The following is a 129,635-nucleotide window of genomic DNA, read 5'->3' as shown; positions in this document are numbered from 1 at the left end:
AAAATTTTTCTGAAAGATAATGATTTTATAAAACGCAGCATTCTCTCCCCTTAAATTCCCAGTAATCGGCAATTTTCTCAGCTCTTGAGTCAGTTCAGAACACGAGAACCTCGTGCAACAACTGCAGGTTCCCAATTTTCGTCTGCTTTTCGCTGTGTCACCTACTCCGTCCGAAACGGGGCAGGAAATGTCCCTTTCGACTTTCAAACCTGCTGGGTCCTGTGACCTTGAAATTCAGCCCCCTGTCCTTGGTCCATCAAATTGCCATTGGCAAGGTAAAAACAAGCATTTATTGCCACTTCCGTCGTATCCCACAGTCTTATTGGCGTGGTTTTCTTTATTTCTTTCTCTTTTCCTTTTGGATTTTCGTGGATTTCGTAGACGCATGTTGTACGAAAGACAGCCAGAGTGAGGTGCGTTCCTGGTGAATTAGTAATTGAATTCCGATTCTTTTCTGTTTTAACGCGCAGTTTTTATCTACGTCATACTTATAGGAAACAGATCTTGAACAAAATTGAATGCAAAAGAAAATTAAGTTTACCCAAACTAGGTAAGTCGCAGTGCTCCCTTTTCAAGTTTTCTTGATAATACGAGCAATGTTATGTGTTAATGTGTTTTTCCATTTAAAAACTAATTTTAGATTCTAAGTCAGCGGCGAAAAAAGAAATTCTACACATTTCGTGTGTTTGAGGATGAAAAAAATAATTATTGATTTTTTTTTTCATTTTAACTCTATATTTTTGGCATGGTTCATTTCAGATTCATTTTATGTTTTGATAAAAATTTTATTTGAACTTTTAGATTACTTTTAATATCTCTCTCCTTTCTGAGTAACAAATTACGTAGATTTTTTACTGATATTTTCCCCCCAACATTTAAGCATGATCATGGAACATATTAAATGCCCAAAAAAAAAAAAAAAAATCGTGTTTGAAGATAAAATAAATGAATAAATAAAACTTGAAGTTGTTGTATCAAACTTTTTACGGTGTCAAAATATTATAGAAAAATTAAATTGAAAATTACTTGAATATTTTACTGTGATCAGTTTATGAAATTACAAGTTCGGCCATATTAACACATGTAATAAGTAATTTATTAGAAATTATTACTTTTAAATCTTACTGAATTGTGATTCTATGATCCCAAAAGAAAAACAGTTAGTTTTTAATTGACGAAAAAAATCTTATTCGATGTTTTTCTATAAAACATATTTGTATTTACATCATTGGAATACATTTTCTGATTGTTATTCACTGGCTTTGTACTAAGGAGTTATTTAATTAGCATCTATGTATCCATCTTTAGTAAATTGTGAAGGTAGCATTAAACGTAACAAAAAACAGGCATGTGCATTTAACTATAAATTACTAGGTGAAAATTACCGCTATTTACTGCGTTACAAGCAAAGAAACGAAAAAGGTGAATACGAGGTAAATGTTTTTGAGCTTTTCTTTTATATATTGCCTTTTTTTTTCAAACACTTATTTTCTTCAAGCTAAAGATATTTACTATTTCTTGCAATAGAGTGTTTTGCTGACATCGTATTGAAGAAAAAAAATCATTACCTGCGTCGTAAAATATGATATGTATTGTTGTTAAAATTAACGACAAGTTGTTAAAATAAAATTACACAGATGCTTAATTTAATTCATTAGGTATACATTCCATTAATCGGCATGTAAAAGATCCCTTAGGTCGTTTGACTGTTAAAACTCTTGACAAAATTAAATTCCTTTTGCAGTTTCGCATCGAAGAGAGCTCAGGTGTCTCCATCTGGTGGAAACTGGGCATCAAATTTTCCTGTGACATTCACATCCGCGCCTTAATGGTGGCATATGAATGACTGGATGCCATATCGTTGGTTCGCACTTGTTCCGCAAAAGGCTAAAGCCTCTAACACAGCCCCGTTAGAAAGAAAAAAATAATGATAAAAAACGGCAATACGCCTTTTCCGATATTCAAAATTTTTTCGAACAGCTTTCACCCTTTGAGGAATAGCGACTTCACTTGAGAACACCATTTATTTCTTGCTTCTCTTTTTTTTTTCAGCTAACTGAAATCACTGTGTCAGTTGGCTGAAGAAAGAATATATATATATATATAAAATGGTTGCAACAAAGGAAGCCTCCGTCCCTCAAAGAGTTAATAGTTTGTTCAAGCTTTTAATTGATGATTAGGAATGATAATTAGAAAACGAATAAGATTATGGAAATATCATTCTATTATGTAAATAAATAAAAACTAATTCAAGCTTTTTAAATGAAACCTTGTTAATATTTTCGTTGAGAGAGTTGTGGGATTTTGCCTGAAATGTTGTTCAAATCGGACAGGGTTACGTTATGTAACATTCATATAGTTATACATTCGACTCCATAGATATAGATTTATTTGTCCTCATATAAATAATGCCGATGATCGAGTAACTCGCGTGTTTCAATAATGAATTCGCACCACGGCATGATATGTAATTCGATAATATGTTTTGGTAATGTTTAACATGCAAGGAAAGGCTTTATTGTGACAAGCTGAACTCGATCCGGTAACTTGAACAGTTTTACTGGTAAGACTGTGTCATATCAGAGGAATGAAGAAACGAAAACAATGAACGCTATCTACTGGAGTTTAGGGTTAATCCACCGGTGTTAGAGTCTATTAGTTAATTTCAACTATTAGTTAATTTCAACTATCAAAATATCACCAAACAGGCAATTGCTTCGTTCAAATGAAGAAGAGTTGAAACAATTTTCACCCGTCATGCCTTGACGGGTGACTTTCTAGTTTTCAAATAAAATGGCATAAGTACAAATGTACATATTTTGTTGAAATATATTACAACGCTTTAATATTTTATTAAATTATCGCATGCATTTTCCAAGTAATTTCTAGAACAGTTTTCGTTTTCCGTTTTTCTTTTATTGTGCCCTTTTTATTAATAGAAAATATTATATCACTTATTTTCAGGAGGACAGAGGTTCACCCATATTTGGAAACTTTGTATGTGATAACTTTCAGTTTAATGTTAATTTACAAACTGACAATAATTAATTTACCACTTAACATAAACTTTTTGTTAATTAATTTTAACTAATGACTCTATTAATTTCAATTAATTTTAGTTAATTATCATATTTTAATGATCAGTTTTAATTGGATTTATCTTAGTCTTGTGTAATTATCAGCTACTAATTCTGCTTTAGCAAGCCTCCTCTTTTGAAGTTCGTGCAACCTTGAACCCCCCCCCCTTAACAAAGTTCTAGCTACGTGCCTGCAAGGGTTTTTAAAGAGGAGTTAAATCTCTCCCCTCCCCCCTCCCACTGCGTCACCCTATCTTTGTATTTTGCTATTGTATTCCCACTTTACTTGAAAATGCTTCAGAATGTAGCTTAATTTATTCGCCGCAAAACTTTTTAAATGCTGATGTGAAATTAAACAATTATTTGGCATCACCTGCCATGAGAATTAGAAACCCTTCGTATGCCCTGCTTTTTATTAACAGCAGAAAAAGGCTAAATCAAGATTCTAAGCACGAAAACTATGTTAGGACGAAATTTACAGCCTTCGTACTAATTATCAATTTCCTTTTTTTTTTTTTTTTTTTTATGGCAATTCATTTATGTTATAAATTTCATTGCAGTGATGATGATACACAGGAACCATTTGATATTCGCTTCAACTATGATAGTGCTAGAATCATGAATGAAGATTATCTTCTTGTGCCGCTTGTAGAAATGCGGTCAAGTGAACAAATTGTGCGAAGTATGCGCACCACATTAAATAATTTTCGAGCAAGACTAGACCCAAATGAAAATCTTTAACTGAGTAACAAGTCGAGCCTGCATTTGCTATTCTGAATTCTGTTTAAATTCAAGTAGGCGATGAGACTAAATTTGAGGACTTTTTTGAAGAACTTGTTTTTTACTGTGAATTTGAACTACACTCTGTTAGAAATGTTTTAAATGAAACCACAACTCTACCTGAAGCAAATTTTAATGACATGAAAAGACTATTATAATGAAAGTGAGGCATCTTCCTCAAGAGGAGCGGTTCTTCTCCTGCGGCGCCCCACCTGTCGTCAGCCGAGAAATTTTCGTTTGCCAAAGAGTCGGACTATTCTGCGACTTCCGGATACGGAGATTGACTTTCACAATGACTTACAAACAAAGATACGCATCTCCTTTTGGCTCTCTTCCCTCCTTCTCTAGCCAGAAAGGAGTCGACTCTTCAACGATTTCTTCAAGAACAACTTCGACCTGGATCGTCTGCGGCAACGGATAACTCCAAGGATACATCATGCCTTGAACGATGGATTTTAAATGAAGATCAGCGTCTCCTTTTGGCTCTCTTGTCTCCTTCTCTAGCCAGAAAGGAGTCAGCGCTTCAGTGATTTCTTCCAAGAACAACTGCAGCCTGGATCGTCTGCGTCCCCCAGATAACTCACAGATTCTATCTCGCCTTGAACGATAGATTTTAAATGAAGATCAGCATCTCCTTTTGGCTCTCTTGCCTCCTTCTCTAGCCAGAAAGGAGTCAGCGCTTCAGTGATTTCTTCCAAGAACAACTTCAGCCTGGATCGTCTGCGGCCCCCAGATAACTCATAGTTTCTATCTTGCCTTGAACGATGGATTTTAAATGAAGATCAGCATCTCCTTTTGGCTCTCTTGCCTCCTTCTCTAGCTAGAAAGGAGTCAGCGCTTCAGTGATTTCTTCCAAGAACAACTTCAGCCTGGATCGTCTGCAACACCCAGATCACATACAGATTCCAGATTGCTATCACCGATGGACTATAAATGAAGATCCGCATCTCCTTTTGGCTATCTTGCCTCCTTCTCTAGCCAGGAAGGAATCAGCGTTTCATCTATTTTCCAAACACATCTGCAAATTAGATCGTCTGTGACCCCAAGATCACAATACTGCTTGCGTCTTCATCACAAGACGTCCGTTGCTTTTCGGGGAACTTGCCTGTTTGTTTCCGTTAATTAAAGACTGACAAGAGAAACACTGCTAAAAGTCTGAGCGCTGCCTGGAAAGCGCATTTTTCTTTACATTACACAGAAATAATTTTCAAATAGCAACATTAGTGATAGATTTTTTTGTATTTTTCAATAATAAAATAAAGTTTTTTTTAAACATTCTCTGTAGTTTTAATTTCTTTTTTAATTCTTAATACGTATAGAGCAGTTATTAGTTTTCATGTATTACAAGTGGTTATCTTCAAATGATAAACTAAGCAGCCGAATTACAATTTATACAGACAGCCTTAACCAGAGATTGAATCCTGCTGTTCGGTTATCGAATGCTTCGATCGACAAATGGGGTGCCTGACTGGTACTTTCCTAAACTGGTCAAAATAGCAGTTCAACATGCGGCGAACACTGCTTTTAAAATTGAGAATTAAATTCTGCTACAGGTGCTACATAATTAATGGGACGCATACACTAAGCATCATGAGAAACAGCACGGTAAAATCTAAATAGAAATAGTTTTTTAAAAAAGATAATATTATGAGATTAATACTACAAGTAGGTAACTATATTTCTACAACCCACGTTGATTGGAAGCAAAAACCGAACTACTCGTTACAGCATACAGAGACTGCAGTTTTGCCCTTGTTTGGGCTCGTCAGTTTTAGAGCAACCGTAGCAAAGCTGAAAGGCAAAAATTCTCAAAATGAAGCTGATTACATGCTGTTGTTCACTAGCAAATTATGAGATTTATTTATTTAATAATTAAATTTTCTTTAGTCTTTTTTAAAAGAAAATTAGAGACAAAAGAAATGTATTTCCACAGTAATTTTGTCTTAATAATCCCACTCTTTGTAACAAATGCTTTAACAATTTAAACTGAGGCTTAACTATCTCCAGGGCTCTATTTATTCGGTAAACCACAGCTGTGGTAGGTAAGGTGGACCCTGTTGTGTAATGAAGCGATTTATACGCGAACCGTATTGAAGAAATAGAATGTGTAACAAGAACAAGGCTTTTTGAAAGATTCTTGTTCTGAAACTAGTGAGAAGAAAATTGATAAAACCTTAGGAGCTAAAAAAATCTTTTAGGTGCCAGACAAGATGATTTATCAGAGTTTGAAGGGTAACTCAGTGTGTAACATGGCTTCTGAAAGATTCTTGTTCTTGAAAACTAGTAAGAAGAAAATTGACAAAACCTTAGGAACTAGGAAAACACTTTAGGTGCCAGACAAAATTATTTATCAGAGTTTGAAGGGTGATTCAGTGTGTAAATATGGCTTCTGAAAGATTCGTGTTCTGACAAACAAGTGAGAAGGGAATTGATAAAACCTAAGAGAAATATTTAAGCGCCAAACCAAATTATTTATCAGAGTTTGAAGGCTGAAGGGAAATTCAGTGTGTAACTTAACTTCTGAAAGATTCTTGTTCTGAAAAACTAGTGAGAAGAAAGCTGACCTGGCGTCTGAGATTCATTTGTCGTCCCCAGATTTTACATGGCAGAAAATGAACTCCGCCAAAACAAATTTTAAAATGTTGTTTTAAGTAAGTTTAAGTAAGGTTAATGTAAGGTTAAAGTAAGGCGTTTTAAGTAAGGTTAAAGTTGAAGAAAAAGTATTTTCTTCCCTCTCTCTTTGTGGGATTTTTTGCCTGGTACATTCAATACCCATTTGTGCCTTCATTTTCAATTTCTTTCACGACAGAATGCTTGCAATGACGACCATGAAAAATTAAGAATTCATATAAAATGACCAAACTATCACGTCCCCCCTCCCCCCAGTGATTCTGGAAAATTGTGACGAGGGACACGAGACAGGACAGTTTTTGACAAGAGGTAGGGACGGGGCGGGGGTAACAAGAAGTGTGACATCATACATTTTTTAATAATAATACATTCTTTTGAAAAGCGTGACGTGAAAAAGAAGAGAGGAAAGGGTAAAGTGAAGTGTGACACTTTGGGAAAAAGGACGGAAAGAGGATAAAAAAGGATGAAAAACAAAGTGTGACATCATTTATGGACAGCCCCAAATGTATAGCTCCCATGACAAAAAATTCTGTCCTCTGTCTAAGTTCCTCGAAACCGAAAAACACATGCACGCAATATTTCTTTAACTTGTACATCGCAACAGTGTTCTATTTTGCGGATGGGTGATGTAGTGGTTAGGCGTTGACTTCTATGTCCAAAGGAGCGGGTTCAAATCCAACACCAGTCGACGGATTTTCGAGATGCAGAAATCGTCAGCATCCCTGTCGCATGTTTATGCGGCATATTAAAGATCATTTGATTATTCGATTAGCCTTGAATACTTTTGTCGAAATTAATTCCTATGGCAACTTTACATTGAAGAGATCCAGTTGCCTCCCTCTAGTGGAAATACTGGGTGTCAAAACACCGTGGCAATTAATAGGTATCCACCAAGAGAGGAGTCAAAATCCCATTGGCGCCTGTATCGGCGATGTCACTGGCCATTCTTTCATGTCACAACAGGCCATACGAAAGAATTGATGCCAGTACGGATTTTTTTCCTTCATTTATTTCTCTTTTCTTCTCTGAGAGGTGCTCTGAACCCCAACAAATAGTTTGACCTTAAGCTAACGGTTGAGTACCACCACTACACCCTCACAGTCGTCCCTCCTGGTTCCCGAGATGTTTTGTGTTTTTATAAGGTTTGAACAGGGGCCCCCCAAAAAAAGTGCTTTGTTTGTAGGGCCTCCCCACCCCTAATGTCTTAATCTGGTCCTGAGGAATCTTAAGAAACGCAATAGGTCCCCAAATGGTAAGGAAACAATACACAGCCCCATTAAAAAAATAGTTGTTCCACTTCTCTCTCTTTTTTGTAATTGTTGATAAGTGTAATAAGGGGTCTTGACACTCCGCCCCAAAAACAACCAATGATAGCCAAAAAACAAAAACTGCGTTGTGAGAACGTGCGCGTTACATTTCAAGAAATTACCGGAGTAAGGTATGAGACTTCTCTTTATGACGGAATATTATACTTATGAACCCCCTTCCGATTTATATGGTCATATTTAAAAAATGACCATTTTCAAAATCAAAAGTTGGATCCGCCCTTGTGATTGATAATTTATTTTGATTCAAACAATGAACATTGAATGGCGGAAAATAATTCTTGAATGATGTTAATTTTTTTTTTAATGATTTGCCGTGAATGCAAAGCTACGTAAATGAATTAAATATTTCTTAAAAATAGTGCTTGTATAATTTTCAATGCGAAATATTGAAGTGTTACTCCAACTTACAGCTGTTCTCTAAAACGATTTCTTTTCCATCTGCGCGCTGATTCAGGGGCGCATTGCCATGTGGAGCGCGATAAGAAGTATTTGCCGGTAGTTACTTTCTTTCAGGAAAAGATAGCCTGCGAAAGTAATAGGCTACTGCTGGTAAAACTTTTTAATATAATTACACTAATTCCTGGCTGTAGGTAAAGTTATTTTAATGAACCATGGATTTAATAAATATTTTAGAAAAGACAGTTTCTCCAGGTAAATAAGATTTCATTTTATATTTTGAAGTTTATAGGCTTAGGTATTAGTGTCCGTTAGTTAGGCCTAACTTTTTAATAATTTTGATTTTAATGGTACATTTTAAAGCTTTATTTCAGTGTTTGTTTAGAATTTAAAATTATCTTGTACTTCTAATTTATGCGTAACGCATAGTGTATGACAAATTTCATTCTGATCGCAAATGTCAAGAATGTTGAAGCTTCGTGGCGGGAAATTAAATCCCAATTTAAGATTTTGTTTGTGCGTAGGGGGATTTAAAAACCGATTTTGTTCGTGATTTTTAAATTTATCTTTCTAAACATTGTCCCTGTTAAATTATTCTCTTCTAATATGAAGGCGACCAAATTGCGCAATTCAAGCTATTGAGACAATCATTTGCGAGTTTTAAATTTATTAATTAATTTGATAAAATAACTAGTTCGCTTCCCAAAAATATTGACTTTAACAGGTTGATGTTTTATTCTAGACCGTCAAGCCATTTATCCGCTTCGTGTAATGTGCTTAAATTGCTTGTGATTTAAGTGTTTTTTTAATTACTTCACTGTAAAACAAGCCATTCATTTAGTGATCATGTCAGTGTTAGTTAAAATGCTCGATACTTAGTTACTTCATTTTGCTGTTGACTGTTTGATCCACGAATTAAATGCCTGTTTGTGTATTGATAGCTACTAATAAGTAGTATATTCGTAGAAAATCGATGACGATTGAATTGGATTAGTCTATTTTCGATCTTGTCAATGTCAATTTATCTTTTAAAAACATGATTGTAATAAAAAGTAACAACGTAATGATGTGGAAATTGTATGCATACTATATTTCTAGTTTGAATCTTTACCGTCAGTTAATAACAGTAATATTTTTCTTAGCATAAATTTTGGATATTTCGATGCTGTGTCAACATTGTTATATTATAACTCGCATCAGTTGAAGATTTTAAATTCAGGGGTCTGTCCAGGATTTTTCACAGGGTCCGTTTTTTGTGAAAAATCAAATCATTTTGTGAAAAATCAAATAATTTCGCAAAAAAAAATTTTTTTTGTTAAAACGAAATTTTAGAATTTAGAGATCGCACAAACTACATCAATTAAAATTAAAGTTGAGTGCTTTACTCTTCTATGTTGAGAAAATCATTCTGGAGTGTTTTTCTGATATTTGGCGGGGGGGGGGGGGGCATCGCTCTCTCAAGTATCAATATTTATCTACCATTCTACATTATGTTAAATTATACTAGAAATATTTCTGTACAGTATTTAAAGTAATTGTAACAAAAAAATAAACAAAATAAATTTCAGAATAGGGTTCAGCATTTAACTTTTTGACCCAAGACTCTTAAAAAACACAGAATTTCGATTAAAACTTATAAATTCCATGATTTTAACAAAAATAAAAAGATATTTTAATTGTTTACCTCTTAACAAAGCGTAATAAACATCAAAAATTCGTAAAATCGGATTCCCGTAGCGGATGCAAAGATATTTTTGATAAAATTATTTTAAAACTGCATTTTAGAGTCCTATGATAAACATTTCATTAATATCTGTGTTGACACAAAAAATAATAATAATAATAAAATAAACCATCGATTCATCATTTTAATTTTTGACTTATAACAGAAAATGGAATTTTGCTTTAAAAACTTGAAATGAGAGTTCCAACAGAAATAAAGAGACTTTTCATTTATTTCCATCCTAATTAAGGGAAGTTAGCTTGAAAAAGAACAAAATATGATTCTCATATTGGACGTTAAAAGATTGCATTTTTCAAAATGTAGACAAAAAAAGCGATAATTAAAAGTTTATTTAAAGTTATTCATCCTTGTTAGCATCAAAAAATAAAAACCCATAAAATTTTCTCCAAAATAACAAGCATCACACCACATTGCACCTTAAACCTTAAAAGCAAATATTGACAAGCTGGTGAAACGAGAATATTTTCTAATCAAGTCATTATAAAGGTTCAACGCCAGATGCTAAGTGGTGATAATTTTGAAGTTGTTAACTCTATCTGAGAAGGTCATATTTTTTCCCCACCCTTACTATCCCTTTGCAGTTCTAAGTTCATTTCGCAGATATATATTATTATTGTTTATTAAGTCATGAGTGGGGAGAAAAGTGCTTACCAATGCCTTTTTAGAAAAGTTTACAACAACACCACTGCTAATTAGCTGTGATAAAACAAAAAACCATTATATTTATTTGATAGTAGCAATCATTTAACCCTTGCAGGAGCATCGCAAGAGTGCTGATCCCTCTAATTTGACTTCAAAAAAGGCTCCAAAAATTATCGGTTTATACACAGAAATAGGCGTTATTTTGCTTTCAGATTTGTTCTTTCAATAAACAATTTGTGAAGGGTCCGTTTTGTTTGATCGTTTTGTTTGACCATTTTGTTTGATCAGATTTTGTGAAAGGTCCGTTTTGTTTGATCGGATTTTGTGAAAGGTCCGTTTTGTTTGATCGGGATTTTGTGAAAGGTCCGTTTTGGTTAATCGGATTTTTGTAAAGGGTCCGTTAACGGACCCAAATATCCTCTGGCCAGACCCCTGAAATTGTATGTGATTTCCAATTTTTAGAAAGAAATATATTGTAAAATGTGTCAGACGTGGGATAAGTTCAAATATACAAGCCTACCTAAGACTGAGATATTCTAGTTTTAGGTACCTTAAAGAATTTGAGCCAGTAGTGGAAGTTTGACACTTCGTTCTATGAAAATTGTTTTAATGCCTAAAGAATTCAAGTTGTAGTGTTGTAATCAAGAGGGGATGGCATCCACTCCTACATGAACATTCCTTCATATTGGTTTTGATTACTGATTTGGTAGCTAAGGTTCAATTTAATCCAAATTTTATTTGAGCTGAAAATAAAGTGTTTTGTTGCAAAGTATGCCTGATAACTTTTTATGCAACTAAAACTGATTGATATTAAAACAATGTCAAAATGAAATTCTTATTTACAAAAATAATTTTAAGACTAGTGCATGACATCTGTTCACATTTCCTAATGTTCGCATCTGTAGAAAACTTTAAGACAATGTCATAACAGCCGTTCAAATCCTGTAATGGTTTGTTTGTTTGGAAGATAATATTTTTTCTTTTTCAATTCTAACATTTTTGAAAAATATGTTTGCTCTAATTGAAAAATCTGTTATCGATTGCAAGTCAGCAATCAAGTTGTCTTATCACACTTGTTTTACTTTGTATTATTTCTTTTATTTATAGATAAAACAGAGTTAGAAGCAGCACAGAACTATTTAGAGCAAGCTGCTCAGAATAACCTAGTAAGTTAATTTTCTTTATTTTTATGAAGTTTTGTTTAAATTGTTTGCTTTCAAACTAGCAATTTTTCCAACGTTAATCATTTATAGTGAAATCTTTGGTATTTTTTTCGGGGGGAGGGGGATGTATTTAGATGGGGGGCTTTTTAGATATTTGTATGTTATCGCTTTTGTGGATCTTGGGAGTTTAGTAGGACTCGACCAATGCATCGGCGCCGATGGTTCAACAATTTAGCCATCGGCATCGGCGGCCGATGCTGACTTGCAGGAAACATCGGCCCATCGGCCTTAAAAATCATCGAAAAGCCGATGGAATTGGCCGATGTTTTCGAAAAAAGAAGACCTTTGATGTTTTACTTCTTAATACAAAGTAAAGGGAGTTATTTTTTTCATATAAAATTATTTACTTAAATTTCAGTATGACTCTCGATTTTAGTCCCCTTTGAAAGAGTTTTTAATACTGCATTCAGGTACCAAACAAGTTTATTGCTTTGTTTCTTGCAGCTGGATGTACGTATGTATCTCTCATAAGTCATAACTCAAAAATGCTAAGCTGTAGAAGGATAAATTTTCGCATGTGGGTTGTGTGCGTACGTTCCAGTTGTGCACTTCCCTTTTTGTTTTCGATCGGGTATTCTGAAAAGCCTCTTTACTCATTTTTTGTGGCTATTACGGTCGGACCTCCATATATTGAGGTAGCAAATTGCCGGAAAAAAATTCGATATATAGAAATTTCGATATATAGAGACAATCTTATTTTATCATAAAAATATCCTAAAACATTAAAATTAAAACTAATTTTCGTGCATGAAACCCAACTTCTAATTTAAATGAGCATCGGATTAAATGAAAGTTAATAATTAAAAATTTAACAGAAATTACATTTTTGCTCCTTCATTCTTCAGAAATTCAACTTGAACCGCCACATTAGGGGATTTTCGTGTTAACAATGTAATCGAGAGAAAAGTAAAAAATCAATCTACTTAACTTGAATGATTTTTACTGAAGCTAAAAATACTAGGAATGATAATCAACAGATAATAGGGATAACTTGAAACTGATTTTACAATATTACTGGTTACAACTAAGATTTGAAATAAACTCGAGGGAATGTAAGAACTCCAGAACGAAACAACGACCCTATCTACACAGCCCTGAATCCCCTATTCCTTATGAGTTTGGTAGCAACCTTTAGTGATCATAATTTTCTCCGCTAACCTTCATTTTTCATGAGACAAACAGTCTAAAGTGGAAAAAAACCTACGAATGTCTCGAAAAATATTTTGATATATAGAGACTTTTTCGATATATAGAAACAATTTTTCTATGTAATGAACATAGAAATTTGCTGGGATTTCGATATATAGAAAATTTCGATATGTGGAAGTTTGATATATGGAGGTCCGACTGTAATTACTTATTTCAATGCAAAACTAATATAGCGTCTCAGACTGATGATCATTTGGTGATATATTGCCGAATTGGAGACTATGGAAACAAATATGAGATGGCAAAACCGGTTTTTGTATCATTTTTTTAGATTCCCGTTGAGCCGACAGTAATTTTTAATTTTTCGATATTTGTAATATGAATCACAGTAATGCAGTCTTTTCTGTATCGCTTCGGCGGTGTTACAAGTTTGAGGTCCGTCGAAATACATTATGGGGCCCTATTTCTCTATCACACAAGTTGTAAAACATTTATCATAAGCAGTTTTGTAACTCCTACGGTGCCCCTATGGTTATGGGGCCTCTCGCGCAATTGCAACATTTGCTATATTTTAAATCTGCCACTGCACGTCAAAACAAACTCGGGTGCAAGTTTTGAAAGGGTTTTTCCGTTTAATGTTTATGATTATTTTGGACTCTATTTTTTACGACTATTTTTTGAATTTCCGAGAACACTTGCGTGCTCCTTCTCCTACTCCCTCAATTTCTGAAATTAAACTCTAGTTGTACTTCTGAGTTGTTTAAAACTAACACCATTCATAAAATTAGAGATTTTTTAAAAAAAACTTTATCTATTGTTTAGAAGGAATTTAGAGCATTAATGTAAAGAAATTGATTAAAGACGTTTTGAATGGTGACATAATTCGGAAATCGAAGGGACTTTTAAATTTTTTCTTCGGAAGTGCTGAAATAGATTCAGAAACTCTTCCGAGGCGTTGGTTTTAGCGGTTCTTTACTAAAAAATTTAGGCCGAGGTTGGGGCCAAAGTGTGAATTACTCCAAAACCAAAGAGAGACCCCCCCCCCTCCCTAACCCTCTCTCGAGGTTTCAAGCATTTCTTAAATATTTAGCAATTATTTATTTTAGTCAAATGTCATTTTGCATATTTCTCATACTTGTTTCACCTATATTTCGTAATGCGCCATCTTTTTTGCATCATTAATAGCGATCGATTGTTTTTTGTTGTAAGTAACTATTTTTATGTATTTATATAAAATCAATGAATAAGTTATTTTCGTTTTTTATAGAAAAGTTTCAAGGATTTTCTTTCATGCAATTTTTTAAATTTCAGAAAATTATTGTTAAATTGAAAAATTTAATTTGAACTTATTTGTAAAGCTTCATAAAAGATTAAACAATCAAATTGTTCAATATTATGTGTGCAAACATCAGATCAAGTAGTATATGTATTCAGTTATTAACTTGGTGTAAATATTGAGTTTGTTTATTGTAGCTGCGTTAAAACGCAGCCTGCGTTTTAAAAACATCGCTCTTTTCATGGCTATTTTTTTCAGAAAAATTTGTCACTGTTATGGCTTTTATGAAAAATGCAAACTTTTCTATTCATAAATTTTATATAAGTATAAAAATGTTCCTATTATGATTTAATATTGTAATTTATCTGTTACCTTCTTTGTTTAATTTGATGATAAAAAATGTCTTTGTGCAATCTTTCCACTTCAATTGCGTAATTTGTTGACGGTTTCAGTTTTATTCTTATTTTTTTTTAATGATTAAACAACATAATTTAATATTTTTTAACTACCTTTAATGTACCTAAATCCATACATTAGTGCAATATTACTGAAATCTTAGTAAATATTCAATTAAAAAACAAACAAATCAATTGGTTATCAAACAATCTCTTTGTTTTTCTTCCTTTTTTGTTGTTCTTTCTTTTTCATCATACAGCAGTAAAAAAGGAGAAGCATAGCTACACCCTATAAAGATTGTACGTAGTACAATCCAAAAGTTCGGGGACAAGCTGTATAAAACCTTACCCAGAATAGTTCACATTACCGAAGCACATCCGCCTTCAAAAGGTTACCTTGAGGGACTATGTACTTCTGCCAGTGTTCATATAACTTTTGGAAGCACTCCTGGAAGCCATTTTTCGATGAGTCTTCTATAATGCAGCTTTATCTTCTCCTAACGGAAGAAAGCGGCGTCCATGCAAATGTTTTTTTGCTGGGAACAGGTAAAAGTCACACGGAGCTGAGTCCGACGAAACGTTATGTTATTTGTTTATCATATCAGAATATTGACCAATCAAACCGTGCATCCTCAACATGAAAGTCGCCTTCTTCCCCATGATGAAATTAAAGCAGCAGCGCAAGAGTCCTTACAGGAGGTTGCGAAAAGTGTCTTTCAGGAATGCTTCTAAAAGCAATACGAACCTTGGCAGAAGTGCATAGTCGTTCGAGGTGACTATTTTGTAGATAGATGTGCTTCGGTAATGTGAACTATTCAGGGTAAGGTTTTATACAACTTGTCCTCGAACTTTTAGATCATACTACGTGCGTATGAGTTTTCAACTTACCATTTCATAACATTTTTGAGTGACGCAAGTTTTTGCGCTCAAAGACATCATAAAAGAATTTGCCATAATTAACTGAGGAGGCGTTCAAAATGGATATTTCGGTCATCTATATATTCTTAGGTACATATGCAATATGCATGTACAGATGTGCCGAAAAATCTTGTGAAGATTAAATTGGGTGATCGTAAAATAGAAATTTAGGTCAAAATCTGATTTTTCTTTTGTGATTACAATTCCTTATTTGTAGAAAGGAAGTAAAGTGAAATGAATCAAAGATCCTTTAAATCCCTGATAATTTTATCAATTTATTTCTGTTTGATTTTTTTTTTTGGCCATCAGCAATCGGCCATTTGGAGGAAAACTATCGGCATCCTTGAACAATCGGCCCATCGGCCAAAAAATGCCATCGGTCGAGCCCTAGAGTTTAGTATATTTATATTACTATAATGTAATATAATTATTTATATTTAGATATCATAAATAATAGAAAATATTTTAAAGAACCACTTTTTTGACAGTATACGTATGGTTAAAATGAAATGATCGTACAGTCGACCATAGGTATATAATAATCCCTTGGTCATAGCAAACCTTTCATACGGTTCAAGCACTTTTAAAAAAAATCTTGAAAAACGTCTAAAATCTAGTTTTTGAATTTTATGAATATTTTTAACACATTTCAAGAACTTGCAAAAAATTATCCCATAGTATTTTCGAGGAGTTTCTCGATTTTATTAGTATAAATTTTTTTATTATTATTTAACAATGTCAAATATGGTGCATTGAAAAAATTCACTAACTTAAGACTTCCCTTAGCTGAATTTCCTCCATTAAATAACTCATTTAACAAACTTCTGGTAACTTGCCAACATCGAACTTGGACCATGACGATCAGCACTGTTATTTGCTGAATCTGCAGCTTCAAATGTCAGTGCACTTGAATTGCATGTAAAAGTGTCCCTCTTCTCCCCCCTCCCCACAAGAGCAAGGGCACACCCCTCAAAAAAAAGAAAAATACCCCTTAAAACACTCCCCCCCCCTCTAAAAATTTCAATGCCGCATTCTGCATCATGACCTTTCCTAGGTGGGCATCCCTAATGGCATGTGGCTAAAAGAGATGTACAAAAATCATTGCCTGTATAAAACTAACAAGCATTTTAAAAATATTTCATCATATATTTCCTTACAGTGCCATCACAAAGTTTTGAAATTAATCTGGCTCAAGCTTTAGACCTTAAAATCTCGGTTAAAACTTTTAGAAGAACAAGGGTTACTTCATATGCATTCTCATACTTCGTATATACATGAAAACTCTGGTCTCACCTCAAGCTTCCTGCATGATCTTTTGTTGAAATTGCTACTGGAAAAACTTAAAGTAGATATAATATATGCAGGGATGAAAACTCTGTACAAAATTGTACCAATTTTCAATGGCTGATACATTCTGATGCAGAAAGGCCAGATTCTCATTTTTTGCACCAAAAATGATTTTTTTTTTTTTGTCATTGAAAGCCACAAACAGCTAATAATTGGAGAAGGAAAAGAATTCGTCATATTTTCATACTTGCCGAAAATTGTTGCCTGTCATGCTTTTAAGTTTCAATCTTTTTGCATCCTTAAGTTCTTGCTTTAAAAGGTAGATTACTTTACAAGAATCATAATTCAATGAAGAATAAGAACTTAGAAGATTCTATAGCAGCCAAGTTGATAATATTGCTTCAACTGTTGGAAGTTTCAGTAAGATCTCTTGAATGTACAGTTGGCTCTCTATTTAACGACTTTCAAGGAACTACAAATTATTGTCCTTAAGAAGAAGGCATCCTTAAATAGAATAGTTTTAAAACTACAGTAGAGCATCCGGGACCGTGAAAAGTCGTCTTTAAATAGAGAAAATTGTGAAATACAGCGTTGTTAAACAGAGCCAACGGTAATTCAGATTTGTGGGAGTTAATAGATGATATATAACCAGCAGCCTAGTAAAATTTAAAAAAAAAAAAAATGTGCAGCAAATAAAATGTTTAGTAATCCAATTTGCTTTCAATCATGTATCCGTGAAAGTAAGATGACATTTTTCATTAATTTATCTACAGATTTTGAAGATAACCATTGTTTAATATTGTTATTAATAAAAAATTATTGGATGATGTATGTATGCACAGCTGCAAATGTATCTGTCCACAGTATGTGTGTCTACATCATTCAGCTAATGTAAATGATCACATGCCAAAATGCATTTGTACTTAATGGGGAATACAATAGGAAAATGATCTGTGATGAAACCCAACTGCAATTAGTTACTAGCTAGAAAATGTCAACAAAAAAAACACTAATTATAGAAAGGAAACTCTTAATTTTTACAAAAACCTGATTGTAATATCTAATGTTATTTAATATAAGGTGTCCAAGTCGATAAGTGCGATATGGTGATTTCATTGTTTAAAATCAGTGCTTTAATCTTAAGAATCTGCTTGATAAAACTAATCGTAATTTTTTAAACCATCGATCTACCTTTAAATATTTTAATCGCAATACAAACTTTATCTGTATCATTTTTGTAGTAAATGGAACTAAATAAAAAGGCGAGATATGCAAAAAAAAAAAGACTTTTTTAAGATCTATCCTAGTGTATATCTTTTCATACTTAAAAACATTCATGTCTTTAGTTATGAACTGATAATTAAAGTGTTCTTTACTTTGCAGCCTGAGTTTCTCAAGTCGCTTTCAGATGTTCTTCAACATGCAAGCAACACTCCTGTGGCCCGTATGGCTGCTGGTTTGCAGCTTAAAAATGCTCTTACTTCAAAGGATGCTAACATTCGGCTCAAATATCAAGAAAGATGGTTGCAATTCCCACTTGATATTCGAAGTTACATAAAGCAAAGTGTGAGTTAACTTATTTCTTGACCCAAGTTCATATTCTATTCAACTTGAGATGTTATAAAATATTAGAAAAAATTTAATTACTAATTAGTAGGTTTAAATTTTTTTAAAAAAAAAAATTTATTTGATATTTAATTTTTATGCGAGCAGTTCTCAAAAGGTGGGAACAAAAAGTTTGAGCAATTTCAAAAATTTTCAAATTTGACATCAATTTTGCTTTTATTCTATAGCATGCATACCTAGAACACAATATATGAATCTGAAAAGACAGCAGGTATTTGTAAAAATTGTTAATTAGCAAATCAAATCAGCAGTCTGTAGGTAACAGATTTTGGACATTGTTGTCCTGTAGGTAAATCATCACAATGTAAGTTTCACCATTTTTGACAATTGTTAATCTGATTTTTAACTTTTCCAATAAAAATTTTTACCACTTTTTGAATTTTGAAATTTAATAATAAAGAGGATATTAATGAAGTATTTGAATGGCTATACATACTGCTCTTTACATATAACAGGGTGGCGACAAATCAGGGAGATCAGGGAAAAGTCAGGGAACTTTATTGATCAGGGAAATATCAGGGAATTTTGAAAAAATAATAAAAATTCAGGGAAAATTGATCAAATGAAATTTTTTTTTTTTTTTGCTTTGCTAAGTTAAACACCCTTTTTTCCTATTCATTTTCTGGCAATTATTTGTTTAAAAAAAAGTAATATTAGTGAGATGTGATTATGCACTGACACATATTTGTGCATTTTTCCCCCCTTAAGGTTAAAGTATTGAATCTTAAGTTATTAACCACAGGATGAATTTCTTAAGCTTCTGTGTCTGTAAAGTTGTTTATTTCACGTAGTTTGAATTTTTCTGCTAGGCGTTCCATGCTACGCAAAATAAACAAACCAACAGGCAAAGAGGAAGTTGCCATTAAAGACTTTGCTCCATTGCCTTTACTCATTGTCTTGAAATAGCTAGCGTACTGTAATCACGATTTCAAGATTTTTTTTTTACAATTGATACTCTAAGAGCTTAAAAGGTATTTTACTTGGCGTTTTCGATTTAATTGCTAAAATTGAATGTTAAATGAAAATCAACTTTGTTTTTTGCCATCTTATTATTCGCTGTCGCTTTAGAATATACGAAGGATTTTTTTTTTATTTTTTATATATATATATATATATATATATATATATATATATATATATATATATATATATATATATATATATATATATACATATTTTCAGAATTTAAAATTCTTTCATTTTAAAACCAAGTTATATACTATACAATTTGAAATCAATTATTGTTTTTTTACATTTCAATGTTTGTTAAAAAAGATTTTTTTTCCGACTAATAATGAAATCATTTGAAATTGAGTTGTGTACATAAGTAAATATTTTTACTATTTTTAATAGTTAAAATGCTGTATTCCTTCGTTAAAACCTAAGTTATTGATTAAAGAATAGCTCAATATGACTGGTTGTTGAAAGGTTCCAATTTGTTTTACATAAATATGTCTATTATTTATGTAAGTAAAACTGCATTACTTCTATACTTTCAAAATTACTTGTTATTCTCGCAGCAACAATTATGCTGCTTAAAAATTCAGTACACTTTTCTAGTTTTATGATGATTAGGTATTTCTTTACGAGTGGTTTTAATAATTTCTTAGAATTCTTATGTTTACAGGATACTGGAAGTGAAGCATTTGTTTTAGATTTCCTATAATATTTCTTGGTAGATACAGGGTTCGTACGGGTCATGGAAATCCTGGAAAGTCATGGAAAAAAAATAAGCAAATTTCAGACCTGGAAAAGTCATGGAAAATTGAAATTTTCATTGAAAGTCATGGAAATTTATTTCAAGTCATGGAAAAATGTCCTGGACAAAGAGAAAGTAACAGTAACTAAAAGAGCATTAGAAATCTGAAGTGATTTAACACTGTAGCGCATAAATGCTATTAAAAGTGGAAAACTGAACGATCCCAAAATCATATCTGAATTTTAAAATCTCATTGCCTCCACTTCTGTCGCAGCCGCTTGCCTTTTTTTGAGATGTGATTTTTCTGCTTGGACATCACTGATTTCGAATAAATTATTATTTTCAACACTTCTTATGTTTCATATTCTGTAGTAGCGAACTTGCACGTACTTGGTTTTGCCACGCCCACTCAAAAAAGGCAATTTTATTGCATCCGAGTTAGGTTCCATCACTTGTAAGAACTTTATTATTAAATTTATCAGAGTTGATCTTAATTTATTGAACATTTTAGAAAATAAAGATCTTTAGTCAGGCGATAGAATATAGAAAAAGAGTAATTCTAATACTTGAAAAGAGTAGTGCCCAACATACGGCCCGCAAAACTAATCTATGTGTAAAAAAATTATGGTGATATTATGATGAAAATTTGTGTATACAACAACATGACGAAAGGTGTATTAAAAATTAGCCAATTAAATTGAATGTATAGTGGATAGTCATAGCGTTGTGACATAACAATTATTTTTGGAATTTAAATTCCCATCAAAATATTAAATCATTAACCATCATATTTGAAACTCTGAGGCAAATAACTTACCATTTTACAACAATTTATTAAATTTTAACTTGGATATATAATTGACATGATCTTCACATTTAGTACATAATAGGAACTCATTAATAACAGATTCGAATCATTAATATCAATGCATTTCTAAATCGCGAAGTTGAGATGCGACGATCACAACTTTTTTCACTCACTAATTTCACCGTCACAAATTATGCATATTTACTCTTCTGCGTGGCGGAGTAGAAGTAATCAGTAATTTTATCACGAAAACAGTCTGTAGATAAAAAAATGATGAATATTTCTTTTAGTTCCTATGAACTACGAAGCACACACTTCCTGATGATTCGGCTGAATGCGTTGGGATTTTTGTTGAACAAGGCGCGAGATATTTTTCATTTTTTCTTCATTTGGTTGAGTTCAACAAAAACGAAATAGGTGTTTCCTTTCCTATTACACAATGTAGTTCAGTTGCAATTTTTCTTCCAAATGAGCCGGAATGCAGAACAAATGAGCATGGAGTCCATGTTGAAGCCGGTAAATTTCAGGATGAGGAGGAATGCGATTGGAGATGACAATATATTACATAATGCAGTTCTTGGTTACGATAAATTTCTTGGGTAAATTTCATTTGTGATTAAACACTGTTACCGTAATATTTTATAGTATCACAGTATATTTTTTTCTTTTTCTCCTATGTCGGCTCCAGCCATTTTTGCACAATTTTAGGGAAGGACGCTTTCTTGAGAGCAACTTGAATGTAAAAAGTTCAACCGCCAACTGAACAGATAAATCAGCTCAGCAAACAAAATGGCAAGGTGACGCTACAGCTCAAATTATCCAATCGGATATCACGCCTACGCTCAATGTCAGGAATCTAACTTGTTCTGGAATTTCTGAACGTATTAATTTATATGCATTTGAAAATGTGCAAATAAGTAAACAAAACAAGTATACTTTTAAATAAGAAGATTGAAAAAACCATTCAGTAATGAATCAAAAAAGATCTGGTTTAGAAACTTAAGGAACTAAACTATGCGACTTTTGTTTAAAGAACCAAAATACTGTCGAGTTACGTAGATGATTAAATGTTCTGTTGACACTAAAAGGCAACTTTTGAAGCAAATGTATTGAAACTTAGTGATGACTCACTCATTCAACCTTTGTCGCATTCAATATCATTCTGCCTGTTTATAAAAAAAAAGTTACATATTTAAGCATCATGTTCGTTTCACTTTATTTTTACGTTACTTAAATTTATATGATGAAGACAAATAAGAATAGTTTAGTTTTTTAATTGTACACTTATATTTTTTTCCATTACAAGTAAGTGCTTCAATGAGGCTGTGGCATTCATGTAGATGTTTTGTTAATGCTCATTTCCAAAAATTAGTAAGTTTGAGATTGAATAGTGCTATTCTTTTCGTATAGCAAGGTCATGAAAACTTTCATTGAAGTCATGAAAAAGTCTTGGAAAAGTCATGGAATTCTTTCATCCAAATAGAGTATGAACCCTGTAGATAATTTAATATACTATTTTTACTAAAAAAAAAAGCTTTTTTTCAAAATATATTTTTTTAATTAACAGCTTAAAATGTTTTAAACACTGCATTTTATTTAATATGCAATGGTTTTCAGGTAGGGTAAAGGAAGAAAACCATTATCCATGGTAACGTAAATCAGGGAAATTCAGTGAACTTAATCAGGGAAAAGTCAGGGAACTTTTTTTCGCCGTTCCTGTCGCCACCCTGTATAATAAAGTTTTGGAATAATTTTTAAGAAGTTGATGAAAGGTAAAAAAAAGCTTCATGGAAATAACTATACAAACTTGTAGCTTCTTTTATTAAATAATATTTGTATTTCTCTGGATTATTAACTTTCATTTCTGCAGATATTTTCCAAACTTAGAATGTACTTCTAATATAAATACAACACAAATTCCATAAAAGAACTTAATTAAATTGTTTAAAGCACTTTTTCAAAACATGTTAATTCAAAAGGCTTACTATCTCTCAAATCTCAAGATAGAATGAAAATTACCAAGTGATATTTGTTTACAAATCAACTGCAGACGATTTTTTTTAACTCTAAAAAATTAAAAATAAAAAAATTGCTAGCGCAGGTGATAAAGTCGCCAAAACTGGTGCAGCTGACGATAAACTACATTTGTCAAACTGGAATTCCCCTCTGGTAACTTTTAGCTTATCGTATACTGTGTTGTCGCCAATGGAGGTTTGCTTGGCGATTTTAGTGCAAAATGACTTTTGTTACGAACATAACCAGCCATGTTTCTACTGTAATTTATGTATTGTTCAATGTGTAACATATTAATTATTCAAAATACCAATGGATTAAAGAAGATAGCATTATAATAACCTTTTTTATTGAGATTAGAAGACAGTGGATCATCAAAAATTATGAATAAACGGACAGAATTATCGGCGTGAAGATTGTAATGCCATTTGGACATCTCACATGTATGTTTAAGAAAAATCATTTTTCTTCTAAGATACTGCATAAAAGCTTATGAAAACACTTTTAAACAATTAAAAATTGTTTCTGAGGATCGATAAATACCTTTAAAACGAAAACATCATATACTTAGTTCTCAAATAATAGCATTGTAAAGATCGTGACTTTTGGACATACATCAAATTTCAAACTTACGTTTTTTTAAAATTGTTTACAAAGTAAATAATCTATCTTTACTTTTATTATTTGTGTAAAATATTAACAAAAAATTATTCTGTGTAAGGTTCATACTTTTTTTTGAAACGTTTGGAAATAATTAAAAAAAAAATTTTTTTTAATGGTACATTTGTTCAGTTAACGTTTTGGTATGTCCAAAATTGTGCCTTTTAGCAAAGAAAATATTTTTTTAAGGGCATTTGAAGAGCATTTTTTCCATAATTTATGTCAATTCTTGTCTCTATACAGTATTATAGTTTAACTCAAAAATTTGAGGTAATTAAAATGAAAGTTATTTGGTGGTGAAGCTTCAAAGTTGAGGTCTGTGTTTGCTCCCACCTTTTGAGAACTGCCCATGCATAAAATTCAGCAGGAGTACCTTAATGTTGGTTTCTGAACAGCTTCAATTTTGCAAAGTATGCTGAGAATCTTCGGCACTACTTACTGCTGAGCCAGTTTAAATTAGCAAAAGAGATATATTTGATCTCTTCGACGTCGTAAATTACATTCCTTCAAAGGAAAAGATTTTAAAATCATCGGCAAAAATGTACCTTAAATTTAAGATTTAAAAATTAACATATCAAAAAAAAAGTGCCTTAATTCACTTTGTCTCGAATCAGGCATGAAGCTTAAATTGTATAACAAAAGAAACTGAAAATTATGATGCTTCGCATAAGCAAATATGCCTTATTTAAATCATATTCATTCAAACAAGGCATTATTGGCAGGCTGCCAGCTTCTGCTTCTCTCCCAACAATAGAAATGCTGATGATTGATATTTCCACAAATTACAATCTTTGATAAATAGAAAAATTGCAAATTTTTAAATACCCGATTCGATTGTCAATTCTTGCTTTCGGGAGAAGTTCAAGTGATCATACATGTGTAGATACACTTAGATTTTAATTTCATAGAATTTTCAGCGTTATCATTCATTAAAGCTTTTCTGAAATTCATTGTTTATCTTAAATGATAATTTTCTGTCATTTAAGGGATTTCTGACTGCAAAAACCTTGATCAGAAATGATTTTTCATCAAATCATTCTTATTCAGGTCACATGTCTGCTTTCCGAGACTATTTTCATGAAAGCAATTTTACATGCTTAAAGACATTTTAAGGAGAATAAGAGATGTAAGCCTTTTCAGAATTGGTATTTGCAAAGCTGTCAATTTTTAAGATTTAGCTGTACATTGAAAGATTTTCGAACGTTTTGTACTGTCTTATGGCATATTTGAGATTTTTGGTTTTAATTTTATGATAAATTGCGATCGGTTGAAGTTTTCTTTTACTTCCAGCACTAATGAGTGCAACTCCTAAAAATATGACCAGATATTTCCGGAATGTTATTCGAAAGATTGTCCTAGAATCCTTAAATCAGGAAAAAGACCACACTTTGCATTTTGCTCGGTTAGCAGTACGGATATAAAGATTGCACACGGAGGAGTTAACATCAGACATATTTTTAGAAAAAAACACCAACATCTGTTAAAAGTGCTATTATTGGGACAGTTTCCCAAGAAGATAAGGATTTTGATGTAATCAATACCAAATACCTCTTCATGTTAGTTTTAGAACAAAATTTGCCGATTGCAGTTGTGGACCATGCTGGTCCATTATTCAGGAAAATTGTTTTGAACAAGTTTTTGAAAGCTGCGAAGCCAGCAACTTTTCAAAGTTCAAGTTCAAAGAAATAAAAGTTTAGTTATTTACCTTTTTTTTTTTTTTTTGCTTATTAAAGCACAGGTAAATAAAGGTAAGGATTTGAAAATATTATAATACTTTAAATTTTAATACTTTGCTTTCTAATGGTCAAAAAGCGTAGAAGTATAGCCACTGCTGTACTTCTGCACCATTGTAAGATTTTTTAAGTTCGCATGTTGGCAGCTATGTTTTTGCAATATCTTATGTTTATTGCTTGTTCTCACTTAAACTGGATTTATTTTTCTGCACTACTTTTTGTTGGAAATGATTTTTTTTTTTTTTTTCAGTGTGTGTTTAAAAATTAACACTTCTTAATTTTAGGTTCTGTCTGCACTTGGTACAGAGACAATTAGACCTAGTTCAGCTGCCCAGTGTGTAGCCTATATAGCTGTTGCAGAATTACCACGTGGTGAGTGGCCAGATCTGATTTTGGTTCTGACCCAAAATGTTACAAATGCTACAAGCACAGAAATGACAAAAGAAGCTACCTTGGAAGCAATTGGTTATATATGTCAAGATATTGTAAGTTGTAAAAATGGATTAACATTATAGTTTTAAATTTAATATTTTTGGTTACAAATTAAAATGTCTTCCCCCCCTTAGGAACCAGATGTTTTAATTTCTCAGTCAAATGATATTCTAACTGCAATTGTTCATGGTATGAGAAAAGATGAACCTAGTGATCACGTTAAACTAGCAGCTACTAATGCTTTGCTGAATTCTTTAGAATTTACTAAAGCAAATTTTGAAAAGGAATCGGAAAGACACTTTATTATGCAGGTTGTGTGTGAAGCTACGCAATCTTCCGATACTAAAGTAAGTTAAAGATTTTTGTTATATTGAAGTTATATACAGTGAAGCACCATTTATACGTTTTTGAAGGGACTATGAAAAAGCGTACAAATGAAAAAACGTGTGATAGGTATGGGTTAATGTGTATTAGACTCTACAGGGACAATTTAAAAAATGTATACAGTATACTCCCGATTATCCGTGTGCGGATTATCCGTGCATCATTTCGAAATCACACTTTTCTAAAGCTTCGATGATGTTATCGATAATATCGACAAAATCATTATCGAAGGTTTAGAATCAGTTGACGCTGAAAATATCTAATAGTGGTTTAAAAGCGACGAATGTGAATCCGGATTTCAATGTCTAACTGACGAAAATATCATTGAACTTGTTACTGAATCAAACGCAAGTGATGATACCGAAAACGAAGATGAACATGAAGATTATACAATTTCACATTCTACTGCTCTAAAATCTGCGGAACATTTATTGGATTACATAAGTGAAAGAAGTTACGATTATGGAGAAATAATTGCTGTAAGAAAAATTCGTACGGACATGCGCAACAATTTAAACAAAAAAAAAAGTATCGCTGTTTTTTTTTTTTTTTTAAGCAATAAATTTCGAAGAAAAGTTCCTGGTTTGTGTGAGTATTTAGTTTTTTCTAATTTCCCCTTAAATAGTTACCCTGCATATTCCTTGAATGATTTTTCGGATTATCCGTGTTTTTGATTATCCGTGCTACGCCGCCAGGTGATTAGCATGGATAATTGGGAGTATACTGTAATTGATAAAACCGTATAAAAGAGAAACCTATAAACGGTGCTTCACTGTATTTTCGTAATGTTTTGGAATTTCCCAACCATTAAGCTTGCATCTTCAGTCTGTGACTCCCTCCTGTAGTATGCATTATTGTGCAGAGCTGTAAGGTGTTCCTTTTTAACCATGTATTTATTCCAGGGATGAAAATCTTCCGCGGATCTGCGATTTTCCGCTTTTTGTATTTTTTTCTTTTCCAGTCTGCCGATTTTCAAGGGATCGATCGCGCTCGCGTTCTTCCCGTCAGGATTTTTGCTGACTCGCGTGTTCTTTCTAAGGTAGAAAGAAGAAAGGAACTTCGTTTCGTGACGTAGAAAGCGTCAGCGTTTATGCATTTCGAAATCCAATTGCATCCGCTTCCCTAACACTCGTTCATTTTTGTCTACTATGCCATCCTATCACTTAAACCTTTATAACTTTGTGTAGACTACTATTTTCAACCCTTCTTGTATGTATTTTATTTTTTACTGAAGACTTGTACTCTCATTGTATTGCCACGTCCATTTCACAGCTACTTTCTAGCGATAGCGCAAATCCCCCTCACCTCCCTTCTGGCCCCGACCTTCCCAACAGGATTCTTGCTGAGGCACATGTTCTTTCTTGAGTAGAAAGAAGTGCTTTTCGCTGTTGGTGAAGAGGGTGAAAGGAGTGAAGGGGGAAATGATGGAGAGTGGCGGTGTTGGGTGCAATCGTTAGACGTAGCTTTTGAAATCAGATTGCATCCGCTTCTGTAACACTTTCTCATTTGTATCTGCTATGCCATTCTACTGCTTAGACATTAATACCTTTTTGTAGACTAATACTTTCAACTCTTCTTATCCTTTATTTATTTTTTTTATGAAGACTGCCATGCCCATTCGAAAATGTTTATCCTATTCCATCCGAGTTAATTTAAGCCAAAATCATTCTTCAAATCTAGTTTTATTGCTTATCAGGCTTACCAAAGATATAGATAGCTCTTGAAGATCTTAAGAAATTCAAATTTATTTTAATTGTACTGTGCTATTTTATTATGACAGACATATAAATATAGGAAGTTAAAGATGCTTATGTTCTCAAATCATGACATAGTGGTTCAAACCTTTTTAACAATTTAAAAATAATCATTTTTATTCTAGTGCCTAAAATGACCATCAAAGCTCAAAAAGTTTTAGATTGGGTTTAGTTTTTTGATGATTTTTATAGAATATACCCAGCTGCTCCACAAAATTTCAAAATGCTCCTCAAATTGTTTCTCCAAGGTTAGCCACACTGATAATGTCATTTTGTAATTATGGTGTCCACTGATTCAGCTTGTATTAAGTGTTTAATTATATGGAAGTTTTATAGCATCAGATGTCAAATTTTAAAGTTTTAATTTCACCTGATTTGTGGGCTATGGGAAATTGAAAGTGGTAATGGAATTGATATATCTGTTAAAATCTTAAATAAATGCAAGCTTACTCTATTTATTCATTTGTTAGCATTTCTACTAGGAAAAAAAAAACATTTATCTATTAATATTTAAAAAACAGTACGGTATCAATATAATTTCGCATAATGTAAAAAATATGCACATACTCAAATTTTAAGTTTCGCAATTTTTCCTCTTTTTTGACTTCAGGCTGTTTTTATCCCTGTTATTCTAAATTTTTAAGCCTCTGAGCTAGGGTGGCCCTTATTTTTCAACTTTGTTAAAAGTTAGTTCTCCTCCCCCCTATTTTGTTCCAATGGACAAAAAAAATGATGAGTAAAATATAAGAAATGTAATTTAGTTTGGGCATTATAATTTAGTTTGCATTTTATTAACTTTGTTAGCATGCAGTGTTGTCTATAACTGCATCCTTGACGCTTAAAGTTGAGCATTTTTCCTCTTTTCTGTTCAGAATATCATTCTTGAGTTTTTGGGAGGTGGCACCCCTCAAGTATCAATATTTATTTTCCGTTCTTCATTATATTAAATTATACTAGAAATGTTATATGTATAGTTTTTAAAATAATTTTAACAAAAAAAAAATTCGGGCCGGGGTTCATCATTTAACTTTTTGACCCAAGACACTGTTCAAAAGCACAGAATTTCATTTAAAACTTATAAATTCCGTGATTTTTACAAAAATAAAAAAAAATATTTTATTTGTTTACCTCCTAACAAAGCGTACTAAATATAGAAAATTTGAAAAATCAGATTCCTATTGCGGATGCAAAGAGATTGCAATCCTCAAAGTGAAGGTATGAAAAATATAAAAACAGTGTGTAAAATAAACATTTTTGATAAAATTATTTTAGAATTGCAATTAAGTCCTATGATAAACATATCATTAATATCTGGACACAGTTAAAGTAAAAAATAAACCATTGATTCAGCATTTTAATTTTTGGCTCTTAAAAGAAAATGAAATTCCACTTTAAAAACTTGAAATAAGCGTTGTTGCGAGAATAGACTTTTCATTTATTTGCATCCATAAAGCAAAGTTAGCTTGAAAAAAGAATAAAATATGATTCTCATATCGGATGTAAAAAAAAATTTCTAAAGGGAGGCATCTTAAGAAAAAAAACGGAAAATAACAGTTGATTTGAAGTTAATTATCCTTTTCAGCATCGAAAAATCAAACCCATGTAACTTTCTCCCAAAATAAGTTAAACATCACACCACCAGACTATAAAGTGGCCACTGGCCACAAACAGTTAAATATCCATAAAGACACAAGTTTGAAGTTGGTAAAACCCTATCTGAAACAATCATATTCCCTTTCCCCAATATCCTTTGCAGTTTTAAGTTCATTTTTACAACAACACAGCTTTTTCAGAGAAGTTTACAACAACACTCAGAGAAGTTTACAACCTGGCCAGATCCCTGCTAACATCCTTATGTTTTAAGTTCAATAGATATTGCTTTAAAATAGCTATTTTATTTCTTTTTTATTTATAAATAGGTGAGAGTAGCTGCTCTTCAGTGCTTAGTAAAGATAATGTCCCTTTATTATCAGTACATGGAGACATATATGGGACCAGCACTTTTTGCTGTAAGTATATGTATTGTTTTTTATCTCTGTTTTGCTTCAGTATGAAACATTTGGGTAATGTAAATAATGCTAGCTTAATTCAAAAATTTGATTACATCAAATATTTTACTTTTCAGAATGTAGAATTATTTTGAGTAAGGATATAAATTTTCAATAAAAATTGAATTGTACATTAAGGTGGGCCAAAAATAAATTTTCAGTAAGAAATTTCTAATAGCAAAAAAGAGTTTTGTATTGGCATCCTAAATATGAGAATTTCAAAATTTAATCTTTTTCCAGCTGCGCATAAGCTTAAAGTTTAAAAAATAGGTTAAAAAGCAAATTAACACTCTTCATATGTCTTAAGTTATTCACATTCCTTTACACTTTTTAGTTTGCGCATGAGCTGTATGATTTTGTGAAATCAACCTAAAATCTACTTTTTTCAGCTTTTGATGCATATTAATGTTTCTTCATGGTCCAGTTTTTCTTTTTTTATTATAAATGTGTTCTACTTAGCTCTTTCTTGGAAATGCAATGCTATTTTATTACATTAACAACCCTGAACCCACGATAAGAAGCTGGTTGCACCTTTTCAATGGCTGGAAAAAGAACAGGGAAGTATTACCGTATTATTAATAAAGCTTTAACTGATATAAACTTTAAGTTTTAGAAAATTTCTTAAAAAGCAAGCAAAAGTATTTGATGGATACTTGTCAATATAATAGAAAAAGAAAAATGTGACCCTGATCTCACTCGCACAAAACAAAGACCTTTGTAATATTCAGTTACTATTGTTCATTAACTAGTTCTAACAGTTCTGGGGCAGTATATTTTTCAAACTGAACTGCTATTGAGATGAAACCATATTGTAATTACAACTATTGTTTATTCAGATTTTGGAAATCCTAGGTGTTATGCAAAACCAAGTCATCCCTTAAAAACTTTTTGTTTTTATTCATTGAATCAAAACTTCCGTAATGTATTTGCATGTTTTGTATTGGTTTTAGCATTATTTATGAAAATTACATTTTCTATTTGAAAATAGTGTTTCTAGCTCCAATCTTTACCATAACATTTTATATTGTTTGTTCGTAACAGTCTGGGGTGTCAGTTTTCAGTCTTTTGACTTATTTCCATCTCGAAAAAAAAATGAAAGAGTTGGCCTTAACAAGAAAGCTAAAAAGTAATAATGAGTGTTAAAGTTGGGTAAGTTGAGGTTTTTAAGTATGTTTAAAAAATTCCTAGTGATAAAAAATGAAAATTTTCTTGTTATTTCTTTCAAATCATTTGTAGAGTTTTCGTTAAAATCTTCTGTTGAACATTTTTCATAGACTTTTTTTTTAGGTTTAAAGTTCTGTGTACAATCCTTTTACTTAAAAACTAAATTTAAGACACACATCTAATTGAAATTTTTCAGTCCTTAATTTTTGCAGCTTTTACCCTTAGTAATACAGTCAAACCCCGCTATAACGAACCCTCAACGGACTGACTTGAGAGATCGCTATAACCGGGGGTTTGCTACATCCGATTTTCCAAAAAAATAGTCAAAATTCGGTAATATTTTACAATAATAAATATCATACTTGCACAATGACTTCATTAGTAGTTAGGGTAATAAAATAAAGTTTTAGAAATAACTAGTAACTATGTATATTTTACTCAATAATAAGCAAATTAAAATTTTAGCTTTTTTTTATTTATCAGTAGCATGGAAGAAAGACGTTATTTTCGGTTGAAAACTTTTAGATTTTATATACACATCATTAACTTTTTTCTCAACTACTGCAAAAGAATCCACAATATGTTTGTCAATGTTTTCAGTCGCAAAAAAAATGTTCAAAATATTTACAGCTGCTTTTGCAGCGGAAATGGACGGTCCTGGATTTGCATCTTCCGTTCCTTCATCATTGTCCGAAGAATCGTCATCCATACCTAAAGTCAAGTTCATCTTTTCGCTAACTTCTGGTACGATATCGCTGTCACTAATTTCGCCAGATGTAGCAACATCGTGATCACAAGATTCGAAATGTTCAATTTCACTTTGAGGAAATATGTGCACTCCGTGTTTTTCCAGCCACTTGGAAATGGGAAGGTTATCGTCCTCATCATTGCCTTTATCTTCATTCTGTTGCATTTTTCTAAGTCCAGCATGACGAAAACAGTTTCTGATAGTTGAGTCAGATACCATCCTCCAAGATTTTAACCAAAATAATGGCATCAAGGAGGGAAATGTCACAGTCCTTGCTGTTATCGTAACATTCTAAAATACGCAAGATTAGCTGTTTTCTGTAATGACATTTAAGGCTACGAATTACTCCCTGGTCCATCGGTTGCATTACTGAAGTAGTGTTGGGAGGGAGAAAAACTACTTTAATCCATTGTAAGTTCCTTGGTTCAACGTGTGCTGAACAATTATCTATCAGCACAACAATTTTTCTTTTCCCTTGGGACAGCTCCTTATCCCATTGTTGGAGATACTCTTGGAACAAGTCAGCAGTCATCCAAGATTTTTTGTTTGATTTATAAACTACAGGGAGTTTCTTCACGTTCTTAAAGCACCTGGGCTTATTCGATTTTCCAATAACCATCAACTTTTGTTTTTCAGAGCCAGTCATGTTAGCACAAACAAGAAGGGTTATCCTTATGTTGGAGTGTTTTCTGCCGACACATTTTTCACCTTTTAACTTAAATGTTTGATTTGGAGTCAGCTTATAAAATAAGCCCGCTTCGTCAGCGTTAAAAATATCCTTTTCGTCGTTATCTCGAAGAATGATGTCCGGCCACACATTTTGCATCCAATCCTTCATATCAGAAGAGCACAGACTTGCAGCTTCACCCACAGCTTTTCCACTCGTTATGTTGTGCCGTTTCTTGAATCTATCCAACCACCTGTTAGAACAGACAAAACCTTTTTCATTAAAATGTTCGGCAAATTCATTTGCCTTTGCCTGCAGAATGGCTCCCGTTATCAGTACATTTCTGTTCCTCTGCAGTGTGAACCACTTAAATAACGCTTCGTCTACATTTTGCCTTTCTGCTTTTCGCATTTTTTTACAGCGGTTTATGTTTCTTTCATAGGCAGAAACAATTGCACCACGGTTCTTTCAAATAGTGGCTACAGTAGATTTTGAGAGCGAAAATGTTTTGCAAAGTGAGGATTGGGTTTCTCCACTTTCTAATTTGCGAATTAATTGCACTTTTTCTTCAACAGAAAATGCTTTGCGTTTATTTCCACTGGCCATGATGATTTCTACCTAGTTCACACGATTATCCGCAGTGGAAAGGAAACTAAAAATCAGAGCAAACACATGAGTGACCAATAAGCTCGTCCTCTGACTAAAACCAGTTGAGAAAATTGAGGGAGCTTGAAAATCGCCCCCCCCCCCCCCCGGAGAAGCAGCTGCTCTTGCAAGGAACAATAAAGGAGGAATGTGGTTTGGACTGGGGATTTCCTAGAAAAAGGGGTGAACATTGTAGAAGATGGAGTTTGCTGAAAGAACAAATGCTAAAGAATTTCATTGGGGCATGTGCAAAGAACTTAAAAATTCAGACCTTTTAGGATCATTATAGCCGATTTTTTCGTGTTTCTGGATCGTTATAAGCATATGGAATTGTATTAATGACATAGGGCTTCAGTTCGGACCAATTAAATGGTTTGCTACAACCGAGGGATTGCTATATCCCGGGTTCGGTATAGAAGGGTTTGACTGTAGTATCAAATTGCCTCAAATGAATCTAACCAAGTTACTTACTCTTTTTAGATTACTATGGAAGCCATGAAAAGCGAGATTGATGAAGTTGCACTTCAAGGAATTGAATTTTGGTCCAACGTTTGTGATGAAGAAGTTGATTTAGATATCGAAGCCACTGAGGTAATTGGAGGTTTCTAACATAGCTTTGTAATACTAATCAGGGGTGATTGCATTCCTGTATTTTACAGGGTTTCCGCCAGAAAAACCTATTTTTCTATCATTTATGATAATTGAATATGAGGTTCCGAATTAGTCGCTTGTCTTTTCAATACAACCCCGGGGGTCCCATATATGGGCAAGTTACCTCAGTGACAGGAACAAGGGGCCCTTGGGGAGTGATGTCTTTTCAATATAATGAATTTGAGCGACATTAGTGAAATGCCTAACGTCCAAATCAAAAATGAATAGATTCAGCCGTGTTGGTTGGCAAGTTTTTGATAAATGGGGGTTTTAACCAGTTTTTGCTGTCATGTCAAAAACCCCTTTTTGACTGAATTGTCCAAAACCTAAATTTCTGTTTAAAGCTTGTCTGAAACTAGAATATTGCCAACAAAATTTCCTTAACGTATAATCCTTAGTTTTATAAATTTTGAGTTTATTCATTCAAGGCAGTTTTTTAACTGTTTTATATTTTAAAAATTATGTGCCATAAAAATCAAACATGATTTTGATTCAACAAGTTACTTGTCTATGAAATAAGAGCTATTATTATCAGGGTTGTTTGGTTTAAACCAAGTGGTCTGTAAAAAAAACTTTTTTTTTTTTTCCAAAATTATTTTTTTCTTTTTGGGAAAAACTTCGTTTTCCCCCAAATGTTTTCATGAATTTTACATATTATTGCAAAGAGTAAAATCTAATTGATACAAAATAACTAACAAAACTTCGTAGATAAACTACAGATTTATCTAATAAATTTAGAAACTTATATTTTTTAAGGTAATGCAAGTTTGCTAAATAGTTTTTCTTTTGTTTTTTTCTATCTTTAAATCAATGCAGCTTTCCTGATAGGTACATAAATATATAAGCGAGACCAACTAATTTTTTTTTTAATTACAAGGAGAAAAAACCCCAAGTAGCTCTTTTTTTATTTATTCAATTGTTATTAGTTTTCAGTCTTTTGCATTTCAAAATAGTCTGAAAAGCATATTCCGACTAAAACTTCATTTACTACCTAATTTGCTTGATTACTTAAGATTTAAAGATTATGTACCATTTAAGCGATGCATAGTGTATAAAAGTTTTAATTCTAAAATATTTAAATGACAGACAAAATAACAAAAGTCCAAGTACACGAAGAGTAGGCATAAAATTCGGCTTATACCTGCAAACTTTTTACATCTCCGATAGATGATGCAGTCGAGCAAGAAAAGAAAATATATAAAATTATGAAAACTGGAAATTGTAACTCGGTGCTCTTATTGAAAAAAAGAATTAATGCATAATTTTCACTTTTCAAAGAACACTTTCTATCCCAATATAATAAAAGAAGTCTAATTTGTGAATTGTTTAAGAATCAATAAACATTCATTTTTATGACAGTCTTCATTATTAAAATATGTAAAGAGTATTTTCCTACTGAGATTTTTTTATTTATTTTCTTTGATAAAAAAATATATATTCAAAATGCATTAAACCAGGATAAATAATGTCTATAACGGAAAACATAATGATTTTCTTAAAACCTACTTGTCCTGTTTCTATAATTGTTGTCACTGACACATTAGGTAAATAAATTACATGATTTGTAGCATTTTCTTTTAATCCTTAATTGAAATATGCATTGATCTTTTGGTTTTTAAAGTTCTGTAATGTACATCAGACTTGTCATTAATTTGTATGTACTGCAAATCTTTTCTATGTTTAAAAGTGTGATTTTAATTTCACTTTTATTTTATTTATGGTAGATAGCTATGATTATGAGGAAATTAATTTAAACGAATTTATTCTTGATTATTTGTAGTAGTTAATAATGTCTGAATTATCATAGTAAATTAATTTGATTATTTATACCTAGGCACATTTACGTATTGTATTTTTTATAATAGTTACAAGATTTAAAAAAAATATTCTCCTATAGAGATCTTGACGTTTCAGGAAATTCAATTACTAGATTTCACTCTTAATTATTTAATTACGAAAAAATAAAGTACAAAAATTAATATTAAACTTTCCTTAACAAATTATTGATAAAAATTTTTATGATTTTCTTAAAATAAAATTGTTTTTCCTATAAATAGTGAAAAAACCAAATAAACCCGGTGTAAACCAAAAAACAAGTTTTTTTTTTTTTTTTTTTCAAAAATCTTTTTTTTTTACGAACCCTGATTATTATTGTATGAGTTAGTCACTTTGATCCTTGCATATGGTAATAATACACTTATAACAAATTATATTGCTGTTTTTCTATGAATTTAGACATACTTGTTATGAATTTGAAGGAAACATCATTACCCGTCAGTTAACATGTGATACAGTATGAAAGTAGCAATTTTTAGTTGCATATGAATTCATAAATGTTGCCCATTATTTAATTCTTGAAGAAAAAACAGGGTTTCTACACTTTGAGAAAACTAGGACTTGGTTGGAGAGTTCATTTTGTCCTCAAAAAATTGGGGAAATGCCAGATTTTCGCAAAAATGACCTGAAAATTGTATGGAGATACATTTCTGTTTACATCGGTGCATGAAAATTGGAGAAGTGATAAGTGGTCAATAAAATGCTCTATGTAACTATTCCCCTCAGTCTAGCTCTCTGACTTTTATTTGGACCAATGAAAGTGCAGCATACTGTCTTTAGCTGCATTGCAATAACTAGATCAGTGAGCTTATATAATGCAAGTATCATAGCGCATAGTAATATTATAGCTCATTGAGCTGGATTGGGTATTAGAGTCGTCGTAGAGAGCTGTGCTGGGATTGATTTCTGCATGATTTAGTGCAGAGTTCAGAGGGTTGCTGGGAAAGGGATGTTAGTCTCTCATAGCATTGATATTGTTAATGTTTCATTCAGTGCAGGTTTTGAATTGGAAAGCATGCACCTGTTAGTGAGCATGAAGTGTTGCACTAGTGTTTCTTCCCAATAGATAACTTTGATATAAAGATTTCTGCAATTTAATAATACATTTCAATGGCCTGGATTCGACTGCATTGAATGTCTGTGCTCTTCAATTTAATGATCTTTTTCCAGTCCCTTGACAATCTTTAAATCAGGGTTATATTGTATCGGGTACACAAAGCATAAAAAGCCCTGGCATAAGAAATTATATTTGGAAGGAAGATGTGCTTATTGCAGAAAATTTATGGGCAGCAGATTTAGATAAAATTTAAAACTGCATGTGAATGAAAATGAGTTCTAAAAATTTTTCTGCTAAGAAACATTGCTCCTCCAGAACCTTATATCCCAATCAACAGGAAAAAAATTTTTAAGTTAAGAGTGAGTAAGGTATTACTAAGCAACTAGAATGTTTTTTCAATTATATTTACACTTTTCTTAGTATTATTAATTGGGGCAGCTCAAAATTGGCGATCAACATTTATTGCTCATTAAAACAAATTTCCGAAATTTTTTTTTTAAATATCGATTTTCTGTGAACAGCATTTGTGTGCTCGTCTATATTGTCTGAATGGGCAGTAACGATAATGTCTCATTTATCATATAACAGCTTTGTAGATGTTTTAGGTTTTTTCATAACATGAACTATAAAGCCAAAAATGTCAGTTTTGGGAGTCTCAAAAATGGCTTATGTTGTGTTTTGATTAGCTCCTTGTTGCTGAAAGATATTTCTTCAAGTTTTGAGGAGGCACTGAACACTGTTGGACAAAAGACAGACATAAGATGTTTTCCAGAGAATGATAAACAGATTAGTGTACTTAATTTAAATTTGGGTTCTCCAGGCCATGCTACTGCACAAGGCTTATACGAAAAATTTTATGATGGAACAATTGAACTAAAACGGCAAAATTTGTTACAAATATCTACGGATAGTTGAATTACCAACCTGAAATTTTGGCATGAATTTTGTTCTCAACTTAAAGAGCAAAGGGTTTACCCACTTGAACTTAGGTACTTATAAGAAAGAATAATCTGAAATGTTATGAATGACGAAAGTATTGCTTGCTTTAAGCATGGTTTCTTTGTTAAAAGCGAGTTATACTTCCATAGACTTAACAAAACAATTTAATGTTTTTTATCAACTTGTGAAGGGGAAAAAACTTTTCAAACTGCAACTGTAAGTTAATGTAAATTCTACTTTTGCCACTTTGGCAAAACCCTATTGTTGTAGGATGGGAAAAACTTTTTCTCCCATGGCTAAAACGCACCAACCCTATTTTCGATTTTAAATTATCAATTACGTACATTTGCTGCATTGCAGTCATTTGTTTTGTTAATTTGCTATTCATTGATTTCGTTTCTCTTGTAAATTCTTTAGGCTGCAGAGCAAGGAATGCCACCTGCCAGAACATCAAGATTTTATGCCAAAGGTGCTCTTCAATATTTAGTGCCAATTTTAATGCAGACTCTAACAAAACAGGTAAGTTTCAGAGTGGTATAAAAATTTTGATCCATTCTAGTATGATTTAATGCAATTGCATAAAATCGGTTCTTTTTGTTGGAAAAATCTTCCAAGTGTTAAAAGATAACAAACTTCAAATTTAATACCCACTTTTTTTTCTCATAATGATCCACTTGATTTAGAGAAGGAAATTTTAAAACAAAAATCTTGTTTGAAAAAGTTAAAGTGTGATCATCTTATATCTTTAAACGAGCAATTCTTGTGACTAAGTATATAAGTACATATATATATATTTCTAATCTCGGAAACGGCTCTAACGTTTTGGATGAAATTATGGATTTTATTGCAGTTTTGCATTCTAAGTTCATCTACATCAGTGTTTTTTCTGTAAAAACGTGATTTTTTACAAAAAAGTTTTTAATATAAAGTCTAAGTTAAGCCTTGAAAAAAAACGAATTGACGCATCAGGCAGAGGATTTGCAACCATAACAATAAAAATTTGTCTTTTCCCGCTTTAAAATGAACTTGCTTAGGGTTGCCAGGCTTGGCTGATATTAGCCACTTTGGCTAATTTCAATCACACTTGGCTAAAAACAGTTCAAAAGCATTATGTAAGTTGATGTAAGGGTTTTTTTTTTCAGCAAAACTATTGCTTGACCGTCTTATTTTATTTACTTATTTTCTTTTTTACACTTCAAATAGTTTTTTTTTATGTGATGCTTTTCAAGTATATTTGAAAAAGTATCGAACCTTAGAAAAGCACAAGCCGACAAAATAGTTCTTTTAAAGCCAAGCAAGGCTCGATCGTCCAGGTACTATAATTTAAGAAACAATAAGGTTGAACTCTGTTAAATAAAAAAAAAGGCAAGAATTTGAGTATGTTCGTGCTAAATATTACTCATCAATCAATTAATCCAGCATAAAGCTATGCTCAGACGGTACTACTCGCATTCTAAAAAACTTGATACTTTTTGTCCCCTTCTGATTTTATTTGAGTTTGCAACTATGCAGATGCATTAATTTTTTCTCTTGAAATATTTATATATTCAATAAGTACTCATTTATGTCTAAAATGTGAATTCATACTTGTAAATATTAAATTGGAGATGGATGTTCTCCCTAAGAATATTTTAGAGAATTTTAAATCGTTTAGTAGGCCAGTAAGTGTTAGTGAGTGCTGTAATGTATCCACTGTGTATTCTTAGTTATATTTACCCATGTTTCTATTTTAGGAAGAACATGATGATGAAGATGATTGGATTCCATGTAAAGCAGCTGGAGTATGCCTTATGTTGATGGCTGCTTGTTGCGAAGACGATATCGTCCCTCATGTTCTACCATTTGTTAAAAACAATATCAAACATGTTGATTGGCGATATAGGGATGCAGCGGTGATGGCATTTGGTTAGTTAAACAAAATTTTCCAGGTTTCAGCCCTGTTTGATTTTTAAAGACTTTTATAAATTACTTTCTTGTCATAATGCCTGCCGATTTCACTTTTTGATTTTCGAAAAACAATGAAGAATAATAGTAGTGATAAAGCTGAAGCATAGATTTGGTTGTTGGGCATTTTTAAACTTTTAAAATAGTTCAGGTTTTAAATGCCTAAGTTTCCAAAAAACAAAGCATGATTGAATGTTTTCTTTAACTGCAAACTAATGAAAACAACACAAAACGTGCTGCAAATTGTTTTTATTTTATTTTTTTATTTTAAATTTTCTTGGGAAATGACAAATTTTATTCGAAAAACTTAATTTTATCCTCATTGCCTTGGACGCAAATATGCTATAAACTTTTCAACTAAGTTCGAGTTAATGAACATTTATTATTTTACTAGTGGTACCTGCACGGTTTTGCCCGTAGTAGAAAAATTAAAAGGTCTTTCGGTTCGCCTGTATATTTACAAATGTATGGTGAATTTTCTTGCCAATTGGCTTGTACCCATGTTACGGTTCTTCGTTATGATTTCATAATTTACTCGTCCATCTTTTGATAGTTTTGTTCTTAAAATTAGAATAGAAAAGGAACCATATCGAATTTTCGAAAAATCGCTTTGAGGTGCACACCCCCATGCTACAAACTAACTTTGTGCCAAATTTCATGAAAATCAGCTGAACTGTTTAGGCGCTATGCGCGTCACAGAGATCCAGACATCCTCCGGACAGAGAGACTTTCAACTTTATTATTAGTAAAGAAAATTGTTTTCATGCTTCAAATTCAAAAAATTTTGATTTATTTTTTGGCATTAGCCGCTATCTTTGGTGATTCCCAAGAAAGAGGTACACAAGACTTTAAGTGCCTAAGTTTCCAAAAATGGAACTGGATGCTGATTGCAATGAAAATTATTAAAAATAACGAATCTCTCTTTTTTTTTTTTTTTTTTTGAAAATGCAAAATTTTAATTTCAGAATATTTTACTCTGATTTAGAAACTTATATGTTAAAAGCAGACTTTATTTCAGTTTTTTAAGGATTATTAATTATTTATAACTACTTTTATGCTACAAAATCAATCTACTTTTCTTAAATGTTTCACTTAGACGCCATATTTGGTCGTTGCATGATGGAAGTAGATGTTTATCTCAACAAACTATTGAAAGTAACATAAAATGTGCAATAAATTATAAATTTCTTTAAATATTAATTTTTTTCTAGAAATGAAAATTCATTTTAATGTAAGTATCCTTTAATATGGTAATGGCACCAGTGACAGACATGCTTAAGAGGACTGATCAGACAAATTTTCTAGCTTTCGGAAGAGAGAAAGCTGTAGCGTTTTTCTTCCCCCTCTACGTGGAGCGGCTACGTCGACCGAAATCTTCTACACAATCGGTGTTTTGTGCCTAACTTTCCTTTCCTTATGCACTGAAACTCGAAATTTTGTTAATTTTATATTCGTTATTTGTTTTCTAAATTTGATTTATTAAAATGCTTTCACATGCTACTTTTTATGCACAAGAAGGATATGCAGTAGGATCATTAACATTTCCTTTTCCTTCGAAATGCAGCATTATCAATCTGCAAATCCAAAGCATTCGCAGGATTGATAAAGGAGCATTCCAAGGTATTTTTGACATTTGTGTAGAGTCCGTAACATGACCTTTTTTGCCATAACTTTTTAATTTACCGTTTGATTTGCAAATTATTTTAATTTGAGCTGGTGTGTTGGTAGGAAAAGATCAAAATAAAATAATATGCTAATCAAACAGTAAATTAAAAAGTTATGGCAAAAAAGGCCATGTTACGGACTCTACATAAATGTCAAAAATACCTTGGAATGCCCCTAAAACAAGTTATGGATCGCGTTTGCGATTCGAATTTGCCGCTCTTGTTCATCAAATATTACCGTCCAGCACCAGGCAAATGGACGCGAAATTCCTGAGGTATGGCTAAAGTAGCCAAAATCAAACAATTATTCAAAATTTGAGGAATCTGCCAAAACAAGGCCCCCTACCTCCCTCCCAATTTTAAAGAAACTACTTTGACTTGAAATGATATTTTCGAATAAAAGCACAGCTGTTACTTTTGTATAACAGTTATATTCCAGTATTATTTTAATTTTTTACAATCTATATTCTGTAGCATTTGATCTATTTCAGCCTCTGCTTCACATTTTAAAAGTTGATTATGAAAATTAAGTTTAAGAACTTCATTGGACGCTGCGACACCATCGTTAACTTTCTATAATAGTAAGATACTAAACCAGAAGTCAGTAAATTTAATAATCAATTAAATTCATCCTGATTTATTTAAACACACTGGTATGATAAATTATAAATTCATTTGTAGAAATGTGAATCGAAATAAAAGTAACGAAAAAAGAATTATGATTATGAAAAGTTTTCTGCATTAATTTCCATATTTGTCAAGCTCTATGGGGATGACAGAATCCTTAATCACCCCCCCCCCCCTACGCCACTTATCGATACGAATTATCAGGGAACGTATTTTTCGGATTTGAAACATACTATTTTAATTCATAGGGTAAATTTTAGAATTAGCAAAGCGTTCGAAAAAATATCAGATTTGTTTCAGAAGTTTTTTAATCAAAGATTGCAGTTTTGAATCAATACTTACCTTTTTTTTTTTCAATGTCCTTTTTTTCGAGTTTGTGCATAGTAGTTGATTTATCTATGTTCTTAAAAGCAAGAGTTTTGAATAAATTTCAGGTTTTCTTTTCAGATTTTTTGTTTACGTTAAATGTTTCACGAAAAGAATACTAATGAATCGGAACAGTGTAAAATTTATACCATAAGAACAGTGGCACCGGCACAAAACCTGTGGCTCAAGGAACACATACAATCTGTGAAGTTGATACGTGTGACCCGTAGTCTTCTTTAAACTCAACAAATCGAAAAGCACGTTTAATGAGAACGTCAAAAATTGAGCTAAATATTCAGAATTGGTTTCTGATAAACTTATGCAATTAAAAAAGAGATGGATCAAGTAATGATTACATCAATTATTTGTTTTTAATTTTTATTCTTTTTTCTCATTTTCACATGTAATTTTTAAAAATGTTGAACATTTTCAAATTTTAGTTATTTTCTGAACCGCGAGAACTATTTTAATATGAGGTGTGGTCTCAAGTAGAAAAAGGTTTGGCACCACTGCCATAAGAGATTAAAAAATCATCAAAAATATTTTTAATTTCTGTATGAAGTATGAGTTTAACTTTATTTCTGGAAACACTTCTGAAAACAATTGCAAAAAAATGTCCCCTGTAGCCCAAGCTTGCTTATTATAACTCCAGTTTATTACGTTTTATCTGCAATCTTAGAAGTTTGAATTTTTAAAGATTGGAAAGTTTTGTGTATTTGCATGAAATGAAATTACATACCTTTCCTAGCATCCGTTTTATTTCTACCTACATTCGTACCATAAGATGGAAAAACGCAGAACTTCGAGGCTGTTAAGAAACCTCTCTCTAAATGTTAAAATTATGAGCTCAAACTTTACAATCATTATTTTTTACATAGGTGAAACCAAATGGGAGAGCAAAACCAATAAAATAAAAAATAATAAAAAGGCTTATTTTGGACCACTCTAATTTACCATGCTGTTTCATATAAGCTGAAAAAGTTGCCATCATAAACAGGGGCGGATACAGAAAAATCTTTTGGAGGAGGCCCGGAAAATTGAATTTCCTCCCCCCGCCTTTTCGATGTTTAACAACAGAGTTTTAATGACTTTATTTTTAATGGTTTTGCAGTCAATGAATCTACTTCTAAATATAGGAATATTATGCACTAATATATTTTGAATGTGGACGGAAAACATCTTCAACGTTTCAAGCCAATTAAATACAGGGATGAAAATCTTCCGCGATTTTCCGCTTTTTGTATTTTTTTCATTTCCCGGACGCAGAGCATTTTCCAGCGATCGATCGCGATCGCGTTCTTCCCGTCAAGATTTTTGCTGACTCACGTGTTCTTTCTAAGGTAGAAATAAGGAAGGAGCTTCCTTTTGTGAGTGGGGTGGGAAAAAGGCTCGAGAATGACATAGAAAGCGTCGGCGTTTATGCATTTCGAAATCCGATTGCATCCGCTTCCATAACACTTGCTCATTTTTGTCTACTATGCCATCCTATCACTTAAACCTTTATAACTTTTTGTGGACTATTATTTTCAACCTTCTTGTATGTATTTTGTTTTTTGCTGAAGACTTGTACGCTCATTGTTTTGCCATGCCCATTTCACAGTCACTTTCTAGCGATCGTGCAAATACCCCCTCACCTCCCTTCTGGCCACGACCTTCCCATCAGGATTCTTGGTGAGGCATGCATTATTTCTTGAGTAAAAAGAAGCAAGGAACTTTTTGCTGTGTTGGTGAAGAGGGTGAAATAGGAATGGCGGGAGAAATGCTGGAGAGTGATGATGGGTGCAATCGTTAGATGTAGCTTTTGAAATCAGATTGCATCTGCTTCTGTTACACTCTCTCATTTTTATCTGCTATGCCATACTACTGTTTAGACATTAATACCTTTTTGTTGACTAATATTTTTAACCCTTATACTTTATTTTTTATGAAGACTGCCACGCCCATTCAAATATGTTTATTCTATTCCATCCGAGTTAATTTAAGATAACATCGTTCTTCAAATCTAGTTTTAATGCTTATCATGCTTACCAAAGGTCTTAATACATTCAAATTTATTTTAATTATAATGTGCTATTTTATTATAAGACATGTAAATGTATCAAATTAAAGATGCTTATCTTCTCAAATCATGACATAGTGTTTAAAACTTTTTTATGAATTTAAAAATAATCATTTTTATGCTAGTGTTTAAAATGACCATCAAAGCTCAAAAAGTTTTAGATTGGGTTTAGTTTTTTAATGGTTTTTGTAGAATATACCCAGCTGCTCCATAAAAAGGTTAGCTACACTGATAATGTCATTTTGTAATCATGGTGTTTAATGATTCAGCTTGTATTAAGTGTTTAATTATATGGAAGTTTTATAGCATTATATGTCACATTATAAAGTTTTAATTTCACCTGATTTGTGGGCTATGGGAAAATGAAAGTGGTAAATAGAATTGAAATATCTATTAAAATCTTAAATAAATGCAAGCTTATTTTATTTATTCATTTGTTAGCACTTCTACTAGTAAAAAAAAACAAAAAACATTTATCTATTAATATTTGAAAGACAGTATAGTATTGATATAATTTCACTTAATGTAAAAAAAATATATATATATATTCAAATTTTAAGTCTCGCAATTTTTCCTCTTTTTCGACTTTGGGCTGTTTTCATCCCTGTAAATACTAAACCCAATTTAATGTCACCGAGATGCTATACAATGAGCGGTTTTAATTAGGAACATTGAGGGAAATGTTATTCAATAATCCCATCCCTCATTTGAATTTTATGAATTAATTTATATTTTAACTACGAAATATTATTTGAGTAAGAAAATCATAACTTCATAAAACATAAGTTTTATTGAAGAATTCAGAAACTATTTTTGTGTGAATTTCAAAGCAGTTGCTGATTGTTTTTAAAGTCATGACACAGTTGAGATAACATATTGTATTCTACATGCCGTTTCCATTAATAATCATGATTTTTCCAAGAAATTACCATCATGTGATTTCTATCATTTTGCATTTTTTATGAGCTGAAAAGGAAATCTATTATTTGGAAAATAGCTGCCTGGATCAAAATGACTTTTAGGTGAACCTACACATTTTTTTTTAATGTTAATTATTGATTCCATAAAAGAATTAGTAGGCGAATGGTGATAATACGTTCCCTAGAATTCGAAATCAGTGAGTTAAATGTATTCTGCCACTCTGGGCCTCTGACTCTAGTATTACTTCTTTAGCAAACAAGAATGCTTTTATTCGAAATATGCTGTGTGTGTTTTGTGTCAATAACCTATATAAAAAATGCAAAAAAGAATTCAATTAAAAATAATTAATAAAATAGTTGAATTAATTCATCCCTTTGGGGGGGGGCACCCCTAAAATCCTCTACTGATCATAAACTTATGATTTGCTTTCTGACCCGCCATAATTCTTCTAGGTAAGCATATACATATGTATTTTTTTTTAATGTTAATTACTAATTCAATGAAAAAAGACGTAATAGACAAATCGCGATAATACATAACCTTGGGTTTAAAACCATTGAGCTACATACAAATACAAAAGTGACGACCAGCAACAGGCTCTGGGCCCAGCTAGACTGGTCCTAGTCAATTTACAATCCCCAGTGAAGATCAATGGCCCTCTTAAAACTATCTATTCCCTTGCTCATTTACCATAATTTTTCCTAACATCTATGTTAGCCTGAGATTTAAATAGCTTAAAACAATGACCCCTTGTACTGTTTTCAGTGCTAAACTTTAGCCCCGTAACATCTTTCATTTTAATAAATTTAAACAACTGAATCATGTCCCCTCGGTCTCTTCTTTGCTCAAGACTGTACATTTTTAGCCTTCTAAGCCTGGAATCATAGTCTAAGTGAGAAAGTCCATTTATTAGCCTTGTAGCTCGCCTTTGAACCCTTTCCAATACATTAATGTCTTTTTTAAGATAAGGAGACCGAAACTGAACAGCATATTCCAAATGAGGTCTTACCAAACTTCTATATGAGGGCAGAAGAACTTCTTTAGATTTGTTTGAAATAGATCTATTGATAAACCTAAGCATCTTATTGGCCTTGTTACTCGCAGTGCTGCACTGTTGGCTAAACTTTAAATCCTGACTTATTAAGACCCCCAGATCAGTAACTTTGTCTGCCTGACTAATGACTGAACCTTGCAAATAATAACTTGTACACTTATTTCCATGCCCTAAATGTAGCACTTGACACTTCCCAACATTAACAGCCATACCCCATTTATCAGCCCTCTCCGTAATATGATCTAGATCCTCTTGCAGCTGTTTTGCTTGTTCTTCATTTTCTACAGTCCCCATAACTTTGACATAATCAGCAAAACAATTCATGTTCCCAGAAATATTTTTGTGAATATCGTTCATAAAAACAATGAACAAAACAGGCCCTAACACTGATCCTTGAGGAACCCCACTTAAAACCTCACTCCAATTAGAATAATTTCCCCTTACAACTACCCTTTGTTTCCTTCCGGTCAGCCAGTTTTTTACCCAAATGAAAGTTTTCCCTCCTATTCCTATATCAGCTAATTTGCTAAGCAGAGCAATACGCGGTACCTTATCAAAAGCTTTTTGAAAATCAATGTAAACAACATCTACAGGCTTCTTATTGTCCAAAGCCATGGTAACTTTGTCATAGAAATGTAATAAATTAGTTGTACAAGATTTACCTTTCCTGAAACCGTACTGAAAACTAGTCAATAGATTATTAGTCTCAAGAAAATTTACTATCTTAAATTTCATCAATGTTTCAAAAATTTTGCAAACCACCGAAGCTAGACTCACAGGTCTATAATTTCCCGCACTCCCTTTAGACCCGTTCTTGAAGAGCAGTGTATTGTTAGCCAGCTTCCAGTCCTCTGGCACTGTCCCCGAGTTATAAGAAGCATTGAAAATATTTAAGATTACATCTGCTAATTCCTCCGCACATTCAACTAAAATTTTTGGATAAATATTATCAGGTCCCGGAGCCTTAGTCTCTTTAATTTTTTTCAAATGAAGTAAAACGTCATCCCTGGAAAATACAAAGTCCTCAAGCTGTACTATAGCTTGTGTCTTGTTGGTGTCAACTGTTGGGATACAGTTATCGTTAAAAACACTTGAAAAAAAGTTATTAAGAACATTAGCAATATCACTATCGTCCTGAATTAAAATTCCGTGCTCATCAACCAGTGGCCCAATATGACTATTTCGAACTTTCCCCGAATTAGCGTATGCAAAAAACCTCTTGGGATTCCTGTTTATGTTATCTGCCAGTCTTTCCTCCAACTCTCTTTTCTGAATCCGTACCAAATACTTAAATTTACGCCTTGCCTTACAATATTGGAGCCTATCTGCACTGTGACCAGTTTCTCTAAACCTATGAAAAGCAGCTTGCTTGTAATTTAGAGCGTCTTTAGTTTCCCTGGAGAACCACATTGACCATATTTTAGTGTAGACACCCTTACTATTAAAAGAATGATCTCCAATCTTTTCTCCATATCTTTTTTCTTACTGTCCTTAAATTCCAATAATACTCGAAAAGCAAACAAAAGTGATAAGGGTAAGTTCAAATTTTCTTCTAGGTAATTCAAATATTCTTTCCTTTTTATATAATGTAATAATTTTAAAAAATATATAGTTACAGTGTGATAAAATTAATTGAAAATCATTTAATGAGTGAGTTCAATTAATTTTATCCCTTCGAGAGAAGCACGTAAACTCTCAATCCCCCCCCCCCCCCCCCGTCCCCGAAGATTTGCAACTGCATTTAAATCGTGATTTAAATACTTTTAAAGCTTAAATTTTGTGTTTATATACATAATTTTGCAAAAAAAAACCGCAATTATTTATTAAAAAATAAACAAAATTAAATTTATGTAAGAGCGTCATTTTTGCCAGGTTTTTTCCTCGCAATTCTCAAGCGAAGGAAAAAATCTTTCCAGACAGCTATTTAGGACAGTCGATCTGTGGATAGCAGGTGGAGAAGAAACACGCCCACCAGTGGGGTGCTGACCGTTTCCCCGTAAAGGCCATAAATCACTTGCGTAGAGGCGAATCTCGTACCTTCGTAAAGGGGGATGGAAATTTTTAGTTTGTGAATTGGAATAGGTTCACCATTTATTTGATTACTGTTGTTCTATTAAAGCTATCGAAAATATTTTAACATCTTTAGAAAGCTGAGATTATACGCTATGCTTCTATCTTTTTAAAAATCCGAATACTCCTCCTGGTTCGTCAAAAATTCACCTTTTCTCAAAGTTCAACTTCAAGTTTGTATAAAAAAATTTTGAATTATTTTAATGAAAAACCGCTAAGACAGAACCACGCTATAGTCGTCATAGATTAAGTAAAAAAAAGAAAAGTTTGAAAATCTCAATTTCTCGATGAGCTATCACAAGAATGAGAAGACATTCTGCCCCGTAGGTTAACATAGGGATTTGAAAACCGGAAATCTGTCGGATGCGGCCTCTTAAGACATCGCTATCAGGTTAACTCAATTCTCTGAGCCTTTTAATTCTTTTAGACTTTTAAAACTATTTCTCTCATGCAACTACATCTTATCTAACATTTGGATGCTTCAGGACCTTCTGAATTAGTTAACTCTATTTTTATTTGCTCTATTTCGAAATAAGATCCAACCTCCCAGTAACACACCGACAATTCTGATGACACTCAGTCACAGATAGTGTGAGGAAAGGATGAGTAATGGACCAAATTCCCCTTTTCTCTTCAAAATGTGTCAAAGTTCTTTATTTTTAGATCTGAAACTTAATTAAATTCAAATGAACATGAAACACCGGCAGACGTGGTGGTTTTTCATAACCTTCCATCACTGCCTCGTAAAAACAAATTGGCTCATAAAATTCAGCCTGATAACACTAGGTGGTTGCACCATATTCATGGGTCAGCATCAGTTTTACCCACCTAAAATTCTTATTATTTAAATCCAAACTTACGACTCTGTTACTGGACCCTTGTCTGTTATTCGTGCCGTTACCCTATGCAAAAGAAAACCAATTGGCATTGGCCTATGATCTGCAGGTGTTGATTTTTGTTATTGTGCATTATATGGTATGCCAATTGATGCAACAAGGTAAATCATATTTATACTGAAAATAGTTTTGTATTTTGTTTTGGGTTATATACTAGCAAGAAAATAAAAAAAAGTATTGTAAACCAAAGCCAATGCTAAAAGACTGCTGCTTGATTACAACAAAACGCTATAAATCTATGCATGCTACGTAATATCAAAGAAACTCTAAAATAAGGTGAAAGTACTTTGTTTTCAACTAGTTGTAAACGAAGTTAAACCATTTTTAACAAAATGTTAAAAAAACCTTAAAATTTTGAGGGGGAAAAATCTGAGATATATTTTTTTAATCTAAGAGGAAAAGTTTCAGTTCTTTCACGTTGCTACTTTAAACAATTTTAACTATTTTGAAAATATTGTTATTTAAACTTAAATTTGAATGAATAGAATAACATGAAATTTTCTTAAAAAAATAACTTGGAAAAGTCAGAATTTATTTATCCACGAGTGTATAAACCCTGATACGGCATTAAATCTGAAGTTGGGGTTTAATTTTCTGTAACTTTTCCATGTTTGAGATGTTTGGGATTAAAATATAACATATAATGGTATATTTCTTCCTTATAAGTCTTGGTAGTTTGCTATGCAATGCTAAGACTTTTTTTGTAGTCATTAGCCATTCTCTTAAATAGCATATTAGTTTCCTATTTCCATATTAAGCTCTATCATTATATGAAGCAATCCCGATTTAGGTTTAATATTTTCAAAGGTGCATGAAAAATTCTCGGATCCTGTCTATTGCACAGACTAACAGCATTGAAATATACCATTATATGCCATCTACCAATCATGTTTATCTTGAAAACAGGAAAGGTACGCAAAATTAGACCCCCACCATTAGATTCAGTGCCCTTGCTATTCAAAAAAATCATGTTTCAAATTCTTATCTGGAAAAACATTCATGCTTTCTCCTTGTTTGAAGAGCAGTATTGTTATTTATAGATTGTCTGATCTAAAATAAAATAGGTCTATCCTATTTTATCCTATTTTATTTACTTACACATTCTAATAAAATGTGCACTTATTGTATAGGGTGTAAATGACTAGTTATTAGCATGGTTAAGTGAATGTTTTAATTTTGATTGTTTTTGAACTGTAATGTTGCAGTTCTACTTCATAGAACTGCTACGTTGCAGTTAATTGAAATAACTGGTTTGACCAGTTATAGTTGCTCTCTTATTTATGAGCATACTAATAACTAATAATGGTCATGCTAGCTCAATTCAGATCTCTTCAGGAAATGCACAAAAAAAAAGTATTCATTAAGATTAAACACTTATTAATATTCATAAAACTAAATTTAAAGTGTCATAATCTTAACAATTCAAGAAACAAAAGTAAAGAATGGCTAACTGACATCACTTTGAAAAGTTCGTCTGTACAACGAAAAGAAATAAATGTGTAGAACTATTCTGCTTCTTTTTATTTACTGTTTGCCGAATTTAGCTTGCGTTTTATCATCAATCCTAAATGATTTTGAGTAAGAATGGGCAAAAAATTAATTATGGGCTCACTAACTTGAAAGGATCTTAAATAATTAATGGCAGAAGTAAACTTTTGCATATGATAAAGAAAAAGCTAAGGAATAAGTATGTACCAATGAAACTGCAAGCTGATGAGTCTGGTCCTTAAGGAAGAAACTTTTTGAAAACTTAAATGTGTGTGCTAAGAAAATTCACTATTAGTGGCTAAGAATCACAGAAGAAAAATCACACAGGATTAAAACCCATGTTTGGGAAAAAATGTGGTGGGTGTTCTGTCTTGAAAGATGCTATTTTTAGAATCTGATAATGGTTGATTCTGGAAGATTAATTATAAATTTGATATTGGAAGTACCAGACAAACCTGCTTATGACTAGGTAATTGCTACTTAACAAAAATTGAAAATAGTGTGTGTTATTACAATGACTTTTTCCTTTATATAGGGTGCATTTTAGAAGGTCCAGATCCAACAAATCTGAAACCAATTGTAGAGCAAGCAATGCCAATGTTTATAGAGCTAATGTCTGATGAAAGTGTAGTTGTTCGTGATACTGTTGCATGGACTATTGGCAGGGTGTGTGAGCTAAATCCTGAGGCTGCAGTTAATGAAACATACCTGAAACAGCTTCTAGAAGCATTAGTAAAAGGTCTAAGTGCTGAACCAAGAGTTGCATCCAATGTTTGTTGGGTAAGTCACTAATTTTTTTTTTCCTAATATATAATTACCTGTTATTATAAATTTCTGTGACCATGAAAATTTTCTGTAGTTTTTAAAGAAATATATTTCTATTAAACGAATCAAGCAACCAAAATTTCTTTCGAGCATATCCATGTAGGATCAATCAAAAAAAGTTCTTTTCACCTCGCCATATCCAACTTTTTAGAACTTTTACATAAAGAACACATATGACAAGACAAAAAAGCCAATTTTTAAATATCTATTTAAAGTTGCTTAAAATATAGGCCTGTAAAAAAAAACTCAAATGTGAGGGAAAAAATTAAAGGTGTTTTCTTAAAAATGACTAACTTCTCTCCTAATTATAGTAGATTAAAAATTCAGAATCTGTTGTAAAGCTGAGGAATTGAGGTTTCTATTAATATATTGCGTGTCTTTCTAATGGCAGATATTTCAAGGTCATTCACAATGACTTGGCTTTGAATATCTCAAAACATGCTCTCTCCTTTATTGCCCCAATGCTATTCTTCCACTGTACTAAAAATTAGACTGTCAGCACAATGGCAATGCACTGTAAAAAAAATAATTTTCTATAGATATTTTTTTCCTATTTCGGTTATATTATTTTTCGAGCACATTATTCCTGAAAAATGTGTATTTTGACAAATAGACTTGAATGTGATAGCAAAAAATGGATTGAAAGTCGACATTGGCATACGAGAAAGTAGTCTATTAATTCTAAGACGACAACTTGTTTATTTTTCTGTGACTAATTTATTTCTCTCTACAAAGTTCAGCAGCGTTGATTTATTACAAAATTTAATCTTATGTCCATAAATGAAAAGCGAAAGATGTACATTTATTTGAACTCTTTAAACAAAACTGCACTTGCTGTAAATGAGTTTCCAGTGTCGTCTAGAGCCCAGGCGAGTCCATTGTCAGTTTGGTCGCCAGGTCCGCTCCCCCATAAAAAGTTATCAAGAGCGGGGCCTTACTTATACTATTCTAATTCCAAACTGGGTCTCCTTAAGAACTAGGCCCTTAGTTTCCGACTAGGCTGACATAGCCTCTCATCAACAATGTGAGTATTTCAGTTCAGCAATGTGAGTATTTCAGTACAAATAAAATTGTGGGCATGGGACTGCACTTCTTGCTGCACATGGTACAGCATGGCAGGGTCTAAAAAATTCGAAGAAGTTGGTTGCGAAGGTTTAGGTCAGGGGGGACCCTGGAGAGCCATTCTACATAATAACCTTTCCCAAGACGTATTATTGGAATGCATTTTATACCTTCTTTATTTAACATTACTTTTTCGATTGATGTCTTTGTAATTTGATGATACTGACTAACCCTGACATTTCCGTATCTCGTGCAGTTTTTGGGAGACACAATGCCAACTGGTAATTCTTCTGATAGGTAGCGCTGTAAGAGTCTTCATTGCATAGGGTGTAGCTACTTTACCATACCTAGACTACTTTTCACAACTCTAGCTAGCTCTTGCGGTTCAGAATTTTTCGTGGTGACAACAAACTTCAGCAGGCATGCTGTATAATATGTTAAAATTGAACAGCACATTTATTGAATTATTTTTTTTATCTTATTCAGGCATTTAGCAGCCTTGCTGAAGCTGCATTTGAAGCTGCTGAAGTGACAGATGATAATCAAGAACCAAATACGTATTGTTTATCTGAATGTTTTGAGATAATTGTAGCGAAGCTTTTAGAAACTACCGAAAGGTAAGACTTAAGTACTAATTGAATTGAATTTAGTATTTTAAAAAAGATGTTTCAAGTAGAATATCTCTGAATTGACAGCTATTGATAGTTTCTAAAATAGCATTGATGAAAATTTCATCATTGTCTAAAACTGAAATGCTTATTCATTTGCTCTCTGACAGTTCATGACAGTCAGGCTGCAAAGATTTTGGGAGAAATATTGCAATTGTTGCTCGATTTCTAATGTTTTTAGAGTGAGATACCTTAATGTTTTCAAAAATAAAAGGGAAGAATTAAGAAACTGAGCTACATTTTTGAGAAGGGGTAGCATCGGTTATCCAAGATACAAAGGCACACTTTTGCTGCTCGTTTAAATTCTAAATTGCATCATCTAAATATCGTTAATATATACGCATTGCAGACTATCTTGGATAACCAATGTTACCCCTCCCCCCTTCTCAGAAAAGTAACTTTCTAGGGTTTTAACTAGGTTTGCATTGAAGTAGCCTGAAATTTAAACTTGACTGGCATTCAACTGAATTTAGAGGGGCCATTTCAACCATAATCAAATGTATAACCTTTGACTGCATTAAACAAAAAGCAAGCAGCTAAATCACTAAAATAGGGTCATTCCTTTCAGTTGATAAGTATTCAGCTTGGAAAAAGGTAAAGCTAATGCAAGATTGTCGGGCCAGAAGTAAAAATTAAATGTCTATCTTAAAACAGAAATTATTGAATGATTTATTTGACATGCATCTTGAATTGTAAGCTAACTTAATTTACATGCATGAGATTAGACATCAATATTTTGTTCTGCTTAGCTTTTGCACTTTTTTTATTTTAAGATCCAAATAATAAATGGTGAAGAAAAGTCTTTTAAAAGGAAGATCAATGTAAAATGTTCAGTCACCATGTTTTTTAGTTTTATGAATTTTTTTTTAATTTTGACGCCCCTTCTATTTTTCCCCTGATGAAATTATCAGGGTGTTTGTTTATAATGCTGCTTATTCATACAGGGGAAACACATGTTTTTTTTTAATCAAAAGAATTGAATAGCAACCCTGTAATAATGATATTATAATCTACATCAAACTTTAAACCAATGATGCATAAGCTCTTAACTAATCTTCCTTTTACTTTTTTAGACCTGATGGTAGCCAAGCAAACTTGAGAAATGCTGCTTATGAGGCTCTAATGGAATTAGTAAAGAATAGTCCTAAAGATTGTTATGTGTGGGTGCAAAAAACAACCATGATAATTTTGGAAAGGTTAAATCATGTTCTTGCTCTAGAAAGACACATTCAGAGCACTTCTGACAGAGCTCAATATAATGATTTACAATCATTACTTTGTGCTACTTTGCAGGTGAGACACTATTGATTAGTACTTGACGCTGATATAGTTAATTGAATTTTAATGAATTCAGCGCTGCTTAAATGAAGAAAAAAAATTAAGAAGATCCAGTGAAGCACAGTTTATACATTTCTCTTTTTAGTGTTTATATCAATTATAAGTTTTTTTAATTTGGTCCATGCAGAGTTTAATACATATTAATGTATCCCTATAATGTTTTTGTTTTTTAACATTTATGCACTTTTTTCATTCAGTCCTTTCAGAAAGGTATAAATGGTGCTTTGTAATTGTTTTAGTTTTAATCATCAGTTAAATTGCCAAAAGTTTTTTTACCGCCAACCTGTAAAACACAATTTTCTATAAACAGCACAATTTTTTCATAGGAAAATCAATTTTTCAGTTTATATTTGCCTTCAAACGTAGCAATTCTGTTTCAAATTAAATTTTGGAACAGTTTTATCAACTTGTTTACATTCAAAGCTTTTGAAGGATAATTAGTATTTTCGTTAAAAAAAAGTACCAGATTGTTTTTGAAAGTGTAGCAGCTGTTATGCAAATCATGAAGCTAACAAAAAATGTGCAAGAATGCATTTTCTTTTGATTATGAAACTTAGGCGAATGACAATGTATGTATTAAATAGCATAATTTGAGCATTAATTGTACTAAAAACTAATTCTGATGAGTAAATATAATTAACTAAAATTTTTGAAATCATCTACCTAATGCCAAAACCTATATATAATACAGAACCTGCGGTCCCAAGGTGTGCATTATAACTGTCTTCTACTGCAGGGGTGCCCACCTGGGGGGGGGGGGGGGAAGGAGTCATGGCACAGACTAAGCCATTGAAATTTGGGGGGGGGTGTTTTGAGGGGAATTTTTTCATTTTAGGTAGGTGGTCTTTGCGATATTTTAAGGGGTGGGCACCCCTGTCTACATTCTCAATATTCTACTACTTTGTTCTCTGCTTATTTCATGTTCATATTGCAACAACATAAAGAGTTAGAGCCACTACTTAAAACATCTACATGCAAGAAAATGAGGGTTGAAAAGTTTTCGACAGTTGGTGGTTTTATCCGATTTTAACCCCGGTTTTACTGCCTTGTCAATGACATTACTGTTTAAAACCTCCATTTCTGTCCCAAATTTTAATATAGTAGACAAAACTATCTTAACAAGTGATTTTTAGTTTTACAAATTTTGATTTCATACTGTATAAAGCAGGGGTTTTCTAACTTTATCCACTCACAGCACCATTTGAAGAATTAGAACTTTCTCACGGCACCTCAGTCCATCTCAATTATATAAGATAAATGCACCAAATTAGACCACCCTGAGGTTCATAACCTAGTATCTCACTCATAAGTTTGTTTTCCAGCAGTTTTAACAGACTGTTTAGCCTTATTAGAATCAAATTAGGCTTCAAGAATAATAAATAACTTTGATCATGCTAGTACCTAATAACTTTCGTTGCCTGGTTTCTGTTTGTTTCTCTTGCCTGGTAATTAGAAACTGCTAGTTGATAACTCTTCATCGTCAGCAGAAACCTTAACTGATAAATCAAGATTTAGCAAATCTTTACTCTGCTACATCAATAAATAGATGACATTATTTTTGAAAATGGCATTATTTTGCACACTCGCCTTAAATATATATTGATACCATGGACGCTTCGTGGCACCCCAAGGTGCCGCAGCACCCAATTTGAGAACCCCTGTGCTAAAGTAAGTTTTGTGACTGTTTTTGATTTTTAAAATGATGTGCTATAAAAAAAACTCTTAACATTTTGATTTAACAAGTTGCTTGTCTGTAGAATGAAAGAACTTTTGATGTATATAGCAATTTATTTGACGAATAAATGAAAAAAAATAGAAATATCTAGCTAATGTTTACGTATTATGTTTAGTCCCATTCTAAATATTTTTTCTCCTCAAAGTATGCGTACCGCGAACCCTTTCCCCTTAATTCAAAGTTTTTTGAATTTTAATTGTTTTGTTACCTATTGATTTCTATCTGTTCAACTTATTTTTTGTACTCCAGAATTTAAATAAAATTAAGATGTAAACTTCATTTTTTAAGAGTGATATTCCCCTCAAATCAGTAATGGTTGATTTAATTAGGTTCAATTATCTACTAACTTCAAATGTTTCTATGCTCTAATGACGGGTTCAGACTAAACATCGGACAAAGAAAGGCGTCCACCAACTATAAAGTTTGGGAAAACCTGTTCTAATATGTACAAAACTTTCATTCTTATCATTGAAATAAGATTGATATGAAACCATGTTAGGAACGCCATTTGTGTGTAACTGGAGAGAGTTCTACTTGTTCAGGTAATCCTGCTTATATACCATGCTGCTGAGGTATGTCTGTTCATTAAAGAATATGCACCATGATCATGAATAATGGGAGATTATTTTTCATTTAAGAGGCTATTAAAACTACTATTTTTAGGATTATAACTTAGTGGCAGAAAGCCCTGAGTTACAATACTAGAGTTGGAAAGCTAAAATTTCTTAAAAGTTATGAAATATTTAAAGAAACTCGATGAACTTTGTAAAACTTACTTCAATACATAATTTTTTTAAATTCCATACTCAAGTAACAAATTACCTTTTTTTTTTTCTACAGAGTGTATTAAGAAAAATGACGAAAGAGGATGCTCCAAAAATTTCTGATCCAATAATGGCTGCATTATTGCAAATGTTTAGCTCTAGCAACTGTAAATCAGGTGGAGTTCAGGAAGATGCTCTGATGGCAGTTTCTATGCTAGTGGAAGGTAATTGGTAGCTATGTTTGTTTTGCCTGAGTAATTTTTTTTTAACCAACTTAAGTTTTTGTGCGAAAATACTTGATGTTTTTCTTCAGTTTTTTTCCCCTCTTTTTTGGATGTTTGAAAAAATAAACATAGAATTTTTTTTTTTTTTTTTTTTTTTTTAATGAAATCTGTCAAGGTAATGTCATTTTTAGACATTTATTCTTCAATAGATCAGTTGGTAAACCTTTTACTAAGTTATAAGCTTTAGAAACGAGCTTCATGCGAATTACAATCGCCATAAACAAACTCTTTACAAAATTCTCAAAATTTAATTATTTCCTTATGTTGTTTAAATTATTTCAATTGAAGAAAAAGAAGTTTTTGAGCACAATCATCGAAAGATATCGCCGTAAAAGGTGAACATAAACTTGTTTACAGTATAATCATTAAAATTAGTGAAACGTGTAATCACAACATGTCATGCTGAAAAACGCTCAACATCACAGTAAAACAATTTATTAGGTCTTTTAGCTTGGTTCCAAATGCTTATTTTTATACCTTATATCAAAACCTCACCATCTCTCATTTTTCTTCCGTGTCACAGTACGATTTTGTACGATTGCCATTGATGTAAATTTCTATTACAGCTTTGGGGGAGCAGTTTTTAAAATATATGGATGCATTTTCTCCATTTTTGGCTTTGGGTCTGAAAAATCATGCAGAATACCAGGCATGTATACTTTTTGTTGCTTGTAATATTAACTCTGTGATAGTGTAGTTTCCTTTACTTACATTGTCTTCTTCCCTCCATAGGTTTGCAGTGCAGCTGTTGGTTTAACTGGTGACATTTGTCGTGCACTTTCAATGAAAGTGCTTCCTTATTGTGATGACATCATGACAATGTTGATGGAAAATCTTTCTGTTAGTAATTCTTTTTCAAAACTCTCATTGTTTTAAAGACACTTAAGGCCTTCATTTGGGTCAGTTACAATGCTAATTATCTATGTTTTAATTTATTTTTTATGTAGATTGCTGAAAACCTGATGCTTTAATTGTTTTGTTGTGATTCTTCAATGTTAAAACAGGGTGGCGACAGATCAGGGAAAAGTCGGGGAATTTTGAAAAAATAACAATCAGGAAAAATTGATTTTATGAAGAAAAAAAATTTTTTTTGTTTTCCATTAAGCGTATTGTAATCAAGATTTCAAAAAGAACTCTTTGTTTTTTGAATTAGTACTGATAAAAGCTTAAAAATTATTACTTCTTCACGTTTTTAATGTAATTACTAAAATTGAACTTTGAATTAAAAAAACTTTGTTTTTTGCTGTTATACTATTTGCTGTCATCACAGATTAGAAATAGAAAGGTTTTCTTTTTCAGACTTAAATGATTCTTTTATATATTTTAAAACCATTCTTTTATATATTTTGAAATTAACCAATTGTTTTTTTCCCCCTTGCATTTTAAAGCTATTTGTTACAAAAGCAACCTAAATTTTTTTTCCATACATGCTGAAATCATTTGAAATAACTTGTGCACTTAAGTAAATATCTTTATTTTTTTATTGTTAAAATGCTGTAACCATTCATTAAAACCTATGTTCTTGATTAGAGAAAAGCTCCCTATGAATGGATGTCAAAAGGTTTCATCTGTTTTGCCTAAATATGTCAATTAGTTATATAAGAATAACTACATTACTTCTATTCTTTCACTATTACTTGTTATTCTTGCAACAATTTTTATACTGTTTGAAAACTTAGTTCAAAATAATTTCAATTACTTTTTAGTTCTATCATAAATACACATGTTTTTAAGAGTGATTTTAATAGTTTCTAAAAATTCTTATGCTAAGTGGTTACTGGAAGTAAAGTATTTTTTTTTTAATTTTATATAAATTTCCATATAGAAAAATTTATTATACTGTTTTGTAAGGTTTTTTTTAAACAAATTGACTTGATGTGTTATTTTAAACATTTTATTAAAAAAATAGCATTTTTTTAAAATTATATCTTTAGTTCAACTTTACACAACTTAAAAACGTTTAAAATACTGCGTTTTGTATACACATACAATGAATTTCAAGTAGAGCAAAGAAAGGAAACCATTATCATTGGTAACGTAAATCAGAGAAATTTGATGAACCTAGTCAGGGAACTTTTTTTCACAGTTCTTGTCGCCACCCTGTAAAACGTTGCTTATGCTTGTTTACGTTGTATGTAGTGGGCAAGGGGTGAAAGTTTCCAGTTTTGTGACGTATTTCTGTCTTTATATATTAACAGGCAAGCCGATTTCCTTTATTCTTTTTTTCTTCGGTAGCTATTGCTGAGTTTTAGTGTCATCAATAATTTTTTTTGAAATTGAATACTAGTTAAAAAAGATATTAATAAAAAACGAATTTTCGTCCTAAATTGCTCTTCCTACGCAAACAAATGGTCCAATTTTTTCGAATTTGATAAGGTTGGAAAGGTCTTTAAAAAATACTCCTAACGAAGAAATTGTCAGGACGCCCGAGGTCCAATAACCTAAATCCACTAGAAAAAGTTATAACGTATAAGTAGTTGTCGAAACTCAAAAATTTTAATTTTATTTCTTTTCCATTGTTGAAATTCATTGTTAAAAGCATGAAACATTAAGTTTTAATTGGTTTTTTAAACAACTCTTTCTACATGAAAAATGCATTTTAGCGCTTCGAGCTTGGTGTGGTTGGAAAGCTTGTGCAAAATACTATAAAACACTTTCTACCTGGTTTACCGTTCGAAAATGCCAATCCTCTAAAATGGCTAGAAAAGGTGCTAGAAGCAATTAAAAGTTAGTGAAAATTCATTTTTATTTGCTTTTCCACATGACACAGTTAGCGTGAAGAAATTGCTGGATAATATTGTGGTGTTGCCAATAGTCGCTTGAGCATAAAGAAATGAAATACTTGCTTTTGTTTTTATGATTGAGGCTTTTTTAGGTAACTACGGACATTTAAAATATTTTCATTTTGATTGTTTTCGCAATTTTAATATTAAAATAAATTATTTTACGGAGTGAGGGACGACTCTCAGTTCCAGCTCCCAATAATACCTGTATTTGCTATCACCAGAAACAGATCTCAAGGTGAAACTTTTGATAAAATTGGCGTATTATTACGACGTCCAGTGCTTTCGCATGGACAAATTATATGTTGTCGTAAATAGAGTTCGTTCATTTGACTGTTGGAAATTTTATATTTAACGGCAAGATCATGCCTACTTTTACAAAAAATATTGATTGCACAAAGTTTTCCCTATTAAGTGAGTTTTTCGACATCTTTTCATTCAGAAAGACTTCCATTAATTATAAATTTGGCGAACTTTATCCATTTTGGCATCAATGCCAGGATGAGATATTTTTCTTTTGCATTCGTAAAAAAAGGGTACAGAAATGTCTATTTTTCAAGGAACTGACTACGAATGAATTCCCTCTTTAAGGTGGGGTTCATTAAATTGTAACCGTTCGTGACAAGGCGGAGGAAATAAATGACAAGAGGAACATACAGTGGAGAGAAAGGGACATGAAGCTTTTTTTTTTTTTTTTTTTTATAAGAACGTTTATGAAAAACAGTGATGTGTGGTGAAGGGAATAGGTGTTATGGTGAAATGTGAAACTTTGCGACAAAGGGGGAGAGAAATCAAAAATTTTGAAAAGTGCATTTGTCAGTTTTCCCCTAAATAGTAAACAAAGCAAACATGATTTTTTAAAAAATTACACTATTATTGCGACGTTCAGTGTTTTTGTTTGAATGGACTTTTTTTTTTTTTTTTTGTAGCAAGTCGAATTTGTTCATTTGACTGTTTGGAATTTAATAATTCTAACGACAGAGGTCAAGGCAACTTCATTGCCACGCTATATATTAACGGTTTGCTCTCAACCGCGTTTTCGGGTTATGATAATTTGCGCTGTGCGCTATTGGCATCATTGAGTGGCATTTTATTGCTTTTGATGCCAAAAAATTAATTTCAATCTGTGCACCGATTAAAATAGTTGTTAAAAAATATTACATTTTTTTTTTCAAATTATTTAAAAAATGGTTAAACCCTTTGTTTTTAAGCATCCTCTTTCTGTAAAAAAATACTTTGAAAATTTCAGAAACGATCTCATTACTGAAATATCCCCTTTCATCCATTTATTTTGAGATTATAGGTAAAAAGAAAATTGGAATAAATTATTTCTGTGGCATTGTGTGTCCGTATAAAAATTGTATCTTTTCAGATATGCAGTAAGCATGAGTAAGAGTAGAAATAAAAATGTTGAAAATAGTTAAATTCATACAAGTTTTCTCAAATATTCATTTATGAATATGGTCGAATTCGACCACTGGGCGAACACTAGTAAACATTAAAAACTGAACAAAATATACTTTAAAAAGTTATAAAAAACACTGTGCGGCAAAAAAAGACCTTCAAAATGCTTCTGACATTTCATCAGCTGATTCTTATGTAAAATGACCCCCTATATGCAAATATGACCTCCGTTTCCCCCTGTACGTACCAATTTTTTTTCTTTTAGGTTAAAAGAGCTTTATATTAACTGCTAACATAGTTTTGGCGGGCAAGAAAGGTTCAAAGTTCAATATCATGGACACTGATAGCAAAAGGGGGGACTTGAGGGTAAACCCCCCGAAAATTATGGATAAATCACAAAAAAAAACAATCTTTTTATCCTGCATTTTTTTAAGAAGTTTTAAAAAAAGTTCGGTGCAGAAGGACTTGCCTCTATGACTCCCATGTCCAAAAAAAAAATTATTTTTTTTTAAATATATATATATATATCTTGTGAATGTCGCACGCTGCACTGGAGTTGAATTGCAGCTCTTTATCCAAAAAGACATTCTTATGCAAAATGACCCCTTGTTTCCAAATACGACCAATTCCCCATAATCTCCCCCCTCCTTTTAGACCCCCCCCCCCTCCTCTGATTCAGAGCCATTTTCTTTTTAATTTGGAGGGAGAAACATAGAAGTGAGGCCTATACTGTCAGAAAGAAATGTTAAATGTTTCTGGGAAAAGCCAAATTAAAAAATAGTTTTACCTGATTTTTGAAATATTTTGGGGGTGGATATCCCTCCTCCCAGATATTCTCCCTCCCCCCTCTCCTTTTTGTTATCAGTGTTCATGATTTTAAACTTTGAGCCCTCCAAAACAATGTTAGGGGTTAATATAATGATCCTTTCTCCCTCAAAGGAAAATGATAGATCTAAAATTAAAGAATTTTTTTTCAAAATGGGAGCGGTCTTTTCTAAAATAATCAGTAAGTGTAGGGGGAAAACGTAGATTATATTCGTTATCAAGGAGTCGATTTGCAGAAGAATCGGCCGGAATAGCCTCAGAAGCATTTGAGTTTTTTTTTTTTTTGGTGCACAGTGTGTTTGGGGGGAGGGGGTGCCTCCAAAGTTTTCCTTTCTTTCTACACACGCACAAGATTTTGAGCTTTGCACTTCTCTAGCCATTCAGAATAATGTTTACAGTTATTGTAATGCTCTTTTCTCCTCCAAATTTGAAAAAATGGATCTGTATCAAAAGAGGAGGGGGGGGGGGCTCTAAAACAGAATAAAAAGATCATTTTTCATGATTTTTTGGGGGGGTATACCCCCAAAGTCCCCCCTTTTGCTAACAGTGTCCATGATCTTGAACTTTGAATAGGTCATATTTGGATTCAGGGGATCATTTTACCAAGAATCAGCCAACGAAATGTCAGTGTTTTTGCCTCACAGTGTAATTTGAATAAGGTTTTTTATTTAATTGCTTCATATAGTCATATTCAAGAACTGCTCATTACCTAATGAGAAAATTTGTTTCTTCAACAATCATATCTGGTTTTATTTCAGAATACTTTTTGCAGAAAATGATTAATGACAAACATTTGGGGACATGCTCTCTTCTTATTTTAAGCTTTTGTGGTGCGACTTTTTTCAGCTTTCAGCCCCGATACCAGATTTGTTTAGTGCAGAGATGATATAGTTCTATCATAGTGTTTTTAGAAACTTGAAGCGAGTTCATGCTAGCATGGTCCATTCACTTTTTAAAAAAACCCAAGTCCTTGAATTTTAGAATTTATTGATAAGAAGATTCATTTAGAAGCCTCGTCCAAAGTTTTCTGCCACTGTTTTTGGCCTACTGTTTCAGATTTTAAGTTTATTATTTTAATTTTAATCTAGCACATTTTAAATAATTAGCAAGAACAATCAGTGCCATTTGCTGAACCTGCAGCTTCAAATAGTGACTTGTGATCTTGTGAATTACATGTGGCTAATAATAACTATGTATTAGATATCATTATGCCAAGTTTTTGTGAACATTTAAAGATTCATAAACCATGGCTTGCATAAAGCAAACAAGCATTGGGGAAATATTTCATGCAACATTCCTGTTTGTGCTATCACAGCAAAATGTTTGAAATTACTCATTGTATTGCATAAGATATGATTTTTCAAACATTACCGGGTCATTCCGTGTCAAGTGATCCAAAGTTTTTTCCCTCGCCTTTTTGTATTTCTTTGAAATTTGACTTATCAATTGTAGACTTCGAATTAATCAAAAGTTCAAATTTTTAGATTTTTATCTCTTTTATTTTTTTATTTATGAGACTTCGATTTTTCAAAAAACTCTTTTTCATGGGGTTGAAGATAAAATGAACAATAACTCAGCACCAAATATAGATAGAAAGATTTGGTAAAAAGCATTTTAAAGTACATTAGTTGCTGTTTAATAGGATATGCAACATGACTAATTTCAGAAAAGTTTTCATTTAAAAAAAAAATGAAATTTAAATTTTAATTGCTCAGAAAAAGTATAATGAATTTTTTTTTAAAAATCTCAAATTTGTGTATTTTATCTTAATTTTTTACCAAGTTTCTAGTTGGGAGCTCAATGGGATCATATTTTTATGAATTTTTAAATAAAATTTGACTTATGAAATGAAATTTTTCAGATTCTAACTGCAGTCGAACCCGCTTAATGGAATAGCCATTTTGCCACGCAAAAATATTCTAATAAGCCGGATTTTCCATTAACCGGGATCAAAATAACACAATACATTGGTTTGGTACATTGAAAATGTATTACAATAAGCGGAATATTATATTAACCAATATTCTAATAAGCAGGCTCAACTGTAATTATATTGGGTTCTCTTACTGGAATAGTTAAGTAAGTATTAATTAATCATGACTATGCTTGAAATAAGCTGACATGACTTTTTAGCTTGGTACCCACCTTTGCCACACAACCATTTTTTTTCTTTTCTCTTTTTTTTTTTCAAAAGTATTCAAAAAAAAAAAAAATCTGGCACGTATGAGTTCTAGTCATAATAAACTGGGACGCACGCTGCTAAACATCAGTAGTGACTAAGGCTTATACATGGGGGGGGGGGGGGTCAAAAAAACTAGAAGTCAGAAAAACTTTAACAGACAAATAAAACCACTCAATTGCAGCTTTTTTTTCTTTCGGAAAGTGGTACGGTACGGTACGGGGAAGGGGGGGGGGGCAATCTGGAATGAAGCTTAACAACATGGAAGGTTATGCTCAAACTAGCAAAATTTGTTTGATCTGTAACTGCTTTTAATATATGTATAAATAGATCTCTCTGCATTACTCTCCTTTACAACTGAAAGTAAAAAGAAAACTGGCATTAAGGGAAAAAAAACAGCTGCACTCCTTATGTTGTAGAAAGACAGTTTTATGCGGACAGACATATGATCTGATACTTAGATTTATTTTTAGTTGAGTATGTGAAAAGAATGGATAAATACTGAAACAGCTCAGGGGGGGGGGGACTGCTATTTTGCTATGATCTTGGGGCAAATTATTTCTTTCCTCCCTTCAAAATTGAAGGTTGGTGCAGGGATGAAATGAATCATAACTTAAATTATCAGAGAGTGAATTAATCAAGTACACTTTGTAAAGTTCGGATTGAAAAAGAAAAACTTGATCTGAAAAAAAACATCAGGTGAGGCGTGATACTAGTATAGTGCTAATCATATGTTTGAGTGGGGGGGGGGGTAATGTACTTTGTCTTGCTTTAAAGAACATTTACCAACTTTAAATGTTTTCTATTAATTTTGTTTTATTTTATTCATTTATTTTTTACATCTTAAGCAGTTTAAAGAAAAAGTGGTGGTGTGGGGAGGGGGGTGCTTGTTCTTACTTTAAAGAACATTTACCAACTTTTAATAAGTTTGCTGTTCATTTTGTTATTATTTTTTTTTTTACATTTTGAAAACAGTTTTGGAAAAAAAAGGTTAAAAGTGGGGGGGGGGGGGACTTACCAATCTACAAATTCATGTCGGCTTATTTCCAGCATAGTCATGATCACTTACCACTTACTAGACCAGGAGTGTCGGCTGGCGGCCCGCCAACTTATTCAGTAGGACTCGACCGATGCATCGGCGCCGATGGTTCAACAATTTAGCCATCGGCATTGGCGGCCGATGCTAACTTGCAGGAAACATCGGCCCATCGGCCTTAAAAAACATCGAAAAGCCGATGGAATTGGCCGATGTTTTTGGAAGAAAAAAAAGACCTTTGTTGTTTTACTTTTAAATACGAAGTAAAGGGAGTTGTTTTCATATAAAATTGTCTACTTAATTTTCAGTATGAATTTCTATTTTAATCACCCCTGAAAGAGTTTTTAATACTGCATTCAGGTACCAAACAAGTTAATTATTGCGTTGTTTCTTGCGGCTGGATGTATGTATCTCTCATAAGTCATAACTCAAAAATGGTAAGTTGCAGAAGGCTAAATTTTCGCATATGGGATGTGCGTACATTCCAGTTGTGCACTTCCCTTTTTGTTCTCGATCGGGTGTTCTAAAAAGCCTATTTACTCATTTTTTGTGGCTATTAATTACTTATTTCAATGGAAAATTAATATAACGTCTCAGACTGACGATCATTTTGTGATGTATTGCCGAATTAGAGGCCATGGAAAAAATATGAGATGGTGAAACCGGTTTAGTTTCATTTTGATAGACTCCCGTTAAACCGACGGTAGTTTTTATTTTTTCGATATTTGTAATATGAATCACAGTAATGCAGTCTTTTCTGTATCACTTCGGCAGAGCTACAAGTTTGGGGCCCGTCAAAATACATTTTGGGGCCCTATTTCTCTATCACAGAAGTTGTAAAACATTTATCATAAGCATTTTTGTAACTCCTACGGTGCCCCTATGGTTATGGGCCTCTCGCGCAATTGCAACATTTGCTTAAATCCGCCACTGCACGTCAAAACAAACTCGGGTGCCAGTTTAAAAGGGTTTTTCTGCTCAATGTTTATGATTATTTTGAACTCTATTTTTTACGACTATTTTTTGTATTTCCGAGAACACTTGCGTGCCCCTCCTCCCACTCCCTCAATTTCTGAAATTAAACTCTAGTTTGTACTTCTTAGTTGTTTGAAACTAACACCATTCTTAAAATTAGAGATTTTTTTTTCAAGCTTTATATATTGCTTAGGAAGAATTTAGAGCATTAACCCCTTCAGTCGGAATTATGAAATATTGAACCAAAAATTTTGATATTTCGTACACAGTGTACTATGGTAAAGGGTATCTTATTGACAAAATTAAAGGTTAGGAGAAAAATTAAAAGTTATGGCACGTCCAATATTCCTGACTTATATTTTTGAAATCAATATTTCATATACAAAAACGATAAAATACCGAATAAATTTCATTATAAAATGTTCTACAAATAATTATAAAACATAATATAAGCGTTTGAAACTATTAATTAAAGATTGTATATTTTTAAAAAAAATCAGGAAAAAACCTCGCTTTTCAAATGAAAATCCATTGTTGGAAAAATGAGCCACTCTCTATCCTTATATGTCAGTGTTGTCAACCCCAAAACGAAAAATTACTTCAAATTATAATAAGTAGAATGTAAAGAGTCAACTACAAAAAAAATCAACTATTTAAATCAATTATTAAATGATTAGCAGCTGTTTAAAAGTATGTCCTGTATACCGGACACCAGGTCTGAAGGGGTTAATGTAAGAAATTGATTAAAGACGTTTTAAATGGTGACATAATTCGGAAATCAAAGGCACTTTTGAATTTTTTCTTCGGAAGTGCTGAAGTAGATTCAGAAACTCTTCCGAGGCGTTGGTGGTAGCGGTTCTGTACTAAAAAAATGAGACTGAAGTTGGGGCCGAAGTTTAATGTTGTGAGTTACTCCAAAATCAGAGGGTGACCCCCCAAACCCACCCTCGTCATTTCAAGCATTTCTTAAATATTTAGCGATTATTTATTTTGGCTAAGAAATGTCTTTTTGCATATTTCTTATACTTGTTTAAATGATCCTTCAAATCCCTGACAATCTTATCAATTTATTTCTGTTAGATTTTTTGAGCAATCACGATTGCTTATTGTTTTCATTTGACTCTCCTTGACGTTAGGCTGATTTTATTTCCCCCTTCCCTCTGCCGCACTCCCGCCCACCGTCCTCTGCAGGCGTGACTTCTCCGGTCCTGAGCAATGTCCCCCGAAATCCGCTTCTCCTGGTCAGTGGCGTCCATGTCCTACACAGGCTCTCACACACACACACACACACACGCCTATGTGCAACACAAGTCTATGCACACTAGCCTACACATGCACAAGCACCTACACACAGAGAGACATACACGCCTACGTGTGTGCACAGGTCTACGCACACACAAGCCTACATATGCATGCGCCTACACACACACAACTATACACACGTAACTGCCCAGGAGAAGGGCAGGTTTGGGGGGTCAGGAGCAGTTTCTGAAAACAATAATTCCAATAAGCAGGGTCCTGTCGCAACTCGTGATTGCGAAAAACATGATTTGAATTAAAAATATCAGAATTCAAATTAATCTTTTTATTCTTTTTTTTTTTTTTTTTTTTTTTGCCATCGGCCATTTAGAGGAAAACTATCGGCCATCTTTGAACAATCGGCATCGGCCTATCGGCCAAAAAATGCCATCGGTCGAGCCCTATAATTCAACATATTTCTTTTTTCGACATTTATTGGTATCAAGAAGCATTTGAGACTACCCTTCTTGATCAAGCCGGGGATCCCGAAATTCCCTCTTGATCGCCCTTTTATACTCTTCATTGTTTTGAGAGAAAAAGGTACAAGACATCTACATGTCAAGGTCAAGCAGTCCTACCCTGCAAGTTGGTGTTCAAACGAATTCCTAGAAATAGTATTTTCTCGCTTTGGCGGTGGGAGACAGAGGGAAGAGAGAAACATTTCAGATAAGCAAAACCTGCCTGCAATTGGTTAAAAATAAAGACCTCCTTCACTGATTCTACGACCTTTGTTGATTTCGAAAAAAATTTTTATAATCCTCCTGTTCCATTGTTTTATAATTAATTACCTCTTATACACTAAGAATTATTATAAATTGTTATTGTATAAGAGGTAAGAACTTATTGTTCAAATTTTTCAAACTGCAGCCTGCCAGGTAATCAGTGACCGGAATTCTGGCCTGTGGGCTCTTTGAAGTTGGACAGCCCTATACTAGACCAACCCTAGTAACAGAACCCCATATTTTACTAGTTAGAATATGAAAAATGTCATTATTTTATAAGTGTAATTTTATTCAAAAATTCATAAACTTATGGTCCCATTGAGATCCCTATTTGAAACATTACACAAATTAAAATAAAATACATACAAATTTTTGAGAATTTAAAAAAAAAAAAATCATTATACATTTTCCGAGAAATTTAAATTTCATTTTTTAAATAAAACTTTTTCTGAAATTAGTCATGTTGCATATCCTATTCAACAGCAACTAATGTACTTTAAAATGCTTTTTACAAAATCTTTCTATCTATATTTGGTGCTGAGTTATCGTCCATTTTATGTTCAAGCACCCATGAAAAAAGAGGGTTTTTCGAAAAATCCAAGTTTCATAAATAAGAGATAAAAATCTAAAAATTTGGACTTTTGATTACCACGAAGGGTACAATCGATGAGCCAAATTTCAAAGAAGTACAAAAAGGTGAGGGGAAAAAAGTTTCTAGGGTTTGAATCACATCCACACTTGGCATGGAATGACCTTACTGTTTTTGTAGTTTAGGTCAGTGGTTGTCAATCTTATCCTCGCATTATTAAAGATTGTACAGTGACCGCCGCTTATATGAATCACATTTGTTCTAAGCAATTTTGATTCTATAAAGCGGCTAATTCAATAAAGCTAGATTTTATTCTGTTTTTAACAATTTGATTCTTTGAAGCGGCTGATTCGATTAACCGGCATCCACTGTATTTTGAAGCTTTTGTAGTGTGGTGGAAAGAGAAATGAAAAATTTCATGCAGAATGTTTAAAATGAACTGGAATTGAATCAGCACTTATTTTATTACTGTAAAAGTTTCAGTAACTAGTCCTTAAAAAAATTTCCAATTTTGTGTATGAATAGTGTTTAAGTGATACTTTAGAGCAATTAAGAGTAAAATGATCTTTTAAAAAAAAGTTTGCTTCAATAATTTGTTGGCAACAGAAGAATGTCTAGCTTTGCCCTTGTTTCAATGTTTTTCTTGTCTACTTTTTGGAGTGTCCATCTTCTGAGATCTGAAAATATAAATACATTTGAATAAATTTGATAAAGTTTTTCTAAGTTTTTGAAATGGCAGACTTCTGTTCATGTGCAAGTGCTGAATTTTTTCCCCTCACATATGAATTTTCTATCCTTCTTAGCTACACAAACCCTTTTTAAATGCATGAAAAGCTCCAATGTTTAATAGTCTTATTCATCCATCTTGCTTTCAAGTTCAGGAAATTTTAAATTTAAGAAAATGATTGTCATTTTTCTGTGTTGCGTACTCTATTGAAATTAATTATACCAGAAGAGTTTAACAAAACAGTAATGAATGTTTTCTTATTGCACAATGTTTTGATTTACCTTGTTCTAAAGAAAAGAAAAAAAGGTAACTGTTGATTGTTTGCTAACAAGTTGGAAAATATAGTCAACTGTTATCCTTTTGTTTTAGAATGCTTCAGTGCACAGAACTGTAAAACCGCAAATTTTGTCAGTTTTTGGTGATATTGCTCTAGCAGTTGGTCCCCATTTCCGCAAGTACTTGGACATTGTAATACAAACACTGTTGCAAGCATCACAAACTCAAGTCGAATGCAAGGTAATTCTAGGTCCAAAAAAAAAAAAAAAGAAATCTCTGTAAGATTAATGTTGCTTACAATCTACTTCTTATTTTAGAATGATTATGAAATGATAGAGTATGTTAATGAATTGCGTGAAGGATGCCTTGAAGCTTATACTGGTATCATACAAGGGCTTAAAGGTGATCAAACAACTCCAAGTTGTAAGTATGCATGCATGTTAGATTTAATTTAGGGAATTTAGATTCTGTATTGCAGTGAATTTGTTGTAGTATATTAATACTAAAAGAGTAACAAAAGACCTTGTCTTACCAGTATGTTCCTGCTGTTATTTAAAATGCAACAATTCAGGTCTCAAAAAAAAAACTAAGTTAAAAAGCTTAAAAGCTGCTATTTACGCACAATGTATAACAAATGCTATGGAAACCAGTTAATAGTTTTTTTACAACTACAGTCTAGTCACAAATCCGAGGTAATTGGAGCTCAAGCAACCTTAGATTACTGAAAACTCACATGGTCTTGAAAATGCTTAGCAATTTAAATTTTATGCTACTGAAACAACATAAGGATATACCTTTTTTTACTTCTTTATACAATATGAGAATTGTCTTCATGAGAAACTTATCATTTAAATTCCAATATAAATTTCCACTTCGTTTGTCCCGATCCTAATTCTTGATTAGATCTTGATTAGACCTAATTCTTGCTCAATATGACTGGTTGTTAAAAGGTTTCTATCTTTTCACATAAATATCTTATTATTTACATAAGTAAACCTATATTACTTCCATACTTTCACTAGTTATTCTTGCAGTAATAATTATACTGCTTGAAAATTTAGTACAAAATTATTTCCATTTAAACTTTATAGTTTTATCATGATTATATAAGTGGTTTTAATAATTTCTTAGAATTCTTATGCTAACTGGTTACTGGAAGTCAAGTGTTTTAGATTTCCTATAATATTTCCTTGTAGATAATTTAATATACTATTTTTAATTAACACCTTTAAACGCTCCATTTTATTTAATATGCAATGGTTTTAAGTAGGGCGAAGAAAGGAAGCCATTATTATTGGTAATGTTCATCACGGAAAAGTTAGGGAAATTTTTTTCGCAGTTCCTGTTTCATAGTCCCCACAGTAAAACCTTTGCAATTCTTTTGATTATTATGCCCGTATTAAGATTATGCGTATGAAAATGCATGCATTTAAATCTTTCACTTTAAGTGATGGATAAAAAACATGTAAACTCTAGTGTGTGATTTAGTATGCATTAATATTCATGCTTACCCATGTTTCTTTCAGCTGAAGTCGCAGTCTTACAGCCACATGTACCCTATATTATTCAATTTATCACTCACATAGCTCAAGATCCTGAGCATTCAGATGCTACTATAGCAACTAGTGCTGGAGTAATTGGGTAATGTTTGATTCTGTAAACATTGCAACTGTAGAATGTTTTAGTTTTTTAAATCATTTTAATGTATGTTCATTTTTTAGGGATCTTTGCTTAGCATTTGGCCAGAGTATGCTCCCTCTTGTAGATAATGAGATTATTAATGATCTATTAACTAAAGGTAGGCGTTCAAAGACGACTAAAGCTAAAACCTTAGCAACTTGGGCTTCTAAAGAAATTCGAAAACTGAAGAATGCGACATCATGGTTAGTAAATTTGTCAGTGGTACCATATATTCTTATTTATCAACTTTTCCACAATTTTTTGTGATTTTGACCGACATTTCCCTTTTAAGATTTTTTTTACCGAATTTAATTTATTAAACAGATTTTTGTGCAATTTATTTTAAGAGTTACTTATCCAACTCGGTAGACAGAAACATCAGTCCATGAACCTGTACGCTTTCAAACCCTCCAAAACATCTATAGGATTAGAGTAGAGCAGAACCTCATCACAATCGATGCAAGAAAAGATATGAGCAAGAGCAGCTTGGCCCATATTGCATTAGCCACATGTCTTTGTGTTCGAGTGTGTTCACTTCGTAACCGGGCCAGTACCATTCGATCTTTTTTGCTGTTTGCCCTAAGTAAAGCAGCAAAAAGAGTGGATGTGTTATTTAGCCACATTCTTTTGAACAGTAAAAGTGGCAAGGTTTCATTGTGGAAATTAAACAGAGCAAACAAATATTTTTTCAAAAGAGAAAGAATATACTTTTCTATTTTTAATATTGTACCTGCAAATTCATATTGATGTAGCAGAGATGCCAAATGCTATTCTGCCGTGGGAAGGTAAAGGGCAGTATCTGTAGAAATGAACTTTTGAGATATTTGAAAAAATGTGTTATGGATTCTCTTCTAGCAATAAAGAAATGTTGGTATTTGATTTTTTTTTACTTGATTTTATTGGAAACCAAGTGAGCAAGATGACAAAATTCAAAAAAGAATACGGTTAGTGCCCTGTGCCATCTTGTGGCAGTATGGTTTTCTCTCAAGTTTCTACGAAAAGAATTTAAGTTGTCTACCAACCAAGGCCATTGTGCTTCGTTTTATATCGGAATTCTGATATTTTGTCGTGTGTTTAAATAGTGAACAAAATACCAAAAACACAGCATTTCATCATCTTTTATCTTACCCCATTCCCCTCTTTTTTTTTTTTCTTTACTCCAAAGTTTTGGCTGTTATGTTGGTAAATATTAATGTTCATTGTGGAGACCTGTTGAAATGAAATTTTATTTTTTTACGTTAATTTTTATTTGATATTTTCCGTAAATCCTTGTGTAGTTACTTTCCTTTGTGTCGCGAATGTGTTGATGCAATTGCAAAGCTAAGACAGATCTAACAGTTATTCAAAAGTAAAATTAGGAAATTGATTTAAAATTAAAATACAACAAGGAGAAAGAATCAAATACATCATGACTCAAACAGATCCAACATGCACATGCTGCCTTAGGCATGTGCGCAGAAATGAAATTTCAAGACCTCTGAAGAAACTGGTTTTGGATTCACAATAGATAACAAATGAAAAATTTCCAGTTACTGCCTTTTATCCACCTATGGCAGCATGGACCACTCGACAGACTTTAAGTTAATATATTTAATGGTTTTTCTTGTCCCAAAAAATGCATTTGGAATAGAATCTTATGGTTCTACTTAAAATATACTGCTTTAGAGAGTTCTTACTTTTTTTTTATTGAGTATTCGCTTGTGCGTGCATTTGTTAATATTTTAAAATTTTATTGCATATATTTTATCAACTTTTAAAAAAAAAAAAAACATAGTTTACTTGACATAAAGTGTATCTTTACTGTTTATAAAGCTGAAAGTCTGTCTCTGGATGTCTGTTACGCGCATAGCGTTTAGAAGATTCAACCTACTTTCATGAAATTTGGCTCAGGGGTGAGCACCTCAAAGCGATTTTTCGAAAATTCGATTTTGTTATTTTTCTATTCCAATTTTAAGAACATTTTACCGAGCAAAGTATCATAATGTGCTCGAGTAAATTACCAAATTATAATTACTTGGAACCGTAACATGGGCGAGCATATGAACATAGCAGATTGGCAAGATATTCATCATCCATTATTTGTAAATATACAAGCAAACCAAATGACCTTTTTAATTTTCTGCTATGGGCAAAGCCGTGCGGGTACTGCTAGTTAATAATAATGAAATAGTATCTTTCATAATAAAAGTTTGTCCAAGTATGTCATTTGCATCCTATTTTACGGGGAGTTTTTTTACTTGGAGATGGTATTGAATTAGTCTAGTTTTGACAACTATATTTTCTCCCAAATAACCTTTAACCCCTTCAGTCAAAATTATGAAATACTTGATCAAAAATGTTTATATTTGGTACACAGTATACTATGGTAACGGGTATCTTATAAACAAAATTTCAGGTTTGTAGGAAAAAAACTAAGAGGTATGGCACGTCCAATAATCTGGACTTACATTTTTACTTTCTTCTATATCTAGTATATAGAAGAAAGTATTGGATTCGTGCAAAATTTCGAATTTTGACGGATTCGAACGTTTTGAGGTGTGCTGAGTCCATTTCGACTATTTTTGGAAAATGTCTGTCTGTGTGTGACCAGTTTTTTGTGGCCACTCTACAGCAAAAACTACCGCATGAAATGAACGAAATTCGGTACACATATGTGCCTCTATGTGAACTTGTGCCCATTGGATTTTGGCACGAATTCCTCCAAGGGGGGTGGAGCAATGGGACTTTTTTGTTACGTGTGCTTGCTATTCCTCAGGAAGTAACTGGCGGAATCAAACAAAATCTGGTCCATATGTTGCCATTAACAGGAACAGATGCTGATTCAATTTTGGTGTCAATAGCTCAAACGGGGGTTGAGCTATAGAACGTTTTTTGTTGTCAATTGTGACTGTTGTATCTCAAGAAATAATGAACAGAATGAAAAAAATTTATCGGCAAGTAGTCCTTAGTGGGTATAAGAGCTGATTTTATTTTGGTGTCAACAGCTAAAAAGGGGGTAGCGTAATCGCCCGTTCTTTTTTTCCATTGTGAGTGCCCTATCTCAAGAAGTAATGCTACGTTCTGGTTGAAATTTGGAATATATGTGAATCCATATGTAAACAGGCTTTGGTTCAATTTTGACGCCAATTGCTCCAAAAGGTGTTGATTTTTTTTTTTTTTTTGAATAAAAATAGCTTTATTAATGCAACAATAAGAAAGATAAATCGTAATAGATTGTCGTCTGCGTATTTCTCGTGATTTTACTTGTATGGAAATGATCGGAAATATTATCTCAATGATTTTAAATTTTTAACTGTTGCCATCTTATGTTTGTTAACAAATAAAATATTTGTAATTAATTCAAGCAAGGCTTTTAAAATAACTTTCAATTTTCGCTCTTTGCTTTGCTTTTGCAATAATTCAGACATTGGGATGGTCATCAAGTTTTTGCATGTGTAATTTTGTTTTTGTTGGGAATATTGCTTCCTCGTCAAGCATGGGGAGGGATCAGAAAAAAGAAAAATATAGAAGAAAGTTTCGTGATGGCCACAACATACTAGTTTAAATTAATATTTCATCTAAAAACACGGTAAAATACCAAACAAACTTCATTATAAAATGTTGTTTAAACAATGATAAAACATAATATAAGCATTTGAAACAATTAATTAAAAATTATATATTTTTTAAAAAATCGGGGAAAAAACCTTGCTTTCTGGACGAGAATCCATGGTTGGAAAAATGAGCCACTCTTTTTCTCCTATTCCTTATATGTCAGTGTTGTCAGTTCCCAAACGAAAAATTGTTTCAGATTATAATAAGCAGAATATAAAGAGTAGACTACAAAAGAAATCAAGTAATTTAATCAATTATTAAATGATTAACAACTGTTTAAAGTGTATGTCCGGTATACCGGACACCAGGTCTGAAGGGATTAAATTCTCCCTTTTTTCTCCCATGAAATGTTGGCCCTTTTGATAAAATCATACTGTCCTGATGCTGTACTAATGTCCTGTTTTTTTTCATTTCATAAGATTGGCAGGTCAGACATTATCTCTGATAACTTCACAAACATAAAAGGATGCTGTTAAATTTAAGCATTTATTTTTATTTTCAAGCTTGGTATGACGTTATGTTGAGGCAAATGTCTAAAAGAAAAATCTTATTTTTCAGATTTGTATGTTTCAAAACAGCAGTCTGTGACTCTGTGGGCTGTCATGTGCAAACTTTCCTCATGGCTGTCGCGAGAGCCTTATCAAGAAGCCAAGCGCTATTATATTGTTTGACAAGAGAGAGAGAGAGAACGAGTGAGAGTGTGCGTGTGTGCTCCATCTTTCACACCAGTATGATTCGTCAGTCTCTTTCCGTAACTTCCAAGCCTGCCAAGCTTCTTCATCCATAGCCAGCAACAGTTCCATTGAAGAATTCCTTATTCAAGCAGCAGCATATTTGTCTGGAAGACAAAGAAAAAAAAACCAACTGTTTGGACGGTTACTTTCAGAAGCCCATCAGTATTGAAGACAAAAAAAATTTATCTTCACTGGGCTCCCAAGTTTTAAAAACTTGCCTCCCCACCAGAATAAAGACTGCATCTGAAATGCGTCTGAGTGGGGGTTTCTCTTCAGGCCCTGTCAACCATTACTTTTAACATTTTCAAATCAAAAATTAACAACTGCGGAAAAGTTGTCTTTGAAAGTGCCTTTTTAAATTGAGGTGTGTTCGACTGCACTGTCCAAACCTCAATGTTGCAGCCAAATTTGATTTTGTTGCCGAGAAACTGTTTATCCTGAGCAACTTTTAGCTCTTAGAGATGCTGATTGAATAGGATTTTTGCTGAAAAAGAACAAGGGTAACTAAAATACTGTATTTTTAAAAGAGCTAAAATATAAAAGATGTAAAAAATTGTCATATTTCATGATGTATCATATCAGATGTATATTTTTGGCAGCTTTATTTTGTGGAAGAATTTTAGTTGCAAATCTTAATTTTGCATATTTCCTTTGCATGAAAACTGCACAAGTCTTAGCATATAGCTAACATTCACTCCAGTGATACCTTTCCTCATGAGTCAAAAAGTGGTTACCCTTGTTTTTAAACGACTGCTGGAATCACTTTTAAGTTGTGAATAATTTTCTGTAAAAAACAAGTTTTTTGAATTGTTAGTAAATCATCTGTTCTTAATGTTTTTCATTTTACATGTATTGGGATAGCCAAAATTATCATAGTCATTTTTTCCCAATATTTTTACTTCTGTGATCATGTTTAAAAACATTTTTCTATTGATATCTCAGTTGGTGTGAATATTAATTTTTCTAAAGCGTCTTTAAAAGATTACTTTTGTATTTTTTAAACTTCTCAGGCAAATCTAATCATTCATGTGTGAGTGGTATGTATGTAAAAATATGTTTTCTTCGTTTCCTTTCCAAATCCTTATTCCATATATGGATATGTGACCAATAAAATTAGCTCAATTAAAGTGTTGTTTTTTAATTGATGTGTTTTCTTTTATATGTGCCATCCTTTGTGCAGTGCAATAAATTACTCTTATTGAAGTAGGGTACACAAAAGCTCTTTTTGCTAAATGCTAAAATGCTAGAGATAGATAAAAGCATTCACATACAGTGGCTCCCAAAAGTGTTCGTACACCTTGAAATTTTGTAGCAAAACCAAAATAACGCAAAACTGAATTTAAATATGAAGTCCAATTTTTTTTTTCACACCATTCTTATGCCATTCTGAATAAAACTCAGTAGTTTTTTTCAAAATATTGCCAGATTTTAGTTTTGAAATTTGTCAAAAAATGAAGAGACGGAGAAATAATACGCCACAAAAGTCGTCGTACACTCAAAGTTTTTCGAATAAATTCATGATTAAAACTATCATATGTCATTTTTTTTATTATTTTTGCATTGTGTTGACCCTTAAAAGTCACTTGGCTTTAATTTTTTGTTTATTTATTCCTTAATATTGTGCTTATTACTTTAAAATGACTGGTATTTAAAAAACACCACAAACACCATTCGAAATTTGAATTGTTTACTCACAGTAGCGGTAAATTGGTTTGAAATGTCTCTAAATTAGGTAATTTATACCATTCTATGGTGAAGTGCTTGATAAAATGCTTTAAAGACAAGAATAGGATCGAAAACACGGTAAGAAAAGGTCAACTGGCAAAGTTAACGATGCGTCATCGGAGGTTTACAGTTAAAAAAATTATGAAAAATACACATTTGAGTGCTGATAAAATTTATGCAGAATTGAATGAAACATTTTACGTTTAATTTTCACTTAAAATTGTTCGCCAAGTTCTCTGATTAACTGGATTAAATGAGACCTCTTCCTGCAGAAATTTTCTTGTTCGTGCGAATAACAGTAAGCTTACGCTTTCCGTCACAAAATCAATGATAAATAAGCTCAAAACGTTTTGGAACAACGTCTTACTTATAGATGAAAATAAATTGAACATTTTGGGTTAAATTGTTGTATAATTGTAAATAAAAGAGAAAATGAGGAATTTAATCTGAAGAACTTAGTTGGATCAGTTAATCAGGACGGTGAAAATGTTTAGTGTGAGGGTGCATTACAGCATCAGGACTTGGAAATTTGGAATTTTTTGATTAAATAATGAATCATGCTGTTCATTTAAACATTTTAAAAAGCAATTTTAAACTATTAGCCCAAAATTTGGTAATTGGAAACAACTTTGTTTTTTATCGAAATAACGATAAGAAGTACACGTTTGCGTTTGGTGCCTCAAAAATTGTCCTTAAGCTTAGAAATACCCCCTCAATCTCCAGATTTGAACTTAATGTAACATATTTAGAGATATCTGGGGTCTAGATTACGAAAATACAGCTTTGAAACGAAAATAGAGCTAGAAACAGTAAGACTCAAACTGAGTTGAACACTTCCTCAGAAATTACGCAAAAAAAGAAAGAAAAAACAATGAAATCTATTCCCAGACGTTTAAAAGCTCTTGTTGATACTGCATGATGTTCTACTAAATAATAACTTTGTAAAAAGTTAGATTATTTACTAATTTTTTGACATTTTTTCAAAGTGTACGAAGACTTTTGTGAGATAAAATTTCCGGCAATTTTTGGTTTTTGATTTTTTTAAAATTATGTTTTAATGTTTTATTAAAAATTTTCATGTAGTTTTGTTAAATATAGATCATAGATCTTATAATAAAATACCTATTCCGAAATATTAATTCTAACCAATGGATAATGGCCTATTTCATTGAAAATCGTAGGTGTACGAACACTTTTGGGAGCCACTGTAGCTTTCTGATTGCTTCAATGTGTTTCAAGCCAGTTGAAAAATAAATTCAGCTACATCTTTAAAGGAGTAAATGCACTGTAGCCTTTTTGTTTAATTAAAAAGCGAACTACGTACTATACAAAAACCAAAGCTAGATGAGTGGTCAAGTCCCCTAAATTATGCATTTATGGGGTTTATAGAAATAGTGTTCAGATTTTTAAAATATTTTTTATATTTTATACCACGCTGTTTACCGATGTTGGTTGAAAATATATATTGCTATGTTCATTGGTTCCAGGAGCCAAGCAATTGGGCGGCGGCTGAGAGTAAATATTTATGCATATACACTACATGTAGCACTTCAGGAAACCGAACCCCGAAGGTCCAAAATTCCTGATAATCCGAACAGATTGCCCCTTTCTAGCCAATAAATCAAATCTTTATTTGTTTTTTTTTTTTTTAAGTTTTTCTGGCCTAGATGTGTCCCCTCCAATTTCAGCTCATAAGAGCATTTTATGGCTAGGTCACATTTGTTGGCAAAAAAATAGCTTTCATGTCAAATTAAGATTGAACAAAGTTTGTCAGAAGTTAGGGGGTGGCACCCTGAAGCTGATTTTTTTTTTGGGGGGGGGGGGGCAAAAGTAAGGCTGTAGTTTTAGATGTTAGCGTCCTTTACTGATTAAAATATCTCTGAAAGTATAGAATATGGCCTCAAAAATCAGGACTGGTGATCTCTGAAAGTATAGAATATGGCCTCAAAAATCAGGACTGGTGAAAACTGTTAACTTCCCCCTTGCAATTCAAAGTTGCATTCTTATGAATTAGCATAAGAAACGTCCATATATTTGGAGATTTGTAACGAGAAAATGAGCTTTCTCTACTATTATCGAGTATTAGAGGATTATCTTATTCCAATACACAGGGCTCCCAAATGGTCCGCTTTTCCCGCCAAAGTCCGTTTTTTAGGGTTAAGTCCGCTTTTTAACATTTGGGTCCGATTAGTCCGCTTTTATATTGTTTTTACTTACGAATCGGATTTTAAAAATTTTCCATTATGTTAAAAGATACTGTACACCCAAACACGCGGCACGGCGCCTTAACCTGACTTTCCCGTCTTATTTCGCTTCAGATTGACGCTGACGTCATTACTCCTCCTTCAACCGCTGCAGCATGGAAGTCCATTAAAAAAGAGAAGTTTGGGGGAGGAGTTATGACGTCGAACCGGAGCAGGGTGCTGCCGATATTTCTCGGAATTTCAGCCTCACGTTTGCAATAACGAATGAACTTTCGGATCTCGATAGCTCGAATATTCCTATATCCAGGGGCGGATACAGAAAAATCGTTTGGAGGGGGCATTGGAAATTGAATACCTCTCCGCCTTCGATGTTTCATAACAAAGTTTTGACGACTTTATTTTTAAATGTGCGTGTTCTTTTATTTATTTATTTTTTTTTTTTAGGATTCCTTAAGATCAATGAATCGACTTCTAAGTACATGAATATTAAGCACTAATATACTTTGATTGTGGACGGAATATATCTTTAACGTTTTAAGTCATTTAAATACTGAACCCAATATAATGTCACCAAGATGATAGATAATAAGCGGCTTTACCTAGGAACATTGTCATAATGATTATAACACGAGGGCAAGGTTATTAAATAAACCCATACCTCTCTTGAGTTTTTCAAAATTAATTTTTTAATCATAACTTCATAACATATGTTTCACTAAAGCATTCAGAAAGTATTTCTGTGTGAATTTCAAAACAATTGCTGATTTGTTCTTAAAACCATGATACAGTTGAGATAACATATTGATACTACATGCTGTTTCTATTAAAAATCATGGTTTTTCTAAGAAACTACCATATTATTTCTTTCATTTTGCATTTTTTATTAGCTGAAAAAGAAATCTATAATTTCGCAAATAGGATCCTAGATCAAAATGACTGTTTTAGGTGCGCCTACACATTTTTAAAAAATGTTAATTTTTGATTCCATCAAAGAAGAATTAATGGACGAATCGCGATAATGCGGTCTCTTGAATTCGAAACCAACGAGTTAAATGTATAATTGTATTCTGCCACTCTAGGACTCCAGTATGACTTCTTTAGCAAACAAAAATGCTTTTATTCAAAATATGCTGTGTGTGTGTGTTTTGTTTTTAATTAGGGGGCTACGTAAAAAAGTGCAAAGGAAAGGTCAGTTAAAAAAGTAATAAACAAAACAGTGAAATTAAATAATCCTTTTGGGGGGCACGTGCCCCCCTAAAATCCGCTACTGCCTATATCTCAAAGTTTTTATTGGATCCCAAGCTCATGAGATGTTGTGAAAACTTCCCATAACTCGTATCGTCTTAGCCGGTCCTTTGGGATTTTGAGTTGTCGCGAGTTAACAGTAATAGTAACGCTGCTATGAACCACCCCTTTTGCAAATGAATTCAGAAATAATGTCGTGGCACATGCGCCATTTTTTTTTTTTTTTTTTTTCAGGCGCATATGTTCATAAATTTTACGCCCTTGAAAAGTTCTTGAAAAAAAAAAGTTAATTTTCCAAGTGCTTGAAAAAGTATGAAAAGTTTTTTATTGCTTGTAATTCTTTTAAAAATATTTCATCAGTGCAATTTTCTGAACATGCAGTATCGCGAAAAAATGCTTTCGTGTTTGAGGTTTCAATCCTTTGGCATCTTGTAAATTTCTTGACGTTTTTTACAAGCGGAAATTATTTTGACAGGTGTTACCTTAGATTAGCTTATTTTTCGTTTAATTTCAATAATTAAGGAAGGAATTAGTTTGGAAACTATGACAACGTTGAACTTACTCGGACTTCGTTGAAAACTGCTTCTCGCGTTTGAAATTACAATCCTTTTGCATCTTGTAAATATTTTGATGTTTTTGACAGGCAGAAGTTTTTTGACCTGTAATACTTTAGATTAGCTTATTTTTCGTTTAATTTCAGTAATTAACGACGGAATTAGATTGGAAACCATGACAACATTGAACATTACTCCGACTTCGCGGAAAACTGCTTTTCGCGTTTGAAATTTCAATCCTTTTGCATCTTGTAAAATTTTGATGTTTATGACAGTAAGAAGTTATTTTGACATATACTACTTTAGATTAGCTTATTTTTCGTTTAATTTCAATAATTAACGAAGTATTTATTTTGGAAACCATGGCAACATTGAATTTACTCGGACTTCGCGGAAAATGGCTTTTAGTGAGAAATTTCAATCTTTTTGCATCATGAAAATAGTTAAATATTTTGCCCAACCGAATGTTTTTTTCCCAAATGCTACCTTAGATTAGCATGTTTTATGTTTAATTTAGTAGAAAATAAATAAATTTATTTTATGGGAAACATGCCAAAATTGAACTTGGTTCGTGAAAATTTGCTTATCTGAGCTTTCTATCGTTTTGCATCTGATAAATATTTTTATATTTTTGGCAGTTTGAAGTTGTTTTGACATGCTACATTAGATTAACTTGTTTTATTTTTTATTTAAATAACTACAAAACTAATGTAATACTTTTTTGTTTTTAATTCAAATTTCTAGTTTTGCAAATTTAGTTTTAATTATTATTAGCTTATTTTCGGTTATTACTGTTTTTTTATAGGGGGGGGGATATTAAGTGTAAATAATTGTATGCCTAACATTTTAACTTAGTGTTTGTATTTGAAACAAAGTTGAATTATAAAATTTATAAAGTTGAATTTATATACATCATTTCTCTGTCATGCTAAGAGGGGAATTAGTCCCCCCCCCCCCACCCCCATGAAAGTTCAAAGCACTTATAACCTTGCAATCATGGATTTTTTTTTTTTTTTTTATCTAAGCTTTATGATTCTTGAAAATATACTCTGAATATGAAAATTGCAAAACTAAGCCTCATGTGATCTGCTTCTCTTTGTGATTAAGCATTTCAGACATTTTTAGGAAAACTTTCATTACAGTAGATCTTTTATCAAAGTGTCTCTTGTAGAAAAATTAGTTTGTTTTCCTATACTTTTTATATTACTTCCTGTTATTTATATGTTTGCATTAAATGAAATCTGCATGCAATATTTATAGTGCGAATTTAGGGTAGTAACTTGAAAAATATTTTTTTACCCTTAAAAAGTGCTTAATTTTTTTTTCTCCCTAAAGAGTATGAACCCTGTGATAAGAGATTAAATTTAAAATCCAAATATAAAATAATTTTATTATAAACACATTTGTAACTTTGTTGAAAATCACAACAATATTTTTTAGGTTTCAGTGTGAGTCATGGGGAAGTGCAAATTTCTCAGCAAATGGTTAGATGAAACTGATGAAGATTAGAGACTGGGAAAAATAACAAGAGAATAACGTTTTTTGTTTGGTGTATGATAGATTAATATCGGTTGAGAAGGGATATGACATATTAAGAAGCATTATAAGACAGAAAAACATAAAAATAATTTTAAACTAAATAAAGATGAAGCACAGCTTCATCTATCCTTCAGTGAGACTACCAGCATCCGTGGTTCAAGTCAAAATGTATCATTACACTTAAGTGCTGAACTAAGTGCCCTTCCCCCAGCATCCAAATATTTGTGTAAATAATATTATTCAATGGATAAAAAGATCGGTTTCACAGGTGATAAAAGAACTGTATCATTATTACAGTTAATTAACGAATTATCTTCACGAATTTAGCAACTGGCAACTAATTTGCTTTTTGGTGCTTCCCTGGGTTTAACTATGAGTGGTCCTCCCAAGATCCTCTTTTTGATCCTAACTGGTCCTCTTTAGTCCCCTTTTTGATTGAAAATGGTCCTCTTTTACCCTTTTCTGAAGCTAAAATGTGTTGGGAGCCCTGCAATGCAGGATTCGCTGGGCAGACCAAACTGTATTTCAGCAAGACAAAGCGCCTACTGATGCATCCAACTCAACAAATCTGCAGTTCAACATGAATAATATTGATGTCATGGAATGGCCATCGGTTAATTCAAACTTAAATCCAATGTTAAACCGGTGGCAACAGCAAGGACGGATACAAGGGAGGAGGATTGCCCCTCTCTTTACCTGTTACCTGCACCGGTAATAGGGAAGTTTTCGATTTTTCAATTTTATTTTTATATGATAGAAGTACATGTATGAACATCATCGGTAAAAAAAATTTTGCGATACGATAAATAGGTTTTATATATATATTGTTACAAATCCTGTAAATAGTAATTATTGTAGGAACGTAACCTGTAAATAGTTTCCCGTAATGAATATACAACCCCTTTTTCATTCGGCTAAAGTATACGACCCCTATTTTCTTTCTTTTCATTGATAACGGTCTACTACTTTACAGAAGCGTGTGGAATATTTGAGAAATTTCTTTTCGGTGTATTTAAGCCGTTAGCGATGGATAAACAGTTTAGTTTCGGTTGATATTTCGAACTGAGAAGATTTTTGCTCTGTTTATAGCGAGGCATTTCGCTGTGTTGTTTTCGTATTTGGAAGTAAATACGTGTGTAAATGTTGAGTTTACGGTGTAGTGTGATAATTGCTTAATTGCTGATGAATAATTTAGCAGTTGTTGAAGATCTTTCCTGTACATAGTGTAAATAAATTTCCTGTGTTTTTATCAAGAACTGTGTCTTCATTTCAAGAAAGTGGAAGTCGCGCCGGATCCGTTACAATTTGGCGCCCAACGTGGGGCTACTTCAGGACTTTCTTGCAGTAAGTGTGACTTTGGACATTTTTTCATAAAGACTTTTTAAATTTGGACTTTATTTTTATGGTGATTACTCGCGCAATGGATGAACAATTAAAACAACTGCTTGATGCAGTCAACTCTGTGAATAATAGTGATATGGCGGCTAATCAAAACCAATTAAAAAGTGACTTGACTGCAAGTTTTACTGCAAATCAAGAACAATTAAAAAATGAATTAACGACTAACCAAGAACTGTTAAATAGTGATTTAACTGCTAAAATTACTACAAGTCACGATGAAATGAAAAGTGACCTAACGTCGATGAAAACCATGATGGAGAATCAACTAACCGCCATGGGAGATAAAGTCGATGCTCTGGAAGAAAAATTTGATACTGTGGAAGAGCGCATCGCCAATATGGAAAATAAGTTGGAAGAAGAAGACAAGAAATTGACTTCATTTAAGGAAGAAATAATTAAGGACGTGGAAAGGAGATTGGCGACCGCGGAAAGCAGCTCTGTACAGTTTGGCGCTCCCACATCTGTTGCTCGACCGTCCATTAAACTGGCCACATTTGATGGAAAAAGTTCGTGGCAGGTGTACAAGGCCCAATTCATGATAGTGGCGGAAGCGAACGGATGGGACTCTGCTACCAAGGCCTGCCATCTTGCAGCATCCCTGAGAGGTGACGCAGCGGACATTCTTCAGACCCTTCCGGACAGCCAGCGCCTGGATTTCGCCGCCCTCACATCTGCGTTGGAGCTTCGCTTCGGTGAGAAATGCCAGAAAGAGTTCAGCCGACTCCAGTTGAAGTCCCGTTTCCAGAAAACCGGGGAAACCCTGCAAGAGCTAGCGGCGGACGTCGAGAGACTGTCTCATCTTGCTTTTTGCGACTGTCCTGCGGATGTTCGGGACAACCTGGAACTCAACTACTTCATCGACGGAGTTCGGAATCCTGAGATCCAGAAGGCCCTCCGGATGGCGAATGTAAACGACTTGAAATCCGCTTTGATGTATGCGATGAGATACGAGGCCGCCCAAGAAGCAACCCGTGTGGATCGCCATCTAATCCGGACTCAGGAAGCTGATGAGTCTGATTCCAGGTCGTCCCACCTCGCTGAACTTGAGAGACAACTCGGTGACTTGACAAGACATCTGAGCAGCATAACAGCCCAAAAGAAACAAGAGCAGAAGTGCTGGAAATGCGGTAGTGAAGGACACCTGCGAAGGAGTTGTCCGGCTCGCCAAGCTACGCGAGGGAAGGAAATCACCACCACTAAAGCTCTGCAGATTTCCTCTTCTAGTAGTGGCAGTGATGGACTTTTCATTTACGCACATGTAAATGGGAACCCCTGCAGACTGATTGTTGACACTGGAGCCAATGTGACAATCATTAGGACAGATGTGGCTCGTGAATTTGGATTGAAACTGTTGTGGACATCGCCACGCGTAAGTCTCCAGACTGTGACAGGTGACAAAATTGAGATTGAGGGTAAAGTGGACTTGGAAATAGTGTTTGGGAATGCCACCTACCATCATACGGCATTCGTTGCTGATATCACGGACCCCTTCATTCTCGGATTGGACTTTTTGAAGAAATATGACTTCACTCTCGACTTCAAGACTAATGAGCTGCACTCGATGAGAGAAGACATAGCCGTTTTCCCTGCAGAAAGTGATGTAAAATCCGCTCATCAAATAATAGCCCAAACAGATCTATCGATTCCCTCAAGGTCAGAATCATTAATACCTGGCTCCCTTGAAGAAAGCAATAGTTTTCGATTTGGACTCATTGAATACCCTAACCTAAGCAATAGCCTAAAAGGAGTACTGGTAGCATCTACGCTTGTGGACCTTTCTAAGGATGTAATTCCTGTGAGAGTCGCCAACGTGAGTGAAAGGCCAAGGAATATCCGAAAAGGTGAAGTGTTGGCAACTTGTACTCCAGTAAACTGCATCATTAGAAGAATCAATTCCCCTGAGACTGTGTCTTCTGAGTCCTTGACGTCGAAGTTAATTGGGAGTGCGCCATTATCAAAAGATCAGAGAACTGCTGCGGGACAATTGGTGGACGATTTCAAGCATTTGTTTTCATCTACATCGGAGGATGTTGGCCGTACGAATTTAACGCAGCATAGGATTTACACTGGAGAACACCTCCCTATTAAACAGCATCCAAGACGACTACCGTTCGCCAAGAAGGAAGAGGTTGAGACCCTCCTGAAAGAGATGAAGGAGAATGATGTTATCGAACCTTCATCCAGTCCTTGGGCTTCTCCCATCGTCTTAGTCCGAAAGAAAGATGGCTCCACCAGATTTTGTGTCGATTACCGACGGCTGAATGAAATCACCAAGAAAGACAGTTACCCTCTTCCACGGATAGACGACACCTTGGACACTCTTTCCGGACACAAGTGGTTTTCGACCCTGGACTTGAAGAGCGGCTACTGGCAGGTTGAGATACACCCTGATGACCGAGAGAAGACAGCGTTTACAACTGGACAAGGCTTATGGCAGTTTAAAGTAATGCCCTTCGGCCTCTGCAATGCACCAGCTACGTTCGAGCGTCTTATGGAGACAGTGTTAAGAGGACTCTCTTACGAATCCTGTCTGGTCTACTTAGACGATATCATCATCGTGGGACGCAGCTTTGAAGAACATCTGGCAAATCTTAGGAAGGTGCTGCAAAGGCTTAAGGAAGCCAATCTGAAGTTAAGTCCGTCCAAATGTAATTTGTTCCGCCGGGAAGTGAACTATCTTGGTCACATCATCTCTTCTGAGGGTGTGCAAACCGATCCAGAGAAGGTATCTGCGGTCAAGAGTTGGAGTCGTCCCGAAAACATCCATCAGCTGCGAAGTTTCCTGGGGCTCTGCACGTACTATAGGAAGTTTGTGAAGGGTTTTTCCAACATTGCACGACCTTTGCATAAGCTGACGGAGATCAAGCAAAAGTTTGAATGGTCCAAAGAATGCGAAGATGCATTTCTACGACTGAAGGAGGCTTTAACATCAACGCCTATCCTCGCCTATCCTCAGCCTGAAAAACCCTTCAACCTGGACACTGATGCGAGCAACGAGGGCATCGGAGCTGTTTTATCCCAAGAAATTGACGGAAATGAACATGTCATCGCTTACTGGAGCAAATGCTTATCAAAGTCGGAGCGAAATTACTGCGTCACCAGAAAGGAGTTACTGGCCATAGTGAAAGCTGTAGAACACTTCCATCATTACCTCTACGGCCGAAAATTTCTGCTTCGGACAGATCATGCCTCGTTAACTTGGCTTTTGAACTTCAGGAATCCGGAAGGCCAGATAGCCAGATGGATACAGCGGCTCCAGGAATATGACATGGAGATCAAGCATCGAAAAGGGTTATCTCACGGTAATGCTGACGCTTTATCAAGGAGACCCTGTCCTGAGAACTGCCACTATTGTTCCCGAATCGAGAAACAGTATGGAACGACTAGCCCTACCGCCTATCATGTGACAGTGACTCCAACATCATCAGAACCTGATCCATGGAGTGATGACCAAGTTCGAAAAGATCAACTTGAAGACCCCGACATAAAACCAATTTTAGAGTTCATGGAAAGTGACAGTCGACGCCCTAGCTGGCAGGACGTTTCCATCTTCAGTCCTGCAACAAAAAGATACTGGGCTTTATGGAACTCACTCCATTTACGGAACGGCGTGCTACACCGGAAATGGGAATCTGACGACGGCAAGACATCTAGGTGGCAGTTACTACTTCCTCGATCCAGGATTTCAGATGTTCTGAAAGAAATACATAGTAGTGCGACTGGAGGACATTTTGGTGTCTTGAAAACTCTCAATAAAGTTCGGGAGCGCTTCTTCTGGAGCAAGGCGAAGGATGACGTGGAGAAGTGGTGCCATTCTTGTGACGCCTGTGCTGCTCGTAAAGGACCTAAGAAGAGAAGCAGAGGGAAGCTACATCTGTACAACGTTGGAGCTCCTTTCGAACGAATTGGGATCGACATCCTGGGTCCTCTACCAAGAACTGCTGATGGGAACAAATACATTCTTGTTTCCATCGACTACTTCACCAAATGGCCGGAAGCATATCCCATTCCAGATCAAGAGGCTACTACCGTAGCAGAGACTCTAGTCCAACATTGGATCTCGAGATACGGAACACCTTTGCAGATTCATTCCGATCAAGGGAGGAATTTCATCTCTGCTGTGTTTAAGGGCCTATGTCAAATTTTCGGAATTGAGAAAACTAGGACAACACCACTACACCCACAATCGGACGGCATGGTGGAGAGATTTAACCGCACAATCTTGAATAATCTCTCACTTATGGTATCCAGAAATCAACAGGATTGGGACAAGAAGTTACCTTTGTTCCTGCTGGCCTACCGCAGTGCTGTCCACGAGACTACCGGATATGCCCCATCTCAGATGCTCTTCGGACGAGAGCTTCGGCTACCTTGTGATCTCGTCTTCGGTCGTCCTCCGGATGCACCTTCATAGCCTGAGGAGTACATCCAGGATCTCCAGGCCCGGTTGGAAGACGTTCATAACTTCGCACGAGAGCGAATCAACATCGCGGCGGAGAAGATGAAGACCCGATACGACACAAGGTCTACTGGACATGAATTCAACGAAGGCGACAAGGTTTGGTTATGGAATCCCATCCGACGGAAAGGTCTGTCACCCGAATTGCAGTCGCATTGGGATGGACCCTACAAAGTCCTTAACCGACTGAATGACGTCGTTGTGAGGATCCAAAAATCACCTAATGCAAAACCTAGGGTTGTACATTATGATCGGTTAGCCCCATACTATGGCCATAGTTCATGAGTATTACGTAAACAACCATGGTTGATAACATAAAAGTTGTAGATAATTTTTTTTGCTTTTAATGTTTAGTAATATTTCTTGTTATTATTGTGTTTCCTATGCATTATTGGTTATTATTTAATGTGTGTATTTGTGAACATGTGATAGATGTTTGGCACCCTTTCTGGGGATTGTTCTGCCCGGGACGTGCAGTCCTTAGGAAGGGGGCAATGTTACAAATCCTGTAAATAGTAATTATTGTAGGAACGTAACCTGTAAATAGTTTCCCGTAATGAATATACAACCCCTTTTTCATTCGGCTAAAGTATACGACCCCTATTTTCTTTCTTTTCATTGATAACGGTCTACTACTTTACAGAAGCGTGTGGAATATTTGAGAAATTTCTTTTCGGTGTATTTAAGCCGTTAGCGATGGATAAACAGTTTAGTTTCGGTTGATATTTCGAACTGAGAAGATTTTTGCTCTGTTTATATCGAGGCATTTCGCTGTGTTGTTTTCGTATTTGGAAGTAAATACGTGTGTAAACGTTGAGTTTACGGTGTAGTGTGATAATTGCTTAATTGCTGATGAATAATTTAGCAGTTGTTGAAGATCTTTCCTGTACATAGTGTAAATAAATTTCCTGTGTTTTTATCAAGAACTGTGTCTTCATTTCAAGAAAGTGGAAGTCGCGCCGGATCCGTTACAATATATATATATATATATATATATATATATATATATATATATATATATATATATATATATATATATATATATATATATATATATATATATATATATATATATATATATATATATATATATATATATATATATATATATATATATATTATTTTAAAAGTTCACAACCGTATGTGACGTCAAGGCACAGGAAGTGACGTCTTCCACGCGGAGGGCCCGGCTTTAGCTGACAAGGAGAAACCGACTGAAGTGCAGTTGGCTTCCTTTAATTAAGACGCACTTGGCAATTTGGCGATAATCTACAGAAAGCGCGGCAAGAGTTCAGTGGCGTACCGAAGGGGGGGGGGGAGGGTGGTCCGCCCCAGGACCCGCTTTGACATAGGCCCCCAAATTTCAATTTTTGGTTTTCACCAATATTGTCGCATATCTTGGTGTGAATGCTTAAACAAGTTGGCTTAATAAATCATAATTTTTTTAAAGACCAAATATTTGTTCAGGGATACAATCAATACCTCTTCGGGATCAATGGAGGGTTTATGATACCCAGGCCCCGCTTTGACATAGGCCCCAAAATTTTAATTCGTTTTCTTTTTCGCCAGACGTGCCTTATGTTATGGTTTAGATCAGTGGTTCCCAACCTTTTTTTGGTCCATCGCCCCTTTCGGAAGTTAAACTACACCTATCGCCCCCACGTTCTTGTCTTAAAAACACAAATTAGATGGCGCTGATTTTAGTGAAGATTAATGTTACTGAACGCCTAATTTTAGTTTTAAAGCTTTAAAAAGTGCATGATAAAGCAATAATTAGCTTTAAAACTTATTATTTTTATTCTTAATTTTTATTCTTAACCCCTTCCCCTCCCCCTCCCCTCCCCCAAAAAAAAGAAAAAAACGTAATTTGAAGTGCTTTAACTAATCAACGTCATTTACATACTTAGGAAAATAAGAATACTACATGTTTCAGTAATATGCTTTTTTTTTTAAATTAAAATCCAGAAAAAATTGAAAATTTTAACTGTTAAGATTTGTTTTTTTTTTTACCTTTTTAATGGCTGCCTTGTGCTTGATGGAACTCCGTTAAAGCTTTGATGTCTGGATCTGGCTTTATATTAGTGAGATTTAATCTGAGGTCCCCTTTGAGGCAGATGTTCAATCTATTTCTTTGCTTCGTGAGAAGCTGCACTACAGAGCTAAATCCTCTTTCAACTTAATATGTTGAGGGGAATGAGATGAGGAGCTGTTCAACTTTTTTCCAAAGTTGTGGGTAAGTACCTATAAGCTTCACCCAGGCAAGTTCTTAACCGTATTGCTTGAAAGTAATTTTCGATTCACAATCAAATTTCAAATTCATAAACTCTGTCTGCAAAGAACTTTCCAGTTCATCCACATCTTCAAAATAAATGGGTCTAAAATCCAGTCAGAAATTTGTAAGTTGATCAAATCTGCAAACTGATTCCATGTTCTTTTTTAACTGATCAAGATGATCAATAAAAATTAAAATTTTTTCTTCAGGAAGTTCATCATCCACGATTAAACTTTTTTTAGAGTCGGAAACAGATTAAATTCTTTACGGCCAATTATGCCTTGTGGATTTCGAATTTGGCAATGAATGCTGAAATTACGCTTTTGGCCTTGATGAGGTTCATCTTGTTCCCTTGAAGCTTAATGTTGACTTCGTTCATTTTTTTCAAAAATATCTGTAAGATACGCAAGTTCCAATTTGCGCTGTTTCAAATTCTCACTTAAAGCAGGATCATGCGAGTCGAGAAACTCAGCTACAGAGCCGAACAATTCAAAGAAACGGCGCAGTTTCCTTTGGAAAGCCATGTCACAGACGTATGTAAAAGCAAGCGTTCCAATTTTTCATCATTTGTATGGCAAAGCTCTCGAAACAGGCGGTCATTGAGAGAATTAGCTTTGATCTTGTTAATACCAGCAATGACTAATTGTAAGGTTTCAGGTAAAACACCACTCTTTTTTTTTTTTTTTTTTTGCAGCCAAGTGTTGACGATGAATGACACAATGGATGGTAATCACTTCTGGCACTTCTTTTTTAAGGTGTGCAAGAAACCCAATATGACGACCCGCCATGGCAGGGGCACCATTTGCTGCGCAAGCACATTTGTCAATGGAATTTCTTTTTCTTCAAAATAATCCTTCACCACTTTAAAAATCGACAATCCCTTTGTATCAGTAATCAAAGTTCTGGCGAACAACATTTCCTCAGTTATCTCTTTCACTCATTAAGAAACCTTACGTAAGCTAATAAAATAGCTCCGTTATCTATCACAGTTTATTCATTAATCTGTAGTGCAAATTTACTTTGTTTCAAATCATTTATGAGTTTGCACTCAACGTCAGCATCCATTTCATCTATTCTGGAAACTGTGTTGTTACTCAGGAGGAGATATTGACTTATCTTTTTACTGGAGCCCTCACCAAGCAAAATTTCAACTATTTTTTTGGCAGCCGGTAAAATAAGAGATTCGCTAATCGTATGAGGCTTACCACATTTTGCTATCAAAAGAGACACTTCGTAAGAAGCAAGAAGTTCTTTGTCAAGATCTGATCGCCCCCAGGTTGGGAATCACTGGTTTAGATAAATAAAAAGTTGACTTTTTATGTGGAATGAATATTTTCTCAGTGACTCTTGCCTAAAGAAAGAGAGGACAAATTATGTCCCACAGGCCCCGCTTTAACATAAGCCCAGAAATTGTATCTTATTTTTTCCAGTAGATCTGTCATATACATCATGATTAGAAATATTAATCAGTTACCTATATATGCGAGTATATATCATAAATTTTGTTAAATATGACTTTTTTTCATAGTTACCCATCCTAGTGTACAAAGGCACATGAGCGCTTGGGCCACGAATTTAATTCCCCAATTTTTAAATTAACTAAACCTATAAAAATCATTTGCTTTTATTTTGTTAAGTGCTTTCAGCAAAGTTTTATGCATTTTTTTTTCAAACAATTTATAAAAAAAAACTAATGCATAACATATGCACGTTTATAATTTTTGATCATTACAGTATACAGCTAAATGCTAAAATATCTGTTTTATGTTTTGTTTTGTGTATTAAGACTACGATGGTCTAGGCTTAATTCATACACTATTTTTGGAACCAAATTCAAACCTATAACCAAGAAAATCCATTCCTAAATGAGAAGTTGTCTATCCTTTGTAGCGTTGGAAAAATCAGTCAGATAAATTTTTCTTTTTACCAGCTGCACTTCTGTGGTTTTAAGTTTCGTCTCCTGCCCGAAACTGTGTGTAACTTCTAAGAACAAACCGGACTCCTTCTGACTCAAGCAAAGGGGACTTTCTTTTTGCTATGCTCCTTTCGACAGTGTAAAACTGTTTAATTGGTCAATCCTTCGGGACTTTTGACCTTGACTGCATAATACCTCCTCCCATCCATTCTATACTCGATTGCAAGCTTACTTGACTGTGGAGAAATGAGCTGCGGCCAAGCAAAAGAAATAGTTCCTAGCCCTTTGTCCGATAATCGGGGGCCGTTTCTAGAAACAATAACTCCAATGAGTAGGGTCCTGTCTCAGTTCGTAATTGCAAAAACATAATTTGAATTCAAAATTTCAGAATTCAAATTAATTTTCCTTTTTTTTTTTTTTTTTTTTGTTCGAAAGATCTCGGCGAGGACAACTCATTCCTATATTTCATTTTTTGATTTGAACTATTTTTTATTCAATGTTAAACAGTTCAAAAAAAAACTTAACATTAGCGCCTACAGGGAAATTCAGGACTGTGAGGCGAATTTGCTTCAAACACACTTCGTAGGAAAAAGCTTTTGATGAAAAACTTGTATATAAAATATCTTTTTGATTTGAACAATTTTCCGTTCAATTTTGAACAGTTCAAATCCCTTAACATTAGCGCCTACGAGGAAACTGAAAGTCAATGTAGATTCCGTACTTGAAGGCGGATTTACTTCAAAACAAATTTTGTTGGAAATAGCTCTTGACGCCAAACTCCAGACTTCGACTCCGAGAATTTAGGGGCACTTGACTCCGACTCCTGTGCCCGACAATTAATCGGACTCCGACTCTTCGACTCTGACTTCGTAGCTTTGGCAAAAATTTATACACGGACAAATGACTGACTCCGATTCTTAGATATTCGACTCCGAATTCTTTACCCCAAAATGAGATTGACTCCAACTCCGCAGTCATTATTTTAACTGTGAAATAAAGTCATTTATGTTTCTACATAAAGTTATGCGCAGACATTTTTTTTTTTTTTTGACAATGAAAATTGTTTTTTCAAGTTGACATTTCATTGTTTTTATTTATTTTGGTTAGTGCATTAATTGATTAAAAAAATTTTTGGCAACAGGGAAAAAGAAACGATTTTTTTTTTTTTTTGATATGATGTTTTTATTTTAATGAACTTATTAATTTAAATTATTATTTTTTCGTTTTGAAAGTTGTTAAAGATTTTTTTAATGGAAAAAAGTGAATTAGCTGCTTTGTTTAAAAGTTGCTGCTATTTTATTCGTTCAGTTTTTTTTTTTTTTTTTTTTTAACGCATCTAATTTTTTTTAGATGAGTGAGGAATATTTTATTCGTAGAAATCAGCTTAAAGTATTTTAAAATATGTTTGAAAACATTTGCGATTTTAGCTATTTTTGAGAATATTGATCAGGTACTAGAAAGTAGTAGAGTATACGGGAAAGTAGGCTCGTCTATTGGGCCAGAGCTGCAGCACCACCGTCCACCGGCGGCGGCGCGGCTGGTCCTGAGCACTGTTCCCCGGAATCCACTTTTGCTGTGCGGTGGCGTCCATGTCCTACACAGCATGCTCATTCACACTCGCCTACGCGCGCACGCCTTCACACACATACACACGCCTATGTGCACACACGTAAGCCTACACACACAACTATACACACGTAACCACCCAGGAGGAGGGACATGCTTGGGGGGGAGCCATTTCTAGAAACGATAACTCTAATCAGTAGGATCTTGTCGCAACTTGTGATTGCGAAAAACATAATTTGAATTCAAAGTTTCGGAATTCAAATTAGAGTTAATTGGGGGAAGTAAATCACAAATTTACTTTTTTTTTTGTTGAAAATAAGCGCTTTAAAAATTGGAAAAATTAAATGTAATAAACATATTTACGATTAAAAAAATGTAATTTTCATATTTTTGAACGAAAAGTTTTGTTTTTTCGATTGTGGTTTCTTTATAAAAGTTTGTTTCCGCTGCTACTATTTTTACTAACTATTGTTTGCATTCTGAATGAATGTCAGTAAAATTTTTTCTTTTTAATTTTTTTAGCTTTTTAAGAGAAATTTTTTTTATAAACGTGAGGTAATTTTCACGCGATTGGAAATATCGCGAATGCTGCATTTGTATTTCTTTTTACGCTGTCAGTCTTATGTTTTTAATCAACAGTAAGACTCAAGAAATCATACCAGAAAGTTTCTTTAAAAAGGATAGTTTCTTTAAAGAAAACTCTTTTCTACATCTGGCGACTATTTAGAGACTTTTTCATATTACAAGCTACTAAAGCAACTATTTTTAGCCGCGAAACTCAGTGGCAACCCTGTCATAGGCGGATTTAGGACTGAGTTCCTGGGGGGGGGGGCAGGATTTTTTTTTTTAGCAACATTTTTATTGCCCCCCACTCCCATGTTTTTGTCTGTTTCCTGTGATGCATAAGTTCATGCTTTACTTTTTTGTGTGTCGTTTTCATTAATGTGTGTTTTCATGCTGTCCTTTTTGAATTGACCTTAAGAGAGGGAGCTAGTATCAAGAGAGTGACGCAGGGCTCACTTTTACGTAGGAAATAGAATATCAACAATTTTAGGGGACCGGGGGTTTCTCCCCCGGAGAAAATTTTGTAAAATGGATATAAAATTCTGCATTTTGAAGCCTTATAAAGGTTAATTGGATAGACATAGAAATTGATAACTAGATTATACAGTTGTACAGTATTGTTCAAACTTTGTAAGAAACAGCCATTTTATGTTTGAAAAAAAAAAAAACTTTAGATTTCTCATTACAACAACCTTTTTTTAAATTATAAGTAGTGCAGAAAACGAAAAGGAATAGAGGTAGTGTATAATTTTTTTCCTGGCTAAACAGATTAACAATATGCAGTAGAAGTAATTGGAGCCCACTTTGCTTAGGATTTTCAAAGACTTATCTAATTATTTACAAGGACTCTAGAATAAATTAAATTATTTAACGCACTTCATTTGTACTTCCCAGTCTCTGATATTTTAGTACTCGATTGTAAATTTTTACAGTCCAGTTCTAACTTAGTGAGAAATAGCTATTTTAAATTTAAAAGAAAAAAGAAACCATAGATTTCTCATGACAACAACTTTTCTTCAGTTGCAAGTGGGGCAGAAAATGAATAGAAATAGAAGTAGTGTGTATTTTTTTCCGTGCTAAACAGATAGACAATATGCAGAAGAAGTAAGATAAAAGCAATCAATACAAAAGAATTTCCAAAATACTGCATATATATATTGAATAAATAGCAAGATACGAAATATGTGAGTCACAAAAATTTATTTCAAATAATATGTTAACAACGAGAGAACCATGTTTTTACATTTTTAATAGAGGATGTGGCAAGGAGCTGAATTTGACATATTCTGGCATTCCTCTCCCTCTACCATTTGTTAAAAATTTTAAAATTTAAGGTTTGTAGCCACACGTTTCCAAATATTCAAAGTTTTCAAACACTTAAAAATGGAATTTGTTTTTTCGAACAATTTTCATTTTTTAAGGAACGAATCACGAATTTTTTTGGGAGTTAGGGAAAAGCAGAGGCCCTAAGCAATAGCTTGTTTATCTTATAGGCAAATTCGGCTCCGTTTGTAATTCACTCTCGCAGATTTTTGCTCGATTTTTTTGTAATTTTTACGAAAATTCGTCAGTTTTTATGGTTAAAGGATTTTTACTATTTTACCAATCTTTGTTAGGTTTTTATAGATTTTTATAAAATTTCAGCAATATTTTCCAAAACTTTTGATGACTCAATTATTTAGATTTCAATAATGACAAGGACTGACTCATTTAAACTTAGATGATTATGATTTACCTTACTTTTTAAACAGTATTTATAAAGTTTTTTTTTTTAAATTACGCCCACCATCGTTCTTTCAAACATAAGGCGTCTTGCTGTCCAGTATAACAATGAAGTGGCTTCAAAGGGTGTTAGGGCCTGGAAATCATCACAATTGTGAATATCATGAAGAGAGGAGCATCTATAAAGATGCTCCCCTGTCATTGGAGAAGTCCCCTCACAGAGCACACAGAGAGGTGAATCTGCCAGGTTGATTTTATGCAAATGGGCCTGTAGATAGTCATGTCGAGTAATGGTTCGGAAAGAGTCAACTCCCAGGGCTCTGGGAAGGAGAGAAAGGCGCGTACGCTGTTCATCATCCAGAAGGCAAGCCCAGGGCTTTCCGTCATCGTACTGCGTACAATCTGTAGTTATGCTTCTCCTTTTTTGACTGCTGTATGATGTAAGACAAAGAAGACAGCCAAAAGTTTGCATTTTTCATAAAAGCTATAACAGTGACATAAATTTTGCGGAAAAAAGAAATAACCACGAAAAGAGCGAGGTTCTTAAAACGCAGCTACGATAAACAAACCCAATATTTAGTACACCATATTAATAACTGAATACGTATACTACTTGATCTGATGTTTGCACACGTAATATTAAACAATTTGATTGTTTAATCTTTCATGAAGAACTAACAAACAAGTTCTAATTGAATTTTTCAATTTAACAATAATTTTCTGAAATTTAAAAAATTGCATAATAGAAAGTCCTTGAAACTTTTATATAACACATTATTAAAAATATGATGAAAACAGAAATAACTTATTCAATGATTTTATATGAATACATAAAAATAGTTACAACAGAAAAAAAATTGATCGCTATTAATGATGCAAAAAAGATGGCGCATTACGAAATATAGGTGAAACAAGTATAAGAAATACGCAAAATGACATTTCTTCTTAACCAAAATAAATAATCGCTAAATATTTACGAAATGCTTGAAACGACGAGGGTGGGTTAGGGGGTCACCCTCTGATTTTGGAGTAACTCACAACATTAAACTTCGGGCCCAATTTCGGCCTCATTTTTTTAGTACGGAACCGCTACCACCAACGCCTCGGAAGAGTTTCTGAATCTACTTTAGCACTTCTGAAGAAAAATTTCAAAAGTCCCTTTAATTTCCGAATTATGTCGTCATTCAAAACGTCTTTAATCAATTTCTTACATTGAAGCTCTAAATTCTTCCTTAACAAAAGCTTGAAAAAAAAAAAATCTCTAATTTTATGAATGGTGTTTGTTTTAAACAACTCAGAAGTACAACAAGAGTTTAATTTCAGAAATTGAGGGAGTGGGAGGAGGGGCACGCAAGTGTTCTCGGAAATACAAAAAATAGTCGTAAAAAATAGAGTTCAAAATAATCATAAACATTGAGCAGAAAAACCCTTTTAAACTGGCACCCGAGTTTGTTTTGACGTGCAGTGGCGGATTTAAAATATAGAAAATCTTGCATTTGCACGAGAGGCCCCATAACCATAGGGGCAACGTAAGAGTTAAAAAAATGGTTATGATAAATGTTTTACAACTTCTGTGATAGAGAAATAGAGCCCCAAAATGTATTTCGACGGGCCCCAAACTTGTAGCTCCGCAGAAGCGATACAGAAAAGACTGCAGTGTTGCCAGATGGTCAAATCCAGATTTCCCCAATTCCCTTCCAACTTTTCCTCAAAAAGCGTTGTTTTGTATCAAAATTCCCCAAATTCAAAAATTATTTTTCCACTAATATTTTCATAAAATGAATCGACTTTCTCTAATATTTTTGTCTCTTGAAAAAAAAAAAAATTCCCCAAATAGCCAAATTTTCTTATAAAATTCCCCAACTTTTTTTTTTCTTTCCATTTTTGCTTTTTTCTTTTTTTTTTTTTTTTTTGTCTTCTTTATCTTTCTCTTTACTAATAATAAGGCTGAAAGTCTCTCTGTCTGGATATCTCTCTCTTTCTGTCTGTCAGGATCTCTGTGACGCGCATAGCGCCTAGACCGTTCGGCTGATTTTCATGAAATTTGGCAAAGAATTAGTTTGTAGCATGGGGGTGTGCACCTTTAGGCGATTATTCAAAAATTCAATTTTGTTCTTTTTCTACTCCAATTTTAAGAACATTTTCCCAAGCAAAATTATCATAAGATGGACGAGTAAATTACCAATTTATCATAACGTGGAACCCTAACGTGGGCAAGCCAATTGGCGAGAAATTCATCATGCATTATTTGTAAATGTACAGGGGGACCAAAAGTCCTTTTAATTTTTTACTATGGGCGAAGCCGTGCGGATGCCACTAGTCATAAATACAAGCGCCTGACCGAGAGATAAGAAATAACCGAAATTTTTTTTTCTACTCGCATTTACTACTCTGCTTCTATATGTACATTTAAACTATGATTTTTGTATACTGTGGCTCCCAAAAGTGTTCGTACACTTTGAAATTTTTTAGTAAAACCAAAATAACTCGAAACTGAATACGAATATGAAGTCCAATATTTTTTCACATCATTCCTATGTCATTCTAAATACAACCCATTGGTTTTTTCAAAATATTGACGGATCTTCTTTTTGAGATGGGTCAGAAAACGAAGAGACAGAGAAATAACACGCCACAAAAGTCAACGTACACTTAAATATTTTCGAATAAATTCATGATTAAAATTATCATATGCCGTTTTATTAATATTTTTGCATTGTGTTGACCCTTATAAGTCATTTGGCTTTAATTTTTTGTTTATTTATTCCTTAATATTGTGCTTATTACTGTAAAATGGCTGGTATTCGTAAAAAAGCCGCAAACACCATTCAAAATTTGAACTTTTTTTCTCACAGTAGTGGTAAATTGGTTTGAAATGTCTCTAAATTAGTTAATTGATTTGTTTGTATAGTAACGTGCTTGATAAAATGCTTTAAAGAAAGGAATCGGACCGAAAACAAGGTAAGAAAAGGTCAACCGGCAAAGTTGACAAAACGTGATCGGATATTTAAAGCTAAAAAATTTGTGAAAAATACCCATTTGAGTGCTGTATAAAAAAATTTTGAAAAAAAAATAGAACCGACTTCAAAATTGCTCTAAAAAGTGAAAAATAATTTTATTCTTTAAACACCATCGATAATGCTTTTAAACATAATTTTTGAAGTTGGCGCAAAAACAAAACTTAAAATCCAGTGTAACCATGCTTCGTTCATATTTTTTTTCAGAAAAAGCATCCTAAGTTACGAAGAAACATTTATATCGCTATTCAAATATGCTGTCATCAATGCATAATGTATGTGATAGTGAAGAAACTGGTCCTGGTTAAATTTATAGTTGTATTTGAGTTATGACTGTGAATGATTTTATCTATCGTTTTTGCGCCAACTTCAAAAATTATGTTTAAAAGCATTATCGATGGTGTTTAAAGAATAAAATTATTTTTCACTTTTTAGAGCAATTTTGAAGTCGGTTCTATTTTTTTTTCAAAATTTTTTTATTTCATTCTTTTTAGTGTAAATGTAAGTATTTCAGAAATAATAAGAAGTTACCATCACGAAACTTCACATTTTTTTCTTAAAAATGCTAAATACTAAAAAAAAAAAAAAAAACTATTGACACGCGTTAAATTTTAAGCGATTGGCACTAAAAACTTATATTTGTTCCTCTCTGGAAATCATGCGTAGTTAATTTAATTATAACCATTTAAGTATTACGTTTTTCCTAACTGATTTACATTCCACAGCATCTAAGTTGCCCATGATGCAATCCTGTATTTTCTTACTTAGCCCCGATCATCTGTTATCGGCATAGATGATAACGATAAAAATACTACAGAGTAGTTGAGTCAAACCTAATGGTAGCATTGTGAAGGCTAAGCAGATCCTAATCACTGCATCACCTCGCTTCCAGGTTAGGTTTACCCCTACTATGGAGCAATAGCACTGAAGAAAGGAAGATTTTGATAATTCACATAGGGTTACTATAAATCAGCAGGGTTACTAAAATAAAATTGTTTACGCCAAAAATGAGACGACAGCGCCAGATTCCCCATTATCGAAATATCCCTTGAAGAAATTTGATGCTTGCTTCAGAGAAGCCTTCATTAAAAACTATCATTACAATTACTATTAATGTTACTGTTATAGGGCACCAAAGTTTTATAACAATGAGTTTCATATTGTCGCGTAGATGAAGATAGCGAAGACAATGTGAAAGCCAAATGAAGCGAATGCTCGTTAGTCGCAACTCGAGATCTTTATTCAGAACCACGAATGAACGTTACATCTACTTATATACAACTTGAGAAAGTGCTGGAACTTTCCAGACTTGGAAAGATACAGAAATTAATAGAAGATTCGAGAAAATACGGGAAACAGTAGAAACGAAATTTTAGTAAAATTCACTTTGTCCTAGTCAGGATTTGAACTCGGGTCGCTCGTGTGGGAGGCGAGAATTCTACCACTGAGCCACCGTTATCCACGGATGAAAAGTGCGAACTTCGCTACAAAATCATTTAATAGGGAAATTGCATAAAATTTACTGTTTTTTGCTCATAACTTTTTTTCTAAAAAACAAATATGGTCAAACAAAGTAATGGGACCTAAGTTGAGCCATTCCCTATCCATTAAAGAAAGAATCATCAAAATCGGTTCACTAGGTGAGACGCTATGAGTGGACAAACAAAAAAAAAAAAACATACATACGGTATGAATTGATAACCGCCTCCTTTTTGAAGTCGGTTAAAAAGTTTCGACACAGTTAAATGAAACATTTTACATTTAATTTTCACCTAAAATTGTTCGCCAAGTTCTCTGATTAGCTGGATTAAATGGGACCTCTTCCCGCAGAAATTTTCTTGGTCGTGAGAAAAACAGAAAGCTTACGCTTTTCGTCGTAAAATCAGTGATAAATAAGCTAAAAAAGTTTTAGAATCACGTTTTACTTACAGATAAAAATTTATTCAACAATTTTGGTCTCTCCAAAGTTTTTTTTTTTTTTAATTTAATGCACAAATAGCTAAAAAGATAAACGGGGGAGGGGAGGGGAGAATCAAGTAATTATGGTCAACACTTTTCGGAACTAAAAATTTAACCTAAATTATTGTCTTACAATGTATAAATATTACACACATCTAAGTAATATGCAAATGTGCTTACCGTATTTCTTTTTTTTTTTTTTTCAATGTATGATAACATGAAGCAGTGGAATTACAACGAACTAATCACAAAACGACTACGTCTGCACAAATTATAATACAAGATATTAACATCAAGAACCAAAGTGGGGATAAGCAAATTTTTTGCTCCTCATATGTTCAATCTTGTGTAATAAAGAGATACTGAAATAGCATTCATGGCTCCAAATTAAGAAGGAAATGCTAATGTATGCATTAATTAATGTCACTTGTTTTCAGTGTAAAAGATAGCGCTTTTGAATAGCATATTTAGGCACAACAAGTCGATATTTTTTTCCTGTTAGATTCTCAGTGAGACGGATTAATTGTTTCAATGAGCAGTATAATTTCACTGCCTCCATTAAATGTCATGAAGAATTCTATTTTATTTTTTGGTTAGAGTTTGTTTTCGCTTCATTTGAAGCATTTTTGATCGGTAGAGTTCGGCGCCCTTTGGGCTCTGGCGCCGTCGTGCGTCGCACGACCTTGCACATAGGGACGGCGCGGCCCTGACAGGGACCTCCTTTGAGTTGAGGGTAGAATACCTCAAATTTGAGGGGGGCGGGGGTTTCTCCCCCGTAAATGTTTTAGAAAAATGCATTAAAAAAGTCTGCATTTTGAGGTCAAGAGGTAATTCGAACTACAAAAACATCAGCAAAAATAGGAGAACAAATTACAGAAATTTTTTAAACTTATGCACTCTTTTGCAAATTAAGGCAATACAAAAGAAAAATTGCCCTTGGTTCAACAAATCGTTGATATTTATCGACAGACAGGAAGAGCGAGAGAGAAGAAACGATATGACACACAGTCTATCACTTGCTCACATCGACTTTCGGTTAACATCTTTTATTTTTCGACCCGATAGTTTTGATTATACCTTCTACCCACCGACAAACACAACGCTGAATCAACTGAAAAATTATCTAGATTAAACAATGCATAAAACTCTTTAAAATAAATAGTGGAAATATTTAAAAAATAGATACTAATGAGAAAGTAGAATTCACACACACACACACACAGAGAAAGCTATAGCTTGTTTAGCTTATTGGTAAATTCAACACTGATTCTAATTAATACAGTGACACAGGGAACCCATCCCTCTCCCCCCCCCCCCAAGAGAAAAGGCACCCCTTCTCCCCCAAAAAAGTTAATGGCCTTGGCCCCCCTAGGTGGGCACCCTTGAGTGACATAACAGTGCCCCTTTTAGATATTTGATGAGAAGTGCTTCGTCCAAAATGTTTTCCCAAATTAAGCAACCGTTTTTACTCTTGAAACAACGCTAGAATTAGTTTCATTTTGTATCATTGAACTTAAAACTCAGAACAATACATATTTTAAAATATTTCATCAAACTGAGCCGTTTGCCAACGTTTTAAGTTTCAAACGCTAAAAATGCAAGCGCTTTTTTTTTTTTTTTTTTTTAATTTTTTACCCTTTGTCCATTTTAGTAAAGTTCTGGTAATCTTTCAGAAAAAAGCGTTTTTTTTTTTTTTAGCCTTGCAATTTACGCAAAAAAAAAAAAAGTCATATTTATTTTTGGTCGATAGAGGGCTATGAAGATAAGGACAAAAAAAAAAAAAAAAAAAAAAAATTCTCACTTCGAACATGCACGATTGAAAACTTGTAATCTCTAGGAGAAAGAGTTTCTTCAAACTAAACAGCTTTTTTTTTAAAGAAAAAAAAAGTGGTGGGAGGGATTTTTTTCTTTTTCTTATGCCCGCTTCGCGGGCCCCCCAATCTCTCACGGGCCCCTATGCAATGCATAAGCTTGCCCCCCCCCCCTTCTCGATGGCCCTGCCATTCACAAGGATATGATACAATGTATTGAAAATTTTGGTTACTGTAATCTTGTTATTTTCTACGTTCTTTCTTATATGTTTGCTCAATTTAAAGAAAAAAGAGCGTTAACTTGGAAAATAAACTTTTGATTTCTTCTTTGATCAATGTTAATATGTTTGGTGAACTACTGTTTTCAAAATAATAGCTTTAGTACAGGCACGTAGCTAGAACTTTGTTAAGGGGGGGGGGGGTCCAAGGTTGCACGAACTTCAAAAGAGGAGGCATGCTAAAGCAGACTTAGTAGCTGATAATTACACAAGACTAAGATAAATCCAATTAAAACTGATCATTAAAATATGATAATTAACTAAAATTAATTAAATAATTGAAATTAATAGAGTCATTAGTTAAAATTAGTTAACAAAAAGTTTATGTTAAGTGGTAAATTAGTTATTGTCAGTTTGTAAATTAACATTAAACTGAAAGTTATCACATACAAAGTTTCCAAATATGGGTGAACCTTTGTCCTCCTGAAAATAAGTGATATATTTTCTATTAATAAAAAGGGCACAATAAAAGAAAAACGGAAAACGAAAACTGTTCTAGAAATTACTTGGAAAATGCATGCGATAATTTAATAAAATATTAAAGCTTTGTAATATATTTCAACAAAATATGTACATTTGTACTTACACCATTTTATTTGAAAACTAGAAAGTCACCCGTCAAGACATGACGGGTGAAAATTGCTTCAACTCTTCTTCATTTGAACGAAGCAATTGCCTGTTTGGTGATATTTTGATAGTTGAAATTTTAACTCTAACACCAGTGGATTAACCCTAAACTCCAGTAGATAGCGTTCATTGTTTTCGTTTCTTCATTCCTCTGATATGACAGTCTTACCAGTAAAACTGTTCAAGTTACCGGATCGAGTTCAGCCTTGTCACAATAAAGCCTTTCCTTGCATGTTAAACATTACCAAAACATATTATCGAATTCGCAACTCCAACGAACTGTAGGGGGCACTGAAGTCACTGTCTAATGGCGGAATTGAAAACTAAAACAAACGCACATGGTAACGAAGAAAATGCTAAAAGTGTTGTGATTTTTGTTCGTACGTATGATTTTTTCGCTTTATTCTTTTTAAATTAATTTTCAAAGTCTTGTGGATATTCTGGCCCACGTAGAAAGAAATGAGAATTCAAGAAGCATTACTAAACGTCAAAGATTAATGCAAACTACGTAGTTCGTAGTTCTAAGCAGCTATTTCCACGATGTTGAATTCGATATTTATCAATTCTTGATAAAACTAAATAATAATTGTGGCCTGACAAGAATAACAATTAATGCTAGAAAATTCAATATGACATTACAAATTGTTATCGAAAGAAGATGATACTTTTTTGCCTTGCTTGGCTAGCGTTTATTGTTTTCCATTTGTAGCTGAGTTATTTCTCTCAAATTCCCGAATCGGTTCATTTAAAAATTTTCTGTTTCGATTTTTCTAATTTCTGAGTTACGATTTAATTGTGTCATGTTATGCAAATCATCAACAAAATTCTCACGGATATATGGTGGTAGTTTTCTTTTCAGTTGATTGACCATTATTTCTTTTCACTTATCGAATTCTGTAATCTTACTACCATTTTATTTTACTCATGATAAAAATTAAAAATGGTTTAACTAAAAACGCGAAATCTCGCCAAGGCTACTTTGCTCGCACAATACCAAAATTATAACCCTAAACAAATTTGGCGAAACTTTCAGCTGAGAATAAAAGGAATAAAGTAAATTCTTTCTAGGTTAAACATTTTTCATTTTGTTCTACGATAATAAATCCAAGAAAATAATTTGCATACTGTCCATTCCAACTAAATGCTGCTGTAAAATATGATTAGTTAAATTAATTTAAGATTAAAAAAAGCTCATATTCTTACAAATTCATACAATAAAAAATTTTACCTGGTATAACGTTATCCAATTTTGTTAATCCAGAGTTTTCTTGTTTACGCGTCCACCATTTAATACTTTTTTGAAAGAAATAAGGAAAACTAACATTATTTTGAGAAGCTCGAGAATACTCTTAGGGGACGAATTAATTTCTGTAGCTGAAAGCAAACTAAGACACATCGATTGCGTTAATAAATACTCAGAACAAACTGCCTGTGTTTACGTCAACAGACACACATGGAACTAAAACGTGGCAATGTTTTAGTTCATTCGGCAGTTTTGTAAATCACCGCAAGGTAGCGTATTCGAGCGCTGGAGTTCCGAATTACATATCATGCCGTGGTGGGAATTCATTGTTGAAACACGCGGGTTACTCGATCATCGGAATTATTTATATGTGGATAAATAAATCTATATCAATGGAGTCGAATGTATAACTATATTAATGTTACATAACGTAACCCTGTCTGATTTGAACAACATTTCAGTCAAAATCCCACAACTCTCTCAACGAAAATATTAACAAGGTTTCATTTAAAAAGCTTGAATTAGTTTTTATTTATTTACATTTATAATATTCTTTTGATAACACGAAATAGAATGATATTTCCAATCTTATCCGTTTTCTAATTATCATTCCTAATCATCAATTAAAAGCTTGAACAAACTATTAACTCTTTGAGGGACGGAGGCTTCCTTTGTTGCAGCCATTTTTATGTATATATAGTATATTTTCTTTCTTCAGCCAACTGACGCAGTGATTTCAGTTAGCTGGAAAAAAAAGAGAAGCAAGAAATAAATGGTGTTCTCAAGTGCAGTCGCTATTCCTAAAAGGGTGAAAGCTGTTCGAAAAAAATTTAAATATCGGAAAGGGCGTATTTTATCATTATTTTTTACTTTCTAACGGGGCTGTGTTAGAGGCTTCAGCCTTTTGCGGAACAAGTGCGAACCAACGATATGGCATCCAGTCATTCATATGCCACCCTTAAGGCGCGGATGTGAATGTCACAGGAAAATTTGATGCCCAGTTTCCACCAGATGGAGACACCTGAGCTCTCTTCGATGCAAAACTGCAAAAGGAATTTAATTTTGTCAAGAGTATTCACAGTCAAACGCCCTAAGGGATCTTTTACATGACGATTAATGGAATGTATACCTAATGAATTAAATTAAGCATCTGTGTAATTTTATTTTAACAACATGTTGTTAATTTTAATAACAGTACATATCATATTTTACGACGCAGGTAATGATTTTTTTTCTTCAATACGATGTTGGCAAAACACTCTATTGCAAGAAATAGTAAATATCTTTAGCTTAAAGAAAATAAGTGTTTAAAAAAAAGGCAATATATAAAAGAAAAGCTCAAAAACATTTACCTCGTATTCATCTTTTTTGTTTCTTTGCTTGTAACGCAGTAAATAGCGGTAATTTTCACCTAGTAATTTATAGTTAAAAGCACATGCCCGTTTTTTGTTACGTTTAATGCTACCTTCACAATTTACTAAAGATAGATGCTAATTAAATAACTCCTTAGTACAAAGCCAGTGAATAACAATCAGAAAATGTGTTCCAATGATGCAAATACAAATATGTTTTATGGAACAACATCGAATAAGATTTTTTTTCGTCAATTAAAAACTAACTGTTTTTCTTTTGGGAGCATAGAATCACAATTCAGTAAGATTTAAAAGTAATAATTTCTAATAAATTACTTATTACATGCCTTAATATGGCCGAACTTGTAATTTCATAAACTAATCACAGTAAAATATTCAAGTAATTTTCAATTTAATTTTTCTATACAATTTTTATACCGTAAAAAGTTTGCTACATCAACTTCAAGTTTTATTTATTCATTTATTTTATTTATTTTACCTTCAAACACGAATTTTTTTTGGGGGGCATTTAATATGTTCCATGATCATGCTTAAATATTGGGGGGAAAACATCAGTAAAAAATCTACGTAATTTGTTACTCAGAAAGGAGAGAGATGTTAAAAGTAATCTAAAAGTTCAAATAAAATTTTTATCAAAATATAAAATGAATCTGAAATGAACCATGCCAAAAATATAGAGTTAAAATGAAAAAAGAAAAAAAAAATCAATAATTATTTTTCTCATCCTCAAACACACGAAATGTGTAGAATTTCTTTTTTCGCTGCTGGCTTAGAATCTAAAATTAGTTTTTAAATGGAAAAACACATTAACACGTTAAATTGCTCGTATTATCAAGAAAACTTTAAAAGGGAGCACTACGACTTACCTAGTTTGGGTAAACTTAATTTTCTTTTGCATACAATTTTGTTCAAGATATGTTCCCTATAAGTATAACGTAGATAAAAACTGCGTGTTAAAACATAAAAGAATCGGAATTCAATTACTGATTCACCAGGAACGCACCTCACTCTGACTGTCTTTCGCACAACATGCGTCTACGAAATCCACGAAAATCCAAAAAGAAAAGAGAAAGAAATAAAGAAAACCACGCCAATGAGAATGTGGGATACGGCGGAAGTGGCAATAAATGCTTGTTTTTACTTTGCCAATGGCAATTTGATGGACCAAGGAGAGGGGCTGAATTTCAAGGTCACAGGACCCAGCTGGTTTGAAAGTCGAAAGGGACATTTCCCCGTTTCGGACGGAGTAGGTGACACAGCAAAAAGCAGACGAAAATTGGGAATCTGCAGTTGTTGCACGAGGTTCTCATGTTCTGAATTGACTAAAGCGCTGAGAAAATTGCCGATTACTGGGAATATTTAAGGAGAGAGAATGCTGCCTTTTATAAAATCATTGTCTTTCGGAAAAATTTTGTTGATGCAAGATGCAATAACTGAGAAAAAAGGAGAGGGGTCTTTCGGGAAGGGGGGGGGGGTCCGGACCCCATGGACCCACCCCTTGGCTACGTCCTTGTAAGAGACATAAATTAAAACGATTTTCATCGGGAAATTTCCTCTGGGTCAGCCTTTTTCGGTCACGTGACGAAACCAATGATTGGGCTTTTTATGTATTAGGTGGTAATTAAGGGCGAGGGTCACACACGACACAGAGGATAGCCCACTCCAAAATCTTGTTCTGCAGCCGCCACTGGTATATCGCGATGTTATGTACTCTTAAATTCGGAATTAATGTGTATTTCCGAAGCTTAGGAAATTTACTAAAGAGGTAAAACATATCTATTTTGCCCTCATAAGGCAAATCTCTCATTGGAATTGGAGAGATGTAAGAGGTTGGGTCTTTGTGCTACCTCTTTCATCATCGACCATCGGCCAGAGACGACGGCATCTCGCTCCAACAGTTCATTTGAATTGTAGGCGAGTTTTATTAAATGCATTCCTCCCGCACTGAACTCCTCCGACTCCAAAAGTGGTTTTATTTATTTATGCCATGTGTTTCTAAAAATAATAGTTTGAAGAAATATTTATGCTGTGGAGAAGAGAATTTAAAAATATTTGACCTAAAAGTTAAATCATTTTTTTATCTCTTTATAAGGTCAAGTGTTCCCCTTAAAGTCCGCTACTGTCCTGAGAGGTTATTTTATCCGCCATGGGAAAAAGAAAAGAACTGTAGTGCCACCTACCGCCACCGGAAATGGTCTTGTTGGAGAGGTTTCCACTAGTGCGTCTCTTTTTTGTATATACTCTCTAATTTGCCAAGTAGCAGATGAAAGCAGAATTTGTATTAAGCCGGCTGCTGAAACATGTGCTATTTGTTGATCGTTGTTGAAAAGAATCAATTTAGCGTGATGCGCGTGTATTGTGTCATGAAAACTCCATGAAGTGATAAAACATAAGTGTTCATAAGATTTGAAAGTGAACTAGAAATCTTATCTACTGTTTGCACTTTATTAGACAGTGACATCGAAGAAGATAAAAATAAACATTAGGGTAAGTTTGTTTATTTACCTTGTGTCTGTACGTAGCGCTAATTCACGATATCATGTATTGCTGGTGACAGATGTATTTGCTTTTCTTTTTTGTTGTGCTTTTTTTTCTTGGAACAAATTTTGCTTGAAATCTATTTGTTGATCTACGTCCAATCTTTCTCTTTGCTTTGAATGTATCTCAATCCAAAAAAAAATTGAAAATGAATTTATGAAACATGTCTTTACGAGAGAACGAATACATTGTTCATCAGCTTTAATTTTAGGAATTAACTTGACTACAATCTTGTAATTTCAAAGCCATGCATGCAATAAAAAGAGGAAAATGTTAAATGAAAAATTTCAAACTATTTTCTGAACAATCAAATGAAATGTTTGAATATTTATATTATGACTTGATGTACCATTGTTGTCCTTTTTTTCCCCTTCAGCTTTTTCAATGTAATTACTAAGAGTAATTTAAAATTATTATTGGCTGACTATAATGCTCAACCTTTAAGAATGAAATAATTAATTTTTAAAATTGTGTAGAAAGTTATTTAAAAAAAAAAAACTTTTGAAACCAACTTATAAAACTTCTAATATTTCTTGATGATTTTAAAATTGTTTAAAAGTGATTTTAGTTGTCTTTATGTAAAGATCATGTTTTTTGACATTTCTTTCAATAATGTAATTAATGTGATAACCTGGCAGTTTCCTTTCTTAAAGTTTAATTTAAATCATTAAACAGCAGTTTGAATTTGAAATATTTTTGTGACTTAAGCAAGTGTAGTTTATCGTATTTTACAGTTTTTAGTCTTTTTTACCTTGCATTTCACTCCCAATGTACATATGTAAAGGCAGTGACAAGCAAAGAGGGATGTAAGTGGATGTTTTAAAGTTTTGAGTAAAATACGAGGAAAATTCAAACACTAGTTAAGTTATCACTAAAAATATTTTCTAAATCATGCTGTATAGCAGCAACCTGAGCTACTGGCAGTGTATCTTGCCCCAAAACAGAGGAGAGGTTCATCTATCTTTTGTAAGGGTTATCTGCAAATTTTTAATTTTGTCACTTACACCCCTTTGCTTTCTCACTGCATCATAAATTTTAATATTTTACTTTTATTTTATAAATTGGGCCTTTTTTACTTTTTGTTATCATGATTGGCATCATTGATGGAGAAATATTATTTGTGTAAAAAGATAGAGAGAAACTATTATCCTGTGTAATTAACTAATATGTTTTCGCATTTAAAATGCAGGTTTCATATCAACTTTAAGTGTACATACTCAGAGATATTCTTATGTTTACTGAATGATCAAAATGTTACCTTTGAATCTCTAATTGTGGATGATTAGAAGAATCTGACTTATTAAATGTAAATAATTTTCATAAGTGTCATAGATTAGCAAAACCAACATGCACAATTTTTTATTGTTTTAAATATTTTTTTCTAGCATAAACATTTTTTATTTTGTAGAGTAAGCTGAAATTGCAAGAAAATTTTCGTTTTTCTCCTTTTTAAATTCAGCCCTGATAGATTTACAAAGCTTTGAAACTGCTATTTCCTTATCTGCAAAATTTTTTTATTTACATTATCACCCAATTTGTTTTACTTTGGGGTATTTGAAGACTTAACACATTTCTGTGTTGAATTTCAAATTGTTGAACTCAAACTCTTATCTTCTATTGTTTGGGATCCTTTTACCTGTGAAATGAAAGTTCAGTAAAAAGGAGTGGTATTTTTTCTTCAAGCATCCCAAATTGTGTTTTTAAAAGATGTAAAACTATCTTTACTAATAATAAAGCTTAAAGTCTCTCTGTCTGGATTTCTGTAGGATGTCTGTGACGCGCATAGGACCGTTCGGCGGATTTTCATGAAATTTGGCACAAAGTTAGTTTGTAGCATGGGGGTGTGCACCACAAAGCGATTTTTCCAAAATACGATTTTGTTCTTTTTCTATTTCAATTTCAAGAACACTTTCCGGAGCAAAATTATCATAAGATGGACAAGTAAATTATGAGATTATCATGACGTGGAATGGGAAAGCAAATGAACATAGCCTATTGGCGAGAAATTCGTCATCCATTATATGTAAATATATAGGCAAACCGAATGACTTTTTAATTTTCAGCTACGGGCAAAGCTGTGAGGGTACCACTAGTAGAATATATTTTATTGAATGCATGAAGAAAGTAATGGTTTAGTCCTGGGAAAAAGGTCGAGGGAACTTCACTTCCAAATATAAGCATAAGTTGATGAAATCTAACATTAAAGGAGACATTTGTGTTGAAATTTTTAAAAGTGGAAGATGCTAAGTGAAAAAATTAAAAAGTTGGGGATACTCTGTCCCCCATGACTACACTTACGGGAAAAAAAAGATTCTTGCCAGTCGAGTCCAGGGCCCAATCAACTTCTGAAATAAGGAGAAGCTCAGTTTTCATTTCACCTCGTTTTCAGGACAATGTTTTTGAAAATTCTACTCTTTTTGAATGCTGCAAGGATTATTTCCCAAAGCAGCCCAGCAGAATTCAGATGTTATAAAAGTACATTGTAACACGGTTGGGGCCAAAACTCACATTTGAAAACAGCTTTTAACCACTTTTTATGAAATGCGTCCTTGCTTATTAAAATTTTTCCAAAAGTTTTTATGGAACTTGTTCTTATGTTTGCAATGTCTTTGAAAATGCATTTAAAAGCATAAACTGGAATTTTGAAGTTATTTTTGGGCTCCCTGAAAACTCTGAGGTGAAACTGAAGCTTCCCGAGCCTTTCAGGTAATCAGGTCCTGATTATCATATGGTCCTGTGAGTACATAGACCTGGAACAATGAAACATCCTGTCTACCCACTTACAAAAAATATTTGTTTCGATAAAATACATTTTTAGTCGCTATTTCAATGACATTGCTGTAGTTCCATTACAACGAAATTCCCAAAACCACAAGCAAAATCTGGTCCCTTGAAGTTTGTTGTAACAGGATTTTGTTGTACTTTAAAAATGTATAAATTTTTGTATGAGGGGTGGCACTAAATTTTGTGTGCATTACTTTGGCTTGATAGGGCTCTATGAGTTCTGATAGTCAGAGTTGATTGGGACTGACACCAACTTGGATTATGTGGACTAAATAACTAAATCAAGGAGAAACACTTTTTTTTTTTTAATCCAACTAAAAATTAGAAGGATGAAGGGGAGAAAAACTGAACATACAGAATTTCAAATGCAAAAATGTAACACTTACATTTATAAGTTTGAGAAACCACATAAAAAAAGCCTTGCTACCTTTCTTGTTTTTTTTTTTTTTTTTTAAATCACTTTCGCTCATTGTTCTTGTGTTTTCCAAGTAATCAAAAAAGTATTAAATCTCCATTACTCCACTTATTAATTTTTGCATGTTGTCGTCTTCAGTCACCTGTGTGTTTGCATAGAGCGACCGGTTGGTTGAATTGATGATGTCGGTGGTTAGTGAGATGAACATTCATTGGATATTTTCTATTTTCATTAGTTTTCATCAACCGCTAGCTCTATTAGAATGTGCCTGGTTAGTCAATGGTTAACAGGTTGCTCTAATCGAACATAACCCTAGTGTCACTTGTTCTACGCTTAATTCCTTAGAAATTTTCAAAATAATTTCCTTTATCAAGGAAAAAATTTTCAGTAAGCTACCTCGGATTAAGCAGAGCTTGGATTAACAGGATGTGGATTAAATCAGCCTGTACTTCATATGAATTCCTCTAATTACTAACGTGCTACCTCTTGTTACTTCATACACTGCAGCATGAGTTTGGAGATTTTAGAAGAAGACCATATTTATCTTATTGGGTGTGTTGAAATAGAGAAACCAGTTAACCGTAGGCAAACCAAACACATTTTAATATAGCTACGCTACCGGTTAGTTGATCATAATATGAAAATGTTCTATGGACTCTCACCAAACTGACCACTGACTGACGTCATCAAATCAAGCTTTTGCAATCTTTTGTAATATTAAGCATCATTAATTATAACTCTGAATTGTTATCTTTGCATTTTGCAATTATTTTGATGTACATTAGTAAACATTTAGTTCATATAGTACCCATCAGATGAAATACTTTTTCCAAACCCAGAACAGGAGTCAGTCACCAGTGGCGGATTGGTTGAAAATTTCGGCCCTGGCATTAGGAGATGTAGCGGCCCCATGGCTCTTTTACGGATATTAAATTTTACCTAACGATTGGGATATCACTTAAATATGAGGAAATTATTCTTAACAACCAAATATGTTTTATTTAAACGAAATTTAACAGATAGGAACACTTCTACGCTTTAATGGTGAACAAATTGATACAGTATTAGCTAAACCTTATTTTGGGAGAAATTTGTGATTGCAAATTGTCCATTTAAGTATTTTTATAATGCCCGGAACTTGATTTAATATTTCCGTAGTGATAACACTGCTTGTTTAGTATGTCCTTTTCTGCAGTCATAACAAGTAAATTGCTCTGTTTTATGAAACTGATCTAGCGATGTTCATGGGTGAAAGACTAGGACCGTCTTTTTAGAACGTGACGGGTCCCTCGACACAAACACACATTACTGGGCCCTGTCATAAACATTCCCTTTTTTGTACTGCCATACCCTGACGACCCCCAGACTCGATACGAGGTCAAAAACCTGGTGGGAGGGGTCGGGTACGAGTTTGGCAGCCCCTTAATTTTTTTTTTCAAACGCATGTATTAATACAAAGAGAGAAAGTGGACTTAGCTTTCTGGCTTTCTGGGAGTCATTAAAGTATTAGCAATATAAACTTAATGGAAAGATTAACATTGAGTCTGAAATAGGGGGGTCCAGGGGGCCTCTCCCCCAGAACATTTTCGAAATTGTAGTCTTAAAAACTCAATTTTAGGCAATATTTGGTGATGTTAGGAGAGCGTATAGGTTCAGGGTTTCTCCTGCTGCACTTTTTCGGAAGTGGAAATCCAAAAACAGAATTTTAAATTATCTTCGAGTATATGCTATGAAGAGCGGTTCCGGGGGCTCTCCTCTGAAATTTTAAAAAAATATATTAGCTCTGAAAAATCAATTTTAGAAGATCTTTGGTGATTTTAAGTCGAGATAGATTCCGAGGCCATCAACCAGAAAATTTTCAAATTGAAGTCTTAAAAGCCTTTTTTGGTAAAAACTAGGGCACCGGCAGTTACTCGAAAGTTAAGTTCCAAGCTGACCTTCAGTGATGTTAGGAAAAGGAGTTTTCAGGAGGTTCACCCCGGAAAATTTTCGAAATTGAAGCACTAAAAACTAGATTTAAAACATTCTTCACTGATGATGCCGAGAGAGAGAAGGGGACGGAGCACTTTCCCAAAAAAATTTTGATACTGTTAATTTAAAAACACAGTTTTAGACCATCTTTGGGAATGTTAAAAAAATGGGAGAGGTTCGAGTGCTTTCTTCCAGCAAATTTTCAAAACTGGAATTCCACGTTACGGCAGGAGTGGATTCGGCTGTTCTCTTATGAAGTTATTCAAAATTGAAGCAAAAAATTTAAATTTTACACGACCTTCGATGATATTTGGAGGAGGGGGGGGAGAGGTTCTGGGGACCACCGGAATTCTTTCGACATTGGTTTTTATCAACTTATTTTCTTTTTAAACTGAGGGGCCTTTCACGCTGCTCAATGGTATTTTAAAATTGATTTTTTAAAATAATTTTACGGAAAAAATATTTTGTCACTTTTGTTCCAATTGTTATAAACAGTCGCCGAGAGCACAAGGGGGGAAAATGACACAGGTCAATATTTTTCACAGGCCCTCTTCTGCACCTTTCGCCATTAGGATATTTTACTCAGGGTCCGACTAACTGAAAGTGAGGCCCAAGTCCCACAAGGATTTGGAGGCCCCCCCCTCTGTATTCTGTCACTTTAAATCAACGCAAAATAATGTTAAAATATTGTTTAACAATACTTAAAAGAGGTCTGTTTTCAATGAATAAATCATTATTTATTATTTTCAAAAAATACATGATTTTTTAATGTTATGCATAAGTATTTAAAAATTTGGACCCCTTAAGTAGATGGGACCCCAGGCCTAGTTAGCCTGTGCGGTAATCAGGCCCTGATTTTATCCTCTGCACGAGTTCAATTCCGAGCCGGACCCCTATTCTCCAACTAAGCTGACATGACCTCACGTCGGCCCTTGTTGTAAGTTGCATTTTAGAGCAATTTGAACTGTCATTTATAAATAAAAGCATCAAAGACACCAAACGTATTTTAACTTTTTATGACAGCTAAGGTTTCCCTGTTTTTTTTTTTTTTTAATTTATTCATTTATTTTTTATTATACCACTAAAAATATATTGGCAGCCCCAAGGCCCGACTAACTAAAAGTAAGGCTCTAGGCCCACATTAATTTGGAGGCCCCCTGAAGACTACGCAGTGTTTGATTTACATTTTTAAAGCACGAATGCACTTTTGGAGGTATCTTTGTCTTATCACATAACTATGTATAAATCACTTATGTGCATTTATGAATCCCCTTTGGACCCCCTCATAATCGTGACCAAGGAAATTCGTTACTGGCAGAATGATTAAAAATTCCCCTTTAAAGAAGTTTTTTCCAATTAATAAGTTATAATTTAATATTATTATTTTTTTTAAATACATGTATTTTTCACATCGTTGCAATGCTATGCACAATTCTTTGAAAAATGTGGAGTTCCTTAGGAACATGGGGTCCCAGGCCTAGGCCTAGTCAGTCTGTGTGGTAATCAGGCCCTGGGCAGCCCTATTTCAGAAATCCCCCCCCCACCTCTTGGTGACGGACCTGCCTCCCTACACATGCAAGCTTTAGCCCATGCGTTAAGAGGAGCTGAGGCTGTGTTTTGTGAATTTGCATTATTCTAAACACATTTGCGCAAAATTTACATTTTGCTGTTAGTAGACAGGCCTGAAGTATGACCGGCCCACCGGCTGTATCCGCCACTGTCAGTCACCCCCCTCCCCAAGAGCGATACGGCTCTTCGCAAGAGCTGGAGACTCATAAAAGGAGATTCAGATTTCTTTAACAGAAACATCCCTCCCTAAAAATTTCAGTCACGCCCTGATTCCTCCATGTGGGTTATCTCACATCAGTGCATATAGTCCCAATGTAACGTGAAAGAATATTTGAAATTCTGCACAACATGATTTTCCCAAGTTATGAAAAATGTTTAATAGCTCATTGCGTGCCACTCTTAATACTATACCATGTTAGATTTTGGCAGGCTTGCAATGGATTGGCCATCCCTGTTATACAGGGCCCGATTGAGGTATCAGGGGGCCCTGAGCCAAAGTTTTTTGGAAAACTCCTGTAGCTAAACCGTACAATTTTGGTTATTGGCTAAATTTTTTTTAGTCATTTGGGGGTCACTAAAAAGTGGGGGCCTAGACTACTATAACCTATTCAGTATCCAAGCCCTGCTGTTATAGAACAATCATTACTTTTCGATAAAAAATACTTTGAAAATAACTTCATTCGGCTATGCTAGCTTTATCAATAACTGTGCCCTAATATTTTAAATAAGAGTTGATTAAATTCTGTACGTGTAATTTATGTATTGTAATTTTTTTTTAAATTACCATTTCGTGTGAAACTCTTACACGGTTCGTACGCTTTTAAAAAGCCTTGAAAATTGCTTGAAATAAAAAGTTTCATTTTCAAGTATACTTGAAAACCTTTAAAAACATTAAAAGAAAGTAATCCTTGAATTTTGTGATTTATTTATTTTTTTTAAGGTACATTGAAAAAATTAGCCAAAATATTTTTTGCTGCCGTTTGTCCTGGAGTTTCTCCGATTTTATTTGTATGCCCGAAAATCCGATTTTTTCCCCCTTCAGAAAAAAAATGGACTATTTCGAAAAACTTCTTTTTGAAAGACTGACGGCGAATTTAGTGCATTGAATGAAGCGACTTATTAAAGACTTTTCCTTCGCAACCACATTTTCACAATTCATATCTCAGTAAGTAAAACTCTTATTTTTGGAAACTTGCCAACAACGAGTTTGTGCTTCGCCAGAAATTGCTTGCTGTGTTTGAGAAATCAATCCTTTTACAATTTTTTTACAAATTGGAGCTGTTTCAACGTATGCTACCTTAAACTGCTTGTTTTGTTTTTTATTTTTAGTTTATTTATTTATTTTTTAGTTTACTTTAAGTTATTAATTAAATAATTGACTACAGCAATTGGTGCCTTCATTTGCCGAATCTGCCGCTTCAAATACTGGCACCTTGAATCACGTATGATTATAAACATTGCAGGGTTTGTCTTGGAAATTTGGGTAAAGAAATGACCCATTTGGAACTTTCAAGTCCTGTAAAAAATCTACTATAAAGCGTCCCCCCCCTTTTTTTTCTTATTTCTGCTCAGCATTGTGATTTCTGGAATAGCTTTCTACAAATTCCATGTTTATAGACTTATTTGCATAAAAATAGCAAACTTAAGTTTCACTGTACACAATTTTCCAATCCTATGGTATTTTAAATTCATGTAAGGATGGCGAAAGAGCCTCCCCACATCCCTGCGAAGGCGAGTTCTGGCTGCGATAGTGATGAAACAGCATTCAGATAGTTTTTAACAGAAGTAATACCAGTTTTATTGTGCTATCAGTACAATAGGAAATTTAAAGTGAAACAAACTATAATTAGTATGTATTATAAGTGGGGGAAAAAAAAAACACAACTCATATTGAACCTTTTATTGTGAAAATAATTATGCACAAAATTGTTTAATCTTATTAATTTCAATTGAACTTTTAACATCAGAAAAAACTTTTCCCCCCCCAACATTGCATGGCAAAAACAAGTTTTAAGCCAATCAATTTAGAGTTACTGTCCGAGAATTATTTAAAATTGTTTTAACTAAATAAAATATCGAAGTAATATTCTAATTTACGTCTTAATTGCACTATGCACAAACATATTACATTGTTTTTTTATTTTTATTTATTTATTTATTTTTTTGAAATCCAAATAAATAAAATAGGGGGGGGGGGGCACTGTCCTAGCAAAAATATCGTTTTGCCAGCAAAACGAGGCACCTAACATGGCTTTTGAAAAAATTTTGTACTGTAAGAACTTGTCACCAATGTATATTTTTAGTCGCTCGAGCGAACTGGTGACCAGGATTTGTTGGACCCTGTTGCAAATTATATGATTTTAAATTCAAACTTGAAGTTTGTTCAAAAGTATTCTAATACTTCAATTTAAGACTTCACGATTCCGTTATTGTTCGTACAGAAACTTTTTCATATGTTGGACTCTTGCTCAAACGTATAAATGCTAATAAAATTTTTACTGAAGGTCCTTTTCCACTTTTCTTTGTTCATCCCAGCGGCTTGAGATCAATAATCTTTGCTACGAAACGTGTTTTTCTAGCCTAATGAATCATTATTTTCGCAGCCCATCATAAAAATCGACAGCTGTATAGATCGATGAATAATTATGAAAGTGTCTTAAGAAACAACATATGGCATTTAAAAATATTCAAGAACTTATTTCTCGCTTTTATTTTAATGATAATGCTTTAAAAAATATGTATCTTTTTCAAATTAATGTATTTGAAATTGTGAACACGTTTGTTTAATGATGAATCTTTAGCAGTTACAAGAAAAACTTCGAATAAAGTTTCAAATCGCAAGAATTTTGATGGGAAAGAAATGTAGCAATTAATTTTGAAGTGTTTTCTTCTTTCTTCCATCAGTCAATTCAAGCTTTTAAGTTAACGACTGAGAAGCAACCTCTGATAAATAATGTCAAAATTTATGTTGGCATAACATCAATGTAGGATTGTTTATCTTTGAATGACTTTCTTCTTTGTTTCTGCAAATTTAGATCTGAAAACTAATAATCTGAGCTCATTTCGAATGCACATTCTTGGAACGTTGTAGTACGCAAGGTTGGGGGAGTACAAGTCGAAATACTTGAAAGCTTTTTTAAACAGTAGAAATATTTTCAGGATGCAAAGGGTTTGAAATCTCGAACATCACAGGCAACTTTCAGCGATGGACGTGTTTCAATGTTGGCATGTTCCCAAAACATACGTATTGTAACGGATTCGGTGCGACTTCCACTTTCTTGAAATGAAGACACAGTTCTTGATAAAAACACAGGAAATTTATTTACACTATGTACAGGAAAGATCTTCAACAACTGCTAAATTATTCATCAGCAATTAAGTAATTATCACACAACACCGTAAACTCAACGTTTACACACGTATTTACTTCCAAATACGAAAACAACACAGCGAAATGCCTCGCTATAAACAGAGCAAATACACACTCTCAGTTCGAAATCCTCAATCGAAACTCCCCTGTTTATCCATCGCAACGGCTTATATAGACACCGAAAAGAAATTTCTCAAATATTCCACACGCTTCTGTAAAGTAGTAGACCGTTATCAAATTTTATCAATGAACAAAAAGGAAATAGGGGTCGTATACTTTAGCCGTATGAAAAAGGGGTTGTATATTCATTACGGGAAACTATTTACGGGTTACGTTACTACAATAATTACTATTTACAGGATTTGTAACAGTATGTTTATGAAGGCAGTGGATGAAAGGTCGATTCGGAAAAAGGAAAAGGGGAACCGAAAACGTGCTAGAAAAATCAGGATCTTTTCAGATTTAAAATACGAAATTTCTGCAGAAACAGCCGATTTTCTACAAATATCTCCCAACTCAGGTTAGAACTTTGCACAAATTCTGCCGATTTCTTTAATTTCGAAGTAAATCTAAAGTTCCTGCTGATGACTTATCGAATTCAACATTTTTCGCGTGCTTTCCACCGAATTTTCGTAATTTCCGAGAATTTTAGATTTTTTTTCTAGTTGAAAGAAATCTGAAAATTAAAGAAAATTTTATCTCGAGTTGGAAGATATTTTCAGAAAATCTGCAGTTTCTGCAGAAATTCCCCAGAAATCTGTAAAATTTCTGCAGAAAATCCTCTTCCCACATTTGAGTTTTCCTCCTACATTTGAACAGAAATGTTCTGCAGGTTAGACATCTGTTCTGCGACGTACGTCGCAAATTTAGTCGTATTCTGCTTTGGTGCCAGTTCACTTTCACAACACCAATGGAAGGACTGATACTGTTAGACCATTTTAAGTTTTTAAATGTTTTAGATTTTAACTCTGACAAAGCACACCCCTGATTACTTTCAATCAGGGTTTGTGATTTTTTTATTTTTTAATCAAAAAGTCGGGTTTCTTTAGAGATTTTTTTGTTTTTTTTTTATTCTTCAAAAAATTGTAGATATTAATTACTTTTACATTTTTAAACATAATATAGTTCATACAATAGGTGTTCAAAATAATATAGTTCATACAATATACCAAAATGGTAAGGTCATTAATTTAAACTTAATTTATCAATATATGCTTCTTTGAATAAGCAGTTTTGATGGTTTAAATATATTTTATTAAGGAAAAAAATGTATATTATTTCAAGTTTTCACGCTTATTCATTACTAGCGCGGTACCAGCACGGCTTTCCCCGTGGTAGAAAATCAAAAGGTCATTTGGTTCGCCTGTATATTTACTAATAATGGATGATGAATTTCTCACAAATATGCTATGTTAATTGGCTCGTCCATGTTGTGGTAATTTGCTCATCCATGTTATGGTAATTTTCTCGTCCATGTTATGGTAATTCGCTCGGTAAAATATGCTTAAAATTGGAATTGAAAGAGGACAAAATCGAATTTTTGAAAAATCGCTTCAAGATGCTAACCCCTTATGCTACGAACTAATTTTGTGCCAACTTTCATGAAAATCGGCCCAACGGTCTAGGCGCTATGCGCGTAACAGACAGTGATCCAGAGATCCTGACACAGATTTTCAGTTTTATTATTAGTAAAGATAAATAACGAACAAAAGAGTTATGGGTTACCTTTATGTTTATGTGTCCCTGCTATTAATATGTGTATTAGTTGTGGACTGCGACGTTTTCGCATTGTGAGCGCATTAAAATTCTCATCAAATCATCTCTGCTTTTATGATTGCTTTACGCCCCGAATACAGTAACAAATCATTCTACGCATTGATGCTTTGGGTCTCACGCTGGCTGAAGAATCCTCCCAGATGACAACGAAGCTTGGGAAACAATAGAAAAAGCATTCTCCAGGACTTCAATTTTCCTCTCAACGGCTTTCAAGGTCGTTCCTGTGACCTTGACGTCGGCACACATGCGGAAAAAACTTTTGCTTTCTTTAATTTCCACATTATTTATCCCGGAAGCTTAGTAAGGTACTGGGAATCATTAAAATCCTAATTTAGTTTTTTTTAACATGTTGTTATTGCATTACCACGAAAATGGAAGAAATCTGAAATGACACGTTAGTCGAACCAAAAAGAACAAAAATCGGAATAATATTTTTCTTTTTTTAGACTGCCTTTTTGTAAAAAATTAGAAGGGAAATACAAGGATGTAATTTGTCAATAATTGGAAATAAATTTGAGGAAAAAAAGAAAGAAAACTGAAACCCTTTATAGATCATAAAGAAACAGTAAAGATGTGGGCTCTTGTTCGTGTTCCTCAACGTAGCATTTTGAGGAAGTTTTCGAATTCCTGTTGCATCTTTTGGATTTAAAAATTTCGCGAAATTTCACTTGCCCATTGTACTTTTTTGTTTTAAAAATTCGATGTGTTTTTAAACAGAAAAAGTACTTTTTTTTAATTAAATTTCTACTGGACAACATTTTACCTTTTGCAGGGGGGAAATGATCAAATCAGTGCAAGTATTTTTTACACACACACACAAAAAAAAAAAAAAAAAAAAAAAAACACCACACACAAATATTTTGGGGTAATTTTAATTTAAAATTTTTTCAAAACAACGTTCTGGTATTTTTGTTGCAAACTCAAAAATGTCGTGAGCACTGTCGCAGCGAGAATTTACTCTCTGGTGACGGGGGAAGATGCAGGGTGGTCATAACAGTCTTTCATTTATCAGAACCCACAGCGTACCAGATAGAACTGGCAAAATGGCTCAAAATTAAGGGTTCTGGGAGGGTAGAGATTTCGCTCCTAAGCTTCCTCTCGCTACACCCCTGTTTCTAATACAACTATCGCTAAAATCAGTCCCGACGAGAGGCCATGTCAGCCTAATCGGAAACTAGGGGCCCAGGCATTGGAGGAGGGGGGGGGGGGATCGACACTAACGCAAATAAAAGAAGGGGAAAAAAAAGAAAGGAAGAAAGAAATTGGGGGAAAAAAACTCTGAATAAGAGAAAACGTAAAATTTACTCTTTTGGTATTTACTGTTGTGGCTCTTAATTGTTTTCTAGTAAGTTGTTTTAATTTTTTTCTAACCCCCCTCTTCTTTTTCCCCTTTTCTTTTTACCCCCTTTTTTCTTCTTTTTCCCCTTCAAGGGGCCCACCTTGGCTCTCTACGGTTCTGGCTAAAATATTGGCACGAAAGGTTGCATGTCGGATTCATTCCTTTTATCCCATGTTTTGAAGATATTTTTCCTCGTTAATATAAATATGTTGAATTCAGCCCGACTTTGAGCATAATTAATGTCTTTATTAACAATCTTTGATATTATTATCAACTGACTGAGTTTTCTGCTTAGCAGAAATATAAGTTATTTTGTGCGAGTTTTTTAGAAAAATTCTAGCTTACTACTTACAAAAATGTATTTTTGTATTTGGATGCTTAGTTTTTTGAAGAAGTGCTCAAAGAGCAAATTTTGATTTTGAAAATTAAACAAGAGCTCTGTTTTTGATGAAGAAAATTTTTTAAACCATCTAATCCACTGATTTTATTTTCTTTAACTCAACAGCCTGTGAGTTGACTACGAAATACGCAGATGTTTCTCGTTCCCCAACTTTTATTATGCCACCCTCACCACCTGCCATCATAATGAGGTGTTTTTATTCGCAAATGAAAACAGGAAATGAAAACCGATTTTGGATACCTCTGTGTATTTTTTTTTTCTTCTTCGAACGGTCTTTTGCCGTGTATGCTCCGTGGTTACAGCTGCAATAATTTTACGCATCACGCATTTGAGGCTTCACTATTCCAGATTCCTCGTGTGCACGTGTTGCGAAACTCGATCATGAGATGATCGGACATTAATAATGGTTTGTTTTGCATATTGCTTTTAATATCGGATGCACGTGCATGATATTCATCTAATAATTTGTTTGCGTTACAAGAATAGAAAAGGTTTCGAAATCGTTATGCTGAATGTTCTCCATTGTACAATGTACATACTGAGAGAGAGCGAAAAGAAAATTCACATTCTGTTGTGTTGATCTAATGTGAAGATAAGAATACGTTACCCTTTTCTGACAGCGAAAGAAGGTTTAAATGTTATTTTCCAAGAGTAAAGATATGTTAAATAGAGATGCGAATGTTGCTTGCAATGTTAAGTTTTGAAAATTACTTTATGAGCTGGGGAACCCCGAATTTAAATTTTTGAGAGGGGGGAGATTATTCTCAATTAACCGAATGGGACTCTGAATTTCCCCTATTGATAAGTGCACACATGCCTGCATTTAGCAGGGATGATACTTCCGAAGTTTGTCAGAATTGTCGACATTTCTTAAAATATTGAGATAATTTCCAATTTTTAATCATTTAAAACTGGTTCGACGTACGCTTTTTGTTTTCTTTTCCGTGCCAACCGGAATATGTTTTACCAACATACAACATAATATTCTAATAATCATATAAACCTTGTCAGTTTCTTGTTAAAAATAATCCTGTATGGCAGCGGTTTCCAAGCGTTTTCGACTTACTGCACCCATTGAAGAAATGGAATTGTCTCATGACACCCTATTCCATCTCTATTATATAAGGTAAGGGCTCCAATTAAGATCACCCCTAAGGTTCCTAAAATAATGCATCGCTAATGAATTGAATTTGCTCCAGTTTTTCTATATTCATCAGATGACGCATAAATAGTGAAACCAAGTAAAAATTTAAGTTTCAATTATGTTCTTCAGCAGTTTCATAAAGAAAAGTGATTTGACCTTATTTGGAACATGAGTCTCCAATAAGCCCGACTCTGGGGCAAGGATTACTTCACACAGAGTTAAACACACACACACACACACCAAAAAAAAAAAAAAAAAACTATCAAATTAAAAAGAATTGGAAATTTTTTTGATATCAATGTAAAAACAAAAGAAGCCACATTTGATAGCCTCAAAAACATTATGAAATATTCCATGTCTACTTCCTTGGCAAGGATAAATATCAATGGTCACATTCGGGGTTGAAAATATTTCGTAATTTTTCTGTTGTTTTTTCCTTATGTCACTCCTGCGCACAGTTCTGCTTCTAAAATATTTCAGGTCCATAGAGTCGCAAAACGAAAATATACTGGGAGTATATATATATATATATTTTTTTTTTCATTTCACAAAATGTCGATCAGCTCGAAAATATGGCACGCGTCCTTCTTATTTCTCTACCTAATTTTATGGAATTGGACTAGTTTTCTCAAATTATTGACAAGGGTCACTTATTCGCTGTTGGACTATCCTGAATGGGAAGTTATGACGATTCATTAAGTGTATGTTAAAATATGATTATCTTCTGGTGCGTCCAAAAATAAAGGCACACTAGTTTTCCAACACATTTGACCCCCTCTCCCCCTATGTCACACCTCACCTTACTCCGTCTCTTTACCTTGTCTCATCTCACGTTGTCTTCTATAGGTATAAAAAAATGCTTGTATATCAGTTAAAATCTGTGATGTCACAGATCTTTTTACCATGTCTTACCGTACCCCCCCCCCCATCCACCCACAGATTTTCTCCCCTCCCAGCAGGGTTGTCCTGTTTTGTCCACTGCGGAAAAAACCTGGAAAAAACCGTCCCGGACAAAATGTCATTTTGCTCATTTCGTCCACTTTTTCGGTAAACTGAAAGTTTTTAGTTAAAAATTTGAAGTTTGAAAAGAATAAATAATTTTTTCGATTCTTCCTATTCGAGAACGATTTTAATATAAAAATAGCATACATAAATATGTATATAAAAAATTGATTGAAAAATATTTTCCAGTGAAAATGAAGATCAGTTGAAGTTTATTAAATGTGTATATAAATCGAATGAGTGTTAATAAGTTATAATGCGTGGAATAGCATTTATAGAAACAATTTCATCAGCTGTGCATTTTAAGATGTTTATCTGTGATGGGGAGGTTTATTGCTCATAATAAATGCATTTATAAAATTAAAAAGTAGAAATAAAAAGTTTTTAGAGGTTGCAGTCTCTCAAAACATTAAAATCATAGTTTTTTTAAAAAAAGAAAAACTACTTGATATTAATAAAGGAAATGTTGACATGAAGTGAAATCTGTTTTTGTAATATAAATACAAATGTGATGATAAGCAACAGGCTCTGAACCCAGCTAGGCTGTTCCTAGTCAATTTATTAGTCCCCAATGAAGATTAATGGCCATTTTAAAGCTATCTATCCCCATGTCATTATAGCGTCTTCCGGTACACTGTTCTAAGTATCCACAACCCTACAAAAGTAGTAATTTGTATGACATTTACATATCCATAAAAACATGCGGAATTCATAAATATTTTACTATGGGGTGGCATCAGTAAAAACTCAAAAAATATGACAGTAAAATGTTTTTAGTTTATAAATCTTTGTTTTGTATTTATGTCTCCAAGCATTTCTTTTCACTTTTCCATTAAACTTAATTTCTACTATTGTAATATGTAATAGTGTGATCATGTCCAATAACTTATTCACATTGTTAAATTTTATTACTTTTAAGTCAATTATGATCTAAAATTAGTTGCACCTATGTGTAATTAAATTTTTTTTGGATTTATTAAATTCTAAAGTAACAATTATTCTATTTCATTTAAATGATTAATTCATAATACATAATGTTTTTGAATTTTTTCCGGTGTCAGGGACTTTTTACAAAAAAGTGGACGAAATAACAACCCTGCCTCCCTGTCACCAATTGTCACAATTCACAAATACCCTTTCAACTTTAAAACGTAACATCATTTGTGGACAAACTCTATGTTTTATTTATTTATTTATTATTACTACTTTTTAAAACTAATTTTTTTGAAAGCTACTTCAAGTGTAAATTTCAAATACACCCTTTTGCAAAATCCGAATTCTCCCTCTCTCTCGCTTTTTTCCTTTTTTTGCGAAATTTGTTTCACACGTATTTTCTGACGCATGTTCATGATTTCGCGCAGGGACTGATTTACGGCGGGGCATTCGGGGCCTGGGCCCGGGGCACCAAAGGAAAGGGGGCACCAAATTTCTGTCCTCTTTTTTTTTTTTTTTTTTTGAGCAAAAAGACAGAGTGCAAAAAGACAGAAAAAACTCCAAAACAGTTTTATGATGTACAATGCGAAGAAGTCATATTAGACTCTAAACAAAGTTTCAAGGTTTCCTGTTTTTGTTAATCTGTGGTAATTTGATTACAAAACTAAAATTCAGGATGTCAGCCTATGAGGAATATTGAAGAAATTTTCTTGCTTGTTTGAATACAACAAGCAAAATATTCGAGAAAGTGCAAAAGATCTTTAAAAATCTTACTTCTGTGATTTGGAGGAATCTTCTCCTGATGAATTCATTCATTTTAGTTCAATCATCGGAAAAGAAAGTTTAATGACCGAAAAGTTAAAAAAAATCCATAAACTTGGTAAATGGATACTTTTGCCAATGTAGATACAACCCTGAAATTGTTTTTGACTTTGCCAATTTCCAATTGTAGTGGAGAACGATCATTTTCGCTATTGAAGAGAACTAAGTGTCCTTTGCGCACTCTCTTTTCTGATAGTAAATTATCTTCATTAGCTCTGTTATCAATCGAAGGAAGTTTGACCGCAAAACTTGGTTATAAGTACATTATAGATGAATTTACTACAAGAAAACAAAGAAGAAAACAAAGAAACGCAGAAGGCACATTATGATTTACCTTAACCATTTGTATCATAGTTTCTCCATCTGCGACTGTAAAAAAATTTCTCACATGAAAATCAGGAATTTATTTTAGATTTATTTTAAATGATTTCTTTGCAAAACATCTTAATTGTTAACCTTTTTCGTATGAAATCGGTATTTTAATGTTTTCTTTCAATCAAAATAATGTCCAAAAATTACCTTCATATTTTTTGTGTGTGTGTGTGTGGGGGGGGGGGGGGGCACCATATTTGTCAGTGCCCCGGGGCACCCAAGTGTGTAAATCGGTCCCTGATTTCGCGGGCATCTATCTCTTCAGCGTCAGCTTAAAAATTACAATATTTAAAAGTGAGTTATTTTTTCTGCGCAAGATTTTTTAAGTTCATACAGTAACTGAAATATCAGTGCATTCATTTTACTTTCGCATATTGCATTGTTCTCTCCTCCGATTCTCGTTGAACTTGAACTGACATTCTAAGAAGAAATAAAAGTTCTTTTTGAAAACGAATTTTTCGGCATTCGCAACTATGCAACTTTCTAAAGACAGAATGAATAAAAGAACAAAACCCCTTTTTTTCCAGTTCGGGCGTCACGCCAGCTTGAACTGGATAATTTTGGTAATTTGAATCTGTACCAGTGGGTTGAGAGAGAAATTCCATTCGAAACCGGTTCGAGAAAAGTGATCTTTCTCTTTTTATAAATATTTTTTTCTCTATCCACATGTTTGTAAACAAGGTGCGCCAATCTTACCGTAACATCTTTTGTGTAAGATAGAAAGAATCGATCAGATATTTTGCCTATGTTCCTTTCACAACTGCTCAAGCATGAAATGTTAATAACTGAATGCCATTTTTTTTAACGTATGGTAGAGCAAGCATTTCATGAACGAAAATGCTCATTAAATTTACCCTGTTATAGGCTTACGATTTGCCAGGACAATACTGTTTTCTTAGATGTCCTGTTAGGTCTGAAAAAATACTCGGGAGTTTCGAAAAACTTTTGCTTGATTAAGAATTTGCTCTTAAATTTTGCTCCAAATATATTGTTACAAATTCTGTAAATAGTAATTATTGTAGGAACGTAACCTGTAAATAGTTTCCCGTAATGAATATACAACCCCTTTTTCATATGGCTAAAATATACGACCCCTATTCCCTTTTTGTTCATTGATAAAAGTTGATAACGGACAACGCATTTCGAGAAGCGTGTGGAATATTTGAGAAAATTCTTTTCGGTGTATTTAAGCCGTTAGCGATGGATAAACAGTTAGTTTGGATTGATATTTCGAGCTGAGGGCATTTTGCTCTGTTTATAGCGAGGCATTTCGCTGTGTTGTTTTCGTATTTGGAAGTAAATACGTGTGTAAACGTTGAGTTTACGGTGTTGTGTGATAATTGCTTAATTGCTGATGAATAATTTAGCAGTGGTTGAAGATCTTTCCTGTACATAGTGTAAATAAATTTCCTGTGTTTTTATCAAGAA

General features: G+C 33.4%; 1 protein-coding gene across 1 annotated transcript; it reads left to right on the top strand.

The window, feature by feature from the left end:
- Positions 1–8,274: 8,274 nt before the first annotated feature.
- On the top strand, positions 8,275–77,439 carry LOC129217299 (importin subunit beta-1-like). The gene is made up of 20 exons (XM_054851573.1): positions 8,275–8,467; positions 11,706–11,764; positions 18,230–18,412; positions 25,670–25,870; positions 25,952–26,164; positions 29,875–29,964; positions 33,708–33,818; positions 38,128–38,229; positions 39,444–39,615; positions 51,335–51,579; positions 53,173–53,303; positions 54,428–54,647; positions 57,268–57,415; positions 58,042–58,124; positions 58,208–58,315; positions 70,384–70,530; positions 70,608–70,713; positions 71,817–71,931; positions 72,012–72,173; positions 76,123–77,439. Coding segments are annotated over exons 1-20 (2,637 nt in total). The 5' UTR covers positions 8,275–8,427; the 3' UTR covers positions 76,124–77,439.
- The last annotated feature ends 52,196 nt before the right edge of the window (positions 77,440–129,635 follow it).

This window comes from Uloborus diversus, chromosome 2 (assembly GCF_026930045.1).
Source record: "Uloborus diversus isolate 005 chromosome 2, Udiv.v.3.1, whole genome shotgun sequence".
Lineage (NCBI taxonomy): Eukaryota > Metazoa > Arthropoda > Arachnida > Araneae > Uloboridae > Uloborus > Uloborus diversus.
Note: the sequence above shows the minus strand (reverse complement) of the source record. Positions and strands in the feature narration are given on the sequence as shown.

What these genes read in the sequence shown, in the direction of transcription:
- LOC129217299 (XM_054851573.1), top strand. Translation starts at nt 8,428, where the DNA reads ATGGATTTAATAAATATTTTAGAAAAGACAGTTTCTCCAG. An exon ending in AAGCTGCTCAGAATAACCTA is followed by an intron (nt 11,765 to 18,229) that starts GTAAGTTAATTT and finishes TTTACTTTGCAG; the next exon opens with CCTGAGTTTCTCAAGTCGCT. An exon ending in GAAGTTACATAAAGCAAAGT is followed by an intron (nt 18,413 to 25,669) that starts GTGAGTTAACTT and finishes TCTTAATTTTAG; the next exon opens with GTTCTGTCTGCACTTGGTAC.